Source organism: Candoia aspera, chromosome 7 (assembly GCF_035149785.1).
Source record: "Candoia aspera isolate rCanAsp1 chromosome 7, rCanAsp1.hap2, whole genome shotgun sequence".
Taxonomy (NCBI): Eukaryota; Metazoa; Chordata; class Lepidosauria; order Squamata; family Boidae; genus Candoia; species Candoia aspera.
The window spans coordinates 23022502-23166680 of NC_086159.1; the positions used below are offsets into that span (position 1 = coordinate 23022502).

The 144179-nt window shown below is 38.6% G+C and overlaps 4 protein-coding genes across 5 annotated transcripts in view; 2 read left to right on the forward strand and 2 right to left on the reverse strand.

Moving 5' to 3' along the window:
• Nucleotides 1–9747: 9747 nt before the first annotated feature.
• STAB2 (stabilin 2) lies at nt 9748–85039 on the forward strand. Its single transcript, XM_063308724.1, has 58 exons — nt 9748–9814; nt 11057–11200; nt 12028–12090; nt 12193–12312; nt 13584–13637; nt 14492–14572; nt 14776–14928; nt 15662–15724; nt 15965–16048; nt 17145–17231; nt 17439–17550; nt 18633–18813; nt 20498–20591; nt 22332–22490; nt 23749–23844; nt 24800–24895; nt 27396–27443; nt 28161–28297; nt 29792–29906; nt 31014–31091; nt 31625–31723; nt 31808–31915; nt 33519–33650; nt 34663–34791; nt 35837–35893; nt 38970–39059; nt 39747–39942; nt 41191–41286; nt 41997–42042; nt 44262–44338; nt 46022–46147; nt 47914–47987; nt 48520–48591; nt 51246–51365; nt 53717–53764; nt 53922–54005; nt 56686–56832; nt 57569–57709; nt 58679–58738; nt 58941–59117; nt 59226–59318; nt 61759–61905; nt 64140–64196; nt 65044–65167; nt 67235–67384; nt 68257–68361; nt 69863–69970; nt 71582–71775; nt 72263–72404; nt 73013–73146; nt 74189–74354; nt 74752–74858; nt 76232–76351; nt 77941–78096; nt 79809–79919; nt 81017–81145; nt 81836–81952; nt 83208–85039. Exons 1-58 carry the CDS (start codon nt 9812–9814, stop codon nt 83256–83258), a joined length of 6258 nt encoding a protein of 2085 aa, XP_063164794.1. The 5' UTR covers nt 9748–9811; the 3' UTR covers nt 83259–85039.
• On the reverse strand, nt 84933–115649 carry NT5DC3 (5'-nucleotidase domain containing 3). The gene is made up of 14 exons (XM_063308725.1): nt 115323–115649; nt 106937–107121; nt 104189–104263; nt 102055–102110; nt 99507–99597; nt 98255–98392; nt 96678–96738; nt 94923–95025; nt 94698–94799; nt 93817–93898; nt 92625–92711; nt 91725–91865; nt 91207–91271; nt 84933–88888 (listed from the first exon to the last, which is right to left on the reverse strand). Exons 1-14 carry the CDS (start codon nt 115585–115587, stop codon nt 88627–88629), a joined length of 1713 nt encoding a protein of 570 aa, XP_063164795.1. The 5' UTR covers nt 115588–115649; the 3' UTR covers nt 84933–88626.
• A 14190-nt stretch (nt 115650–129839) lies between these two features.
• HSP90B1 (heat shock protein 90 beta family member 1) lies at nt 129840–141088 on the forward strand. The gene is made up of 18 exons (XM_063308977.1): nt 129840–129987; nt 131075–131174; nt 132494–132635; nt 132726–132842; nt 133282–133613; nt 134882–134993; nt 135594–135707; nt 135858–135974; nt 136269–136406; nt 136494–136571; nt 136670–136735; nt 137791–138060; nt 138271–138516; nt 138600–138736; nt 139312–139390; nt 139567–139722; nt 140203–140307; nt 140839–141088. Exons 1-18 carry the CDS (start codon nt 129939–129941, stop codon nt 140866–140868), a joined length of 2388 nt encoding a protein of 795 aa, XP_063165047.1. The 5' UTR covers nt 129840–129938; the 3' UTR covers nt 140869–141088.
• A 2256-nt stretch (nt 141089–143344) lies between these two features.
• Nucleotides 143345–144179, reverse strand: part of LOC134500756 (ubiquinol-cytochrome-c reductase complex assembly factor 6) — a 4908-nt gene continuing 4073 nt past the window's right edge. For both annotated transcript variants that reach the window (XM_063308139.1, XM_063308138.1), the window contains one exon: nt 143345–144031. In XM_063308139.1, coding sequence (XP_063164209.1) covers nt 143933–144031 — 99 coding nt within the window. In that variant the 3' untranslated portion in view covers nt 143345–143932. The remainder of the gene's footprint in view (nt 144032–144179) is intronic.

Below are 144179 nucleotides of genomic sequence, written 5' to 3' on the forward strand. Positions count from 1 at the left end.
TCAGAGGCAGCCCAGCAGCTGCATTCCTCTTCTTTAATCTATCAGCAAATTCAAGTCAAGCTAAGGCAAAAGAAAAGTTTGGTCGTGTGTGTGTCTGTCTGTCTGTGCATGCTCGTTATTTTAATAGGAGATCTTATCTCACTTAAGTTGAGATATATTCTGTCCTCAATAGCTAGAATTAGAACAAAATGTACAGCTCAAATATTACAGACTCCACTAAAGTCTTGCTTACTCCTAGTATGCAGCTGCATTCATGGAATATGCAACAGTGGGATAAATGGTGATGGACAATGCCTTTGTCTGTCTGGATACAAAGGTCCTCACTGTGATCAACGTAAGTAACACGTTTCTGGGCATGCCCACATCTTTTTATTCATGCAAGCTAAGAAGACTCATGTCAATGAAGTCGTCATATAATGAGAAGCCATTCAAAAGACAATGACTGTATCATGAGCTGTTGAAAAAGAGTCCCCTCCTTAAAGTCCTGTTCAGACCAATAGTTTTTTACAACATCTGCTGCTGGTTCAACAGTGGGAGCAGCATGTAGAAGAAAGGTGATTAGGGTCAAAGATAGTTAAGTACTGCCAATGCATCTCATCCTGTGTAATAGAGGGGATTAGGACCTGTGTTTCTACCTAACAGTTCAGAAAAAGAATTTTTCCTGTGATTAATTTAGATAAAAATCATGATTTGTCTTATGTCCTGGTTGTTGGCATGCCCTTTCCTAACGGCAGAGCTCTTCTACTTCTCCACCTCCACTCCCCCATTCCTTCTGCAGTTTGAGAGTATCACTCTATTCTTATTTTTTGATAGTGTGATGTGTGCATTGTTATCCATGTAGATATGCAAACCATGGAAATGTTAGCACATATTTTTAAGCCACAAGAAATACACTGATCTCATAAAAACTGCATATCTAGGAGGACATACTAATGATGATGGGTAAGTGAAATAATAATGCAATTAAAAAATGCTATGCAGGCTTCTCCATGGGAATAAATTATATTTTTACCTTCATCTTTACCTTTTACGTGGCCCTAATTCTTATTTGCCACCTTGTATCTTGGGTTTCTTAATAAATCTGTTCCAAGGATATAAATGTATGGCTTGGCCTGCCAGAGCAATGCCTGATGCTATGCTGGTACTTGGTTCAACAAGCATTGGTGTGTTGGAACTACAATTCACTGGATTTAGGTAAGAATTCTGGGAAGAGCAGTAGTTCCTACACATTTGGAAAGAGACCAAGTTGGAGAAAGCTAATTTAAGAACGACTTCTATTTTGTGTTTTTTCTGCTACCACCAAGTACAACCCAGTCTTCGGAAGGGCAGTCTTCCAAAAGTTGTGAGATGAAGTTGTAATACACTTCACACTTGAAGAGATGCATTGGTTTGCTTAGCCTTGCAGCTTAGTACAGCGATCTCAGCCTATTGGATTTTCTTTGTCTTTCCAGCAATACCAGAATGCAAAGCCTTACAGTGTCCAGAAAATTCCAGATGTTCCGTATCAAGTGTGGACAAAAGCCAACTGGAATGCAAGTGCCTTCCCAGTTATGAAGGTGATGGCAAACAGTGTGAACGTAAGTAGCAGGCAACCCAGAAGAGCTCTTTATTTTAGTTTTAACTGAGTGCAGCTAGTTTAGTATCAGTACATAGGATAATGATTTTCATGCTCCCAACAATACAGAGTATTGAATGAGACTTCATTCATTCATTCATTCATTCATTCATTCATTCATTCAATACTTTACCCACTGCAGTGGAGAGATGCTCCACCACCAAAATGTGATGGTTAGTGGCAAACAAGACTAGCCCTATCCCTAGGCAGAATAGGAGCATCTTCTTGTCCTTTGCCTCAAGCAATAACATAGCCTAGGCCAGCTCTGGTGGCAAGGATAGCCTTTCCTCTCCACCCTCAATGATTCCAGCCTAACGTAACACATATTCGTTTCATTGGATTTCAGATCAAGGGCTAAATATGATATCATTTAATCATGGCACAATGATACTGATCAGTGATATTTGGCCAAATAAAAACAATGAGCATAATACATGCTTGCTTGAGCTCTTATTCTGCTGTGTTTGTATCATTATTTCCTTCCCAAAGCTATCAATCCATGCTCCAAAATGGTTTGTGATCCTCATGCCGATTGCCTGTATCTTGGACCCAATCATCATAACTGTATGTGCCAATATGGATATCAAGGAGATGGCCAAGTATGCGTGCCAATAAATCCTTGCCAAACAAAATTTGGTAACTGCCCTACAGACTCCACAGTCTGTAAATATGATGGCCCGGGAAAGGTAAGTATACAACTGGAAGAAATTCTGACTGAAGTGGAGGAAATAAATTAAATATAAGTATACTATAGTCCAACGTCCTATTTTCCAAATCAATCAGACTGCTTTTTAAAAAAAAAAAGAACTGAACAATAATTGATGCGTGCTTATTCTGCTGAAGGGGGCTAGTTTTTATTATTTTCAGGGAGTTTTAAAATGTTCACACATGCAGAGGTTGTTTGCATGATATGCTGAAGCAATTTGCAGACTGCCCTTCTATGTCATCTCACCTCAGAAAGTTTCATACCTTTTTTGGTATGTACGGAGTACCAAGTATGTACCGAGTATGTACCGAGGTCGATAAAATGAGTACCCAGCTTGCTGGGGAAGGTGACGACTGGGGAAGGCAATGGCAAACCACCCCACTACAGTCCGCCAAGAAAACGTCATGAAAGCGGCATCCCTCCAAAGGGTCAGACGTGACTCGGTGCTTGCACAGGGGACCTTTCACCTTTCACTTTCATCACAAGAGGTCATTAACCAAGACAATGAATCTAATAAATACATAAATTTTAAAACTATAATTTTCATAGGTTAAGGTACACAAGTAGTGCTTTACAGAGTTATCTGAACTGGGATGAAAAACTTAATATAGGCTTAGTCTTCCCTTTCAACTTCTGGACACAGAGATGGAAAGTTAGAAAACCAAAACATGATGCTACTGTAGCTGCAACAACATCTGTTCTGCTCCTTTTAAAAAATATTTTCACTCCTCTCTGAAAAAGCATTCATGGAATGAAAGAGGAACAGCTTTCCCCAGTCCAACTGCAGTGACTTCTAGGCTTAATCATGCCATCATGTCTTACTTTTTGTTTAGCAAAGGTATAAGAAAAAAAACCCTGGTGTCAGACAGCAAGCACAAAAGAGGTTGGAATGCTGGCCAGAATGACTGTTACTGTGTAATCTTTGTTGGATCTGTGGGTAAACAGCTTACCTGTGATTATTGCCAGACATGGCTCAGTATGTAATGTGGACACTTCTATACATACATAATCTTTTGCACTGCTTAGTGAATAGGAGAGGGAAAGAAGGATCATAAAAGGTGAGCACAGGGCTTAACCCACATCATTTCCTTGATCTCTCTCCCACACTCCTGCTGCTTAGTCAAAAAAGTATTTGAGGAGAATGAAAAAGGATGGGGAGTGTGGGTGTTTCACCTCTGCCCAGCTGAGCATCATACGAGAGATGTCATTAAAGACCAAGATTCCCAGTACTGGATGCCTGTTGAATGTCAGTCTAATACAACCCTCAAAGTGTGAAGCTCCTTTCAGGATACTTCCGAAATAGATAGATAGATTGATTGATTGATTATGTGTCATCAAGTTGTTTTTTACTCTTAGTGACCACATAGATTTTCTCCATGATGATCTATCCCTAACCTGTTCTTTTAGGACTCCCAAGGACTCTAACTGCATCCACCCACCTTGCTACTGATTGTCGTCTTCTTCTCTTTCCTTCTACCTTTCCCAGCATTACAGCCTTTTCCAGAGAGCTAGATCTTCACATAATGTGTCCAAAGTAGGATAATTTGAGCCTGGTGATTTGTGTCTAGAGTAAGAACTCTGAGTTTATTTGTTTGATGATTCATTGGTTTGTTTTCTTGGCTGTCCATGATATTCTCTGGAGTCTTCTCCAACATCAAAGTTCAAAGGCATCGATACTCTTTCTATCTTGCATCTTCAAAGCCCAACTTTCACTTCCATAGAGTGTCACAGGGAATACCGTGGCTTGCACAATTCTGATCTTTGTAAGTATAGACACATCATGGCATTTGAATATCTTTTCCAAGGCCTTCATGGCTGCTCTACCAAGTGCTAGTCTGCAGCATATTTCTTGATTGCTTGTTCCTTTACTGTTGATGGTTGAGGCTAGAAGGTAGACGCTATCCACCACTTTGCTATCTTCATTGCCAGTTCTAGGGCTGGTTGTTATACCTCTTGTCATTAATTTGGCCTTCTTTATATTTAATTTTGGTCCAATTTTTTCACTGTGTTCTTTGACTTTTAGTACTAGGGCTTGCAGTTTCTTTGCGTTTTCAGCTATCAGGGTAGTGTCATCAGCATAGTGCAGGTTGTTGATGTTTCTTCCTCCAGTTTTAAAACCACACTCACCTCTTTCCAATCCAGCTTCCCTTAATATATATTCAGCATATAGGCTGAATAAATAAGGGGAGAGTAGGCAGCCTTGTCACACTCCTTTGCCAACCTGGAGCCAGTCTGTTTCTCCATCTTCTGTCCATACTGTGGCTTCCTGACATGTATATAAGTTTCTCATGAGGACAATAAGATGTTCTGGGACTCCCATTTTTCTGAGCATTTTCCATAGCTTGATGTGATTGACACAATCGAAGGCCTTTCTATAATTGATGAAGCACATACTGACTTGAATCTCAAAAAATAAATTAATTCCAGAGAAATTGGAAAATTTACATAGTCTAAGTAGAAATGTATCCTTATTAAGTATAAAGCTATCCTAAGGTATCTATAGTGTGAAAATAGACATTTGTAAATCAATTATTATTGTTCAATGTATCATCATGAATGTATATTGATAAGTTAAAAAGTAATTTAAGCGCAAAAAAAAGTATCAGTCCTTCAGAGCTTTAGAGCAAGTTTAATGTGGACAAAGAAATGGAAAAAGAAAAAAAGGTTTAAAGATGACCGTTTTAAAGAAAACTAACTTGTTTTTCCTTCAAATTAAGTCTCACTGTGAATGCAAAGAACATTTCAGGAACTTTGTACCTGGCCAAGGATGTAGTATGAAAGATATCTGTGCAACCAACAATCCCTGCCATAAAGATGCTGTATGTACAATGACTGCACCAGGACAAACTCTGTGAGTACTGGATCTTCTGAGATTTTGGGGGGGGAGGGGGGGAGTGTGTACTAATCAGAAACTTTGAAAAAGTGAAGGGCTGGGGAAAAAGTGCTGGTGAGAGGCCAAAATGCTTACTATTACAGTATATCCTTAATATTATTGGCTTTAGATGTAACAAGGAATTCTGATTTAAACAAATAAGGATTTCTGTGCAAGGTCCAGCATTTGTGGGAAAATGAGAAGAGGTCAGGAATACACATGATGGAGCCTTCTAACACTCCTTCTGGATTTTGTAAACCATGGTTATCTGCTCCATCTTGTTGGTGTTTGCCTCTTCCTAGAAGCCATTGCATCTGTTCAATTGCCATGGTTCCTGCTCTTTTGAAGTTGCTGATTCTACCCAGAATGGGCTGCTGTGCCTTTAAGGGTTTCTGAAGTGAACAGACTGGACACTTCTTCTTTCTGCAACAACAGTGCATTGATGCTAGGGAAAATGGCACCTTTTCCCCAAAGGACTGTAATTTGGGAAACATTAAAGTGAATCAGTTCTGGTTCTTAGCCATGGAATTACTTTAAATTCTTGCAGATAATCCAAGCCTAAAGGTGTATCATACACCTATATCTATCTATAAACTGGCTCTCATAAAATATTTAAATGCAACAAAAATAGCATTTTAATGCATAATTTATTTAATGTCTATTAAACTATTAAAATGGAAAATGCTGAAAACCTACTTACTTGAAAGTCCTATTAAAATAAATGGGACAGGTTCCAAGCAGAAAGGTTTTAGCAAATCTTGCCAGTCAGCTGATATCAGAAGTAGAATAAATACTGTATATTGGCCATGACTAAAAGAGCCGTACCATCACTTCCACGAACATTGCTCTGAATCATGTTGCATTTAAAGGTGGACTGAAACCCACGTTAAATGCCAAAAGGAGGGTAGAAAATGTTGTTTGTAATACTTAATAGCACCTTCTGTACAATTCCTTGAACTAGTCTAATAAAGCAATTTCAGCTGCTACGTTTGGAAATGTATTTCTCTGCATTTCCTATGCAGTCATGTTGCAAAATGGTTTATAATATTATTTTGCATTGCTTAATTACACTTCGTGTAATACAGTGCTGTGTGTTCTTAGGCTGAACATCAATATATAATTGTCATTTTTTACACAGGTGTATGTGCCAAAAAGGCTATGTAGGTGATGGATTTATATGCTATGGAAACATAATGGATCAAATTAGAGAGATGAATACCAAACCTGGAGGATATTGGCAAGGAAATCTGATATTTGCTATAGAACTTTTTGGTGGGTAAATACAAAAAGGTAATTCTGAAAGACAAACATAGCTGAAATATATTGCAACTTACCAGAAGCCTAGATTTAGATAAATCTAGATGGATGTTAAAATCTCCTTAAATTTGTGTGTGTGAGCACTTTTGAGTCAGTGTTGACTCCTGGAAACTGCCTGGACAAGTCTCTGCAGTTTTCTTGGCAAGATTTCAGAAGTGGTTTGCCATTGCCTCCTTCCTAGGGCTGAGAGAGAGTGACTGGCCCAAGGTCACCCAGCTGGCTTTGTGCCTAAGACTAGAATTCATGGTCTCCCGGTTTCTAACCTGGTGCCTTAACCACTGTACACCAAACTGACTCTCTTAAACTGTACCAACACCACTTTTTCAGTACTTAAAGCATGGGAATGCCCAAGATTTGCTCTCAGCATTTATGGAGGGCTATAAAATCCATACACACATGTAAGTGGACTGATTATCAAGGAGGTTCTTTGAATGTTAAATGTGATACACGTATTATGGGAGTTACACTACAGTAAATGGGAGGAAAATATACTGTCAGTTTTCAGTAATAACGGTCAGAGGGAGTTTTAAGAGCTCTGGAAGATTTCAGTGAAATTATTCCTTTTTGGAGGAACTTAATTCTTGGTCAAGATAAGTACTAAACCTGTGTGCTGTATTACTTCTTTACCCTTATGATTTTATCTATGTATCCATATTGTCCATCAAATACATTGCCTGGAGTATTCTTTTGGTTTAGTTCATTAGCCTTTAAATAAATTCACCATTAAATAATAAATTTATCTTTTAAAACTTCAAATACATTCAAATTAAATTATAGATTAAATTAAAATTAAATACAGCTATTTAATAATTTCCCCTTTCTCTTGTGTTAAAAATATATTTGGAACCATTTTTTAAAGATTCAGGGTCACAGAGGTCAGAATCTGCATCCCTTCCAGTACTGTCACTATTTCTAGGTAAAGACCTAGCAATCCCCTGTCTCTGGGTTTTTAAACTTAAAATAAACATATAGTAAAAAACATTAAAAAATACAATAAAAATACAGTTCTGTTCAGTTCAAGCATACCTGTCAAGATGGCCTTGACAGAAATATGCAAGAACTGTTGCCTAGGCAAAAAGGGGGCTGAAACATTTTTAAGCACTTCAAACGTTTTAGAGAAACAAGATGACATTTGGAAGTGGCTCAGGCAGACACTTCCTTAATTCACTGAAGTATAAGAAGGGGCAGAAGTATAAGAAGAGCACAGACTTGCAAGATTGATGTCAGCCTCACTAGGTAGACCAGTCCATGAAATCAATTCCACAGGAAAGCTAAAACTAATTTTACTGAGATCGGCTATAACAACAGAAACTGGCATAGTTCTATCAGGGTCATCTTCCTTACTTTATACAATACCTTTCTAAAATCCTTTTACTAAGTCCAGACAAAGCAACAATAATTGTGTCCAGTCGCTTGTGCAATGCTGTCCACTGCCAATGTAATTAATGCCCATCTGACCCCGACCTTTTCACTAGTTCTCAGGCTATGGACACATCAGGAATGGAAGGAAAAGGCGTGTTAACTCATGAGGAAAACAGGATAGATGACCACAGCAGAGGAAACTGATAACTGGAGATAGCAAGGGAGCAGTTCCTATAATTAGTTTTTGTGTTTGCACAAATCTAGTGTTGTAATGTCAAATTCTCTACAATTCTGGTGGTTAAAATAAACATCTGAGCCTTTTTTAAAAAAACAAGCCTTCTTGCACCCTATAAATAAGAGCCTCTGTGCATAAGTTAATAACCGTAAATAAACCATGAATTCTACAAGTATGGGAATATTGCTGCTACTGGAACTCTTAAATCCAGATCCAGAAAATTCACCAGGAATCTCACAATTCTGTTTCCTATCAACCCATCAGCAGCGCTATTTCATATCAGTTAAACTTCCCAGGCTAATGTCAAAGAAGGCAAAGAAATGCAACCTTGGATTCTGCAGAGCTCTGTCTTTTAGACTACAACTCCCACAAATTCTACTCCACATGCATTAGTTAAAACTGCATTATTTTATGAACTGTTTTTTTCTTTCTCTCTTGTCCCCTTTTTTCCTCTTCAGAAAGTGCCTATGAATGGCCACTGACTAGTTTGGGACCATTTACAGTTTTTGTTCCAACAAATAAGGGATTTGATGGAATTAATGTAAGTAAGTGGGGCATTCTAAAATGGTATAGTACTTTACCTACTTGATTAATTCTTCAGAAGTGATGTGATCTAGATATAGACAAACAACCTTTAATGCATGCTTTACACATATATGCCAAGCAAAAACCATTTCTTTTTGTTTGGACTTCGTTGCAAAATGCTAGGCTGTGCATGCTTACAAAATGAGTAGGAAGAAATGTTCTTGACTTTGAGCATACCACTTCTCTGCTATTTATGAAAATAGACCTTTTTTTCAGGTTTCCACGCAACGTGGTTGTTATAAAAGTTGAATGTCTTGACTCCTTTAAATGGCCCATGAGCCGATTTCTTGAAGCCGCTACATCTTTCTTTCAGAGCCATGCAGAAATTTGAAAAAAGAGGGGCTGTTTTAATGCACAGTAGAAAGCTGCTGTGCTTACATGAGATCTGAAGCACTTCATCCAAATCGTGTTGGAAGCATGCACTGCCCTACAAAATACCATTTTCTATCTAGAAATACATGTGTGTGTTTTCTGCAAGCATAATATGCATCGCCACAATACCTATTTCTAACTGCCAGTTAAAGTACATCATTGCTAACCTTGCATGATAGATTCCTTCCCCATCCATATGAAATCTAATATTTGTTTCATTTTTATGACTTTAGAACTGAGCACTACTTACTCTACCATTCAACCAGGAGTGTACATGCGTCCATTTCCATTTTGGACTAGAATTTTGACAATCATCCTGAAATTTTTAGGTTTCTCTCTTTGCCAGTGATCTCTAGCCAGTATGGAACATGTTATCTTTTTAAAAAATTTTACTGGTTTTTTTCTCTGAAGTGCCTCATAGAAGAAGTACTGAAATTTTCTCCCCCTTTTCCTGGTTGAAACTGCAAGTTCACTAAAGGCCATCTCTTTTATCATTCAGCTTTTTTATGGTTACTTCCTCTCTACATTATTGAGTATTCCCTGTGGTTAAAAAAGATGCTTCAAAAAGTAATCTTTTTGATTCACTGGTTAACCTTCCAGATTAAAGAACTTCTTTCTGATAAAGAGAGCACACAATATTTTGTGAAGCTTCATATATTTGCTGGACAACTCAGCCTGAACGAGCAGAATGACACAAGAACAGTTTATACTTTGACGGGCAAGCCAGCAGATATAGTCAAGGATGAAATGGTTAGATATAATTTTAAAACCTACTGTGTTTCACAGAATTCTAAATGTTTTGGAGAGTATTCTACTAGCTGAATTATGACTGTTGTTTTTAAAATTAGTGTTTTTATTGAACTTTCACTGTGGTTGTTTTAGAAATGGGCTATTCATCTAATATATAGACATAGATGTGCATAGAAATAAAGATAACATATAGACATGTAGACCTAATTTATAGATGTGCATGAACTGTACATAGATATAGTATCATTAAGATCCACAAATCAGATTGAAACAAATATTACTACAGCTACAAGACATTCATCGTTGACCTACAGCAGCTTGGTATATCCCTGGGTGCTGAGGGTAGGCAACACCATCACTGCATGCAGCAAGCCAAGATTTTTGCTGTCTCTGTCTACAGGCTCATGATATGTCTAGAGAAGAACTTTAATCCATTCTCTCTCACTGCAATCCCAAACCAGTTAGCCCTTTTCTTCATTCCAATTTGCTTCCCCGCAAAAGGAGTAGTGATCTGGATCTTTGCTCCCTCCTTGTCGTAGTCCTGATCTGACTCCCCTTTCCCCATGCTCACCCCCTATGAGCAGCATTGCAATCGAAGGCACAAATCAAGCAAAATGTGGAGCTTAAAACCACTTTCTATTAAAAGGCTCTTTTAATGGTTTCTCTAGGTCAGTGTTTCTCAACCTCAACAACTTTAAAATGTGTGGACTTCAATTCCCAGATTTCCTCCAGCCAGCATCTGGCTGGGGAATTCAGGGAGTTGAAGTCCACATATCTTAAAGTTGCTGAGGTGGAAAAACACTTCTCTAGGTATTTATTTATTTATTTTCTTTCCCACCATTATTATTTTTATAAATAACTGAAGGTGGCGCACATACCTAGTACTCCTTCCTCCTCTTATTTTCCCCACAACAACAACACTGTGAGGTGGGTTGGGCTGAGAAAGACTGGCCCAAGGTCACCCAGCCGGCTTTCATGCCTAAGGTGGGACCTAGAACTCTCAGTCTCCTGGTTTCTAGCCTGGAGCCTTAACCACTAGACCAAACTGGCTCTCTGGTATTGCAAGCAGTATATAATTGCAAACGTTACATTAGAATGAAAATGATGAATAGAACAAAATGATGAATATCATAAATTTTACAAAACTGTTTATAATGTTAATATATGCATTATTACATAGTTAATAAATATTATATTCAATATAGATGCATTACTCTATATTTGTCTTCTGGGCCACTTTAGGAAAATTTGCTAAGAATTAGAATACAGGGAGGTAAGAAGAAAGGGAAAATCTTACAAAGGGATATTGTTGCTTCAAATGGAATTATTCATATTATCGACACAGCCCTGGACAACATGAAACCTACTTTTAAAAGTGATAAAGAGGTGAGGTCAAAAATAAAATACAAGGGATTTCAAACTACACTTCTGAATGGGATTAAATATATATTGTGACTGTTTAAGAAAACAGGAATGCCTACCATTTAAGGAAGAAGAATAATGATGCATTTTTAATACAAAATTTTAATTATACATAAAATAACCCTGTAAAACTGTCTTCTCCATTCTGAAATTCTCCAAATGTGTTGGACTTGAACTCCAGAATTCCAAGTTTATTGTTGGTACTAAATGCTTCAGTGAGGAATATTTCTCATTCCTACCCAAAAAACCCAATGGCTGATTGTTGGTGCTTTTGCACACAAAGCAGATCCCCATCATGATCCATCTTCACTTCTGAACTCTAGCGTCAGGTAGTTTATAGACTCCTTGGTGCTCTCTGAGCTTGCTTGTTTGGTTGTTTGCTTTCTTGCAGACATTTCATTGCTCAACCAGGTAACATCATCAGTGTGAGGGAATGTGAGTTTGCTGCCTGTTTATATACAGTAGTTTGCCCTGTCAGTGTTGGTGGGGTGTGGTTTTCTCTTTGGTAGTTCCTTGATTAGGGGATTGTTTTCTGCTTGACTGTTTGGGGTTAATCCCTGCTTATCTGGGTGTTGGCTGCTGGAGGGGATGCATTCTGGTCTGTTTTTGTTTCCTTCTTAATTTTTTGTTCCTGGAAGTTTGGCAGTCAGACAAATCAGCCATCAATAGGCATATAGAAATAAACCATATTTACACACCATTCAAAAGAATCAATAAAAAAGCTAAGAAGGAAACAAAATGACCAGAACACTTTCACCTAATCAATATTCAAACCTGGCTTGTTTTCTTAGAGATCTGTAATGGCAATACTTCAAGATGAACCAAGATGCTCCAGATTTAGATCCATGGTAGAGGTAAGGTACAGCCAGAACAAATAAACAAACAAGATAGATAACCCTTTTAAAGGATGTGTTGACACTGTTGTGCATTTCCCCCTCCCCCTTCTCTTAAAACAGAACACTGTCCTAGGAACAATGCTGGATAAACATCCTGGCCCTAATACTGTTTTCATTCCAACCAATGATGCTTTGGAAAACTTGAACAAGGACACTCTGGACTACCTGTTGTCAAGTGAGGTATGTCTTTAAATTACACATTTATGTTGTAATGGAGGGTTTTTTTTAAAATGCTTTTAAGTCAGTGCCTGGACTAGTCCCTGCAGTTTTCTTGGGAACGTTTTTCAGAAATTGTTTGCCATTGCCTCCTTCCTAGGGCTGAGAGAAAGTGACCGGCCCAAGGTAACCCAGCTGGCTTTGTGCCTGAAGCAGGACTAGAACTCACCGTCTCCCAGTTTCTAGCCTGTTGCCTTAACCATACATGAAACTGGCTCTCTAAATGGGATTTATAGGCTAATCTAATTTATTCTTTTAATATATAAAATTTTGGAGTTGCCATTCAAATAATCCAGTGGTGCAACTGATCATTTGTATGGCATGTTCGGTCTATGCATGGACTCTTTTTTACTACTGGTGAATCTTGTTTGTAATAAAGTGATGCACTTAGCAATAAATGGGTTGTCCTAAGGCCAAAAGCTGCATAAACTTATCTTGTGAATGCACCCATGTACAGTATATGTGTAACCACACACAGACACACAGATGTTATCTGTTTGACCTATAATATCCTGCTTGATGATACCTCATGATCCTAAACTAGAATCTGGTCTGCTCCAGTAGAACAGCAGTGAGGACACCCAAATAGTAATGTTAGAAGAAGGAAAAGGAAGAGAAGAAGGGGAGGAGCCATCTCAATCATGCATGCAGCATTGCGGTTTTATAGAAACAAACGCTATTCCGTTTCTAATTTTTTTTAAATTTACTTTTTTTTATTTAAATTTTGCAGTCTTGTTTAACAGCACTTTTTAAACCCATTTTGTACTATAGAATTTAAATGAGTTTGTGTGACAGAATAGGAAGGAAAGGGTTCTGCCAAGAAATTTTAAAAAATGTTGTGATTGTTTATTGGAGGTTAAACTTTTAACTATGTGAAATTTCTCATGTTTGGTTTTCTGGGGAGGATCCAAAGTGGATCAAGTGCTAGATTTTCTGGGCCATCAGGTCAAGAGGCTCTCAAGGGAGGGCCTCCCATGTTGTACATGTCCCAAAAAAGCAGCAGTTGTTGCTTTCCTAACTGCACACAGCCCTTCAAGGGGAAACCAACTGAAGAGATATGCAGGAGAAAAAACTAAGATTGATGGCAGTGAATTCCAGCAGCATCCAGATGATAAGATGATCATAAGAGCTATTAAAATATTGCAATAAGTGTGTTTCCTGACAGCCCATGTAAATGAAACTTCTCTGTGCAAGTTTACATTTTGATAAAGAAGATTTTTTTAAAATTTGTGCAGGGTTCACATAAGCTTCGCGAACTGGTTCAATATCACATTGTTTCTCACACACAGGTAAGTGTGAAAATATCTCCTGTACTCAATTCATTATATCCTTAGTTATTGCAGAATGTATATATATGCATGTTTCCCAATGAATGAAAGTCTCAGAAAATTGTGTGAGTTTAACATTTCATTTGTTGGAAAGCCAGCATTTTACATTACAAGAAGCATAGGTTTAGACTCAGAGTTAAGAAATTGTTGTTGTTGTTGTTGTTGTTATTCCTAAATCCTGGAACAATTCCATAGGGTGCAAGAACAGAAGTAAACTCTCATATCTTGTGCGTGCTTCCAATCTTCTCTTCTCTCTGAGACACACAAATACAATTTACCATTTTAAAAAGCCCCTCAGATGTTGCATCTCTATTGATCTTTGACCCAAGTTAGGGTTCCATTGATGGAACGGAGATGGAAGATCTTCATCAATTCTCCTTTTCCCTCCTCTCCCAACATACTGATGGCTGATTGCTTGATCATAGCTAAATGATGTGGTTACAGTTGTCATGATGTCATAGCTTTGTGAGGTATAAACCATACCCACAACAAATGAACAGTTATTGATTTTGCAATTTAATGATGGATATGTCCAAGAGTTTTACTAAACTTTGCAATGAACTTTCCCACTGCTAAAATCTGGGATGCTTCCACAATTGGCAGCATTAATGTCCAACTACCACAAGAGGGGGAATCTCCAATAAGAATCTGGAGCTGGAAAAAAGTAGGTGCATCATTTAGCTGCCAGCATTACCATGGATTTTTTTTAAAGATATTACTCACTACTCATTATCTTCCATGCCAAAGCGGTGGCTCCTATTATAATCTTTCTTTAGTATAATAAGTACATTTAATTTCTTCTTTGTTTCTTACAGTTGGAGGTTGCCAGCCTAATCTCTATAGGGCACATCAGGACTATGGCTCAACAGTTTATCTATTTCAACATCACTGAAAATGTAAATCCAAGCAAATCCAATTCTTACTTAATAATTTTGTTCTGCTATTTAATTCAGTAAACTAAATTTGGACTGCAAAGTCCTTGCCTGTGAAGAGTGAAAATTATGACTAATAGACAAGGGTATAAAACAGTGGGAGCATTCTGAAATAAAGTCTAGTAATTTCAAAAGATAATCTCAATTTATGGTAATAATTTATGCAGGGACAAGTCCTGGTCAATGGCAAGAAAATAGAAGAAGCTGACATTGCTGCAAAAAACGGCAGAATTTACACTCTTTCTGGTGTACTTATACCTCCCTTCATAATTCCAATTGTGCCACAAAGATGCGATAAAGTTAAATTTGAACTTAAGATGGTAAGGTTCTTTTGTCCTGTAAACTTCAAAACAGTTTCCAATCAATATTCTTTTCCTTATTTGTTTTCCTTCTGCTAATTAATTAAATAATGCTTATTCTGCATGTTTACTTATTTCAAATGTTTCTGAACTGTCCATCATACCAAGCACGTCTAAGGAGTGTACAACGTTAAATATATTTTATAAAATTTAAAATGTAATAGATGGAGTAGATAGAGAATGATAAATAGAGTTATATAGACATATATATTTCATTTTGTATGTATGTGCATGTATACACATATTAACACAAGCATAGAAACATATAGACCAGTGGTTAGGAGTAGCAGAGGAGCAGTAACATCATAAATGTCAGGATAAATAGAAATATTTTCAGCATGTATCTAAACTGAAGTAGAATTGATGCATATGCAGAGTTCCCCTGTCAGGATTTCCAGCCCATGCCACCAGAAGAAAACTTATTTACCTAGGAAGGCCATGTCTCTTTGCAAATGTAGGATTGTTTAGGAATCGCTTAGCAATCACATGCAGAGTATAGTTTTTAAAAAATCAAGATGGTTGCCATGAAAATGCAATTGAAGCTCCACCCATTTTAAGTCCATTGCAGGGAAAACCAGTGGAGCTTTAATCACACTGTCATGGCCACCATCTTGACTTTATTGACCTTACTTAGTGGACATCCTTCCTCACACCTGTCAGTCCAGTTTTCCTAAAATGAATACTCTTGTTTCAGGGAACTTGTGGAAAATGTCATACATTCCATAGAAACAGTTGTCCAGAAAATTCAGTACCTGTTGTAAGTAAATGCATCATCCATACAATTAACAATTAGATAAGAAAATGCCTTTTTCATGCATTCCAATTAAATTTATTACACATTATATCATGGCAGAAGTAATAAATCCAGTCAACATTTTGTGAATGTGATTTATTCTCCAGTGAAGCTAGCAACACTCCACTCTTTGCTTTACAGTATAACATTGATTACCCTTCATGGTTAAGATTACTTTTTGTTTGCTTTTTTTTAATATTCCAGGCTTTGTTAAACAGTAAATGCATCTACCAAGATCAGTTCCTGCTGAAATATGGGTGTGCTCAGTACTGTAATGTGACAAAAAAGGTGAGAGATGAAAATAACCACCAGGTGCAAAATACTTTAAACCATCTCCCTTTCATGGTCTCTGTGTAAGAGGTAACCCATTTGATTGAATCCCTTAAGGTGAACAAGGCTCCAGGTGTTGATTTCATTTTGCCTGAAATAATTAAAAAGGATCCCAGCCAGTGGGCACTCTGCTGGCACCCCTGTTTACATTCATAGATCAGGCTGGTTATATTCCCAAAGATTGGGGGCTGGCAATAATAGTCCCAATTTATAAGAAGGGCTATAAAAATTATCCATGCAATTACAGGCCTATCAGCCTTTTGAGTGTCATTAGCAAATGTATGCTAAACATCTAAAGCACAAGCTCCAAGACTGGATAGAGACAGAGACTATAATCCAAGATGAACAGGCAGGATTCAAAGAAGGGAGGTCAAGAATAGAACACAATTTGGTGCTCTACCATCTTGCACAAAAATACACCAATAAAAAGAAATCCTCCCCTTTTGTGGCCTTTCTAGATTTTAAACATGACTCAATTGACTCAATTTCCAGAAATGCCCTCTGGAAAAAATTAAAAAACACAACTATCACAGGCACCTCCTTTTTCTGATAAAGAAATTATATTCCAACACCACCTTAAGAGTGAGGTGCAATCCCCAAGGGTCCCTCTCTGGCATAGTAAGTGTTCAGAAAGGGGTGTGACAGGGATGTATTATTCTTGCCCCCTCTCTTTTCAACTGGTACGTCAATTCAACAATTACCCATCACTCTGCAAGAGAAGGAGATCCAGTTTGGTCCAGTGGTTAAGGCACTGGAATACAATTGGGAAAACCCAAATTCTGCCCCTGCTTTAGACACAAAGCCAACTGGGAGTCTTTGAGCCAGTCACTCTCTCTTAGCTAAGCCCTAGGAAGGAGGCAAGGGCAGACCACTACCGAAATCTTGCCAAGAAAACTGCAGAGACTTGCCCATGTAGTTGCTAGGAATCAAAATCAACTTGAAAACTCAAAACGAAAGATACAAGAGAAGCAGTTACATCAAATCACTATCCCTGTTTCAGTATATTCATTGTTGACTCTGAGTAGTCATGAGAACATGATTGCTTGTTTCACAGGAGCCTGAGTGTTGCAAAGGTTTCTTTGGCCCTGAATGTAATCAGTGTCCTGGTGGCTTTTTGAACCCCTGCTCTGGAAATGGTCAGGTAAATAAAGGCATGCACATGGGTACATTTCACTGGTTGTATGATAGAAAATAGGCTCTACCCCTTGACCAGATCTTTCTGCGATTCATCTTTCTGATGATTATAGAAGGAACGGTCAGCTTGCACCCATATCTGCCCCAGATCAATGACTTCTAACATCACATACGACACATTCAAACTTGTATTCTTCCCCCCACCTCAATGCAGTGTATGGATGGAATGAAAGGAAATGGCACTTGTATTTGCAAGAGTGGATTTGAAGGGTCGCAGTGCCAGTTTTGTGCAGATCCCAATAAATATGGACCACAATGTGACAAAGGTAAGCATTCTTCTTTCAGAAGATAAGGAAAGGAGCTATTTTGTGGCAATGCAAATGCAAACTCAACATGGGGTGTCAGATCCAGGACCAATGGGATCTGAGTTCTGCCTGGGCATTAGGGCTTTTTCAGCGACTTCCCACTACATCCTTTTGCAGCTCCAAAAGGCTATGCCTGGAAGATACGGATACCCTTCAGAATGCCATAGGATATGCTACACTAGAGAAACTTCCACATTAGGTGTTTTGGTTACTTCTGAACCCTGTGGTCCCATGCCATGGTTCATTTTCAACAGCTGAGCCTCTTTACTTCCAATATCAGCTATAGTGCAAGAGGAACCATTCCTGAAGCTGATTTTCAGCTGAAAAGACTGGAGCTCTGCAGAACATGGTGGTTAGTCATTTCCCCATAGGTGGAAAATCCTATCTTAGCCTTCCTCCCAGTTCTTGAGCATCAGCTTCTTAGTAGGTCCTGTAATAGGAAGGGTGGCTGGAGAGCTTTGCATCTTCTTCTCAACTGGCTAGGCCAAGCAGGGATGAAATTGACTAAAGTGTTGTCATTCCCCTCTCCACCCCCCTTTTTTTTGTGGGTGTGTTTCTGAATCATTGCTTTCAAACTGCTTTTGAAGGATTGGGAAGTACAAATAGTGATAAGTATGAACATGCCCTAAATTATAATGTGGTTGGGTAGTTCAGTACAGTATATTGTGGGACTCCAGCCATTATTTTATCAAGGTGTAGGAACTATTGAGTAATATCAAAATATATTTGGAAGAGGAAGGTAGTCTTCATACACATTTTTTAACATTTTAAAAATGAAAAATCCTAAAAAGGCACTGGGAATATCCCATTGAAATGGCATTCTCCATGTATATTGGACTACAATTCCCATAATAAATGAGCATACTGCCTGTGGAGATAGGAATTAGAATTTAATTTACCTTGTTAATGTCAAATTGGTAAAGTCTGCTCTAAGAAATATAACCAGAGATTTAATTATACTTTTAAAAAAGTATGACTCCAAGTTATAGGCCTCTTTCATTTATCTCACTGATACTTCCCCCCACCCCTCAATCCTTCTGCAGAATGTATGTGTGTTTATGGAAAATGTGACAACCAGCTAGACAGTGATGGGAGCTGCCTTCCTGGTTCATGTAAAAGTGGCTATGCTGGAAAAGTCTGTGATGCACAGGTGTTTGCATGTGGGCCTTTTCTTCAGTTCTGTGATGTCTATGCTGATTGCATCTTTAGCAATGGTACCATGCGGTAGGTACATAAAATACATCTGCTCATTTTTTGTACCTCTCAGGTAGTTTACCTATAAATAACACTTACCTTCTCAGTTATCTGCTTTATGAGCATTCTTGTATCATGCTGCTACTTGTAACTTTTCAGTGGGCTTTCTTCTTGACTGTCCTATCTGATTACACAAAACAAAAGGGGCCTGATTGTTACTGGTACTGTTTTTCACCTAATTTATTAGCTGTCCCTCACAAGAGAAGATCCACAAGCAATTTTCTAAGCATTCCTTTCGTATTTCACACCGTACACAGATGTGCATACAGACTGGCTTTTAATCCATTGTCTCAACTCACCTTGTATTATAGTAAATTTTTGTCTTTTCTGACTGGCACTCAGAAATATATGTTGCTTGCCACCTTCATGGACAGGTTAGCCATCAATGCATCTTCTCTTGACATAGACTTTATTCCTGCATGCTGGAGTCTCAGTATAATTTCCTCCAGCTGCATAAAATGCAAGTAACAAATCGCTATGAGGAAAAGCAGGTCCAGATGATAACAGTGAAGTCCAACATGGATGGTCCTTGGCAAGATGGAGCCTCCAAACACTCTTGAATTCTCAACTACATATCAGTTTTTCTGTACCCCAGCTTCTCTTCCTGATGTTCTTTATTTTTTTCTCTTCCATCTTTATGTTTGCTATTACCACCTTTCTTTCTCTTTTCTCTCCCTTATCAGGTAGCAGTGCAACTATTTCTTATTTCCTTTGTTTTAGAAAAAAAACATGAGTGTATTGCAGCCCAAAACCGTGCAGCCTCTTTGTTTCATCAGTGAGCAACCATGGGAGAGAGTAGAGAGATTACATATTATTTAAAAAGAGAAGCATTTATGGGGAGAATCCCTCTGGGCTTTGGATCCTTGAATCTTTATTCTAACCAGGAGCACAACTGGGCTACAGCTACCCCCACTAGTTATAAACAGCAAGAATAGAAACTGTCTTAGGAAAATAATATACAAAGAACTTCCTTATCCTAAACTGGCTAGTGCTTGGTCTAGCAGTGGTTCTCCACATTTCTACACCCAGTCCTGATAGCTGAGATTCTGAGGTTGTGGGTAAAGATGTCATTAAAGGTCTCAGAGCTTGTATTTTGGCTATACAAGCAAATGTGTCATCCAGGACTTTGGGGCAGAAGTCCAACATCCACCTAACAGATTGATTAGGTCTGGTTTACCAAAAGAATCCCCACCACCACCAAAAACTACTGGGACCAGAACCTAAATGTCCTTGATCTTCATACTGGGTATGAGGTGCCCCTACACTATTTAGTTATTTGGAACCTTCCCTAAAAGGTGGAGCTGCCTCAAGAAATTCAGTTCCCCAGAGCAGAAAAACAACTGGTGCTCCATCATTGGACTCCCACATCAAGATGCATATTGCCAATGACAGCTATGATAACTTGGCTTATTGGTCTGCAAGCACCTTTTTCCACCCATAGGAGTAAAAATACAACTAACTATTTATTTCTCCTCCATAACAACCAAAAGCCTGAAGAAGCCAACTGACTTTATGAATGATACAGCCACGATATTAAAATATACTTTAGGTAGCAGATAGGGAAAAAAAAACCTCCGAGTCTCTGTAGGTTGGCTGCAACTGTTTTACCCTTTCCAAGCTTATTAATTCCACATTCTTTTATGTGCAATTTTAGCTGTGTTTGTAAACCTGGATATGAAGGAGATGGAATAATTTGCAGTGAAATTGATCCTTGTGCTCACATAAATCCACATAGTTGCAATGTTAACGTAAGTATACATTGGTTTTTTTTCTGATAGAGGAAACTGTAAATATAGGCATAATCTTATTTGATCCCATTTCCTACCTCTGATTAGTAGATAACTTCATCGCTCAGATTCAGCTTATGCCCAGATGCTACTCATAGACTAACTACGTTTTGTTACAGCCCACGTGGCTGAGTTTTGTGCAGCAGCACAGAAGATCCACTGGACCTTTTGGCTAGTTTGGGTAGTGGTCCAATTTTCCACTAGCCAGATGCATTCAGTGTAATTGTAATTCGCTTAAACTTTCAATATTATCACTTCCTTGTAATTTTTGATGTTGTTATATTTATATAATTTTATGTCTATTTTATAATTTAAGTATTGACTGCACCCTGGATCTCACTCATAGATGTCAGGTTGTTTTATAAATGTATTTTAATTCTGTCTTAAATTTTATTTTGTTTATTATCTATTAAGATAGATTTATGTATATTCACTGAGCACTCTGCTCGTATTGGTCTATGACCGTAATAAATTGAACTGAAATATCTGATCCCATTTAAAGTCTGAATTACATCTTCCAGACTGATATCATTTTCCAAATAAAGACAAATTTACTTTAAAATAGTCACTACCAAGGGTAAATAAAATACATTCTTGTGTATCTCAAATTGGTTTCATTATTTTATTTAAAAGTGTGATAGGCAAAGGAAGCAAGTTAAACATTTCACAGGAGGCACTTTCCTCTTCCTCTTCAAGTAGGTGCATAATTTCACTAAAAGAATAAATAATAGTCATATAGGATGCCTTCTGGGTATAGCTCACAGCTAAAGATTTGTTTTGTTTTTTCATAATTTCACAGGATCTGCTTTAATTAGTAAATTGTAATTATTTATTAGTTGCTTAACCATGGATTTTGGACATTTTAATAGTGTAAATAAGAGTAGTTATCTTTGTTGTTTTTAGGTTAATTATTCCAATTGGCCAATGTGTTGTTTTTTCAGCCATTTCTGAAAAATGAAAACAGCACATCAATAGTCATTCTAGAACAGGGATAGGTAAACATGCACAGGAAACCAATGTAGCTATTGCTATAAATCAGTGTTTCTCAACCTTGGCAACTTTAAGGTGTGAGGACTTCAGCTCCCAGAATGGCTGGGGAATTCTGGGAGTTGAAGTCCTCACATCTTAAATTTGTCAAGGTTGAGAAAGACTGCTCTAAATGAAAAGGTCATGCAAGAAAATAGTGGTTATCATTTCACAAGTGAACAAATTGTTTTTAGTCTGGAAAAACAACAGTTCTGGGATGAGAGAAAACTGATTAAGAAATGAAGAATTCTCTCACTTAAGGTGTCATAATTTAGTATACATGATTCAGAATCTACCTACTATCAGTTGTGTGAATGTTTCCACATATCAAGAACAAGATATGAGAATCTGTGAGCCTAATTCTGGAGGCATAGATCCATAAGAATTTAGTCTTATTTGTAATTTATACTAAATTTCTCACTGAAATCATAGTGCAGAATCATAAGGTGGGATAATATGAAGTGTTTACAATTGTTCCCAAGTAGTTACATTTATGCAAGTGAATCATAAGTGAAATCTGATCATCTTTTTATCATCTTTTACCACTGAAAGACTTCATCATTCTATGCTTCTACACAGGTTATACTGGGAGGACCTACTTTCCTTTCTTCTCACTTCATTATGTGTAAAGAACAGCTGATTGTAGTATTAACTCCCAGATATATATTCTCGTAGGCAGAATGCATCAAGACTGGTCCTGGAACTCATGAGTGTGTGTGTCAGCCAGGATGGACAGGAAATGGAAGAGATTGTTCAGCAATAAACAATTGCCTGCTGTCAAATTTTGGAGGATGTCACACTAATGCTACTTGCCTATACCTAGGTCCAGGTCAAGTAAGTTTTCTTCCTTACCTTTTTACACTGTATAGTTTTTATGCAGCAGTAATAGAGAAGGTGTCAGCTGATGGATCTCAATAATGGAGAACACCCTTCTTCATGGGGCATCCAATATATCGGGATTGCAACACTAAACATTGTCAATCAATTTGGCCAATGGCAAGCCTAACATATCTGGAGGGCACAACATTGAAGAAGGCAGTTCTATAATGTTGGGCTCATGGTGTTTGCAATAATAGTATAGTTCACTAGCATGCAGTCCATAGATCAGGAAGGTGGCCAAAGAAAGAATCATAACCATTCTAAAATTGCTGAAGCATTGATTGAGGACAGTTGCTATATCTACTATCAGTCCCATATCAACCTAGCAAGGCATTTTATAAGCAAAAGAGTTTAAAATCAACTCTGTGTGTGCACGCGCACATGCAGCTATATGTGTGTGTATAAAGAGAAAAAGGGTAAATACTATCAATCAACCAGCCAAGCCCCTAGATTCATATAAATGGAATGACTATTTCTTGACATGAAGACAGGATACAGAAAAAGGCGTCAGACAGATGTAATAAGATAGGATGCTATTTTACTACGATGGCTCTGTCTCATGATTCCATCAACTGAAATTCTTATAATTGCTGAGCAAAGAGAAAGTCCTGCTCTGATGTTACTGATTAATCAGACATGCTCATGGTGGATGAGATGGCCACTTAGGTATTCAGATCCTAAATGTTGAACTGGGCTTCAGAAACACATCAAGAAACAACCAGGACAATATAGTAGTGAAGATGGATTGATGGGATCCAAGAAACTGGCCCCTCTTCAGATTTTAGATACTGCATATTTACTGTCTGAGATTTGGGACACTCTTCAAAAGTACTGAAATATATTCACTTTGATGCAACCTTACCAATAAGATACAGTATCAGCTGGAATACTGAATAAATAGATCCTATGTATAAAATATGCAATAGTTGAACTTGTGCATCTGCAGTCCTTGTTCCTTGTTCCTTGTGTGGGATGTCCAAGTTGTCTAGTCTTTACAACTTAATTATATGTTTTAGCACTGATATAATAAATGCATCTGCAGTCTTGTGTTGAGTCAACAGGATTTTTCTGAGTCAACTTCCAGCAATGTCCCTTGCAATTGTCAGTTGTCATACTTCATCCTAAAGTTTTAATGAAAGAGTCAGTGATTTATAGGAGTCAGCAAGTTTATTTCAAGCACACTGTTTTATTTCTTATTTTCTATATAATACAGAATGATTGTGAATGTAAAGAAGGGTTGCGGGGCAACGGATATGAATGTGAACCAATAAACTACTGTTTGGAACAAAATTGGAAATGCCACCCTTTGGTGAGTTATTCATTTGGATTGGTTTATAAAATATCTCAAACTCTCTGTAGCTTTATTTGTTGAACTGGACAATATTGTAATAAACTTTAGCTTGTGACTGGAGAAGTAATCTTTCAGGCTCCTCGTATGGGATATTCAAGCTGTCTAGTCTTTTACAACCCAGTTATATGTTTTAGCACTGATATAATAAATTTTGGAATGCTGGTAATGCCACGGGGAACAGCTCGGACCAATTTCTACTGTGTTTCTAATCAGCTGATACTGTGAGTCATTTACTCAAGAAATCACTTGCCCTGCTCTATGAAGATACAGAACTAAACCCAATCCCAAAAGGCTAATCTGCTGCATTCCCACTGGGCAGCCCCCAAATCAGAATTCTTTGGATAGGTTCCATTCCTGCTATTGTCACCAATAGTATACAGTCAGCATTAATTGTGACATCAAAGTCACTCTAGATACCTCATTAATGGATCTGCCTCTCCTCTGAGAATCTTGTACCAGAGGAGTGGTTGCATTCACACAGGATGAATGCCAGATTGGCAAGCAACAAAAACTTTGTGAGTCCTTCTTTTATGTAGAAGCTATTCATGCAAAGCAAAACTATGGCTTTCACAGGACACGGTAAGTCTATCATGCTGAAAAATCTAATAATAGGACTTTAGTTATTAGCTGAGTAATCCTTGCAATGAAAACAGTTAATTCATCTGTTTGAATTTAAAAAATATTTGTCTTGCAGATGCTTTGATTCTCAAAGCCTTGTAATTAATGGTATTGTGCTATGATATATTCACAAGCACATAAGCACACTTGAGTCTTTGAACAGAAGCATAGCCGTCAACTGACGCCTTAGCAACTTTGCTACACGTGAGCCCTGCTGCCTTTTATGCTGCAAACCATGTCAAACCAAGAATTTACAGACACAGGTGTTTGACAGGGTTCCTTTTTCCCCCCACAGGCAGTCTGTCAGCTCACAACTTCTGGAGTCTGGAAATGTTTGTGTTCAAAGGGCTATGAAGGAGATGGCAGTATATGCTATGGCAACATTATGGATGTGAGTAAAAACCCTCTAAGTGATCTTGTATTCATTTTTCTGATGTGTTTGTTTACATTTGTTTATCTAGTCAGACAGGCAAATGTGGTCAGAGACCAAAACTGAGGTTTACTGAACAGTCAACAGGACAGAACCAGGTAAGGAAATAAGGCAAAGATGTCTTCTGGAATTCTTTCCAATCTCTTTATCAGCAATGGCCATAGAAGACATCTGTATTTCTTTTCTGTGTAATACAGTAACATGTTGCATGTGTGTGTTTGTGCCCTTTCACCCTGGGACTAATCATGGAACATGTGTGTGAGAGACACGGTCTAGTCAGGACAGGTATATACAGTATGTGTTACCTCTGTGAGTACATGTTCCTCAGCAAGTATCCACTGGGAAGCATAGCTCCAGTCTGAATCTCCTAACTAGAAGCAGGGAGCTTGCAATGGCGTAGTTGGCAGCATTCTGAGGAACTACCTTCCATCCCTGTGGATTCTCTGTTTTTTCCATGAATAGACTTTTCCTGGCAATCTCAGCTGGGATTTATTGTTTCCACCGAGGGCATCCAGTAAATTTCTGAATATGGATGCCTCCCTCCTCCCATAGAGGGCACATTGACAAGAGAGGTTGATACATCATCAGTGTCCCATTCTAGAGTGAGAGCTCCATAACACTGTAGTGGAGCTTCTCCTTGTTTGGAAAGCACTTCAAGCTTTTGAGACTGTGCTAATAGGAGCAATGATTCAAGTCACAACAGACAATACAACTGTTTACTATTGTTGTTGTTATTATTATTATTATTATTGTTATTATGGTTGATCGCACAGTCAGCCAGATGATTAGACTGGATATGGTGTTTTTGTCCACCTATTGAGTCCTTCCCAAGGACCTGGGATAGGCAGATGTTGTTTAATGGTGTTAAGGGTATCATCGCAGGATGGAAGCTGTTCCAAGTAAAGCTGCCTTTTGCAATTGACTGATGGTGATTTTGTCAATGCCGATGGTGTTCAAGTGGTGCTCCAGATGTTTTGGAACTACACCAAGGCACCTATTACTATTGGTACTATCTTTGCTTTCCTTGGCCACAGTTGTTCTACTTCCATTGGCAGGTCTTTATATTATAGACAGTCTATTGTCTATTGACAAAAAAATCTGGATAGTGGGATATTGCAATTATTACTATTACTATTACCATTTGAACAAGCAGGATCAGATTAGGTATCCCACACTATTGCAAATAACTCTAGCGTATAGAATTGGTGTGCCACCAGAGATGTTTTTCTTGTCTCTGTAAACTTTGATTATTCCAAGAGTATATTGGTGGACTACCTCAATTGTCCACCAGGAGTGAACTATACATAGCAGCTGGAGTCCCATATTCCTTATCATATTTTTTGTCAGTTAGGATCAGCCAGCCATAGATTTATTTGCAAAACTAGAGAATTCCCTTTGCCAGAGCATTTGTACAAGGGCATGCCATGGTACCAACTCTCCCATGGGCATTTCCTTTTTTGTTTCTTTATATTTTTCCCCATACCCATTACTAACAAGACTTATCACTAAAATCTGTCAAGATTAGAACAAATACAAGTCTTTGGAACTTGTACTCCTTACTCAAAGGCAATGCTGCCACGTGCCCCACATTCTAGATCTCCTTTCCATGCTTCAGGTAGCTCTTCATCATCCAGACCACCAGTCATTGCAAGTCATGGCATAGAGAATCACACTGATTCTTCTCACAGAATAACATTTTGTGACTGATCGTATCATGCTTATCCTAATTATTGAAACTTCTTCAAGCACAACCATTAGAGACCCATTCAATGAAGGCAATGAATGCTCCAACTATAGAAGTTTGGGGTATTGAACTGTGTCATGTGACATTTGACCTTAGTTGTCAACCTTTGTCTGTCATTACTGTATGGATGCACATAGATCTGGCCCTTCTTTTGGATGTGCTGTTATATATCTGCCTTTTCACCAATAAGTGTAGCTTGTTATTTACCAACACATGTTTTGTAGAAACCAAAAAATAGAAGAACCTTTAACTGTGTTCTTCAAGTAAACATCTGACCATTCACATGGCCCACTCATCAACCACTCACAGGCAGCCTTATACTCAAAATTTGCTTGCTGCAGGAACTGAGGTAAATAATGGGGGTCTTTTCAGGCATGTGCAGAGTGTCTGCTGAAATGCAGCGGAGCACTAGAATGTTCCAGTGATGTCTGTACAGATGCAGGAATACTTATATGTGTGAGTGCCCATAGGGCCACTCAGAGAACCATCACAGTTCTAGGTAGGCAAGCAGTTCTTATGAAAGGAAGAATTCTTTCTTAGACATTGGGATTGTAGTGATCCAGATGTTTCCTGAACTGGACTCAGCTGTATATACAAAGGAAGGTTCTACCAATGCATCAGGGAGCCATTGTTATGAGCTCTTATGCATACCAGGTAAATCACTGTATCATGATAGCAGTAACTGCTAATAGTAATTTATTTTTTCTCCTTGTTCAGGAATTGTCTTCTCTGTCAGATACAGCTGGCTTCAATGAGTGGATTAATGTGAGTAACAATTACAGAACTATTAAGAAAGGGACTAATGGTGCAAACCTGGTTACCTCTGTTCAGTAGTAAATCCCCCTGAGTTCAGTGACTCAGTTTCCTAGAGGAAAAGATACTGGTTTGTAACCTAAATGGCAATTTGACAAATGGTTTTCATTATGCATTATCTCTTTCCCCAAGGAGACATAGTCACTTGTTGAGATGGGTGGCCATACAGATTGGATGGATGGATGGATGGATGGATGGATGGATGGATGGATGGATTCAAAAGTTCTCTAGGTACTTTACCATAGCTTTCATGTATTAAATTTCCCTTCACCCTGCAGCTTTTAATGTAACAGGTTAGGTTTCTACGTTAAAGCATATACTTTTTAATATAATAGTAATGTATTTATATCTTTATGTTGCTCTTTAGTTTATATATAATACCACACAACACTACTAAATCTTTTTAAAGAAATGCTCATTGTAATGTTTCTGAAGTTTAATAAAATTAAACATAATAATAAAAATTACTGTAAAAATGACTTCAACTGTTCAATGTTTTGCTTCAAAAGAGGTTTCTTTGCTTTTCAGAATTCTCAAGGTTAAATAACACCCTTTTATTTATATTTGAAGCCCTTTTATTTATATTTTATTACTGGAAACCTCCTGGCCTGTAGGGGAAATTACAGTATTGACATATTAATAACAGTATATTTTATTCTGTGCTTCCAGACAGCTGCAGTAAGAACTCTGCTGACAGACATGAGCAATATAACTATCCTTGCACCTTCTCACCAAGCAATTCAAAACATGGATCAAGATACAGTTCCTTTTTGGACATCCAAAAACAACATTCTGCTCCTAACCAAGTATGTTAAAGTATTTTGGTCATAATTATTGTCCTGTTTATTTAATATATAGTGTTGAAATTCCTTTACACTATACAGAGATCTTAATTCTGGTTACACTATACAGAGACCTTAATTCTTCAGGTTTGTCTGCCAAGTCATCACTGGATTTGTATATTTGCAAAAAAGGGGCTAAAGATGAAAAATTTGGACTCACCTAAGAAAATAGTTCTACAATATTCTTTGACTAAAACTTCTTTGCATCCTGACTAAATTCCATTCCGTTCCGTTCCATTCCATTCCATTCAGTTCAGTTCAACTGATCCAGGCATCACCCAGCTCCAGAACCAGTCTGGGCAGCACCTAAAGATTTGATCACAACAGGTGGCATCATCTGCTGACCTTTACCAATCTTTAAAGTGCTAAACAGGCCACACATGGTTAATATTGGAAAGGGAAACAACCAGGAAATCCTTGGGCTGGAAAGTCAGAAAAGGCAAGGAAAATAATTTTGAACTGTTACCATGAAATTTACAGGTCCATGTAGTCATCAGGAATCATCAAGTTCAAGTCAATGAAAACTTTTCCTTTTTCATTGTATTTGAACCCAGAACTCAATTTTATATCATTAGTGAAAATGCATTTCTCTTGCTTCCTTTGGCCAGCTAGGAGATAATTACAATATTTGCTTCAATTTTAGAAAATTCTGTTCTGGTGTTGGGAGAAGCTAAGTTTCCATGAATGTCTTGTGCTACTTAATTTGTTTTATGTCTTTTTATGTCAGAGATGTGCTTTCAAGCCCCACTGTAATTCAGTGATGTGTCTCTTTCTATGTTCTTTCTACGTTTCCCCAAACATCATGTTCATTTATTGGTTTGTCTAGTATGAGACAGTGAAGTGCTGGACTGGGACCCAGGGTCAAGTCTCCCCTTAGTCACAAAGCTCATTGTATATCCTAGACTCATTCATTTATCTCAGCCTAAGCAACTTAACAGGATTCTTGTTGTGGGGGTTCAAGAGGAAAGACTCCCCCAGGCTTGCTGCCTTGAAGTCTTAGAGAAAAAAAATCAAGATATAAATTCAATATGTTATAAGTATTAAATATTAATAATGAAAGAGACTTGTGGCAGGATATAAATAACAAAACAACTGAAGAAACAAAACAGAATAAAACAAAATGAAAAGAATAAAGTATGATCACTAAGATCAAAAAAGAACTGGCTCTGCATAGAAAAGCTGTGAATACTTACTTGAAAATATAGCAGTGGATTCTACTGCTTACCCAATACCTTCCATGTGATCATGAAAGACGGCATTTACGGCAAGGAACTACATAGCAGGGGGCTCCATTTACAGAAAAGACTGTATTGCCTGGGTAGAAGAACATTGTGGTTTGTATAGTGCTGCTGTAAGCTATGAATTGCCCCTACACCAATAGTTTTGGGCTCAGAAAGATGCAACTCTCTATGGGCAAGTCAATACTTCACATCATTTAAATATGCTTTTTCCCACTAGGCATCACATATTAAAAGGGACATACACAGTTGAGGATCTCCAAAACCTGTCACAGCCTGATGGATTTGCAACAACTTTGCAGGACAACTTCCTATCGTTGTCAAAAAGAAATGGGGTTCGTTGACCATTATGCTACAACCCTTTACCTTAGGCTGTTCCTCTCATATGTGCTAAGAAAAGATATGCCAAACTTGTATTCTCTTGAATTTAAACTTGTTTCTCCAAAAAGCCAAGATGAGAAATCTTTCATAGGCCTGAAATGTGACATTGGGACTGTAAGCTCTGGCACATTCAAGCATTCACACAAGGACAGTCGAGAGGCCAAGCTCTTGTTACTGTTTTAATGAAGCGAAAGGTCTAGCACAAGGAAAAAGCTGCGAATGGAGAATTCCCGCTCAAACCTACATTTAAAACTACATTCACTTAATTACCCTTTACCCCTCTTCCCGCTAGAGTATGTCACCCCCCTTCCCAATCCAGGTGGTGTCTCTGATGTATCTCCTTTCCCTGGCCTTGAAGTGTTAATGCCGTAAGTTCCTAGCCATAATAATGCAGTTCACACTCCAACCGGGCACCCCCTCCCATCTGGCAACACAGAGTCTATTACCACTGATAAGAAAGTATTGGCAGATGCTCCGATAAGGGGTTCTGTGAACCTTCTGATTGGAGGGATCTGACAGGGACTGTCATATGACAGAGTTGTAATTATTCACATTAGCCTGTTTTCCCAAAAAGATAATTATTATTTTTTACCTTTCCCTCCCAATGAAAGCCACAAATGAGTGTTACATACAGCAACTCAAGGTTCATGTTACCAATGGGCCCAAACCTGGAATCTCAGGTGGGGTAGGGTGAAGGGGTGTTGCATCCCATAGTTAATATTAATGTATTACATAATTAGGGCTGCCAGATCCAGGATGCAAAAATCCAGATGACCATTAAATGGCAGCAAAATTTGTAGAATTTTTACCAGTGTGCTCCATTTATCTGCAAAAACAAAAAAGAACATGCTGGGAAACAGAAGGTTGCAATTGGAGAACATTTAGATTGCACACAGAGAGAATGTAACATTTTGCAGATGTTAGGTAGAATAATTTGATAACAAAAGTCTTGGCTAGGAGCACCCTTGGAATAAAGTAGCTTTCTACCTAGCCAGTTCTGACTAGAAATCTGGCAAATTTTGTGCATCTAAATAAGCTACCTTTGGTCGTCTCTTTTCCAGAATCTTTCAATTGATGGAGCCAAAATAGTATCTGGTGATATTGCAGCCACGAACGGGATTATACATATAATTGATAAGGTATTTGCTTCCTAAACAAAATTTTTAAAAAATACCTCCAAGTTAGCTTTACCATCCAACTGGGAGAAAGTTCTGGAGAATTTGGCAAGTTGCTCACTATGATGTTTGGTAACATTTTTACTCCTAATCAAGTATTGCCTGATTGTGAACTCTGATCTGTTTTCCCCTTCCACTAGCACAATTTCCTTTTAGTAAAATACAGTGTTAAAATCATGAAATTCTTTGACCAAATGTCATGCCTACTATGCCAATTTTGTTAGACATTTGACATTTGCACAAAGCTTTTTCTCTTTGGGATGAAGTGAATCTTTGCCATTCTGTCTTTGTCTGGAAACCTAGGCACAATTTTTATCCATAGCAGCACTTTCATTCTGCTGAATTAGTAGTGATTTTTTTTTTATCTCTTGAATGATTAATATATAATATATTAATATATAAAAAGTGATTTCCTTTCCTGTGGTACTCTATAGGCTGAATCTTACTGCAGCAAAATGCATTGTCTGACTCTGACCTTGTGTTTTTTGTGTTTGTAGGTTCTGGCACCTCTCAGAGGAGTGAGTGACACATTGCCAAAACTGCTTCCTCGCTTAGAACAGATGCCAGATTACTCCATTTTCAGGAGCTACATTACTGTAAATACTCATGTTCTTATTAGAATTCCCACACACAACCAAACCAATTTACTTCATAATTTTGCATTTGTCTTTGTTTAACAGCACTACAACCTGGCAAATGAAATAGAAGCAGCAAGTGCTTACTCTGTTTTCGCTCCAAGCAATGATGCCATTGAAAGTTATCTGAAGAATAAACAGTCAGCATCTCTAGTATGTATTGACTCCCAAGCTTTTCCTAAGAAAATATCTTCAACAGAGGTTTGTTCACTAACTATCTGATGGCTCGGAGCAAAACTGGAAAGTAATAGCCATTGCTCACACACTGCCAGGGTGCTGGTGGGCATTCTGGCACAAGGATAGTATGGTCTCTCTGAATATCTAAAAAATAGTGTCTGAGTGAGATGCATTAACTCTGCATTTCTAAGCTTTTGTTCTAGAGGACAAGCGACTGAACTACGTCTTTCCTTTGGAGCATAACCCCACATTGATCTCTCCTTTGTCTCTTGAGTGTTTGATGTTGGGCCCAGATAAAATTAGCATGATAAGGCACCTGGGACATTTCTGCAGCCAACGAGCGTGCTGTTATCAATTTACAAGAAGAGTTAGATTACTTTGCTCTTTTCGATTTCTGGGTTGCCAAAATTCTGCATCAGACTGAACCGAAATGAATTGGTTCATGAATAAATGGGATTATAAGATTGATAAATAGGATGAAGGGGACTATACTATTAATAATAGTATAGTATTAATATTTTAATACTATAGTATTAATAAATCTGGAATGGATGATGGATGAACAGAGACATTGTCAGTATTCTATAAAGCAAAGCAGGAGCAGTGCAACAAACTGATAACAATCTTATAGTCTGTGATTATTAGACAAATCACATAGTCTTCTAAAACTAAACATGATGGCTTCTCATTTTTGCTTTGTTAAAATATGGATAAGCAGATAGTAGATTAATATATTAGGGGCATCCACACAGTATGGTAAAAAAAAATGGTGTCCACAACAGTGCAGTGAAAGCTCCACCTGTTTTTTATGTGATATATTTATAAAAAGAGGCAGAGCTTTGATTACACCATTGTGGATGCCATCTTGACTTTTATTACTATACCCTGTGGTATAGTATACCCATTGTCCCTGTTATTAGTATTCTCAAACCCAATGTATCTGAATAAAAATGAACACAGAACAGGAGGCCTTAGATCAAATGACAAGTCATATTTCTCTGGATTTTTTTTAAATCCAAAAGAAATGTGGAGTCTGCCTTCTAGAGGAGAAACCATACAGATGAGGAAAAGCCTCTTAACCTTTTTAACCTTTTCCCCTTCAACTGCTAAAATGGCAAAACAGCTTTTTACCCTATTTTTGTCGCTCTGCCAAATGTCGTGTAAAGGAAGCAGTGCTAGAATTGTAAGCCTATGAATAGAATGTGGCATTTATATTTTGTACATATTTAAATTCTTTAAATTTTTCCAGTTACAGTTACAATTAATATAACCTCTGGCCTGCATACTGTTTTCATTGGAGTCTTTGAATTAAATAGGCTTTGTAGGTTTAAGAAAAATTATAAATCCTATTTATAATTACAGAACGTGTGTTCATGTTGTAAATAATTATCTCTCTTTCAAGCCACCATGAACTTGTTCTCTCTCTCTAAAGAAAAATCCCTGTATCCAGTCAAAAGGTAATTCATAATAACATCTTCTGGCTGTTGTATGGTGTTGATAACCATTTTTTAATTAGAAAAAAATGGAAATTTGACACCCTGCTAAAGTACTTAATCACCATTATTCACTAAAACTACAGAATGAAGATCAGATCCGGTATCATATTATCCTGGGAGAGAAGCTCTTGAAAAATGACCTGCATAATGGGATGTTCAGGGAAACCATGCTTGGATTGTCCTTCAGAGTAGGATTCTTCATTCATGACGCTCAGGTGAAGCCAGTGCTAATTATTATGGCATTTGCTGTGATTTATTTATCTAAACACCTGCTCTGAGAAAAGATTTACATTGGCTTAATTGACCATGTCAGGAAAGTTCTATGGGTTTCAGTAAGTAGGATTTTAAGCCAGGCTCCCCAAGAGGACGCCCAGGTATAAATGTATTTGCCCTCTCAGCTAATGAGGCAACTCATCGCATGTAAACATTAAATATGTGCATTAAGTGCTGGGCTTAAGGGAGAATTCAGAAAGTAGGATTGAGAACAAATGAATCCACATTAATCTTTGGCTTTAACTAGGAGTCAACTCTTTAATGTCTCTTCTCTGCTTCTTCCAAAGCTGTATTTTTGAAGTGGAATGGTATTTTTTTCCAAATGGTCTTAACCAGAATTTCCAAACCAGGTGCTTTCCAGATATGATGGAACATAACCTCATCATTCTACCCAGCACGATTATTAGTCACCATTTGGGGAGATCCTAGGCTAGATTAAAACTTTTTAACAGAGGCAGAGACAGCAGCATCCACAAAATATCACTGCTCTCATGATGAAAGAAATTTTGTAATATTGCGACACATGCTTTTACCCTTTGGGGGCAGTTGTCACACTTGCAATGCACATAGAAAAGGGGTGAGGCTTGCATTGCAACTCTGCCTACAACAGTAGAATGCTTCTTATCCCTCCCATGGAAACTGCTGCTCGGAGAACCAGAGTGGTGCACAGTGATATCCAGTAGGGTTTCATCACGTGGTTTAAGCATATGCAGTTAAATTATATGCAGTTTCGTCATGCGATCAGAAATAAACAAAATCTTTTCTTACAGAAATATAATGGTTTGAATAAGATGTAATTTTGCAGCTGCAGACTTTCAGTTCAAGGTTTTCTAATGCAACATCCTTTATTATACTTACTGGCTGAACAAAATGGGGATGGGATCAGGGTAAATGTAATGCAAGCAATATTTTTATAAGTAATATCCCTCTCATATGTTAACATTTTGTGCATAGCTCTACATAAATGAGGCACCTATAATTTACCCAAATGTTGCAACAGATAAAGGAATAATCCATGGACTGGGAAGAGTAATGGAAATTGTAAAGAACAGATGTGATATTAATGATACTATGATTATAAATGTAAGTTGCGCCCTTCTGAACATGCATTGCCTTTTTTAATTAATGTGCATTGAAAAAATACCATTCAATATATACTTAAAGCAAAATAATTTTTGGCTTGTTCTAAATTGTAATGATGTATGTTGCAGTTAGTATTATAATAACACAGCGGTCTAATGTAAGCCACCCAGAACTTTTTATTAATCTAGTTTGGTCTAGTTTCTGTAATAGTAACATACATATACATATACATATACACACATATACATATACATATCTCCATCCAGATATTCATCTCTATATAATCTGCCTAATATTAAAACACCATTTCCCATCTTGGTATCATCTATCTATGTTGGAATAGTAATTCCCAGGTAGCATACGGAGAAAAAGCTGGGCTGTAGTCTGATAATTAATCAGTTGACCAATTCAGCTCTTATCTACCTTCCTTGGCAGTGGCTCCCTAGCTGTCTTTCCTATTCTTCCCACCTCTCCCCAACTTCTAAGCTTGAACCTATATACATTTCATGCTCTCAACAATTGCCTGGGCTTTAGATATACAGTAGAAGGGCACTTCTGATGTAAAGATGCACTTACTCTGTTGTTTGAAATACCATAGCAAACTCAAGTCCGTCTATTTGCATGTCAAGTGTCCCATGTTTGCCATCTCAAATTGTTCATTTGCAAGATGCTCAGGACATCATTTATCAGTCCCTCTTGTACAGCCTTACAACAGTCTGTTGTAGTGGATCAAGACTGAAAGGAAGCGACTGGGCCAAGATCACAGTCTTTCACTGTGACTCTTAGGTCTCATCTTTCCTCCAATGATTTTATTTTGGTTTATTTTGGTGAGAAGCAGATCCCAAAAGAGACACAAAAAGAAATAAATGAAATGGTAATGGCCAATTTATATTCAAACCACAGAGTAAATAATTGTAAGAAAGTTAAGTAAAGCTAATTGATCAGGGAAATTGCCAGAGCTTCTCTGCACATGCAAGACCTCTTATGCTCATACAGAAATGCTTTCTGGGACTACTGTTTTGCAAATGTGTGTTTTCTTTTTAAGGGAAAGTGTGTGCCCTGCTCATATGTATCTAACTGCCCTGCTGGAAGTACACCAATTGTAAGTATTTGAGAACGAAATTGCTAGAAATAGGGAGTAGCATCTAAATCTGTCTCCCTTATTTGTCTGCATCCATCCTTATTGCCTGTAAGCTACATAGATTCTGAGTAGGAATAAGCACAAGTTCTATTCTATTGGCTGATACTGGTTGATCTCAAGAAAGTCAGCAGAGCCAGATCTGGTGAGTACTTGGATGGGAAAACACCAGGAAATCCTAGGACTACAGACTAGACTGGGATGTCAAAAAACATCCAGGAAAAAGGCAATGGCAAACCACTTCAATATTGCTATGAAAACTATATGGATGTTTCTATGAAGTCATCAACAGCTGAACTTGACTGGAAAGAGGCTTTATCTTATGTAATTACCTGCTTTGGGGGACCAATTTCCAATCCAGCTATTTTTCATCTAATTTTTAATTAAAAATCCATAGGGGTTTTTTTCCAGATTACATTTGGGAGTGGACATGGGTTGCAGTTACTTCTAAATTTGGCAAGATTGCCAAATTGTCTCTTCAGACTTAAGCAAAGAACAAAAAAAACCACTCAGACTGCTTATAACAACTTTGCACTCTTGAAAGAGTACACTGGCTGGAGTGGCCACATGACAATGCACAGCTGTAAGTAAAAACATGAAGAGGCTCTAAGCTACTCTGTAAAACAAAAACAGCATATGCAATCTTCATCTGCTTCTTTTATACATTTTTCTCAGGAAGAACAAAAATCAACAGGTTGTGAATCTGGATAGCATTTCTTCTACTATGGGTCTGCTGCAACAAAATGTCCAAATTGGCATCCAGTATGATTCCTGATGGAATTCTGTTTTGATCCCTTAATACTAAGAAATATGGCCCATGTAAGATACCCCGAAAATAAGTACGATTACTGAATTCATAGGGCCTCGTGTGGTGCAGAGTGGTAGGTGGCAGTATTGCAACCAAAACTCTCCCCACAACCCGAGTTTGATCCCAGCGGAAGCTGGATCTCTCTGGGTAGCCGGCTCAGGTCGACTCAGCCTTCCACCCTTCTGAGGTCGGTAAAATGAGTACCCGGCTTGCTGGGGAAGGTGACGACTGGGGAAGGCAATGGCAAACCACCCCGCTCTATAGTCTGCCAAGAAAACGTCACAAAAGCGGCGTCCCCCCAAAGTCATGGGGGGGACATGACTCGGGGCTTGCACAGGAGACCTTTCACCTCACATTGAATTCATGGACGGATGCCCGAGAACAACTCTTGCATAGCTGACTGTTGGCTAACATATTGCTGAGAAGTACACCAAATGAGCCACTGGAGAAAAAAGAATCAGAACAGCACCAGAGACCTGAATTGTGCCCATGTTTCTATATTGATGCAGAATTAAGGCTGAAAATATAATATGGGTAAAACTTCAAAAAACTCTGAGAATAATGTTTGAAAGAGGATTGAGTATAAAAACATATAAATTTCTAAATACTCTCTCAGTAGAAAAAGATCTCAGAAAAGCCAGTAGTGTTTTCCAGGACTTCTCTGTCTATCTTGTTTGACTAAAGCTGCTGTAGTTGTCTATGTACCAGGATATAAGTACATAGCAACTTCAGTGAGAGTTACTTTAAATGAGAAGAAGTTATTCAATATTCTGTATAACTGTTGGCATCTCTCAACTCTGTATTTATTTAGCAAGTGCAAGAATAAGAGCAACTTTAGCAGATCAATGTACAAAGAGCAGTTTTCTCAAGGTCTTAGAATCTAAAAATAGTCATTGGGAAAACAACAAAAGACAAGGCAAAGAATAGAAAAGCAATAGTAGCTCTCTTATCCATGATGAAAATGATCCCAACTCCAAAAAACTGCTTTCTTTATTAGATGAACTAGTTTTACATAATTTTTGCACATTTTTGAGTTGCAAAAACTCTTGATCAAGGAGTGGATTAAAAAAAATGGGAGGAAAATATGGTCTATTTTGGTAAACTGGTAGAAATCTCTGTCCTAGATTATGTTGTTGGATGGAGTGATGAAGAACCTGTAGATATGCTCAGAGTAAGAGTAATTTTTAAATTAACTTTAAAATCAGGTTAAAGCTGAATCCTCATCAAGATGGACTTATTGTTTCTGCAGAAGAGATTTCTGTTTCCTCCAGTGATCTCTGGATATTTTGAAAGAAGAAAGGAAGAATAAATATTTACAAAAGTATCAATATAAAGTCCAGGAGGAGGAAGGAGATGAATATGCATCAAACCATCAGGGCCAGAAACTTTCCCAGTTTTCATGGATTAATAGTGTCTATTATTTCCTCTAATGATAATGCTAAAGCCAAATAAGCAATTTGATCTTGCAAAATTTTCAAGATCTATACTTTTATTAAAAAAAAGCATGAACTTGTTCCTCAGAAATCATTGAATCAGCACTATAAACTTGGGTAAAAATTGTGAGGTATTGAATCAGAGTCATTATACACTTGTTCAAGGAATCCTTAATTGTACAGATAATATTTACCTGCCTTTCTCCCTCCATATATGGGCATACTTTTAGCTGTTTGCAGTTTACATCATATGGACATTTTAATAACATACCTAAATACCACCTTGAATCAACAGAATGAATGTTCCCTCCGAAATTGACCAATTTACTAGAATATAGTCAGATATAATAGAACTTATACTACATTTCCTATCCAATCAAGCAAAAATCAAAATATTAAAAAAATCAAGTTAAGAAAGTTCTGATGGGGAGCTAAAAAACAAACAAAAAAAGAAGTAATCCAAGACATGCTTCATTGAGCTGTTTTATCATTCTGGATTATTTGAGATGGCTGGTCAGGAAAAATAATCATCTTTGTTGCATAAAATTCTAAAGAACTTGCTTGTAAAGAAAACTGTAAAATATTGTTATGAGTAGTTGATTTAAGGAATTTAACCATAGCAGGACTAGGCCTCAATTCTAGTGTAAATGGAAACCAACAGAGTTGTTTTATTTTTAAAATATTACATTGTTTGAAGAACCTTTAAAATACTACATCAAATTTAGAATAGCTTTCTACAGTATTTAACAGATGTTTTATTAATATCTTTTTCACTAAAAATAGTTATTCTTTCATACAGCCAAGCAAGAAGGGGATCTGCTATTATCTCAACTACTTTGGGAAAACCCTGCGTGTTGGATGCCAGTCAAAATGTGCTAAAACTTTAATTGTAAGTATACTATTGCTACAATACCATGTAAAAGAGTGTTAGATTTCTATATTGCTCTAAGCCTGAGATACTAAATCCAGAAGGTGCAGGATGCTGAGCCCCCAGATCCATACCATAATAATTCAGTGGCAACATGGCAAGTTTTAGTGACATAATTTCTTTTCTTTGGGTGGGGGGGACAATTAGTTGAAAAACACATATTATAATTTAACTATTTTATGGTTTTTTTAAACCACGCATTTTTTCCCCTTAAATGTTCCAGTGATGTACAGCACCTGCCCCATGTGATCCTCAGAGACAAAATAATAGGGAAAAAAATGTTCAGCTTCTGACTAAAAGGAATAATGCAGATTTTAACACTGTTTTATGTGCAGGTAAATTTTTGGAAACTACCCACAAAAGGTTGCTCAGCACTGGGCAACACTGACTTAGCATGTTGTGTGACTACAGTGATTCTGGGTAATTTAAGAAAAAACACTAAAATAAACAATGATTCAGCACAACAGGTAAACACAGCCACAGAATGTGGGGAACTGATTATTAAGTCTAACTCCAGAAAGGCATTCTGGAGTTAGACTTGTCAAGTGCTCTTGACAACCAGCTCAAGAATTCTATCCTTAGTCTCTGGTTTTCTTCTTTTCTACGGATTCCAATTACAGTAGCCTTAAAGAATTTACTTCTTTTTAGACCAGAGAATGTTGTGCAGGATTCTATGGTCCACAGTGTGAACCGTGTCCAGGATTATCTGGAAATACATGTTTTGGCAATGGAATTTGCTTTGATGGCGTCAATGGCACGGGGTCTTGCCAGTGTGAAGCAGGATTCCAGGGAGTGGCTTGTGATCGATGTACTGAAGGCAAATATGGCACCAGCTGTGATCAAGGTACTTCTGGTTTCAGAATCATTTATCTTGCTAAGTTTTCCAAGTAATTGTCGGGGAGTCATAGTGACAGACATAACAAATTATTCTACCCCAATCCTTTTTTTGTTTGTTTGTTTCTTGTGGACCACAGTGAAATTCAGAGGGATTTCCTTGGAGAGCAATTTAGTAGGATCCAAGTGACTGAAGTGTTATCAATGAATAATCAAAAGTTTTAACAACCTTTTATTTAATTTTATGTTCTAATGTGTTACATTTTACTACTGTGTTTTTCACAGACTGCCTACTCAGCTTACCATTAAATTCAATTCATACATGATAAAAGTAGAAATCTTTAATGGAGTGCAGTGTGCAGTACAGTAAAAAAGTTGCAAATGGAAGTTCCTGCACTTTCTCCAAGTTAAACAGCCCAATGAACTCAATTCCCTCCCCTCCTTCGGTATGCAGCCCCCCTTCTCGTGCCAGTTCGTTCAGTTCTGTGCAGATGTCTCCAATGGCCCGGCAGCTTGATCTTGGATGCCAGAGATAGCCCAAACAAGATGCTTTCACACTCCTGGCTTGCCCCCTCCCACTTCTACCGACTCGCAAGTCTGGACATGTGTCGACTTCATTCATGCATGCAAGTCTGATCAGATGTTCAAGGAGCGTTTGATCTGGGAGCATGACAGATACGTATTTCTGAGTAAAGGTATCATTCATGGCCCATATACTTCCCAACTGCATATATTCTTTGATTTCCCAGCAAATCAAACTGTACACTTAGAAGTCAGATCACTGAACCCCTTATTTTCCCTTTGGTAAGTAGATTCAGTGCACTTTTATACTCATGGAAGAATCATTCAACAAAAGATTCAACAATCATTCAACAAATGATTCAACAATCATTCAACAAATCTGAAGATCCACTCTGCCATTTGTATTAGATGTTGACCAACTGCATGTAAAATAGCCTGCTGGATCACAGTGATTTCCATGAGGCAACCAGCTACAATTCTTCAGAGTTCAGTCCAGGGTTTGAAAGGAAAGAAACAGCACCATTGCTCACACCATGTTGTGTGTGCTACACTTGTAATATTATAGCTTAGGCATTTTTTTAGCAAATGTAGACTAAGATATAACTCAAGCAACTGCAAAACATACATAAACTATAATGGTAAAAGCTAGAAGAGATTAAGGGAGAACTGATCATATGCTAGTCATTACTACTGTTTTAGGAGCAATTCACATTTAAAATCACCCTTTTGCTTTTAGATTGTCCCTGCATCCATGGGAAATGCAGCAGTGGTATTAAAGGAGACGGCAGCTGTGAATGTGTTGTGGGTTGGAGAGGTGTCAAATGTGACAGTGGTAAGTGTGACTACTGCATCCTGTTTCAGAGTTAAAAGCAGTAATGGTGTCATCTGCAGCTCTGGGCAGGCCTTCTCTCTTTCAAAGAGAATTCATTCTCTGAACAATATGCAGGACCCAGACACACATGTTTTGCTGCCAAAGGTCAAGGACAAAATAGCCCTCTTGTGTTCCATCAACAGAAAGTGACTGGTCTAAATTTACTGTAACAAGGCATTTGAGGCAGAAGGCTAGGTTGAGAAGCCAATACTCAGTTCTGCCATCTAAAGAGGAAAACATCTGGGGAAGGTTCAAGAGAAACAACATGAATTTGTTTCTTGGTTTTCCTGTGTCTGCTTTCCTGTGTCTGCTGCCTGGCTTTTTTCTTTCTTTTCTTCCCTTTTTTTTGCTTCAAAAATGAACACATACATGGAGAAAGCTGCTGTTTTTGTTATAAATTCTGAATAGTTCCCAAGAGTGAGCTTAGTTCTAACAGCAAAAAGGTGGTATTTGAGTTTTATTCAGAGTATGTGTAGGAATGAAGAAGCATTTAAACACGTGACTTGCCATTTCAAATCTCAAGTGATATAGTCCAAGAAAATCTGTGCATTCCGCTTAGCTCTATGTGCAGATTTTCAGCTCAACAAAATAAAGGGGAGAAAGGAGAGGATCTCAGTCTCAGACTGTAGAATACTGTATTGACTAACAAAAACATTTTTTCTCTTCCCCAGCAATCAAAGATGATAAGTGCAACAATACCTGCCACACCAGTGCCAAGTATGTATTGCATCAAATTAGCTAATAAGAATTAGACTGAATTTTCACCATCCTATACCTGACTCTGAGCCTAACCCTAATTTTTATTTATTATTATTTATTTATTAATCAAATTTATTACTGCCCATCTCCCAAAAGGGACTCTAATATTTCCCCTAGGTATAAATTTTAATTTGAAGTAATTTAAAGTAAGAGCCAGTTTGGTGTAGTGGTTAGATGTAATGGAACATGAGAATGGTCTTGGAAGACGGGGGGAAGAGATGCTGCCTAGGGATAAAACAGGGAGGAGCCCACAACTGAGTAATGGGAAGAGAAAGAAACTTAGAAAGGACCCTCCCTAAGGATCAAGCAGTAAATAGGGACAACGGGAGATTTGTACTTTCAGACTTGCAAGATTCTGTTAATGTAGCCTTACAATGAAGGAGAATTAGTTCATCTAGTTGTGTTTCTTGTCTGGTTTAACTGGGAGGGCTGACATCAAGGTATCAGGCTCGAAACTGGGAGATGGTGAGTTCTAGTCCCACCTTAGGCACGAAGCCATTTGGGTGACCTTGGGCCAGTCACTCTCTCTCAGCCCTAGGAAGTGGGCAATGGCAAACCACTTCTGAAGAACCTTGCCTAGAAAACTGCAGGGACTGATCCAGGCAGATGCCAGGAGTCAGAAACTGTCTTGGGAAAAAAAAACAGAAATAAAAGGGGGAGGGAAGAGAAAGCTCTCGTGACAATAGGCAGTAACTAGGTTGGGGTGGGTGGGCATAGTTATTAGTTAATTATTGAAATAATAGTGTCCTTTTGGAGATTGTTAGTTCCTGTGGACTGAGCAAAATTGGTATGGTGGTTAGCATAGCTTATAGGTGTCAAAGTAGTGACATAGCTGGTATTCTGTTAAATAGGAAACTTCCAGTCATTGCTTGCTTGCCTTAGCTTTTTACAAATACTCTCTTATTATAAATTACATGATTTATTTGGCTATTGTCTTGAGTATTCATTTCATGTGTCTGGTAATGCCGCTTTCTACAACTTGCTGCCCTATAGACATGTTGGATTACAACTCCCATAATCCACCCGTTTTTGCCATCTATAGATTACTAGGCAGTAGGAGGTTGCAGTAAGTGATCAAGAAGTCCAGTTTTTATAACCTTTTGAAAGACTGATTTTAAAAAAAAAAGCATCTCTGAAAGAATGGTTTCTGCATTGCCTTGCCTGTTTAAGAAGAACATATAAAAATTAAAATAAGATCCCGAATTGCAATTTATGTAAGAATGATTGTAAATAGGCTGAAGGCTTTCTTCAGGTGCTTCAGGTGCTTCTCAGCTTTGTTGGACAACAGCTTCCGTATTTCCCAACTACAGGCCATGCTGTCTGAGGTTGATGGGAAATGTAGCCCAAACCAGATGGAAACCATTAGATGCCCAGCCATTGCTCTACTGTCCAAATGACTGAAGTGGCATAAATCATCCATAACAAAATGAGTAACATAATAACATCAGGGGAATATTTTCCTGTTGAGGATTGCAATCCCTCTTGGGTATTAAGCCAGTGGCTGCATTTTAGAATGAGCTGGGTCAAATGCAACATTAACCAATGAAGTCCCTCACCTCCACCACCACCCACACCCCGACCCCCACTTTTATTTTGTCCTGAACATGTCCATAAGATATGCTAAATCTGTCTTGCTGGAGCATCCACTATTCCTCTGGTTGGTTGTTGATTTCAGTTCCAACCAGTAATGGCAATTCTTCAGATTTGGAAAGGACACTTTACCATAGAAAAGTAATCAAATATGGCAATGAGCTGTGTGGGATGGTGATGTATTAATGTTAAATGCGTCATGTAAATTCTTTTTTTTTCTCCTTCCCCTTCTCTCCCACCTCTCCGTGCCTTCCTTTTCTCCCCATCCAGCAGGTGATTATCAGGCACAAGAGAGTGACACTTGCAAATTACTTTTGAAATTAGACCAACAGCCAAATGTTTCTCATGCTGCAGGCTGAATATGTACAGTGTGCAGACAACTGCTTTTAATCAAGAAAGCATTTTCCATTTGCACATTTGATGTTTAATTAGATATACACCTCTTCTTTTTAGCATATGTAGTAGACTTTTATTATGGCCCTACTCAATGAAGTGAATTTATCTGACGCCAATGAACAGATTTTCCAAGCATGCCATTCCTTTTTTATCCATTGCAAGCTGTAATCTGTCTTGATTTTCTATTTTAGCTGCTTTCTCAATCCTGTTGGTCCGGCATATTGCAAATGTGCAGCTGGGTTTAAAGGGAACGGTACATATTGTACAGGTAAGTGGGATTCATTCTGCTTAAGAGTTCATGTGATCTAGGCCTGACATTCACAAAAAGCTGATATAGCAGGAGATGGAATTAGTATATTATAATGAGTTACTTTAAAAACTAATTTCTGATTTTTTTTTTAAAGATAAGCTTTAAAAAAATACTGATTTACTAACATTCAACCAAAGAAAACTCTGAATAGCTAGTAGATGCTGGAGAATGTTTCCTCTCTGACAATTAATTGTGAATCATTAGAAGTCCGGCACGTGGTCTGGAGAAGAGGGCAGGCAGAAAGCAGGCGATTTTTGAAATCAAAACCTTACTTTGTGGTCAGTAGCAGACCTTTCAGGACCCTGGACAGATCTCAGGAAGCAAGTACATTATCCAGCGAAACCTGAAACATTTTATGGTTCTTGTATTCCTCTCAGATTCTCTTTCACTAAGCAAGAAAAAAAATAGAAAGTTATTCCTTGAGTTGAGTCAATTTTTGATTACATTATCTTAGCAACATGGTATTTAGCCCTGGGATTTCAAGGTTGTCTCACATCCGAGTACTGATCAAGTTGAACCTACATATATTTTTTCAAGATCAGCCTAGGTCAACTAGATATTTCCACGTGCTAAAAAGTTCAAGAGTGCAGAGCCTTAATGGGGTTTAGACTATAGAGATCTATATGGAGTATGAAGCTCATGGAAGTAAGCATGTTATCCCTTGCTAGATATAAATTAAGGGGCTACAGTCTTTGGTCTTGGGTTGGTTCCTTTGGTATCTCAGGTTCACATTTGGCACTGAAGGCCCATACCATCTTCATTTCCACTGTCTTCTCAGCCTGTATATCTATATCACTGCAGGACTCCAATAATGCAGTGAGGTAATTTGATGGTAGGTCTTCTCTTCTTCTCACAAAGACTGAAATACATCACACAAAAGAAAGTGCTATTACATGGTAGGATTGTTGGTCTGGAAAAATTTCTAATCGGTTTAAATATATTTGGTAGCATAATGAAATCACTGGATGCCAGACATATCCAAATAGGCACAGAAATTATGTTCTGCTCCATTCTCTCTACCTTGGATAAAGTACCTATGGGATATGTGCAACATGATTGGGAAAAGTATAATCTCTGCAATGATGGTCTTTTTTCTTTAGTTTTTGTAGTAGCTGTGCATTTTGAAAACAAGCAAGTAGCACATCAGTAGAGAAAACCACAGACATTCTTACAGAGTAGCCAACCCTACATCATATTTCCTGCTTGTAGCTAATTCATCATGCTCGGACTTTGTGTCTTAAAAATCTCTTATTCTTCATCCACACAGCTTGTAGCAACTCCCTTGCCCACCCAGAGAGATCACCTCTCACACCTCTCAATAAACTTGTCCTTTGAGAAATCTCCTGCCAGTTAGTTTTCCTATAAAGATAACATCCCACAATTTCTGGGTTATCCTGATTGGCAAAGAAATGGTCAGCCAGTCTGCAGCAACTGTATACCTGTATTTTAAGTACTGTATACACATAAGGAACAAAATAAGTTGTTCACTTTTATATAACACAGATACAGTATGCTTGCTATGAAGACATTTTTCTGTAAAATTAAATTTAAATTTGACCTATTTAAATTTGCTACTGAAACTAAAAGTATTCAAGTGGTGCAAGGAATGCAGCATAACTTCAATTCTGCATGCTTTTCCAGTTATTAATGCATGTGAGAACAACAATGGAGGTTGCTCTGCCAAAGCAGAATGTAGACGTACCACTCCAGGAAACAGAGTGTGTGTTTGCAGAACAGGTTATTCTGGAGATGGAATTGCCTGCTTTGGTAAGTGCTTGTTTTATGTCTACCATATCTTGCATATTTCCATGACATGAAATTGCTCCAGCTGGTTAACATGACAATGTCTGCCACTCCCTCCCTCCCTTCCTTCCTTCCTTCCTTCCTTTCCTCCCATTTAATCACAATTCACAATTAGCAGCTCTTCTGTAATTAAGCATCTCATTTTAATTAGTGCTAACTGAAGTTGAAACCTATAAGTTAAAGAGACAGCACACACATTCATGTTAATCAGTTGGAATCATATAAGATGTCATGCAAAGTCACTTTTTATCAGTAAATGAGTCATTATAATACGAGATGGGTGGTAACGAAATATGACAAATATGACAAATAAATTTATTGCATATGTTTGCTTATATAGACACATATACATACTGTATGCACATACATACATGCTATTCATGAGGCAGCTGGCAAGATGACAACACAGTGAAGCTCCTTTTCCCAACCTCATATCACTTAGAGCAGCATTTCTCAACCAGGGTTCCATGGCACCTTAGGGTTTCAAGAGAGGTCACTAGGGGTTCCCTGGGAGATCACGATTTATTTTAAAAAGTATTTCAAATTCGGGCAACTTCACATTAAAGAGGTAAGCTTCATTCTTTATTTTCAGTTTAAGAACACTGTTAGTGAATATATACAGGCTTTCACATAAAACAAATATAATAATTTGGTTAACTCCTGGCCTATATTTGAGCCTGAATGTGCAGGGGCTCCCTGAGGCCTGAAAAATATTTCAAGGGTTCTTCCAGGGTCAAAAAGTTGAGAAAGGCTGCCTTAGAGGTATTGGGATGGTAGCTTTCAGAATTCCAAGCAAGATCTAAGAGCTGAAGCACTAATTTGGCTGGGAAAAGCTGCTGTGGGGATAACTAGTTTTCTGAAGAGAATTTTTTTGTGGGGGATGTCTTTAAGTCACTGTTGACTCCTAGCAACTGCCTGGATAAGTCCCTGAAGTTTTCTTGGCAAGATTTCAGAAATGGTTTGCCATTGCCTGCTTCCTAGGGCTGAAAGAGAATAACTAGCCCAAGGTCACCCAATGTTATGGACATTGCTGATGGAGAGAGAGGGGGCCCTCTCCAGGGGGAGAAGTGCACAGATAATTCTGATTCTCTTCACCTTCCTATCAAGAAATCCTGAAGAGAACCAACTTAACTTTCTGAGCTTTTTTAGTAGGAATCACTGATACTTTCTCAGTTTAGCGGGATTCTGTGTTATAGGGCAGAACAATAAACACAAGAGCTAAAGCATCTGATCTCAGCATGGTCCTTAGTCCTATATCCTGACACCCAGTTGGCTTTGTGCCTAAGGTGGGACTAGAACACATGGTCTAGTTTCTAGCTGGGTGCCTTAACCACTATGCCAAACTGGCTCTCAAAGAGAGCATTATCCATTGCTAATATTGCTGCACTGTCTAGGTCTGGGTTGAGATTATCTGCACATTCAGAAAGCACAAATGGTACAGGTCAAACCATTTCACTATTTACATAGTGCCTGGACTGTATCAAAGTGCTCTCATGCAAGTGAAAATTTTATGCATAGGAAAAGCTTACACATCAGAGTAGACCTCAAGAAAGAATGTAGCATGTCCATTACAAATACTGCATTTTATTCTGCATTCATTTCCAAACTAAGAAGGATTTACATAAAGAAGCAGAAATAATCACAATAAACCAGCGCTCATTTAATTTGAGTTTCATGAAAGTTAAAATAATATTAAATGGGTTTTTCCCCTCTTGTTTGATCTCCTAAAGAAATCAACCCCTGCTTGCAGAAGAATGGAGGATGTGATAAAAATGCAGAGTGCACTCACACTGGACCCAACGAGGTAAACAGTATCTTATATTAATCATGCATTACATTGCAGGGGGCAATAGTGGCAAATCACAGGCTGCAGTTTGACAATATAATTATGTGCAGCTGCTCTCAAATGAGTTAGGGCACTTGTCCATTTTGCCTAGTGTCCTTCCTTCTAATTGACAGTGGTTCTCTGGCATTTAAAGCTGAAACCTTATCTGCTTCCTCAGATCTGAGATCTTTTCTAACTGGAAATGCCAGGAACTGAGCCTTGGATCATATTCATCCAAAGGAATGTGATAAATATGATATAAAAAAGATATGGTCTCTGCTGAACTAGGTGGCCTACACAAGCACATAACTAGGAGGTCAGATATAATCTAACCATTTGGAGCCCTGAGTGATTAGACAGGTAGGGAGAAAAACTGGAAACAGGACCACGGAGGCTTGAGGCGTAAAGAGGAGCAAGCAGGAGAGAGTGATCGCTAGCACTGACATGGATCAGGGAATAAAATGGTATCCTGCCCTTTCTCTTAACCTGGATTGTTTCCTTATTCTGACAGGCAGCATGTAACTGTTTAAACGGCTATTCTGGAGATGGGAAAACATGCACATATATCAGTCCCTGCACATTGGTAAGTCTAGCCTTTGACTGGCACTGTCCTTCATATACATCCTTTACTTCTCAGGCAACCATCTCTATTACAAGTCAAGAACTGGCAGCTTCTTTTAACCACCATTACACTGGCTGCATTCACTGGCATATGCGCTGTAAGGAGATGTGAGAACATTTGCTCTAATTTGCTCTAAGATTTGCTAGGATAAGGCCAGGAATTTGATTCCGGGGGTGATGGTACGAAGCTAATGCGACTGAAATTAACTGCCTTTCTTTCTGTCTTTCTGTGTCAAAAAAATCATCCAACAAATTTACTTTTGGGAGTGCCACCGCCATCCCAAATATTTTCATTTTCATTCCTCCCCCCTCATGCTTCTCTTAAGCAAAGCAATGCCACAGGGGGGCACACTATACATTGGAGAAACTTTCCGCAGAAATGTTCTGGTCTTGGGTCCCGCCTACAAGCTGCTTTGTTGTGCTTTCCCCCAGCCCGGGTCTCAGACCTGTATTCCTGTTGCCTCCCCATTTGCTTGAAGGTGGCGGGAAGGAGGGATCCAGCCCTTGTCCTCTCCACCATCTTCACCTCTGCATCCTTCATTTGGCACAGAAGCACAAACAGGGACAATAAAACTTTCATAGTTGCTAATCACAATGTCTAATTATTCCCTCCAGTTTGGAAATAGTTTGGGTTTTACTGAAAAACATAAACAAGAACATTCAAGTCCTTTTTCCAGGATGTGGTCACGAAATCAAGATGGCAGCCACAACAGTGCAATCGAAGCTCCACTTGTTTTTTATAAGTGTTGCATGTGGCCCTCTTGACATTTTTTACCATACCCTGCAGATACTCCTGCTTCCCCAAGGACCTGGCTGGTCCTGAGTGTCTTTTACCTTCACTGCTAGATAAGATAGGATTTGAGTCTGACCCAGTAGACTTCTGCTTTACTTTTTCTTCTTGAAAAGCAAATTGGAGCACCTGCCCATGCGTAAAGATGCTTTCAAGTGGCAAGTTGCCACTCTTACCCACAATTCAACATTTTTGCTTCTTCTTTTTTTTCATCCTGTCATTTCTATTCCTGTATTTCATTGCTGGTCTTTGTATGCATGAGCAACAAAGAACAGGCAAAGCCAATGTATTTACAAGAGTTACTTTCAATCAGCTCTGGTATGGGCATAATCTAAAACTGGTGGGTCTCTTTTGCTTGATTTGAGGGTTGAGCTGCCTTATTTTTGAATCCCAATCTGCAAGAATCCCTTAGTGGTGTCATGAGTAAGGATGGCGAGCAGGGGGCTCCCTTCCAGACTGTTAAGCGCATGCGTAGCACTGAGGAATTGGTGAGCCATTCCAAGAGGCACAGAGTGGGACCGCCTTAACCTGCGGGGTTTATATGGCTGGGTTTTCCCATGTTTGTTCAGTTTGTTAGGATTACTGTTATGTATTACCAATAAAACATTAGAGACCAGATCCCTGTCTCAGAGTGTTTCCTGGAAGTCAAGACAAGTGGTAATCAAAAGTGGGAAGGGACTTATTCCCCCATTTGTATTAATTTTTTTTAATTTTGTTTGTATGGTCTTCATTTTACCAATTGCTTTGGCAACCAGAATTTTATTTAAAAGTCTAAATTATGACATGATTTTTAAACTCTTCCTGTATTCCTCTCATGCTTCATGCAACTTGTCCTTGTTAGAGTTAACATCACAGAAAGCTTTAAGGAAATAGGTTCTCTTTTTCCCATAGCCTATATAGATCTTCCAGTAAAAATGCACTCAGATATCTTCCTTGGTATGATGATACAAAGGTTCTGGTCTCAGAAATACTATTTTTCTGCTTGCAGTTCACATTAGATACCATTCTTTTTCTTCTTCTTAAATTTGGCAGCCAGGTTCTACAAAAGATAAAGAAATACGATGTAGAATAGTGGAAATACTCCAGAATGTAGAAGTTTGTAAAATATGTAACAATTTCCTGCAAGGATGGCTATTCCGCTGGTTTCTAACTGACAATCCTGGGTATAGGTGGGGGTGAAGGAAGGGCTACCAAAGACCATGTGTGTGTCAACATTATCACACAAATGCTGCAACTTTAAGTAAGGACAGCATTTGCATGGTGGCATCAACACATGCCTGTCATCATTTTGGCATGAGTATGTTTGTTGTAGATCCCACTATTGACAATTTTATCATTGTTCATTGCCTTGTCTTGCCTTGAAAGACTTTCCCAGACAATTTGTATAAAATAATTGAAATACAATTACAATATGCACTTTGCATCCCAGATCTGTTTCAGGGGATTATTCTGTTTCAAAAGAACTGTGTTGCATTTACCCAGTATTCCTGCCCAATTGATATTCAAATTTTAAAAAGTCTCCCTTAGCAGTTCTCCATACTTGTTCACTCATCCTCAAGCCCTACGGGGACTCTTCTTGCAGTACCAAAGAGGAACCAAGAAAACCAACAGAGTTGTGGTTTTCATCCCTTCTTCATTACTAATAAAGTATTAATTTCTGTATGTACAGTATGAGAGAGTAACATGCCATTCAAAGCAGTGGAATCTTAAATCAGTTTCATTGTGGCTGGCAGCTCTTCCCCTTGGATTACACCCTGAAAATCGTACTAAAATTCATTTGAGATAAAGTATATGTCAGCTGATGTTGCTTGCTTCCCTCTAATCAGAATAACGGTGGATGTGGAGAAAATGCCATCTGCAATGATACTTTGCAGTCAGGAAGGACCTGCACCTGTAAACCCAACTACATTGGAGATGGGTTTATTTGCAGAGGTAACATCTTCATGGTGAGATATCTTTCTTATTGAAAATTGGTGATCAGTGTTGGTGCTCAGTAGCAGCAGGCCAAATTACACCAGAGTATGGCCTCTGCATTGACAATGGCTACAAGCCCTTAATATAGCAACATATCCCACAGGAAAACACATGAGTTTATTATTTTTTTTAATTTTATCTGACCTTTATTATTTTTGTATAAAAACTCAAGGTTGCAAACATACCTAATACTCGTCCCTCCTCCTCTTTTCCCCATAACAATAATCCTGTGAGGTGAGTTGGGCTGAGAGAGAGGGCCTGGCCCAAGGTCACCCAGCCGGCTTTCATGCCTGAGGCGGGACTAGAACTCTCTGTCTCCTGGTTTCTAGCCCAGAACCTTAACCACTAGACCAAACTTAGAGCCCAAATCTAGAGTTCCAGGGATCCTCTAAATGTGAAATGTTGAGGACAATTGCAAGTCGGCCTGGCATCGATCTATATGGGCAAGTGGAAACCACTGCTGCTAGCTATTTATTCATTCATTCATTCATTCATTTTCAAAAGTATTTTGTAGCCAAAAGACAGGCTGCACATGTTTTAAATTTTTATTGTCCTTTTCTAAAGTAGTCCTCACGCCCATGTTTACGAAATGATAGAAACGTTCAGTTTCGATGTACTTAAATAGTGAAATTGCACACACCTAGGGATGGCAATCAGTTTTGTTAAAATAAAAGTTATAAAGTGTGTAATACAGTAATAGGAGCAGAGAACAGTAATGTTAGCTAAGTACTTCACAACCCTGTACAATAAAGCCATCTAAAAGGCTTCCCTATAAAACCATTATATCCACAGCCTAGCATTTTCTAGCATGGTCACTGATATCTAGCAGCACCATATATGTCTTAAGATAGTTTGACCCATACAGATCTGAACATAACTCAGATCTAACTCTTTCTTACTAAGCTATGGAAATTATTTCTGCAATAGTTTCATATACTTACATTTTTGGTGCTACTGGACAACATCAGAAGCTTCAGCTGGTCCAGAATGTGGCTGCACGGACAGTTACCGGTGCTGTAAAATCAGCCCATGTGACACCTCTGTTACTCGAGCTGCACTGGCTCCCAGTTTGCTTCCGGGTCCAATTCAAGGTGTTGGTTATTACCTTTAAAGCCCTACATGGCGTGGGACCAGGGTACCTGAGGGACCGTCTCATCCCCATAACATCGACCTGCCCCACCCGGTCAGGCAGGGAGGGCATGCTACGGACCCCATCAGCAAAGAAATTTCATCTAGCAGGGTCCAGGAGGCGAGCCTTCCCTGCAGTGGTGCCCGCCCTTTGGAATATTTATTTATTTCTCAGATTTGTCGCCGCCCATCTCCTCCCACCAGAGGGACTCTGGGCAGTTTACAACAAAATACTCAGTAAAACAATAAATATATAAAATACATTATAAAATTACATATTATTAATAATATAAATAAAATTAAAGTCCAGATGGCTGTATCTCACTCAGTCTTCACATGGAAGGGGTGCTTCAAGGCACTAGCCAACCCCAGGCATGACTCCTCTCCTCCCTGCCCCAAGCCAGCTGGCAGAGCCAGGTCTTCAAGTCTCTCCAAAAGGCCAGGAGTGATGGGGCTAGCCTCACCTTCAGGGGCAAGATGTTCCAAAGGGTGGGCACTACTGCAGAGAAGGCCAGCCTCCTGGACCTTGCCAGATGGAATTCTCTTACCGATGGGGTCCTCAGCATGCCCTCTCTGCAAAATCAGATGGGATGGGTAGATGTAACGGGGAAGAGGCGGTCCCTCAGGTAGCCTGCCCCATGCCATGTAGGGCTTTAAAGGTGATAACCAACACCTTGAATTGGACCCGGAAGCAAACTGGCACCCAGTGCAGCTCGCGTAGCAAAGGTGTTATATGCGCCCTTCTAGGAGCGCCACAAATAGCCTGTGCGGCTGCATTTTGGACCAGCTGAAGCTTCTGGATACTCTTCAAGGGTAGCCCCATGTAGAGCACATTGCAGTAGTCATATCTTGCCCCTGGAGTTGAAACGGGTCTCCTCGCTCTCGGACTTACAGAAGAAACTGAAGGCCTGGTTCTGCCACCTTGCTTGGAAAGGGGAGAGCGATAGCTCCACCTGGGGGTGGCTGGCGCCATAGCACCCCTTAGTGATTGTGTTCCATCTCCACTTGGATTTTATATTCATTTTCTATTTATATTTTAGTGGTAAATTACATGGATATGTTTTTAGTATCATTTTATTGTAAACCGCCCAGAGTCCCCCACTGGGGGAGATGGGTGGTGACATAAATTTAATGAATTAAATAAATAAAATAATTTTTTTTTACTATTTTAATATATTTAATGTTATTATTACAGGAACTTTCAAAGAATTTCAATACTACTCGGTTTAATGGACAGCTAATGGTAAGAAAGATATAGGGCAATTCTTCCCAGTGTCTTGAGTTGTACAAGGCATTTTTAAGAGGAATTTTTTTTTCAGATTCAGTAGTGTTCTGGGGGATATAAAAGTGCCTGAAATACATATTGGCTGAAATATGCATTTTGCTTTCCATTATTGTAGGATGCTGGGGTCAGAGACGTTTCAGGATCAGGCCCTTTCACTGTTTTTGTACCAACCAATGAAGCCCTTTTAGCTGAATTAAAAGTAAGTATACAAAAGCATGTTGATGCTAGATGGGACATTCTTAAGGACTTACTGCCTATCTAAACAGCAAATAATTCCAGAGAATGGGCTACTGAATCTCATATCCTTTTGGATAAGAGAACCTTGGAGAAGTATGGAATCTTGCCACATCCATCTTATTCAGAACTGTGCTATAGAATTTAAGTAAATGCAAATAAGTCTTCCAGGAAACAATAATCTCCACTATTTGGATTTGGTTTTATAGACTGAGAAAGGTTGTACCCAGGTCTGTTCTAGCCTCGGTCCACTGTGTTCATTTTACAGTGTTTTTCTAACCCACTTTTCTTTCCCTATGAAACCCAAAAGAATTACCAGGGAGAAAAAAAGAAGCAGGGTCAGAATACCAGCCAATGCAACAACTTGTTACAACAAATACTTCTCCGCTCTTACTGCATCTGCAGAATGCCACCCAACAGCCCTATTTAAAATCACTCAATCCCTTTTGGGGAAGGTGAGTGCAGTGACCCACCTACAGGGCCGTGCAGAGGAGTTTTCGGAGCATCTGCAAGACAAAACCCCTCGGATCCACTCCACATTAGACTCCAAGCGTGAGGCAGGGTCTGTGGAGATACCAAGGGATTGTACTTACCATGTTATCTGAGAACAGTTTGATCCTGTTGGACCCAAGGAAGTGGACAGGATCCTCTGGACAGTAAATGCCACCACTTGCCAATTAGATCCATGTCCCTCCTGGTTGGTGAAAGCAGCTCGGGAGGTGACATGTGGCTGGGTCCAGGCAATGGTTAATACATCCTTGAGGGAAGGGGTGTTTCCAACTGCCTTTAAGGAGGTGCTGGTACAACCCCTCCTCAAGAAACCATCACTGGACCCTACCGTACTGGATAATTTTTGTCCAGTCTCCCACCTCCCCTTTTTGGGGAAAGTGGTTGAGAAAGTGGTGGCATTGCAACTCCAGAAGATTCTGGAGGAAATGGATTATCTAGAACCCTTTCAGTCAGGTTTCAGGCCTGGATATGGGACAGAAACAGCATTGGTTGCACTTATGGATGATCTCTGGTGGGAGCAGGATGGAGGCAGTGCATCCATCCTCGCTCTCCTTGATCTCTCAGCAGCTTTCGATACCATCGACCATGGTATCCTTTTGGGTCGGCTCAGGGAGTTGGGGGTGGGCGGCATAGTTCTGTGCTGGTTCACCTCCTTCCTTTAGGGCCAGTCCCAGTCGGTGGTGATAGGGGGGGAGAGATCCGACCTCCAACCCCTCCTTTGTGGGGTGCCACAGGGTTCGGTTCTCTCTCCTTTCCTATTCAATGTCTACATGAAACCGCTGGGTGAGATCATCCATCACCACTGGATGAGGTATCATCAATATGCTGATGATACTCAATTGTATATCTCCATCCCAAGTGAGGTAAGTGATGCTGTGACTGCCCTCTCTCGGTGCCTGGGGGCTGTAGGGGTCTGGATGGGGAACAACAGCCTTCGGCTGAACCGTGGTAAGGCGGAGTGGTTGTGGGTTAAGGGTTCCTCCGTATCCAGGACATTGTCATCTTTAGTTCTGGATGGGGTTGCACTGCCCCAGACAGACCTGGTATGTAACCTGGGGGTCCTCATGGACTCACGGCTCCTGCTCGAAGAGCAGGTGGCAGCCATGGCCGGAAGGGCCTTTGCACAGCTTCGTGTTGTGCGCCAGTTACACCCTTTCCTGGATCGGGAAGCCCTTCAGACAGTCACTCATGCCCTTGTTATCTCCCATATAGACTACTGCAATGCGCTCTACATGGGGCTATCCTTGAAGAGTATCCAGAAGCTTCAGCTGGTCCAGAATGCAGCTGCGCGGGCTATTTTTGGCACCCCTAGAAGGGCGCCCATAACACCTTTGCTACGTGAGCTGCATTGGATACCAGTTTGCTTCCGGGTTCAATTCAAGGTGTTGGTTATCACCTTTAAAGCCCTACATGGCATGGGACCAGGTTACCTGAGGGACTGCCTCTTCCCCATATCATCTGCCCGTCCCACCCGATCATGCAGAAGGGCATGCTACGGACCCCGTTGATAAGAGAATTCCATCTGGCAGGGTCCAGGAGGCAGGCCTTCTCTGCAGTAGTGCCCACCCTTTGGAACATCTTGCCCCTGGAGGTGAGATTAGCCCCATCACTCCTAGCCTTCCGGAGGAAGTTGAAGACCTGGCTCTGCCACCGGGCTTGGGGCAGGGAGGAGAATAATCATACTTGGGGTTGGCTAGTGCTTTGAAGAGCCCCTCCTACATAATGACTGAAGGAGATCACAGCCATCTGGATTTTATGAGCTGGGGTAGCTGAGAAATTGTTTTAGAGGGATTTTATTTGAATTTTATTGTATATTTATTGTTCTGTATTGTAAACCGCCCAGAGTCCCTCCGGTCAGAGGAGATGGGTGGTGACAAATTTGATAAATAAATAAATAAACTAAGACTGAGGCAGTCAGTACCTTTTATAAATAAGCAAACATAGCAAATAAATAGAAATCAGTTTAAGAGTCATGCTCCTAAATATTAAAATATTAAGCTATACTGTGTACCTAAGTTTGGCACGAATGAATCAATAGCAATTCACAATCATATAATGGCAAATCTAAAATATAATGCTTCATTTTTTGCTTTCCCCCACTTCAATATATCATTTTTGAAAAATTATTTTTCAAGGTAGGCGATTGGGTTTCCAAAGGTGTGATGCCCCAGATTCTTCGTTATCATATTATATCCTGTACAGGATTGCTGTATAATGATCTGACTTCAGATAAAACTGTCATCACTCTCCAAGGAGATCCACTCAAGACCACATTTGCACAGGTAACCAACCCTCATCCACCGGGCATATAACTACGCCTTCATTGGTATTCCCAGAAAAGAGATACAATACTGTTAGTGATCACTGAAATCACCACATGTAAGATGAGAATCTGGAAATTATGGTTCACTGATTGCAGATGCCCACAGAAATATTATGAAAGCTTTGAAAGAGAAAAGCATCTGGATCCTTTCTGGATAGAATTCTACAGCTTTTGATCTGCTAAGTCTTCTGAAATACCTGAGTCTGTATAATTCTAATATTAAAATGCTGGACCATGGCCCCACTCTCTTACCTTGGCTTTGGAAGTATCATATGTCTTGGAAGAAGACACTTCCTTGAATGAATATGATGTTAAGTTGCCTCTTCTGAGGAGTCATAATTCATAGATCTCTTCTCAGAGCTTGTACCTTCAATCAGTGTTTACACTTTAGATGCAAGAATAGCTCCTGTGCATTTAACTGAAAGATGAGGCTGCAGGCTACATCAAAGACCCATTCAATACAGCAACGCTTACTCAAACATATAATCCTTTATTTGAACTCCAGTGCTTGTAATGCTATGTTCACCTGCCCTTTCCTCTTTGCAAGCATGCTGAGCAGCACGGCACACAGCACTGAAAGGAAAAGTGGTTTCTCCCTTTGTTTGCTTGATCAGCAATGGGACTGTTTACCTGGCTTTATTTCAGGATTGGGGAAGAACTCTGTTACTCTGTATTGTACATTTTGATGTTTTCAGAACACAGTCTTTTTGAATGGCAAAGCGAAGATATTAGCCAGTGATCTCATCACCACAAATGGAGTAATCCATATCATAGACAAGGTCCTGATTCCACAGAAGATTCAAGAGTTTCCTCCTGGACAATCAAAACTTGTAAAGGTGCATTCAATATGCATTGAAATTATCTACTAATTAAAAGCTGCTGAGTTATGAATTGCAGTGTTGTTTGCTGATAACTGACGAACCTGTTAAAATAGGATTAAAATGTGAATTAAGTAATTGGTCAGCAATAATGAACTTTAAAAAGAGCTTCCTCACTAAAACACTGATAAGTCATCATTGTTGCAATTATCAGTTTGTGATAAAAGCAATCATATAGGACGCACAGACATGTATATGCTGCTTACACAAACACATATGTACATGTTTATCACACTTAGCTTTTCCAAAATACTGATTCTCTTGTGCAAAATATATGCACACTGCTTTCCAGCAAAAGACTGGCTAGTATGAATCATATGCCTTGAGAAAGACATCATGTCTTTTTTTTTTAATCATATGGCATAGCAGTTCGGTGTTCATGCTTTTTTCTTGCTGGGAAATCCTTGTGAGGTCCAGCAGCCAGATGTGTAGATTATTTAGCCATGACAAGTCACATTGCCCATGGTGCACCACAAGGAGGCTAGTCTACATTGCACCAAGTTGGGCTGAGAGAAAGTCACCCAGCCAGCTTTCATGCCTAAGGCAGAACTAGAACTCACAGACTCCTGGTTTCTAGCCCAGAACCTTAACCACTAGACCAAACTGGCTTTAAGACCAGTTAGTACTATGTGTTAGAATTGGTTCTATATATTATTCATAAAGCAAGTAGTATAGTATGCGTACTCCATTCCCCCTCTTGGGAATCTACATAAGCATCTGTTCCCATTTCCCACTTCTGGTAAGACACAAGACTAAGAAGTGGAGCAGCTACAACCAAAGATATTTCCTGAGGTAGACTTTGAGATATGTTTCTGAAAGCAGCACCGCATTTTATTCATAGTGGGTCAACAATCAGTATTTCTGAAAACATGTTGAGATTCTATTTCGTAAATAGGCAAACTTAGCCAGTATTTCTTTTCTTCCTAGGAAAACCTCAAAATTACTGCTGCAAAAAATGGGTACATCATGTTCTACAACCTGATAGAAGTAAGTCTACATGGCTGACTTAGAGTTCAAAATCGTAACTCTACTTAAATCATTGATTGGTCATCTGCATGGTAGATATACCTGAGCTGACTGTAGACGTCAAATGAAAAGACCCTATTCATTCTCCCCACTGTTTGCTTGATAGATTACATCCAGTATTGTATTGAGAAAGAAAATCAGATTCTCCTCTGTCCTCTTTTAGAGTTCGGGACTGATAAATCTTATAAATGATCCTCTTCATCAACCAGTCACTTTATTCTGGCCCACTGACAGTGTAATTAGAGCTCTGCCAAAGGAACAGCAAGATGCACTATTTAAAATGTCAAACAAAGAGAAACTGCTACAGTACTTGAAATTTCATATTATTGGGAATGCTAAGGTAGGAGTTCTAAGTTCACAATTTCTGGGTGCTTTATAAAATAAAAGCAATAGAATTTTTCTATTCTAAACTTGAATTTTCTTCACCTTTTCCCTGTATCTTCTACAGATTTTAGCTTATGCCCTCTCTAGCTCAGATTCACTGAAGACACTTCAGGGTTCAGATCTTAGTGTGAAATGTGGTGATGATGACACCAATATTGTGAGTATTTCTTGTTTTTAAATAAGCTGATCCATATTTTTTATCATACTAACCATCTTGGTGAGGTGAAAGGTGCCCTGTGCAAGCACTGAGTCATGTCTGATCCTTTGGGGGGGACCCCGCTTTCACGATGTTTCCTTGGCAGACTATAGCGGGGTTGTTTGCCATTGCCTTCCCCAGTCATCCAGCATCATAAATAAATGATCCAGTTTCAAATATGCATAAAGGATGTTCAAGTATTTTCATTCTACATGTAGCAGCATGGAGGAAGAAATAAGGACCAACACACTTAGACCAAACTTCTTAGGGCTTTATAAAGTCTTACCTCCGGCAGTCATAATATTTTCCCAACACTAGATTTCAAACAATCTCTTCAAGCATTTACTACATGGGAGACAAAAGTCAATCCTATTGTCAGCACCTGATCATTTGAGCATTCACACATACACAGTCAAGAAGTTAAATCTCTTTGAACTGTTTTAATGAAGCGTAATGAACGGTACAGAAGGCAAGCTGTGAATAAAGATTTCCCGCTCAAACCTAATTTAAAATGACATCCCCTTAGTTAGTCCCCTTTCCCACAAAGCATGTCACTCCCCCTCCCATCCAGATGGTATTCCTGCCGTATCTCAACCCTGTGTCCTTGATGTGTTCCACAGCCATAATAAACCACTTTACACTCCAAATTCACACCCCCTCCCATCCAGCAACATGAGAGAATGAAATGATGGGAGATGCCCTGATAAGGGTTTCTGTGAAACCTTTGATCGGGGGATCTGACACCTATGGAACTTCAAAGAACTAAATCCAGGAAGAGGAATTAAAATCTCTCAACCACAATATCTGGAATTTACCCTTCAAAAAAAAAGTAGAACTCCTACCAGCCCTCCAATTCCACAGCCCAAAAGGACATCATACAAGATGAGTACAATATCTGCATGAGCAACTAACCACTCTCTGAGCATTTGCACACAGCCTTTTGCAATTCAATGACAGAATTTTGCAAGTAATGAAAAGCTCCAGTTGCTCTGCAAACACTGGAAAGAACAATGTTGTTTTTTCTCTCTCACACACAACTCTATATTGAGTAGAACGTGCATGCAAATGCATGTCTTCTGGTCTTTGCTTTGGGATTGGAGAGGCTGATTCTACTCACATCCTGTGCCTTCTATCAAGGTTTTGAAAACTCTAGAAAGTGATATGCAAACTACATGGTGAAATAAACATAGAGGAAATGTACCTTCAATGGCTTGCAAATACAACAGGTTGTGGTGCTGCAGGACCCCATACAAAATGGCTCTGAATGTTATTTAGAGAGTGGTTCAGCTTGGAACGATAAGACAAGGATGCATGATGTACCCTCCATTGTTTGATGTATTTATGGATATGTGTACAGTAAAATGAATGCTTGTGATATTATAGTATATGGTTATGTTAATATATATGTATTTTTATATTCAGACAGTGCTGTGTTGTTGGTTTAGGATTATTTGCAGTGAAAAGTTTCATAGGTTATATAATACAACAAACAGCATGGATCTGCAAATTAATGTATCAAAGACCAAGGTGATGGTTAACAGGGAAGAAGGACTGAACAAGTGTAAGTTGTGCATAAATGGCAAACAACTAGAGCAAGTAGATGAATTTGTGTACCTTAATCGTTTTACTAAAAGGAGCTGAGTTGAGAAATCTAGAGAACAAAAGGCATTGTATGAAATGGTGAAGAAAGTAGTAGAAACCAGATTGGTTTGCAAGGCCAGAAATGTCTTGTGTGGTATTCAGAATGGTCTTGGTGTAAATTAGATATATCTATATTTCCTTTCATTTTCTATTATTTCATGCCTTTGGTTTCTTATGCTTACTATTTCTTACTCCTTTTCTATGCTTTGCATAATGTTGCTTACTCCAAAACAAAATTGGGTAAGTATGTAACTACATGGGGGGATGCGGTGGCGCTGCGGGTTAAACCGCTGAGCTGCCGATCGGAAGGTCGGCGGTTCGAAACCGCGCGGCGGGGTGAGCTCCCGTTGCTAGTCCCAGCTCCTGCTCACCTAGCAGTTCGAAAACATGCAAATGTGAGTAGATCAATAGGTACCGCTTCGGCGGGAAGGTAACGGCGTTCCGTGTCGTCATGCTGGCCACATGACCCGGAAGTGTCTACGGACAACGCCGGCTCTAAGGCTTAGAAACGGAGATGAGCGCCGCCCCCTAGAGTCGGACACGACTGGACTTTACGTCAAGGGAAACCTTTACCTTTACCTATGTAACTACATATGATCTCTGATCATAAGCCATGAAGGCTAGGATTATGGGAGTTTTGTCCCAAACATATGAAAGCAGCCAGGTTGCCTAGACTAATCAGCTTTTTACTTTTTCCCTTAATCCTGTCATATTAATGTTTTTTACTTAATGTGATTGTGTGTTTATATCTCTTTCTTAGGGTGAATTGTTCCTTAATGAAAGGAGGTGCAAGATCATACAAAGGCATCTAGAGTTTGATGGTGGCATTGCTTATGGGATTGACTGCATGTTAACTGATCCCATCCTTGGAGGTCGTTGTGACACTTTTATCACATCTGAATTTCCGGTCAGTCCTTCTGTTGAAATGTTGTTGCCTTTCTGAATATCATATGAATCCCCTGCCTGCCTGCCTGCCTGCCTTCCCATCCATCCAGTCCCAGAAGCAATAAAGCAGTCCAAATTTGGAAGTAAATCAGAAAAAAATTAAAATGTTATTTAAAAATAGATTACTACCTCTTGCACAAATAAGTATATGTGCAAGATATAATAATCATAATGATGATAATAAATTAATAATAACAATAACAACATTGTGGTGGCTGATATTTATTTCAGTAACTGCGCTATTATTCCTGGGACACCCTGTGTATGTATACTCACACACATATGTATGCATGCTCACACACACACACTTATCTATTTTATTGCTCATTGTGGGGGGTGTCATTTCATTAGATTATATTCTGGCTCTCAGTTATCCCCCTGTGATTATCATCTGGTAGCACCTGGTTCCAAATGTATTAGCATACTGAGTTTTGAGTATTGGAGAAAACCAGACCTGATGTACAGTATATTGAAAATTTTCTCTGGTGCAGTCAAGAGAAGTGTGTTCAATGAACGTGTATTGTATTTGTGTGTGTGTATGCCTCTGAGTCAGTCTTGACTCCTGGTGACTGCCTGGACAAGCCCCTGCAGTTTTCTTGGCAAGATTTTTGGTTTTTGCTTTTGTTTTTTAAATAATTTTATTAAAGATTATAATTGCAATAGTAAAAAAGGAAGGAAGGAAGGAAGGAAAAGAAAAAAGTAGAGAATAAAAATAAAAAAGAAAAGTAAGAATATAATAAAGAGAAAAGAAATATATAAAGAAGTGACTTCCACCCTGCTTCACAACAAGTATAAACAATTTTAGTAATTTTTCACCTTCTCTTAATTTACAATCAATGATGTCTTCATCCATGTCCCATCTCTTATCTATAAACAAATCTATAAAGCATCATCATTTCAGTCCTGATATCAGCAAAAGTCCATTAAGTATTGCCAGAAATAACAACATACCTATTTTAACCCTGATCAGATAAAGCAACTTTATATTCCTTCCTTTTACTTCTAACAATATTAAAAGCACCAGCCGCAGTTTGAGCAAGATGGCTATTACCACATCTCCCAGTGCTCAAAACCCTCCGGAGACCGCTGTCTTGCAGTCTCCTCATGAGGAGCAATTGTCTGGAGCACTTGTGGATGATCTCCCATCCTTTCCTTATTCAGATAGGTTTGAAGAGCCAGTCTCCTCACCAGCTCTTCTTTCTTCGCCGCAGTTGTCAGCTCCACTTTTTGCAGGGCCATCTTCAGTCCAACATTTCTTCCTCCAGAAGTCCTTGGCAAGATTTTTGGAAGTGGTTGGCCATTGCTTGCTTCCAAGGGCTGAACAAGAGCGACAGCTGGCTTCGTGCCAAAGGCGGTCCTGGAACTCCCGGTCTCCCGTTTTCCAGCCTGGTGCCTTTCACCACTACACCAAACTCGCTCTCATGGCCATATAGGGTGGTCACATTTAGGCTAAGGGTTAAACTAGATAAGACATTTCTTATGGTCTTATTTGGGCCTTCATAGCCATTTTGTTATTTTAAAACAACAGCAATTAAGTAGCCAGTGTGCTAGCTGTCACTGTGGCCCAGCAGGGATAATTGTGTTACATATAAAAAGGGTCTACAAATGGAGAAAGTTATGGGTAAGTGACATTAGGTACTATTGTAAAGGCAACTTGATGAAATGTAGCGCCTTATTCATTTATCTCATTTACAGGACTTGATTTTTGCAGAATTCTCTATTACGCATTTGAACTTTCTTGTGGGCTGGTTGTCTAAGCATAGACTCTGCCAAATTCAACTAAATGTACAGAAACCTCATCAGGGGCGGAGGCTGCTGTTTCCAACTCGTCATATATTTTAACTGTTCCTGTATTTTTGTTGTGGTGGTTTGTGCATTCCATACATTCTTATGTAAGACTTATGTCAGTCTTATGTAAGATTCATGTAAAAACAAGATGTGATGATTTTATGGAACTTTTGCAAACAGCAAGAGCTAGATTCTATATCGGAATATGGAAATCAGTACATCTATCTATGCAGGAGTATGATTGCAAAAATAAGAGGGAATTATGTCTGAAGTGTATTTTGTAATTCTGGGCTGGGCAGCTCATGTATTAATGCCTACATTGTATGCATTAACTATGTGCTTTTAAAAATTGGTTAAAAGGTTTTTTTAAGTATCTGGTTTAAAGTATGTGCTTTCCTTTCTCAATAGGGAAATTGCATCAACTGTTACAGGACTCCTCAGTGTCCTGATGGAAGTAAAGTAACGGTAATTGTGACTGTACACTTTTTACTCAATTTTTAAATAATAAATTGATTTTTTTTAAAAATGGTTTCAGAGAAACAGTGAAACAAAAACCCCAATTTCTATTTTTTTTTTTACCTTCTTCCCAGATCTCCTGGCAAATCACCAAATATCGTGGTACAATATCTGCCCCAATGGGGGAGGGTTGGGGTAGGCAGGGAGAAATAAGATGTGTTATATGTCTTTGGATAGGATTAGTGTAGCTTAAATGGCAAAACAATCACCACACAGATCCTTCCCAAATAATAATTGAAACCGGGAGAAAAATTAGTGCTACTTATCTGTAAAACATCATGACCTCATTGTTCAGTCTTCTGTGGTCCTGGGATGTTGAAAGTGATAGGAGAAAAAAATCATACAGTGCTATCTTGTTGCAAAATAAAAGGTTGCTGTGAACAAATCAGAGCATACAACAAAATAAGTTGTTATTTTTCTTAGCTTTGTCCCACTTGGCTCCAAGGTCAGCTTGTTTTAACTGTGCTCACCTAGTTCACGCAAGCCAAGTGAAGGTATCAATGCCTGATACAATGAGGGGCAATCAGCCAGCTTGTTGCAGAGCCTGACACTGTTGAGGGCTGAGAAGGAGTGACTGACTCCAGCTAGACATGATGTGGGAGCTCCCTTGGCTGGCTTCCATGCCTAAGGCAGGACTAGAACCTGGGTCTCTGTATCCCTAGCCCAGCACCTTAACCACTACACCTCACTGAACAGTCAAACTGTTGTGGGAATGAACAGAGATGCTTATGCCTTTGACCTGCTAATCCCCTGGTTGGTCGGTTTGTTTTCCCATTTCCATATATAAAATCATCAGGGAGAGAAGCAGCTATGTGAATATACCATCGCTCACAGGATCCTGTCAGGCTGTCGAAGGAGTTGCTCTTTGGTAGTGAGGATACCACAATGCTGTAAAGGATTCTTTGGAAATAAATGCCGAGGTAAGATCTTGCAGTATTAAACACTTGAGCTTTGATGAAGTACTAAAGGTATCTGCCTGGGGTTTTTAGCAGGTTTAGGAGTAGATATAATTCATATCTAGAAAAAGAACAAGAGGAAGGTTGGTTCACTGTTCTAGTGAAAACTGGATCCCTCTTTAGTAGTCTAAAAAAACCCAACATGAAATATCTTACCACATTTCTCCTACATCATGTCTAGTTTGACCTTTAAGCAGAAAGGTTGGTTTGCCAATCATATAGCATATGATAAAGACAGATGGAAGATTTTTTTAAAAATTAATCATGTGAAAAGTTGCTACTCCTGGTATATTCTATTCATTATCACATATTGAAAGTAAGTTTTAGAGGATTTTCAGCATGTTTCAAAAATTGAGTAAGTGCTTGAGCAGTGGAGGCACTAAGCCAAAAGAAACTTGCAGACACTAAAATGAATTGTAGCTAAATTATCTTTCTTAAAAATACTTTTTTGTCTTTAGTCTTGGATCACTTTGTTTAGATCAGCCTTCCCCAACATAGTGTTCCTCAGTTATGTTGCATTACAATTCCTTTCATCCTCAGTCAAACTGGTTGTGCTGGTGAAGCAAGATCAGGATTCTAGCTCAACATATCTAAGAAAATCAGGTTGGAAAAGCTAAGGTTAAACTATTTGGAGATTTTTATTCTTCAGACTCCATTCCTTGATGAGACTGACTGAGCTTTAGAGTGGGGGAATTGACCTACCTAAAATCAAGAGCTTCTGATCTCTTCCCCCTATAGTTATCTTTTGAAGAGACTGAAAGGATTAAAGTTTTTTGCCTTTTACTGGGCTAATTTCCATAATTAAGGTCAAGAAAGAATATTCTTGCAAATGAAATGGATATTGATTCAAGTGGGTACCTTATCTGCTTCTTGCAGACTGGGAAGAAGCTCTGTCCTGTATTATACAGTATCTTCATTTGAACTCACTAAAATAAGTTCAGATTGTTGATGTGCCCACATACAAATATCAAACTCTCTCTGAATGGGAATTCCTTGTGACCAAAATGGCATCACCCATTGCACAAGAAGAAAATATCTGCAGGATCAACGGTAGCCCCCAGCTTATAGAAGTGCAAAAAAAAAAAGTTTGTATAAGTACAAAAAAAGCAGAAAAATTGAAAGATTGAGCATTCTTAGTAGCCTTGAAATGCTAATAGAATACTGAAGTGACAAAAAAAAAGGTAAGGAGATAAGAAATAAGATGGAACATCCTGAAAGATAGGATAAATGGTTAGAACAGTTAATAAAAATATAGCCCCACACTGCAGTATTTTATTGCAGGACAGTCCCATTTGTTCTAACTAATGCAAATTGCCATGCTCAGTGAGTTGTATCTGATCCTCCATTCTTGGTATACCCTTCTGGGATGTTTAATGTATTAAAAATAGGGTGCAGTCTTTTTAGTTTCTGCATGTATTCATGACGCGGTGGCGCTGCGGGTTAAACCGCTGAGCTGCCGATCGGAAGGTCGGCGGTTCGAAACCGCGCGGCGGGGTGAGCTCCCGTTGCTCGTCCCAGCTCCTGCTCACCTAGCAGTTCGAAAACATGCAAATGTGAGTAGATCAATAGGTACCGCTTCGGCGGGAAGGTAACGGCGTTCCGTGAGTCATGCTGGCCACATGACCCGGAAGTGTCCTATGGACAACGCCGGCTCCAAGGCTTTGAAACGGAGATGAGCACCGCCCCCTAGAGTCGGACACGACTGGACTTTACGTCAAGGGAAACCTTTACCTTTACCTATGTATTCATGATAGAGACTGAAAACAGTTTGTTGCCAAGGGAGATGAATGGGACATTCTGGGTATGAAAAAGGAATCTCTTCCTGTTGGACTAGAGATCCTAACTCAGCTTTCACCAACTTAGTGGTTACCAGATATCTTGGACTTCAGCTCATAGAATCCCCAGCCAGCATAGAGGAATTATGGCAGTTGAATCCCAATGTATATTTAGAGGGCATAAATGGGATATACTGTATATATTTTTTAATCAGTATGTGTGAAGATTGACTCACTGCCACTTACTCCTATTCAGCTTGCCCAGGAGGTCCAGAAGCTCCATGCAATAACCATGGGTACTGTGATGAAGGCTATGCTGGCACAGGACAATGTATTTGTAATGCTGGCTTCAATGGGACTTCATGTGAGCTCTGTCTGCCAGGAAGATATGGCTTGGATTGCAAAAGTGGGTTACCTTACTTACAGTTAAATAACAATTATACTGTAACAATGAACTAAAATAGGAGAGCTTGCATGGTTAATTGGATGAGACGTCTGGCCTAAACCCAGGAAAGCTAACTTCAACTCTTCTAATTCAAACAGGAACCATAGTCCAGAGCATATCTGAAAACAAATGATGTAGGAGCTTTGCTGAACTAAATTGCTCAGTGCCTGGGTGGGAGATTGTAAACTTGTATATCTTGGATCCCATGGAAGATAAAACAAACATTTTTAAAAATAAAAAAATGTCTAGGTAGCTTTTAGGAGTTGAAATCTTTCTATCGCTTTTTCCTCATGAATTTTTTTTCAAAATATGCAAAGATTGTAAAGTGCCTTCTGTACTAACAACTTTCTCTGTATTTTATGAATCTGACCTGCTTATAATGCCTCTCTAAATAGTTATGCAGGTCCCATACAATTTTGGGAAAAGATATATTTATTTTAATGTGATCCCAATGCCTATGGGCTGTCTGTCTCTGAATCACAGTTTGTCCTTCAGATCTGGCCTGCTACACTCTATTTTCTAGAGTGTATTTTCTATTTTCTAGAGTGCTGGAACAACCTCCATGTGAACCAGTAGACAGTAATGAGCTACATGATTCAGGACAAGACAACTCCATATATTCATCTCAATAGCACTAAGAAGACCACAATAACTAGTATAGACCCCTTCACACAAAGCCACATTCAAGGTCATTAAGTTAATTTTCTTCTAATTATTGGGATAATTGCTTTTCTTAGGAAAAAAGTAATGATCCTAATGCAGAATGCCAGGTTATGAATTTGGAAGACCTTGTGGATCATTCTTCTAATAGTCCAATAATGTTCTATCTACAGCTTGTGATTGTACAGCACATGGACAGTGTGATGAAGGAATTTCTGGGTCAGGACAATGTTTCTGTGAAACTGGATGGACAGGACGGCTCTGTGAAACAGAACTAGGTCTGACTATTTGATAATATACAGTAAATCTGCTGTGGCTTGCAGAGAACATTTCATTTTGCTTTTATCTTTTATGCTGATCAACTTGTTAAATCATTTTCCCATATTGATTTCTTGTGTAGAACTTAAATAAATCAATATTATTCTTATATTTTTATTGATATTGAAGCACTATGAGATAATTCACTGAAAAGTAATTCCCACTGCTTCCTACATTAGATAGATGATAGATGATAGACAGACAGACAGAGGGTAGATAGATAGTTTTAAAAAAAAATTAGGGCAGCCTTTCCCAACTATCCTCCAGAGACTGTAACTCTGAAAGTTGCATTACTCAGCTTACCAGGTTGGGAATGGATGATTTATGGCATATCTACACTACAAACATTAATGCTTGTAGCAAGTGCAAAACCAAGACAGCAGTACAACAAATACAAAAGCTAAATGTAATTGGCTTATCAGAACCTGAGAAAGAAGATGTCAGTTGGCAAAATATTAAAAGTGAAGAACATCTGCATATTCTCCCTTCATCAGGAAAATCAGTAGCCCCTCCCCAGTGCATCAGCTGGTACAGTCAGATGGTCAAGAATGCTTGCCCTAAAAATCTTACAAATAAATTGGGTTGTAAGGTAAACATCCCCAGTTGCCAAGATTTATGCAGCACAATTGTCCATTCCCTTTCAATAAAGCTGACTAAGAATCTGAGAATCTTGATTTTTGATTGTAAGCAGTTGCCAAGGCCTTGACACTCTGTTATACAAATAACACCCATTCATTGTAATGTTTGTACACCTTAACAAACAAATCTAATGTAGATTGATTTTAAACATCAGATTTTAAAGGACTTGGCACAGATTGGGCAGCCTATGACTCATAATTCTCATGTTATCCCACAAACCCTTTTTTACAGTCCCTACTTCCTACTGTACATAAAATATTACCTTGACAGACAGCTCTGTGCCTTGTTGAGTAAGTTTTGAGGTAATGGTCTGCTAGCAGAGTGATGATTGTTCACTTACGTGCAATAGAAACAACAGTTGTACGATGGATACCTCATACTAACAAAAACTTGGACTGGATTAGTGTCACTTGAAAAGGACTACTGTTTCTGTGTTGAAAAATCTGTATAAACTCTAGATAGCAGCAAAGAGAGTTTTATCTATCCCTTCACAGCTATCCACTGGTTTTGGGGGAGGTTTTACAACCTAGATTTGATTGACCTACATTTGAAGCAAGAAATCTTTCTGTTTATTATTAACTATGACTGCTCATCACAATGTATAAAGCAGAGACAAAACAGTAATGATTAAAGCAAATTCTTGCAATTGCATTTGATATATTTAAATTTGATTTAGCTAGCAAGCATGAATGCAATCAGGCTGCCCATCTTTTTTATCTTTGAAGATACAGTATGTATTTCACTCTTTTACTCTTTACTGTTAGACTTGAGATTCTGAGAAGAGCATGAATTTAAATTATGGTTTTTAATTTTCCTTCACAGCTTCAGCCCCAGTATGTTCACCCAGCTGTTCTCCTAATGCAGTGTGTAAAGATGATAGTACCTGTCAGTGTAAGCCTTATTATACTGGGGATGGACTCACATGTACAGGTAAAAATTACCCTAAGCACAAAATAAACATCAGCTGATCATCAAATTTGAGGAACGCATTTTGATCAGAATCATTCATCATTCCTGTGGAAATCTTTCTTTACAAACTCCTCTGTTCTCCACCATTCTTTCCCCATCCTCATGCATTTTCTATGTAACATTCTAAAATATGAAGGTCATTGTATATACCCCACAAAGAAGTATTTTAGTGTGTTCTGAGCTTTCAAGCAGGAATATATCCACCCTATGACCAAAGAGAGACTGTGTGTTTACTTGAACAGCTGGATTGCAAAGTGTGATCCACAAACCAGATGCCACATATGGATTCTTACCTGAAGAAAGCGGGTGGGGAGGTGAAAACTGTTCTGCACCCCTGTCCACCTATTATGGGACACTATTTCGCTCAACCATCAGAACTGGCAGTCCTGATCATTGGGCTGAATATCTTCAAACACAATAGTGGACTAGCAACTGTTGTTCCCAAGCTACTCTTGAGTGGATTATGTAATGTTGAAAGTTACTGATTTTTTTTCACTTTCTTCTTTTCTCCTCTCCTCTCTTCTCCTCTCTCCCCTTTTTTTTTTTGTTAAACTCACTACAAGCTTTGACCTAATAGAGTAAATAGAGCCAAACTCAGCTATCCATTTTAGCTCTGATTTTTCCATTGTAATCTTTAGCTTAAAGAGATGTGCATTCACTAAAGCTCTTCCCATTCCAGAGCTGATGTGTTAAAAGCAAAGGTGGTGGGAGGACCCTGAAATCCAAAGTGTAACCATGAAGGAAAGGACATTGTTTCCTTTATAGGACAAAAGAAAACCAACTAAGGTGCACAATATGCTACACATTTGCTTCTTTGTCCAAGGAGGAGAAAACAGATAGTTACTGTCAGGACTGCAGGCAGAATTTTTGTATCATGGCCCTCCTTGTTTGGACCAAATTATCAGAAATATCCTATACAGCTATAATAGTAGGATTGTTTTGCATTTGTCCTGACCAGAACTTGGCTAAGTGCTATAAACTAGAAAGATTGCATTCCCCCATTGCATTTGTTCTAATGCAGTATTTTAACCTTGGTTTGTTGAACTAGCCATAGTTTCCTGGTTTGAAAATAATGCTGAAGCACAACGGTGGGTTTACATATAGGTAACAAACCACATTTTGACCTTCTGTTATGTGAAAACCAGGCATGAGTGACTGGTGCCCTGGTGAAATTCCATTTTAAATGGAATAAAACGTTTCATAAGGTTTAATCTAAACATAGCTAGTTATTAGCCCCTTATAAAGAGGTTTTTGGTATTTGTTTCACCTCCTGCATAAGCTAGCTATTTTTATTTAGTTATTTCTGTTATCTTCTATTTGGTTGACATACTTGAGTTATATGCTGTATGGGAATGCACAGAGCAGGGATGGGCAATCCTTCAATAGTTGGCATGGAAGAAGTTTGTGGGTTTTCTTTGTTTACTAAATTATGTTAAGCTTATTTGGGATTTATTTATAAATTTTTAATTATGATTCCTATCTTAAAATGACAGGACACTATTGCCACCAGGTTCCAATGTAGATCTTCATTTATTACAGATATTGACGTATTTGCTTCTTTGCACTTCACAGCTGAGAAGCTTTGTAAGAAAAGCAATGGCGGATGTCATAAGAATGCAAAATGTACACAAACTGATGTGAAAGTCGATTGTACCTGTCAGAAAGGATACCAGGGAGATGGCTACACCTGCATTGCTATCAACCCTTGTATGGACGGACTCAATGGTGGATGTCATGAACATGCTCTCTGTACAATGACAGGGCCAGTAAGTATTGCGTATTTTAACTTTGTTGTAGAATTAGTTCTCCCTGTTCATATAAAGGAGCATGCTTTGATGCCTGCAGCTGTAGTTGAGTTATCAAATACAGTATGCAAATGCAGCATTTTTCTAGGGAAAGATAAGTTCATTGCAGCCAGCCATCTGATTAACCATTTTTAGCCAGTTGCTCAGAGGGACCCAGCTAGATTTGCCCTTGGCTTTGGCCCACAGGGTCTCTAAGGTAAACAGGAGACAAAGGCCAAGACATCTAAAGAAGATCAGGTTGCCTGTTCTTGAACTAGATCCATAGCAGAATAACATGCTTACTAACAAAAAAGCTGTCTTTAAGATTTGTAAGGCTTTGCATGTACCATGGGTACTTGAAATGTAGTTTTTGTTTTTAAATGGAAGTTCTAAGTCAGCTCTAGTGACTTGTGACTCAATATCTATTTGCCTGTTGATATACTCAGTTGTACCAAAATTTCCCTTTCAGGATAAGCGTAAGTGTGAATGTGAAGAAAACTACATTGGGGATGGAATTGATTGTGAGGTAAATCAGCTGCCAGTGAACAGATGTTTACAAGACAATGGACAGTGCCATGCAGATGCTAATTGTGCCGACCTCCATTTCCAGGGTCAGTCTTTCAATTTAGAAATAGCTGAAAGCAACTTGTCTATGCTTCTTAATGATGCTGAATCATAGAATTCTTTAAAATGGTGGTTCTCATACTAAAGAACTCAGTGACAGTCACTCTTGACAGATCTTTTTTCTAAACAATAATCTACTGACTTTGACAACTCAGCTCTACTATGGCATAAATCATAAGATCGTTCCATGTGTGCATATGCATATTACCTAAAATATTTGAAACAGAAATATAACAAGGGGTTATAGAATCTTCACTGTCTTACTATGTGAAAACGTATGTATTTGGTCCAAGCATGTCTAAATATGCACTGAGTGTGTGGGTCAGTCACTAGCATATCCAGACTACATAATCCAAGAAATGATTACTATATTGTCTGCATGGATATCAGAGATATCAAAGATAGTTAACGTTTTGTGTAATCATATTGTCAGGATATACTGAAGTGGGTATGTTGAATATGGAATTGTGCAAACAAATGCTTGATTTTCTTTTCTTTACAAATCAACACAATTTGCACCTGATCTTTTTCAGCTTTCTATAAATCATCATGTCTGGAAATCCCTAAATATTTTTTGCATCTTTCTTCTTTGCAGATGCTACAGTTGGTGTTTTTCATGTACGCTCTGCAAAGGGACAGTATAAATTGACTTATGCTGATGCAAATAAGACTTGTGCAGATGAAGGTGCTACAGTAGCTACGTACAATCAGCTCTTATATGCTCAGAAAGTAAGAATGCTGATTTGTCCTTGCCCATGAGGGAAATTATGCATGATATTATATCACACATACAACTGCAGAACTATGAGCCTAAGCTGCCTCAGGGATCATTTCTATATTGATTGATTGATTGATTGATTATGTGCCATCAGGTTGGTGTTGACTCTTAGCAACCACAAAGATAGATTTTTCTTCATGACGATTTGTCCCTAATCTGGTCTTTCAGATCTCCTGACAGTGCATTCATTGCCACTGTAACTGAGTCCATTCACTTTGCTGCTGGTTGTCTTTTTTGTCCTTGCATCTTTCCCAGCATTAGAGCCTTCTCCAGAGCTAGGTCTTTGTCTAATGTGTCTGAAGTAGGATAATTGTGCCTCAAGCGAGAACCCTGAGTTGATTTGTTCATATAATTTTTATAACTCAGGGATAATTTCTACACCAAGAATGCTGCATACTTTGTCAGAAGGAAACTAAGTATCTAATAAAAATCCATGTATATTTTTTCAAGTGACCATCACTGTAACATTTGAAAAATATGGTTTGGTTTTAAATCTAAATGCCAATCCAGTGCAGATCAAGGTTGGATTATATCTATATCTATATCTATCTATCTTCAGAAGTGAACTCCTTGGAATTCCCAAGTTGAAAAAGTCCATCTGCAAGTATGAGCCATTTTGCAGCCAGTTCTGTGGAAAAAATCCAGACTGCTGGTGTGCAACAGGGATAGAACTCCAAGTTCTATTTGGAAAGTGAGGCAATCTGTCTTTCATATTGCTGTTGTGACTCATCCATCCTGCTCAAGCTTCAAAGAATGCCTCTAGGATTCTATAAATATCATCAAGGCCTTGTGGTCAGTAGCATTCTCACTAACGTAGCCACCACATGCATGGCAATGCAGTAGGAGCTGCTATATTCATTCTGTCTCCCAGTGAAAGCAGTCTGCATTGCAACATTTTTATCACACCCATTGGATAAGTCTCATAGCTTTAGCTTATGATAGTTATTCATTTTCTTTTGCTTCATGATTGTATTCCTTATATGTTAACGATAGGCCAAATACCATCTGTGTGCTGCTGGTTGGCTGGCTAATGGAAGAGTCGCATATCCAACAGCCTTCTCTGCCCCGAAATGTGGTGGAGGAGTTGTTGGCATTGTTGATTATGGAATCAGAGTCAACCTGAGTGAAACCTGGGATGTTTTCTGTTACAGAGTTAAAGGTAAAAATGCAAGAATGTTTGAGTTCTCAGAATCTGCCATCTTGGTTCTAGGCTCCGGACCCATCCAGGGCTGAATTAAAGCCTTTGTAGGCCTTGAACACTTTCATAATGGTAGCTCTCTGAGGCAGATCTATAGACAACTTTTTGCACTATATATTTTTGCATTGCATTGTAATCGTATTACAATGATAAGCCAATTTTTAAAATGAGAAACAATATGCAGATATTTTAATGGGCATAGATCCCATTATATAATTTACTGTAGATTGCAAGGAAATTAATTCTTTGTAGGCCTGGGAGCTTTGCGGGCCTTAGCAACTATGCCCACTATTCCTAATTGATAATCAAGCCCTTGACCCATCTGTTTGCTGTCTGAACTCCCTTTGTTGTTTTATAGATGTCAACTGCACTTGTAAGATTGGTTATGTGGGAGATGGATTTACATGCAGTGGAAACTTGCTTCAAGTCCTCTTTTCTTTCCCAACATTTACAAACTTTCTCTCGGTGAGTAATAGTGAATGCTTTTCTCCCCTAGAGTGCAAAGAAACAAATTTGAGATTCTTTTTTCCCTATAAACCTTTAATGATTTGAATCAATTATTTGTTTAAAAGGGAGCAATAAATGTGACATAAACTGTCTGTTACTATAGTTGAAAATATAGCAGCTGGTGGAGATGCCAGGTTTTATCAATGGGTCATCATTCAAAGTCAAGAAGACATTGCTGAAAACACCCCTGCTTTCAACGCCTTTGTTTTTCTCAGTGTTTGAAAACAGTCAAAGGCCAAATACAGGATGGACTAGTATCAGGAATACTTTCACTTGAGAAGACAGAACAACAGGGTTCCCCTTTCTCTTCTGTGATCTAAGATGCAGATTGGCATTTTGTAGTGAATAGACTGCATGTGATCTTCAGCTGCAAAAAGTGAAGTCCTTGGAGCCAGGAGAGACCTGGCCACTTTTCCTATGTTTTGGTCATAAAATAAACACCTTTCCACATTTTCTGCAAGGCTGCAATCAGCTGGGGTACAGAGACTCTACTAATTTCTTGCTATCCATAGCAAGAGGAAGCCAGCAATCTGAAGCCAGCAGCTGACTCATTTTCTGGAAGGCCTGTTGATTCTTCCTACCTCCCAGTGGCTCTGCTCAAGACTCTGCTCAAGATTGTGTAGAGAGCACAATCAGTTTTGCAAGATTATGTTACCAGAGCCAATCTAAATAAAAGTAGTCTTTAGTCTTCCATTGGAGTTATTTCTTGGTCCAGTCTGCCTCATGGGGCTGACAAGACTGCTGGTTAAATTCCAAATCTTAGATAGATGTGTTGGAGGAGGAGGGATTGGACAAGATTTTATGCCCTCCCCTACAATAGTATAAGAGCATAAAATAGCTATTTTCCTGTTCTGTGAAAGCAGCAGTCTGAAAGTATATACATGCCTTCTCTCACTGGTCTTACTCTAGACCAGTGTTTCTCAACCATGGCTGGCAACCATCCTGGGAGTTGAAGTCCACACATCTTAAAGTTGCCATGGTTGAGAAACACTGGTCTAAACCACTGGAAGAGAGTGATTTAAGCTTCCCTACTATCCTTCAGGTAACTGTGCTTAAAAGCACTGTTTTCCATGTCTAAGGGGAAAAGCCAACATGATTTATTTCACTTGTTTAAACATCTGCCACTAAGATATACAGGTTGGATCCTCTGCACACAAGAAGGGTATGAGGGCTTCATTAAACCTCTCAGAAGTATGTATCATACATTTATTTCTCCTCTCAGTTTGTTGCACATGCCAAGGAAATTAGCTAATTATTTCATCAGACTTTTGTCATAGGAGAACATGTGCCATTTCAGAATATCTATTCATCATGATTAACTTTCTTCACAGGAGATTTTCACTTACTCAAATACTTCAAGGAAAGGCCAAGAGTTCATGAAATACCTCACAAATCTGTCCATTAAAGCAACCTTGTTTGTCCCAAACAATAATGGCTTGAGGAAGAATGAGGTAAATGACTGATTTAGTGTTTTCCTTGCCAGCTCCAGAAGCTTAAATAGACTGATCCTGGAAAGTAATTTTAATTTTTCTGCTTTTTTGTATTCTCATTATTCCTAATGCTTATGTCATCAATTCATGAAATTAAACCAGATAGCCCAAAAATTCGCCTGCCTAGGCTGTTTTCTTAATCAACATGAATGGAACATACAGGTTGAACCTATGGAGGAGAAGAAGCAAATTTCAGAGATGAGATAGTTAGTTTTTAGCTTGTAAAAATACCAATAACATACAGCTTCATTCCCTGTTATGATGCAAGCATCATGTGTTTGCTGGTATCTTCTTTAACACCCAACAGGCTTCTTGCCCCACCTGATTTCATTGTGTTTAGATTCTTTTAATTGAAATTGAATTTGGCCTCTTATAACAGCAACTGACCTGGACTTGTTTTAGATAGAGCAGAAAGGTGCTTCCCATACCTTTTATGGAATAAAGCAATTCATTTTAGGAGCAAAAGGAAGGAATCAACCCAGAAGAGCTTCTGGTGCCTACAAGGATATGTCTGGTTTAGTGTTTTCCATGCCAGTGTGGATTGTCTTAATTATTAAGAAGCATGAATTAATTGTGGTCAGAAATCCCTCCGTGCCACACCGTTTCCCCTATTGTGTTGACTTTTTTATATTATAGATGCCTTTCAAGAACTATGCAGATTACAATTTCTGATTATGGAAGTATTTGCCAGAAAAACAATCCTTCTCAAAGCACTGCTTAAATTTAGTAGCTTGGTAGGTTCTGTCATTTTTACTGGATAAAATAAACCTGTAATTTTTTTTTCAAAATAACCCTGGCCTTGGTGTACCTGAAAAAAATTATAGAAAAATGGAGTTGTAGATCATAGTCCATCTAATCTAGTACATCCAAAGAATCCTAATTTTTGGACATGACCCTGCATCTATATCTGTAAAAACTACTATATAAATTATATCCCTATCCGGTCTTTCAAAATCAAATGCAGAGCTAAAGGAAGATGCTTTGTATCTGGAGAGTAGCCAGTGCTCAAGTGAACCGCGGACTCAAGCAATCATGAGACCATCACTTTTGCTAGTCCAAAATGTGTATTCTTGTTATCATCTGCCATATTATTCAAAATAGAGAACTGTAGACATTTGGACCAAGTTAGAAAACCTGCCTTTATATTGCCACTTCAGAATGAAATTAATCTTGTCAGTTCATGGAAGCAGTCCCCTACTAAAGTCACAGAAACATCAGGGTTCAAGTTGACTAATTAATAATTACTTCTAGTTGTTTCTGGAGATCTTTAACCCTTGCTTTCAAATGCTGTAGTAGGAGATAAATAATTGTAAATAATACACATTCCCAAACTGGATTTTATTTTCTTTAGGGTAAAGGTGAGGTCTTAAGGTTTGTTTTCATTTAGCATCTTAGTACTACGGTGCATCTTACTGAAACTGCTGGGATTAAAAAACCCTTTAATATTAGCTTCTAAATACAGAGTACTCTGATATGAATAAAAAATAAGGGGAAGATGTCAGCTGTGAAATGTTGCCATTTTGATCATGGACATTGTTGTTTGCTTTAAGACACTGTCTGGAAGAGACATTGAGTATCATCTAACCAAGAATACCACGTATTATGAAGATTTGGCCAATGGAACAACCCTCCAAAGCAGAATAGGGGAAAGACTGTTAATTACACACCAGGAAGAAAACCAGGATCAGACTTCACTTACTAAAAAGGTAGGTGATTTGTTCAATGTGCCTGCTCATTAGGAAAGGGCTTGGTGTGAGTTGCCTGGATTGCATTGATTTTGTTTCTCCAAAAGAACAAAAAACAGAAACAGAGGAATTATGATATGAATTGGACATGAATCAGACAGTCTCTTCTTCATGGAGAAAGAACATAACACAAATCAAATCTTTATTACGGTCATAAACCAGCATATACACAACACAGGGTTTTTCAGACTTGGCAACTTGTGGCTTTCAACTCCCAGAATTCCCCAGCCAGCATGTATGTTTGGGCAGTACCACTGCTACTATTAATAGCAACATTAATAGCCACTGTTGCAGAGCAGTTGCCATCTGCATGGTACAGAAGAAATACTACATAATGCAGAAGAGTCTGTATTGCTTCCCTGCCATAAGAATGAAAAGTATACTATAGATACCACCAGGTCACATTTCAGAACTAGGTATGTTCACTATGGGCCATCAAGTATAAAATGTTGCCACTGGATTCCAACTCTAAGCCAAATTAGAACAACTGCACTCCATACTAGGTTTATAACGCATACACACGATACAGATCCCAAATGTAGGACGGGAGCGCTCCATGCAAGTTCAGGATCACACGGCTTGGAGGATCCCCAAATCCGCACAGGCTTGTTTTCTCTCCACTTCTCATATTTCTCTGTCATCCTGTTCTGACTACCATGACCACTCTTTTTCGTAACATGCTCATTTTCTATTACTGCCGGGCATCACTGGCAGCATTTTTCTTTTTCTTTAGCTAGTAGCTAAACTAAGTTCTCATGTACTTTCTTTTGTATGATTTTGCATAGAAATGTCTTTCAAAATTCAGAGGCTGAATTCCTTTCATTGGCTATGAGAACAACAACAAAAAGGAATTACTCCTTGTGTCGGGTTTATCCAGGACCATCTCTTATTTTATGTGTGTACATTTGAATGTATAATCTGTGTGTTGATATGCATCTGGTTCAGTCACTTAACTTGTTTTGCTTTAGAAGCTAATGTAGCGACCACAATATTACTTACCAGTTCTGGATTGAATAACATGACAGGGAAAAATGGCATTTGCTCAACAAGTGATTTATCTCTCATTCTAAACTGGACGTGTATCAAGAGCAAATATCTTTGTAAGAGATTCCTCCCTGGCCAGCCACCTCCTGCTACTTCAGCCAAGGAAGAACTGACTCTCTTTTGGGCTAATGTCCAACAATGCAAAAAAGGATGAGTTCTTTTAGGCAGGAGTAGATTCATATGAGGGACGTGGTGGTGCTGCAGGTTAAACCGTTGAGCTGCTGAGCTTGCCGATCGGAAGGTCAGCGGTTCAAATCCACGTGACGGGGTGAACTCCCGTTGCTAGTCCCAGCTCCTGCCAACCTAGCAGCTCAAAAACGTGCAAATGTGAGTAGATTAATAGTTACTGCTTCGGTGGGCAGGTAACAGCGTTCCATTTAGTCATGCCGGCCACATGACCACGGAAGTGTCTACGGGCAAACGCCGGCTCTTCGGGTTTGAAACAGAGATGAGCACCTAGATTCGGACACGACTGGACTTAATGTCAAGGGAAACCTTTACCTAGATTCATATGAGCTAGATTTAAGCACTGAAAAGTAAACATCAGCTGTGTTCCAGAGAGTAACTTAGTAAGGTCATATAATATATTCATCACATTCATCAGGTTTTTTTTTCCTTCCTCTTTTCAGATGACAACCAAGTATGTGAATGGTAAAGCTATCCGTGAGTGGGACATTATTGCTTCCAATGGGGTCATCCATGTCATTGAAGCATCACTGAAGGCACCCCCCGTATCCTCTGTAAGTGCTGTGCGTACTAAAATGCATTTGGGGGGAAATTATTGAGTGGCCTACAGAAAACTGAATTATTTCTCCTCTTTTGGAAGCAGGTTTGATGGTGTATGTCAAGAAGGAATAGCTGCATTGGGGCACATGGCCATCCTTTGCCTAAGTGGCATTTTTGGGCCATAACTCAGAATCAAAACAGCAACATTGGATTGTCATTTAAAATTTAAAGCGTTAATGCGTTTACCCATTACTCACTGAATAACTTTCCTCCTCTGTCATGTTAAAATTATACCTTGACAGCAACTTCTGGAGATATTCTGAGGGTCTTACTCAACTCTTTGTGTGAAGGGGAGGGAATATGAAGTTCTGGAGCTGCAGGTTATAAATGTGCATCTTGTTGTTGAAGAGCTCTCATTGTGTTTGGGGCACTTACATCATCTTAAAATAAAAAAAGAAGGAAGAACCCAACAAGCTCTTTGATCATGCAAGTGCTTGGAAAACAACACAAAAGCAAAGCAACAATCTCCATTCTTCCTGAAGGAGAAGGCACCGTCTGGTTTCATTAGAAACATTACTTTCTTTGAGCTGTCAAGGTGTGGTGAACAATTTATTTAAATTAAACTGTTTTCTTGCTATATTTTCTCTGTTTGCTCTAATATAGACATGTCCTTAAATTAGATACTGCTGTACACATTTCCTATATGCAAGTTTCACACAGAGAATTTCGTAGCAAAAAGACGTGCATAAAGAAAATCTGTTCTGATCGGCTACTTTGCTTTAAAATGGCATTTTCCTTCATCCTGACTTAATGTACCAAATTCTGTGCCACAATAGATTTGGTCATTTTTAAAATACCATGCAACATATTCTGTTGTGTATCTTAAAACACAGTAGCATGACTCTCCCTCTAGAGCAGTGTTTCTCAACCCTGGCCCCTTGAAGATGCATGGACTTCAACTCCCAGAATTCCCCAGTCAGCATGGGAATTCTGGGAGTTGAAGTCCACGCATTTTCAAGTGCCCAAGGTTGAGAAACACTGCTCTAGAGTTTGTTAAGGATTTAATTATACTTCCTATCACATCCATTTGCCTTCTTTGTCTCAATTCAAGGCTTCTCTACACCCTGGAGCTGGTACAGGAATATTCTTTGCAGTCATTCTGGTCACTGGAATCATTGCTTTGGTTGGATATGCCTACTTCAGATTTAAGAACAGAACCATTCACTTCCAACTTTTCAGGGTAAGAAAAAACGTAGTTACATAGACTGACTTGTAGAACAGCCACAGTATATACATGGGTATAATTTTTGTTTGTTATTAGACAGCTTTGATCGTGCAGGGGAATCAAAAGCCAAGAAAAATGTGACAGAGCAGTTCCTTCATACAAAGAACAGATATATTCTGTTCAACTGAGTGGAGCATGCAGAGAATGGGAAAGTAATTCCTATCCCTCCCCTGTTGAGTTTGCTGTGCTCTATTGCTTTGAGGATGCTTCTCCTGGTAGCTAGGGTCTAACCCCAGATTGGATCCAACACTGCGGTCAAGTGGGAATATAATCTAGAAGAGGAGTAGGAAAGGACACAGAAGTGCATGAGGCTTATTTTAGTCCATTCCTGATTATCAAGCTCTAGTATTAAAATATAAATACAGCCATCATATAAGTTCTGACTTCCTTTTTGGTTTGGTTTGCTTTTTGGTGCCTTCAAATCAGTCTTAACTTCTGGTGACTGCTTGGATGTTTTTGGAAATAGCTTGCCATTGCCTTCTTCCTAGGGCTGAGAATGACTAAATCACCCATTTGGCTTTGAGCCTGAGGCAGGATTAGAACTCATGGACTGCCAGTTTCTAGCCCAATGCCTCTAACTACACCACCAAACTGGCCTTTTCTTTATAATGTATCTGAACATACTTTTCTTTTTAAAATACTTAGGAAAAAGATGATATGGATGTAACTACATTGGACAAAGCACAGTCTACCAACATCTCAAATCCCAATTATGAAAGCTCATCAGCAACTCCACCAGATCCTCCTTATGATCCATTTTTGGTAAGTTTTTATTCTGATGGGGGAGGATTGCCTTTAAAATATGTCAGCAACCAGAATTTAGATTGTAAAACAAAATATGGAAGCCACTGTGGTTTCTCCTTAAGAGACCACATGATTTTAGTTTTATCTTCTTTTGGTAACAGAATTATCAGCACGTTCAAGAGTTTCTTATTTAGCCAACATAACAGGACCAAAGTTTCTGGTATAGAATTATAGTAATATACAAATAGCGTCTCTCAGAACTTTTCTGTCTAACATGCTGAAATGAAAAAAGCTTGAGTTACTGATATGAATTTTTAGTTATTTTAGTTGTTTAAAGTAAGTTCATTCTGTATTTTATTCCTTTCCATGATCCCCTTTGGACTAGCATGCTTTGGGAGCATAAGAAGACACACACACACACAAACACACTCTGTATCTATGACAATATCAGAGCTAATCTCAACTTCTACCATTTGGCTTTCTACAGAAATTGTTTTTTTAAACAGAAAATCCATCAGTAAACTGTAATAGCTGGATTCACACAACACACTAAGAGATGGGCAATGCAGTACTCCATGCAGCAGCACCCTGATTGGGTAGGATTGGTTCAAGGTTGCCTTAAGTTTCTGGAAGGCAACTTCACAGAATTGCCAGCTGCGTCTCTGCACTTCTCAGGCAGGGCAGAAGGTCAAAGCATGATGCTCGGGTCAAAATAAGTTGTTTTAGTATCAAAACAAAACCCTCTCACATTATATTTAGTGCAATGTTTGAACCCATCCATTCTCTCCCCGATAGTCTGCATCTGGAATACATCCTCTGCAAGACTGCCCTTATCCGTTCCGCTGCCCAAAACGATTAAGTACAATGCTACCAACTCCATATCCAAACAGAAGCCAACCTTGCAGTTCCTTAAACCTTGTCTTTAATATTAACAACAGGACAAGATCCTTCAATATCTCAGTAGTGCCCGTGTTCAATAGCACCTGCTCCTCGAATAATGTCTTTCACTCTACCCTGCTCTGCATACTGCTAGGGACTTCTCAGCAGTGGCCCCATGGATAAGAGGCAGGTACATCTGGCCTCTTTCCAGGCTGTGTTTTTGAAGCAGGCAAGAACTTGACTGCTTAATCAAGTCTTTGAGAGCACTAATTAAAAACGTTTTTAGAGTGACAGTAACCTCTCTGTTCTTTCATTTGTAATATATTGCCAACTATTTTGCCAATCAATATTAGAGCATTTATAAATGCTGACTACAAACTTTTTAAAAAAACAGATTTCCGATGAGCAACAGTTGGTGAGCAGTGATTCCCCCCATGATTTCTGACATCTTCACCGGGACAAACAGTTTTCCTACTGGACAGTGAAGATACAAGACAACACACCTGGTTCAGGGAAGGGCCATTGAAGAACGTACAAAATTCCTAACGAAACTGAATGTAGCTTAATTTCCTTAGAAACTAATTCTGTCATTGTAGTTATACAGATCCTATTATCAAGATACTATTTTCCTTGTTTTGCTCTTTTTTCCATGTGCTCCAGAAGTAACTGTTACAGAATAGCATTTTATTTTGTAAAAAATTGGGACAGATATATGCTGTTTGGGATGCTCCAAACTTGCCGTTAGAGGAACGATACACAGATATTCTGCTCTTCTTTTTAAAAAACTCTAAACTTTTTAAAACGACTTATTACATATTACACGAGCAGAGAGCATTACGATTTCTAGTTTGTTTGTTTTTTAATTAAACAATACTTTGCAATAAAACGATTTGTAACACCGGACTATCCAAGCAAATAGCAGGGAGGTTGGACAAGCTGCTCTGAAAGTATTAAAGGTTGTGTTTTATAATTGTATAATCTTAACTGTAAGATTTTATGAGAGATTTGAGTAGAAAGATTTTACATGCTTCTACAAACATCCATACGACCGTGCAAATCATCCTTGCTTCCACCACACCCATACAGTACACTAATTCATATAGTATGTCTAATTCTTTTTAACTTTTCACCTCTTTTTGAGGATATAACGAGGACCATGACTACTACTACTACTTCTTTGCAATTAGATCCTTGTTCATTCTCTCTGCATGGTTAAACCACCTCAATATACTCATTTTGTATTCAATCCCCATTCATTCCTCCTCTATGTTCTTGTTTTACCACACAAATATAACCTTTCTCCTGTCATAGGAGAATACTCAGTTCCATATGACAGAGTAAACAGAAACATGCAAGTATTCACAACCATTATTGCTTCTTCTGACAAATATTACTTTCTTGCAGTAGGCCACAGATTCTCACTACCTTTCTACTAGCGATTATGTACTTGCTAGTACCTACTTAGCATTCCTCCATTCTCCCAAGGCAGACAAATTCATCTACTTGCTCTAGTTATCACCTTTATGTATAATACATTTATGAATGGAAGCAGTTCATATACTTCCAACAAATCCAAAACTCAGCAAGGTTTTTTCTTGCCATGTTTAAATAATATTTTATGATATTAAACAAAATTACTACGCTGTGCTACTAAGGAGAGTAGTGTCTTTTCCCAACAGCTACTAACTACTTCAAAGGCTTTTTTCACAAGCTTTGAGAAGAGTCTGGTCCATCATGCTCACATTAACAACTTATTTTAGATAACATAAAAATACATTAGCGGCATTGGTAAGAGAATCCAAAACATGAAAGATGTTCATAACAGCTCATATTTCAGAACAGTAATCTAAAGAAGCATGTCTGCATCCACTCTACATAGATTTTTTTTTTTACTAATATTTGTATGATTAACTAATATTTACTCTTGCTACTTCATTCCTGTACTGCAACTGAAATAGAGCCTAAGTACCAAAACCATCAGCTATAAGCTCGATTTATATATTCCCCACCTTCAAATACACAATGCATGTTTCCACTGAAGAAATTCTTTCCCTTCCCTGCCACACACCAACTTTATACTTCAAACCCGTGCATTGGCTTCCATGATAATTACAGTAAATGTCTCTAGTAAAATATTTATTGGTTTTTAAGTTAACAATGCTGTATTATTAGAAAGGTATTTTTGTATGTATGAAAATATTTTTCCAATAAGACGTTCCAGCTTAAGGATCAGTTGTTTTCCTTGTTGTCTTCAAAGTCTTGAGAAATGAACTTGTCTTGCTTTTGGTATTCAGATAAAGCATACTGACAAAAGTCCACAATAAGCAAGGTAATTGCAAGTGAGAAGTTTTAGAATTTAAACTTCAAAAGTTCAAAATTACATCAGAATAAGGACACCAATATTGAAATTAATATTCATAACATTCTCTTAAAATATTTTGTAGCTGCAAATGCAAGGCTCTCCATAGTCACTTTTCATGCACAACATTTTTACAATATATGTCATAAAAAAACCATAGCAGCAGTTAGGACCAAAGAATGTACTTCATACAAAGAAATAAAGTTTTATTCTGCAGTAAAACCACCCTTTTTCAAAGCAGATCTCAGAATGGTTAGTGTGTTGAGCAGAAACGCTCACAATTACTAGGTTCACAGGACTTGATAGCATATGCTAGTAAGAACAGCTAAGCTCCAGAAGATTTTACACTATGCCTGATTTTCAAAATGTATGTTAATTTGACTTTTAATATTGTGAACAAATATCATCCAGAAGAGCCAGGAGGACTGATACATGCTGTTCAAATAATGTCAACCTATGAACTACCAGTCTGTGCCACATAATTCTGTCCTTTGGATTTTCCATTTAGCTTTCTATTTTTAGTTGAAACAGTTAGGCAACAAAATAAGAAGGCAAACTATATTGATGCTGTTTGGGTAATGATTCAGCCTGTTAGTATTCTCTGCAACAAAGGGCCTTAAGATAAGTCAATCAAAATCATGCATTCAACATCAATATATTTCTATGTCTACATTGCGCAACGCTGCAGCAGCACTGTATGATGAGCCCAAGTGCCTCCATAAACAAAATAATCAGGGAATTTAACAGAAGGTATCAAGAAGGTGGGGACAATCCATGAAAATCTTCCATGTGAAAATGGAGCTTTGGGGGAGTATGGTTTGGATGGTTGAATCTCTATGAAAAACCTATTAAAAAAATGAATCCTCACACTAAGTGTGGATTCATTCATCTTTCACAATATCAGCACCTTCTGCAAATTTGGCTTAGTACTGCAGTACAGTAGACCCTTATGACATGACCACCAAACAGGTGGGCACAAGAGCTGCAATTGTAGCAGAAATGCAGTTAAGACCAGTTCTTCTCTTAAGGGTTAATTGTTTAGGGATTTAGCTCCAAAACCATAGTTTTCAAAGCAAAGGGAGAATCAGGAGGTATGTTCACCCATCTTGAAAGTCTGTTTCAAGAAATGTATTTGGGACCAAAAGCTAATTGTTCTTAAATTACACAACACAGAATGTAAAAGTATACTATCCATGCAGTTGCAAATTCTTATATAGAAATGCTTTTTAGAAACTTTAGTAACACATAATATTTACCTAAGCGGCATTTGGGGAGCCAAATTATTTCCTAAAAATAAATGTAAGAATAAGTTCTGGCTATATTTTCTATCACATTATCTATCTTCATAAAATACATGAAGTTTTTGTAAATATTTTAAGGAATGTAGTATTTCAAGGTGATCAAAATAGATGAACTGCAATGCCCATGAAAATTGTACTCTACTCCTTTAAGCATTTTAGAAACTTCCAGCATGTTTAGAAACAACTGGAATTGCAAATTAAACCGTTTTAGGATTGAATAATTTCTTTAGTAACCAGACAACAGTTACTATACCACTTTACTGTTTAGATTTAAACTGGCATATTAACTACCAACTTCTAACATTTAGATTTTTATGGGCTATCAAAACAGCTTTTAAAAAAAGTTTGTGTTGTTCCATTAGTTGAAGCAGCTTACTAGCAAGGGGACTATTAAGTCAAAGTTCTTGCTATATTACTGTTCCATTATCAGCATAGAAATAGTGTTGCTATTTAAGGTTTTATTGATGTGCTCAAGAGCACATTAATACGTAATGTGCTTAAGTATTTACAGTAAGTTAATACATAATTTGTTTGACCATTGAACCAAAGAAATGAATATAATAGATACCAGTTGAAGTCCTGTTAAAAGCAGTGGGACTTACTGCTCAGTAAGCACATTTAGAACTGACTTGAAACCCATGAACATTTAGCCTATTTGCCCTTTAAATTCATAGCCTCACTTCCATAATAAGAATAAAATAAGAATAAAAAATGAAAGAAAAGCTTTCTTTTTTTTATCATCCTGGAAGAGAACTTTAAAATTGTGACTGTTTCGCTCTTACCATGAAGACAAGCCAATAACACTATTAGACATCTCCTAAAATATTATTGCGTTCAATGAAACTTATTCCCAGGAAAGTGAGCGTAGGATTGCAGCCTCAGTATGTAAAATACATGTCTGAGACAAAGTACATGATGACATTCTACTAAAGTGTCCAGTGCTATAAGGCTTTACTCTATGTCCATATCTTCCATTAATTCTTCATACAGATCTGTTACATATTATAAAAATGTTCACTTTGAACACACTTTAGATGCATTTTTCTGTTTCTACATTTGTGATGCTTTTGTAGTGTTTCTACAGCCAACTTTTTGTCACTATTCTGTCAATTTTCACTGGCTGGAAATCTGTATGACAAAAACTCAGATCAGCTCAGTGCAAGCAGTGCAATCTGGTTTTCTACTTGAAGCTTTTCCTGGCTGTCTGAGGAAAACACAAGCAGTCTGTGAAAAAATTGGGTGAGCCCTGCATGGATTTAAGTCTGCCATCCACTAAAAACTATCTTCCAATTATCTGATTAAAAAAATAGCAAATGTGAAGTTACCCAGCCCTGCATGGGTTTGAAAGCTTGTAGAGATTTTACATTCCCCATAAAGTAGAACAGTAGCTATGCTTTTAGCTAATCTGAATGGGGATTTAAATCATGCCCAAATTCTAAACAATGACCATCTGGTTAGGGTACATAAGATGAATATTACAGATATTGAAAGCTATATGTACATTTATGTGCAAATAATTTTCCATCCCAGCAAATATTCAACTGGAGGAATCAGTTCTTAGTGCAACCATAGTTTCATCAACTAGAAAAAATAAGAGAGCAGCTAAATACAGCTAGTCCTCAACTTACGACCGTTCATTTAATGACAGTCCAAAGTTACGACAGCCTTGGAATGGGTGTTTTATGGCCTGTAAAGCACTTCTGAGCATTGCAAAACATTGCACCACCACCCTGAAGTCACATGGTCACATTTTGGGTGCTTGGCAACCAGCTTGCATTTATGACCGGTCGCAGTGTCCAGGGATCACGTGATTGTGTTTTGCAATGTTTTTTGCCATTTTCTGGCAAAAAATGCTCATTGGGGAAGTTGGATTTGCTTAATGACCACAGTGATTCACTTAACAACCATCAGAAAAAAATGTTCATAAAATCGGGTCCGTTCACATGGTGACGTGACTTACAACCGCAATGATTTATAATGGAAATTCCGGTCCCAATCATGGTTATAGGTTGAGGACTACCTGTAGATACATTTGCACTATAGCATGTACAGCAAGAGCCAATTACCATAGAGAAAACTGCTCCTACAATAAATATTCTTTACCGAGACAGTAATATGGTAACCATTACATTACAAAAAAATGGGAGAGGGGTTTATTTGATTTGAATCATCTCTTGCAGAAATGGTATTCTGAACGTACCAGTGCACAGCTGGTCAGACCACATTGGGAGTTCATGCTGCAAAGGAGTCCTTCGCGGATAGAATGTGTAATCATGGTCATAGTTCAACAGGCAACTCAGCGATGCCATGTAAATATCAGCAAAGCGAGACAAGCGCCTTAAGAAATAGGTGGGGTTTTGGTCTGTCCTGAATAAGCTTCCAAACTGAGAGTTGAAGAAATTCCTGGTCATTTCTCTGATAAGGAAAAACAACAACAACAACATTTAGAACTGTCAGTGCATTACATACCATGAAAGACTCGTTTTGGACCAGACATATTTGGCATGTTTAAGACAAATTTGTTTTTATACCGAAAAGGCCCTCAAAATCGAAGCTGTCCATTGAAGAAAGACAGCCTGAGAAAGGGGAAAAATATATACTTTTTATCATCTTTCTATTTATGACCCACGTTTCTGTGGGGAATTTAATGTGGCAGACGTGGGGTCTGTCCTTATTTTTTTCCCCACAACCACCACCCTCTGAGGTAGTTTGGGCTAAGAGAGGGGGTCCGAAATAATTAAGTGAATTCCATAGCTGAATGTGGATTTGAAACTTTAACCCTGACCTACACTATGTTGTCATTTCACATGCCAGTAAGGTAATGCGCAAGATCCTGCAAGGTAGACTTCAGCACTTCATGGAGCGAGAATTGCCAGATGTACAAGCTGGGTTTAGAAAAGGCAGAGGAACTAGAGACCAAATTGCCAATATCTGATGGATAATGGAAAAAGCCAGGGAGTTTCAGAAAAACATCTACTTCTGTTTTATTGACTATTCTAAAGCCTTTGACTGCGTGGACCATAACAAATTGTGGCAAGTTCTTAGCGGCATGGGGATACCAAGTCACCTTGTCTGCCTCCTGAAGAATCTGTATAACGACCAAGCAGCAACAGTAAGAACAGACCACGGAACAACGGACTGGTTTAAGATTGGGAAAGGAGTACGGCAGGGCTGTATACTCTCACCCTACCTATTCAACTTGTACGCAGAACACATCATAAGACAAGCTGGGCTTGAGGAATCCAAGGCTGGAGTTAAAATCTCTGGAAGAAACATTAACAATCTCAGATATGCAGATGATACCACTTTGATGGCTGAAAGTGAAGAGGAACTAAGGAGCCTTATGATGAAGGTGAAAGAAGAAAGTGCAAAAGTTGGCTTGCAGCTAAACCTCAACAAAACCAAGATTATGGCAACCAGCTTGATTGATAACTGGCAAATAGAGGGAGAAAATGTAGAAGCAGTGAAAGACTTTGTATTCCTAGGTGCAAAGATGCTGACTGCAGTCAGGAAATCAGAAGACACTTAATCCTTAGGAGAAGAGCAATGACAAATCTCGATAAAATAGTTCAGAGACATCACACTGACAACAAAGGCCCGCATAGTTAAAGCAATGGTGTTCCCCGTAGTAACATATGGCTGCGAGAGCTGGACCATAAGGAAGGCTGAGAGAAGGAAGATAGATGCTTTGGAACTGTGGTGTTGGAGGAAAATTCTGAGAGTGCCTTGGACTGCAAGAAGATCAAACCAGTCCATCCTCCAGGAAATAAAGCCAGACTGCTCACTTGAGGGAATGATATTAAAGGCAAAACTGAAATACTTTGGCCACATAATGAGAAGACAGGACAGCCTGGAGAAGATGTTGATGCTAGGGAGAGTGGAAGGCAAAAGGAAGAGGGGCCGACCAAGGGCAAGATGGATGGATGATATTCTAGAGGTGATGGACTTGTCCCTGGGGGAGCTGGGGGTGTTGACGACAGACAGGAAGCTCTGGCGTGGGCTGGTCCATGAAGTCATGAAGAGTCGGAAGTGACTAAACGAATAAACAACAACAAACACTATGTTGGCTTAATTTCATCTCTCACTCTGTGACATGATGAATTATTTCTCATAAGGAAAAGCATGATGTAACCTAATGCGAAACTATACTCAATGGTCAGTCACCTATCAACGGTAGATGAGCTATGTGGCAAGTGAGATGGAGATAGATATGGCCAGAAGACAGACACATCTGATTTATTGTGTGTTTATGCTGTAGCATGCCCAGAGTCACACTGTTTGAGTTGCGTGGCCTCATAAATCTTGAATAGACAGACAGACAGACAGACAGACTCACTCTGCAAGCAAGCTCCACAATCTGGGTGGTTATTACTTACACCACATCAACACATTTGTGCAGTCTTATAATTAAGGTTTCAAGAGATAGCACTAAAATTAAAAATGCTATCATTTTTCTAAGAGTAGACATTCAGAATTCAATGGAGCTGAATTCCCTGCTAAATTATTTATTGCTACTAACAAAGTTATTAGGAAAATGAAGCAAGTAAGGATTAGTCTTATTTTACTATAAATTAATGTATGGGGTCAATTTTTTAAAACTTAGAGTAAGTACCGTATATACTCACGATAACCTGAGAATTTTAAATGCCAAAATACACCCCAAAAATTGGGTTTGGCTTATCCTTGGATGGACTTATACATGAATACGTATGGTATCCAATTTTAATGTTTACCGCATTTCCTTTCTTTCCTTTTTCCACTCGTGTAGTATCATCTGACAGTCAGGATTCTTGTGAATCTGAAATGACAACAATAAGGACATAGAAATTTGCAAGTTTTAAAAGAGACCACATTTGCACACAATTAGAAATATAACAGATGGGCAGTGCAGATTGAACAAGAAACATCAAGACAGGTTTTATTAAAAAAAAACAAACTCTCTCATCAGCACACAGTAAAAGTAATATGAATGTACGTTTGCATTTTAATACCAGCATTGTGATTTCAGACAATAGTTTGAACTGCATTATCATCATTATCAGTGCAAAAGAACATTAGGAAAATGTCCACATAATTATTAAGTGGTTGGGAGGACAATTGGAGAGAAGATCTTAATCTCCTCTCTATTCCACCTAGAGTTTACATGCATCAGTTCTGATGGTTTCTGTTCTGTGTATTTTTATTTGCAATATGAGCAATGGAAAAATTTGGAGATGGGGATGAAAAGATTGCCAAAAAGTACAGAACAAACCTGCATGTGTTCCAGTAATCCGGTGAGGGTTTGTAGCCATGTCATAGTCTGAATGTATCGCTCTGTATTCATGATCTTAATCTCTCTTCGTAATTCTGGAATAATTGCCCCTGTTCGCCAGCCGTGTTTTAAGGTCAAATCCTTTTTTGCCAACCAAGATTGCAAGAAAGAAAAACGAGTTAATTTCACTTACAGCATACTTTCTATTCTTTCAGGTTAGATGCCATCTGAAGATATCCATACTTTTACATAAGCAGCAATTCCATGCGTCTCAGTTATACTGTCATGCGTATAATTAAAAGTGTCAGTTAAAAAAACCAAACCCATTCTAAACCAGGTAACCAGACCTCAGGGCAAGGGGTAAATAAATAAAGCATAGCTGATCAGATATTGCTTGGTCAGAAGAAACGGGCAGTAAATTAGAGAAAGGAGTATAAGATCAGAAAATGGTAAAATATTAACAGGATCTACATTAAATGGAACAAGAAGATGTTTTTCTGTTCCAATAAGTTAGTTAGCAATTTTTAACAATATAAAAACAGTCATTATAATCTGCAGAGGCAGAACCAGGGGAAGTTATAAGCTAGGAACTCTGAGCTCTATTTCAATTATTATTGCAGTCAGAAAGTGACTGCTACCTGGAAGAAACAGGCTGTTGAAAGCTGAACAAAACAAACTCAAAAAATATTCATAGGTGAGGTAAGAAGCCTTATGCTTTTCTGAAGAGCAGATTAATCCTACCCATGACTGTTTCCCACTTTTGTTGCAGAAACATGGTCCTTTGCCCTTTCTTATTTTTAAAGTAGCCCTCTACTTTAATTAATTTCGTAATATATAGCTCATTTCTCTGGACCATACAAGATTCATTAAAAAAAACTACACAGAGAAGAAAGTACTTACAGCTAGATCACTGTAAATATGATCACCAAAATACAAGACTTTGGAACCTCGCCAACCAGTCAGTTTCAGAAATTCATACAAGTTACCCTAAAAGGAAGAGTTGGGGGAAGGGAAGTGGTAAACATTATGGATTACCCACAAAATTTTGTTACTGTTAATCTAGAAATCTGATTTAAATGTTTTCATTAATGCAAAATGTCCTCTAATATACTACCTCTGGATTAAATGTATGGTGGTGGTGGTGGTGTTATTGGTAAGCTTGCCTAAATTAAGCTTCTCCCCTTTAAGTAATGCTTTAAGGAATATTTTTAAGATCAATTTTGGGGAGAGGAGAAGGTGAGAAGTATAGCCGTTGTCTAGACCAACAAGACTAATATTTTGGGCTATTTTGTCTTGCACATGCAATTCATGAAAGTCAGTCTAGAATACAAATTCATCAGCTTTCCTGGTCTTTTCCAGACCCTTGAATAGGAATTTCAGAGACTGATCCTATGGCAATGTCAAAGACCAAATCTATGACTTAAAAATGAAAGCAACTGACTCAGTTTGAGTTATTCAAGCTTTCATCAAGCATTACTAATGTTTCAATTTACAGACCATTATATCACAATTCAAGGTCAAACACAGGAAGATACAGTGCAGCAAATCCGATCAATAATCTCAGTATTCATTAAAGTGAGTAACTAGTAGTGTTGAACAGTATTCAGACAGAAGACTTCCCCAATCCTACCAGGAGAACACAAGGTCTGAACAAGAACCCTTTTTAAGGTAACAGAGTTCAATCACTGAGCTACAGCCCTTTCCCCATGATCAATACTGTTAAAATTTAAAGTGAAGGATCTACTTTAGCAGCAGCAAGTAAAGTCCAATCTGATGGGGAATGGAAGTAGAATGGTTTATCCAAGCTTACCAAGAACATTCACAACTGACCAGAGATTTGAACCCAAATATCTCATCTCTGATCTGATGCACTGCTATCTCTTTTGCCTTTATGTTTCACAAACACACATAAATATCTAGTCAACATATTTATTGTAACAATATGGCATAAATAAGATTGTATATTACAATATAAAGTACATACAAATATGAAATAATCATTGTTTTAATTGTTTGGATTTCCTGTTTTACTTTAGCATGATGGTTAAGTGGTTTGAAAGTACACGTAAATGTTTGATACAACAAAAAATACCTGCTTGTAAATCTGGCCTTTCTGCAATTCATGAATTTTGTCCCAAAGTAAAACACCCCTTTCATTCACTTTACGGAAAGGTCTAAAAAAGAGAGAGAGAGAAAAATAATCAAGCACTAGCAGTTGTAAAGAGACACCACTAGAAAAATAAAATCACAGATACTGAAAAACTTTTATGCATAGTTGCCAAAACAGCAATCTAGGAAAACCAGAGATCTGCAGTTTTCTGATGAGATTAAGCTGAAGAAAAAGTAGACATGGGAAGTAAATATTTCTGCATTTAGCCACCACTTCTAACTAGAACAATGTTAACAAGCAGCCCTCCCCCTTCTCTTCTCATGCATTTGCCTTGCTTTGTCCCTAACCTATCACATTGAGTTACGCAGCAATACTGCGCTGGAGGTTCAATCAGGACTGACTCTCTAGCAGAACCATAAACTTCTCCAGCTCCTGTCCTAGTATGCCATATGACACTTCACAGGCAACACAAATAAATTGCAGAGTGGGTTTCTTTATTTATATGCTGCCTTTCATTTCCGAGAGAACATTCAAGATGGTTTACAGTGAAAACACACACAAAAAATATATTGATTCAAACATATACAATCAGGCAGATAAAAATATAAATAAAAGTATTTTAAAGAATTGGCAACAGATATATCTCAGCTACTCTTCTAAAGGCAGAGAGCATAGCAGCTCAAATGCAACTTTTGAGCCTGGGGGCAGTGCAGGATAAGCACTTCTCGGGTGATAGCACATTTTCAGAAGGGTTTCTCCGGCATACTCCAATGCCTGAGCAAGTTCATCATGACAAAGGCCATCTTACAGATGGTTGGGCCTTGATACATTAGATATTCATAATTCAGCAAGAAGGAACTCACCTTCTCTTATCATTGAAAAAATTTGGTTTCTCCGCCTGGACAATGACTACATCAAAGAGATCTCTCCAATCTTTTCCAACTATGTACTTCATGCCTCTGTCCCTACAGAAAGTAAACCAACATTGAGTAGCACAAGCATAACTAGTCTGAATTTTAAAAAGTGACAATCAACAGTTAACATTAAGATGAAGTTTTTGATGGGTTATGTTCAAAGAAACCACCTACACAAAGCTGCTAGGACTATTTGTGATCAGGAACATCTTCTTTCCGTGAGCTGCCAGCTTTGCTAACACAGCACGTGTCTGCTCAGCATAACAAATGTATTTCTCTAGAAGTTAGAGAACAGGATAAGAAAAAAAAATCATAAACAGTTCTAACTGAATATTTACAGCAAAATCTTCTCTTTTTTTGCATAAGTCATGTCACCCCAAATACAGCTTTACCACTAAATCAAGCAGTCTTGGAGGTCCTTTGAAGAAAAATCTGCAATAAAAAGAACAGCCGACCCATAGACTAAATGTTTAACTGTTATTACAGCTACTTAACACAAACATTAGTATTGAAGAGCCTGTACCTGTGGGAATGCTCCACATAGTTGCCACAACTCTGGAGACTTTTAGTTCACACGCTGAAGCATGGCAACAGTATATGACCTTGATGGTGGCTGACTGGATTACAGACATTGCAGACATATGAACCAATGCATGGAAATACAGTAGGGTCTTTTTATGGAAACTGGCATCACTGCATGTAGAATTTGATCTTTTATTTGGCATTACCTTCCCTTTTTTTTCAGACTGGTTCCTATAAGCAAAAGTCAGTTCTTAAGAAAACTGCCTAGATGCACCATGCCAGATGAACTGATGATAGTGTAAAAAGTACAATTAATCATTGATGAAAGATGGTCTGATCATAAGATTTCTGAGACATATTCAGAAAGCCCCAAGGTTCTGACCTGGCACAGAAAATTGGTTTCAGAACAAATCTTAAAGAACTTAAGCTTCATCAAAATATAAGTTTGTGAGCATCTCAGGAGGAGCTGTTCCTAATAATTAAACATGTATAAATATACTAGCCTGCAAGCACAGACTTTTCTATACTCTGGCATAATGTGTGACATTTCTGAATGATCTAAACATTTTAAAGAACACTTCATGTGCCAAGATTTTAAAATTCTTAAGTATCTAAGCATCTTCATATGAATACACTTGCATGTAAGTTGAATTGCAACATTATTCACTTTGGGTTTGCCACATTTGCATCACAACAGAAAGAAATTTGTTTCAGCTATTGCCTATCATGAAAAGATTACAGAATTTGTTCACTACCAATGCAGGACCTCTTACAGAAATCAATTCTGAATATAGGTACAAGTGGACCTACAACCAGCAAGCTTTGGACAAAGGTGAAATCGAACTTGCTAAAATGTCTAGCTTCCACCAATACACCAAAGCACACTAGGCAAATATATTTTATACTTTATACTTATATTTATACGTTATGTAATATATCTGGTTTTTATTGTATTTTAATCTTTTTAGCTTTACTGTAAACGAACCAGAGTCCCTCTTTTGGGGGAGATGGATGGTGACGAAATTTGATAAATAAATAAGGTGTCTATTTCTAGGGAAGGATTATGGAAGCAAGGGTTTGATAACCTTTTCAGATTCCCCCTATTTTTTTTTAATTGCCCCAAGCTTCACAAGTGTTAGCACTATGACCCTAAAAATCCCATGTAAGCATACCAGAATCTTGCAAGGTGTTTTATAAGCACACTGAAATCTTGGCAATCCTGTGAGAGTTCGTTTTTAATTAAAAATAATGTGAGGGGTTTGCAGGTACTAGTGGGGTTATCGCTGGTGGCCTGGCACTCTGTGGAACTGGAATACATGGTAATTCAAAGGTCAGTGAGCTACCTACAAAAAACATCCATTAGTAGAGGAAAAAGTGTTATCTTCATACGATTTCACTCATGCTCACCAATATCTGCTTCAATTGCACGGTACATTATCCCTTTGATGTGTACATCTCTGATTGAATCCTGTTAGGGAAAATGAAAGTGAGAATGAGATATTTCTCTATATAAGAATTATGTTTGATGGGCAAGGAAATTAATTAGCAGGGTATCTTCAACCCCCAACCTATGGCACAATTTCTATAATTATTTCAGTTGCTGATAAAGTAAATTGCAGGGAACATGGCAAGACAAGGTAATAGCAAAGAAGGTTTCCAGAAACTGTGGCTAGCAAGACTGAGAGCTACCTAAGAAAACCATTATTCACTCAGGGATTAGTGAATCAGTAGTATCATCATCCGGTTTCCTACCGCTCTACTTGCTTTATCTATGATAGAAAATAGATTGGTTTCAACCTTACATTAAATTATGGATTGTTTAACAGTGCTTTCCTGAATAAACCACAATTGGTTCACATGCACCAAGTAAAAACCATGGTTTACAAACCATAATGTCTGGGTTCACACAATCAAATAAGCCAGATGATGGTTCACATGGTGGGTAAACCTAGCCAACATTCAGGACAAGAGGATATCCGTATCAAAGTCAAAACTTTATATTAGAAAACAATTTTCTCAAATTACAGTGTTTACACAACAATGACTCTCATGAACTCACAATTTTAAAAAATAGTGTGCCTACAAGCCAGGCTCAAAAACATTGGCTAGACCATGATTATCACTTTTAATGTAGTTTTGTGCCAAAGTGAATCACTTTTTAAGAGAAACTGAATTCTGGTGAATAATTTATGTAAATTAAGGCCATATATAGTTGCTTGCTATGAATAATTCCATTCTGTTAGTCACAGGAAGCTGAGCTAGGTACTGAATGCCTGCAAGTCTATTTGTCTCCCCTTCCAGCTTCTCAGATTAAGCCTGGGGAGACTACAATCCACTGCAAGAGTTCTCCGTCCAATCTGCCAGTCAGTCCCAAACTCATGCACATAAGGAAATGCATGTCTGTCTGGTCAAACATAAATGGATGGTCCAAGGCAGCAAGGAGGGTGGCCCTGTCCCTTTTGCACTTTCTCCACATACTGCTGACACACAATTCCTTGGTCAAGGTTTCTGATCCATTTTTAAGTTTTTATTTAGATGTTGCTCATACATTTCCAAGGATATTTTTACAACCACGAGAGCCAGGAACTTTGTTTCCAAAGACCCAAAACTTGTTTACAGTAACTAGATTTTTCAACAAGAAAATAAATACATCTAAAGATGAGTTAAATCTGAATGAAACAAACATCCTTCATACTTATTAAAACCAATAGCCAAGAAAAACAAGCTATCAATTTTTCTCTGGGCCATGTTTTATCTTAATGGATATTATCGTTCTTATGGTAATAGATTTTCTATTTCAGACCTGAAGGATTATGACAGTTAGCAGTGAAGAAATAATCATGTGCAATATGCAAGCAAGATCATATTCAAGAAGAAAAATCTGAATGGGTATTATGGGAGTTTCAGTCCAACTCATCTAGAGGACATCAGGCTGGGGAAACTCTTGTTATATGGATGACTGTCACACCAGGATAGCCCAATACCTTCACATCTTTGTAGAGATGAACCGGCTCATAGTCAATGTTGTTCTTCAGAAAATACTCATTCACACAAGACAGGAGAGTCATCTCGGGCAAGGAAAAGATATCCATGAACTGTTTCATAGTGTGACCTTGTGAACTCTGCAACCAAACATACAAGATTCAAGTATGTGCTATAAAACAGTATCAGACATTTCAAAAAGTGTTATTAATGCTTTCAATAAGCCTACAAGGAACAAACAAAGAAAAAAAGATGAATATACAATAACTTATCTTAGTCTGGAACGGTTCAGTTACAATTCAGTCAGATTAGCAGACATAAAAGACAAGAATTTTTTGGTAGCATCTCCAATGAATATACAATTGGCTCTTTCTTTGCTGTCCTTAGAAGGATTCTTGAAACTATTCTAATTCTCTTTTTATTGAAAGATGTTGTGCTAGCTTTTTAAGGGTTTACACCTAAGCTTCCAATCTGCTGGTTAGCGGTTCCAAGGCACCCCTGGGTACTATTCTTGACACCCACCAGGCTCTGTCCCACTTGTCTTTTTACATTAAAAAATAAAAATTAAGCAGGGAAACTGGGTCACTTCAAAGCAAAGTCTCCAGCATGATCTTTACTTCCAAGCCCAAGTGGCTGCAAATAGACTCTTTAATTTTTCTTAGAAAATAACAACAAACAACTACATCCTACCACTTTGTTGGGAAGTGTGTTCAACACTGGCATCCATGGGTGGGGGAACAAAAAAATCAAGATGGTGGCTATGATCACACAGTCATGGTCACCTTCTTAACTTTTTAAAATCCCCTACGGACAGTTCTGGTGCTCACCAGCCCATAAAGGTAGTAAAAGGAGATAGGAAGCATTTTGCTGGAAGGGGCAAGACATTCAATCCACCTCTCTTGTGGCATCCATTTTATGGCTCAGCAAGCCTTCTGAGACGCTTGGGGAATGTGCCCAAAACATGCTCACAAATTTGAACTGAGGCCACTAGCCCATAAGAATTGGGGACTCCTGCTTTAGACATTACTTATGTTTCTGTTTTAAAGGATTTTGTCCTGGATTCAAAATGTGCTTTAGATTATTGCTTTAAATTTTGTAATCTTAAAAATCTCCTCTAGAAGGGATTTTTGCCCTGCAGAAAAATAGAAGCAATGGGACAAGTGGTTGTAAGTTAGCATTCTATAAAAGATGCAGAAGAAAAACCTACGTGAATTCAAATTTCCATGTAACAGAAAATGGCTCATGTAGTTTTACCTTTCCATAGAAGTCGCTCATTTGTTCCAGGGGCACATGGGACCCATCATACATAGCAATGACTTCTTCATCTGGCACAACACTCAATCCTCTGGCAACAACAGCAGTAACATCAATGCAAAAGCCAAGCAGGTCTTACACAGCAACAGGTATATATACAATTCTCTGGCCTGACGTAAACAATGTATTAACTTCTAACTATTCAGAATAATTTTAAATTCTCTATGAATTGCTCATTGAGACAAACTGAAATCATCCAAAGCAAACCTCAGAAATTGGTGATTACTGAGAACATCAGGGAAAGTCCTACTGCATGTGCCTAGAACAGCAATATCCTATTGCCATAATTCACAGGTGAACTTTCTTTCTGATAACACACCTGTTCGAGAATTCTCTCTTCCACAAAATTTGTGAGAAGCCTACAGTGACATCTTTCAGGCACCGGTTGAAAACTTCCCTCTTGACTTACATCTTCCCTGTATGAATGCCAGATGAGCAATTTCTGATTCTGCAACTGTTTTTCTTTCACCCTCCTTTTAATTGTTAATATTTTTTATTTATTGCTTTTGTTGAATAGCTCGTATTTTATAATCCACTTTGAGATGCTTTTATTTAGGAAGCAGTCCACAAATATATTAAATAAAATAACAGACTCTTATTATCCTTAGCAGTGGCAGGTGCTGACAGGTATAATATTAGAAAGCAGGAGTGATACTCCCAGCTGTTGGATTAAGAAGTATCAGAAATGTAAAATGTAATTAAGATTATCTATAATAAGGACAACCTTCTGACACTGGGTGTGATGGAATGTGCAGGTGGCCTTGGAATATGGGGAGAGGGGGAGAGATGCTGCCTAGGGAACGATCAGATGAAAGGACCTCGCAGCAGAGTAACCACAGCGAGAGAAAGAGACTTAGGAAGGACCCACCCTAACTACTCAGGCAGTAAATAGGGAGGGTGGGAGGTTTCTACTTTCAGACTTGCAAGATTCTATTAATGTAGCCTTACAATGAAGTAGAATCAGCTCATCTGATCAGGTTTCCTGTCTGGTTTACCTGGGAAGGCTGACACTGGGGAAGACACAGTTTCTTTGACTATTATTTTCAGTGGCCAGAGACAAAAGGGAACAGGACAATAACAGGATGTTGTGCAAATAAGTGGATCTGAATGTTTCCACATTTGGGGGAGTTTCTCATCATTTTGCTTCTCATTACCCCACTAGTTTTATCTTAGGTGCTCTAAGCCTATCCAACGGCTTAATGCACTTTACAGCTTTTGTTTCAGATCAGAAATTAGCCACCAGTGTTTGAAGATTTGACAATTTGTCAAATCAAGGGTTTCAGTTTCAACAAAGAAGAGTATTGTGGGTGACATTCAGCCTACAAACTGCCCCCAATCCTGTTTAATTGGTAAGTTTTCCAAAGGACATTACGAAGTGGCAAAAGAGAATTAATCTTATCCCCAGTAAGGTATATTGGATGAGGAACTGCCCAAAGACTGTATGCAGTGCATTCCAAAATATATCTAAATAGAACTAAGTCCCTGTGAATTCAGTGGGTTTACTTCCAAGTAACAGAGTTCAAGATGTTAAGTTTTAAATGCTAGGATAACTTTCTCAGTTAGCATCTTCCATCTGTGCAGGTCTTCAATTCCTCTAAACCTTTGATGTCCATAGTCATTAGGAAACAAAGTCCAAACATATTTGCACACCAGTTTGATCAAATACTTCCTAGGATATACATAAAACACTGTAGATTAAATATAAATTATTTTGGTTATAAAGAATCTCTAGCATTACAGAATTCCACTAATTTTTATTTAGTAAATACAAGGAATAGTTAGGTTCCATCCCATTTTTAAAATTCAGGAATGTAGTCTAACAGAAGATAATTGTTTCAGAGAGATGCAACAGGTTTTTTTAAACATTTGCAGAGATGTGAACAGACTGAAAAATCAGTAAGACTGTTTACAGAATTAACATTGTGTTTATACCTGAATTTTGTTGAGTACAAACAGAATGATGATTCATGCTAAAACAGATTGCGAACAGTGGAATATTTTTAGCAGCCTACTAGTACAATTTAGCAGCTGGAAGCAAGAACATTAGCCAGCTAATCCACTCCAGCTAAAGAACAGATTTGACTAGTTCAGCCAATAAAAGCATTATCTCACTCAGACATTTATTGCAACAGAGGATCAGTTTAGTAAGCCTGGTTACTCATAAGATACAGCCCAGCCATCTTTTGTTCTTTCTTTTCTACTAGCTAACACCTAAACATATATTTAAAGATGACTTTCAAATCCTGTCTTTTTAAAATACTATAATCTGTATTTCTTGGAGGTAATGGGAAGAATGGTTAAAGACTGACTACATGGGGCTTTCTCGGTTGTTCCACCATTAATGCAGAAGAACAAAGTGAAGGCAAAACCGCTGCATAGAAAGCATAGTGATTATTTGATTGGTCAAACAAGGCAGGAGCTCATTCTACTGTTATATTGCTATTATAGTGAATTACAGATGCCCAGAGAAAAATGCTTCCTGACTCACCTATATACAGTTCCCAGCTGAATGTAATGAAAAGCATCAATCTTCATCAATAATGCCTTTAAAGCAAGCAAAGTTTATTTATTTATATTTATATTTTGAAGTTACAGGCCAAACTTATAAATCACATAAAACAATTTTGATTAAATTGCGGAGAAACTTTTTCACCATTATTACTATATATTTTAAATAGATACTTCAATTAATCAGTGTCTCCAATTAAATATTATCATCAGAAATCTTAGAAGAGCTGCATAACAGCAATCCCACCATGGCTAATGCTCATTGAGAAGCTTCTTTACTAATTTTATAGAACATGTTAGAGTCAGAGGCAGCCAAATGAGCCATGGACATAATCATAAACGCCCATTTACGAGGACATTCATCTTCATCTAGAACCAAAGGGTACTGTTCTTGAGTTCACCTGCCAAAATGTTATCCTGGTAATCACAACCCTGTTATGATTTACAGCCATTTGAAATGTGGAATTAAACATGCTCATATTATTTCTTGTTTAGCAAGCAGGGTTTTGGAGGACTGAGAAAGAATTGTCAATTTCACTTCTGAGTGTAAAACATACAATTTCATTATCTAAAAAACAGCCTCCCACTCCCCTCAAAAAACAAGTACATCTAAAATTACATACTTCATGACTTGATTAGAGGGAGACAATGGAGGGGATTATAGAATTGTGCACAAAAGTGGGAGAAAAAAGGAGAAAAACAAGTCTTCTTACTACACTTGATCTCAGCCCAAAGATTAACTTTTTATGTCCCTCCCACCTTTTTATATCTTTTGTTCCTATGCCTTCTTTTATGTTTTTATTGACTGTGTTCTTTCCCCATGCCTTACATTGGTCTATGACCCTAATAAAGATTGATATGAGTCTCTCTACTGGCATAAGCAACTGAGACTGACAAATAGCAGATTCGAGTCAGACCAAAAAGAAAATTCTTCAGACCCAGAAATCAAACATAAATAGACAAAGTTTTAAAACACACTGTCACTAAGTGTAGTCATGGTCACCAATGTAGATGTTTTGATTCTTATCATGGTAAGAGATAAATAATTCTGCTCGCCTGCTACTTGCGCGAATCACCTCCAATTCCAGAAGACAAGGTTATTCATCAAGTACGATCTGGAATCCAGGGCTCATTATGTACAATTTAATATGTATTACCAAAACAAGGTCCAGGTTACTAAAAAAATTGTTTATGATTTCACAAAGCTGTTAGAAAATTTCTTTTAAGATTAACAACGGAACTGCAGGATATACCAACAACAGGCCAAGAATATGATAGGCCATTTGAAGGCAAGTTCCTTTTCCTGTGAAGCCTATATTCAAAAACAAAGCAGCATTTCAATTAGGGGCAATGGATTAAATAGGCTGGTACCTTTCTACTTCCTGAACCTGAACAGGATGCAAAATTGTGTGATGTATCTGTAGCACTTTAGGCAAGGTAACCAAGCAATCTGCTGTAACTGTCATTACCTCTGGGGCCAAAAAAGGCTGGATCATTTGTAATCTGAGAAAATCTTATATAGACCTTTACTCCTTCCTAGTAATATTGTTTATCTGGTAATATTTTACATATATTGTAATGTAACTTTGATGTTGGAGAAGACTCCTGAGAATACCATGGACAGCAGTGAAAACAAACCAATAAATCATTGAACAAATCAACCCAAAGTTCTCACTCGAGGTACAAATGATTAGACTCAAATTATCCTACTTTGGACTCATTATGTGAAGACCCAGCTCTCTGGAGAAGGCTCTAATGCTGGGAAAGGTGGAAGGAAAGAGAAGAAGAGGATGACCAGCAGCAAGGTGAATGGACTCAGTTATGGTAGAAATGAGTACACCACTGGGAGACTTGAAAGGTTAGGAATAGATCATCATGGAGAAAATCTATGTGGCTGCTAGGAGTCAAAAATGACTTGATGGCAAATAATCAATCAGTTGTAAGGTACCTTGGTTTTAATACGTAAGATCTAATTACTAGTACTATTTCTATAAATGCTATTTCAAATTTGGTAAATAAACACATTAAGTTGCATCTGGCAACTATTTCAGACTACTCATAAATAAAAACAGATAATAAGCAATGATGTTCCAAATAAAATAACGTATACCTACCCGATGCACATCATAATGAAGCCCTCTTATTGCAAAATTCGGATCATAGTCATACTTTCGGATTTCTGCGGGATACTGACAAAGTCATAAAAATAGTAATAATTTTAGCACACAACACAACCCATACAGGAAATACAAATCTATAGTCCAGTTCCCCTTCTTCTACTAATCAACACACCTTTCTTGTTTCCAGTTTTATCAGGAAAACTACATCATAATCTGTAGCCATACTATGGATGGAACTCAGAAGGGGAAGAGAAAGCCTACACCGCCTATAGCCCTGTAGAAAAGGTTTTGTACCCCAAAACTCTTCCAAATATTGCTGCTAAACTGTACTTTTAAGGCAGAATAGGTAAATTATTTAATTTATCGGAAGTGGTCTTAATTTATTGTACATTGCTGAGAGACCTTTTTATTATCAGCATAATAAGCTTAATAGAGAAATAATTAATTTGAATTAAATTTAAGGGGTTTTTCCCCTGGTTCCAGACATTTTTTGGAGTGTGCAATAGTTCCTATCATGCTACTTGAAGGCAGGTTGCATATGCCTACAGTCATCTAATCAAATCTTGAGTATGCTTCTTAGGGCTTCTTAGAGCTTTCAAACATTTTTGTAGGAAGATGTGCAGGCAATGGACCAAATCTGTACCTCCCTCTGATGTGGGGTCAGAACTGAAATGACAAATCCTGGGCCACAGAACAATAAGCACCAAAGACAAAACATTATAGTCATTTGTTTTCAAGGCAGAGGTGCTGTGCTCACGCCTGTTATTTCTTCACTTCTCACTTGAGTCCTCCTATTACTTCTTCCTTTCCTGTAATTGCAACATTGCCAAATGATACAAAAAAGCCAAACCACGTGAAAGTCTGGAAATGCTGCCTGATTGATCCTCCCACCCCACCAAGCCCCCAATTAAAAGGATTAGTTATGAAAAAGGTTGGTTAATATTTCCTTCCCATTTCTCTCCCTCCCAGATATTTGTAATGTCATTTTGAAAAGTTTTAATCAAAACTACTGGTTAACAAACTCTGGCCTCTCATCAAAGGCATCAACATCACAGTGTTTTTATCAGGAACCATAATTTAAACTAATCAAATTAATCCAATCAAAATGAGACATCATGCTACCTTAAGAATCCTCACAAGAGAAACAAGCAGAGAGAAAAACTCTCACACTATAGTTTTATCTGTTATTTTAATTTCTATTGCATTACAAATGTGTAATCTCAACACCTGCAGGAAGGCTGATTCTAAATTCAAATACTCATTCCTTCCTCTTCCATTCACATTCCTACTGTCCATAGAAGGTCTCTGAACAATTTCCCTCTAATTATTAGCAAATGCCTCTACAGAAGCGGCAGCTTTGTGAGAAATTTTCCACACTCGCTTTCTATACTCGACAGAACTTAGAATGCTGGGGAACATTCATTAAATTGCAGCTGATCTGGTTTTATTTCACAAGATAAAACACAGATAATTCTTGGTCATTCTTTTGGGTCCATCCAGCGTACTTGCCCCATGGAAATAAGTCTGTTCCAGTCTTGCACTAAACTAGAGACTGCAACCAGTTGTATGTTAAGCTCCAATTTCTTATTTACTATTACAAAGATATTTATAGACATGAATATATAGCCACTGACCTTTGGACAGAAATGCAGCCTTGGATATGCTTAACAAACTATATTGGGAACTTAGTTCACATAGTCAAAAATGTTCTAGCCCTCACAGCATAGAGAGGGTTAATACTTGTGTTTACTAATGCAAGAAACGCTTTCGGTTCAGACAGCATTCTAGGCAGCAAAATTAGCAACAAAGAGTGTAATTATTTTCAAACAAGGGCATTTTTTAGAGTGGCATAGTTACACATTGCACATTACTGTAGTAATCTGTTAACATTTTGATCTCCCTATATCGAATTTTCAAAAATTCTGTAGTCTCAAAATTATGGGTTGCATCTGCCCATGAAGGCCATTCCCCTCCTCTGAGATCTTACAGACACAGACATAATGTCTGTGCACAGTGCTTCTACACAGTGGAAGGCAGGGCACAATGGTCCCCTTCTGCTTTTGCCCAGAGAAATAACTGCTGCAGGGTGGAGTGTTGATTCAGGGAACATAGGTTTGGAGGAAGGACGTCCTGTCCACTGACATCTGGCTAACTGATAGTGTGGACTTATGAGTAAAATTCCCCACTCCTGAAAGATAATACAGCAATAATGCCTGTTCCTAAGCATTTGACAAATTACTCCTTTATGTACCCTCCAACACTCCTGCATTTAGACTGAAGGAGATTCTAGGGCAGCCTTCCCCAAGGTTCCCTCCAAATGTGCAGATATCGACTCCCAGAATTTGCTTTGCAGCGTGGTCACTGCTGTGAATCTGGAAGTTGAGGTTCACTCATCTAGAGAGCACCTACTTAGGGGAAGTGTATCCCACAGACTGACAAATCTTAATGAATACGGATCCTTCTGCGAAATTAGTATTAAATGTTTAATTCTGAATAATGAGCTAAATTCTGAAACATAGCATGTCTTATGCGAGAAAAAGCAATGAAGTCAACTTCTTGCCTATCTCTACTCTTGAATCCCCTTGAAAAATCTATGCAAGCTCTGCAATATAATTTGTGAGAGTACAACACAGCTCTTTCACATCCTTTTCGTCCAGAATTTATTGCTCGCTATGCAACTAGCTTAAGCATCTTAATTTCCAATATATTATGGCACCACCCCACCCTTGCAAATCACCTTACCCGATGTTCATTGATCAAAAGGTCCCGGGCAGCGTTAAAGATCAATGTGTGCAAATGCTTGGAATAGAAGACCAAAGTGTAGTCATAATCAAAGCCGTAGATTTCTATGTCTGAGAGACTCATTTCATTGTTGGAAAAGATAGCATCCGGATTCAACAAATTACTCATGATTGAAGGGACTAAATCTATAGAAGAAAGAAACACATACAAACACTTGTTTACAAATAAGTACTCAGAGCTACTGCAAGCTAAGCAATAAACTTGCTACTTGCCATTTACATGGAATGAATAGGCCAGATGGGGATAGTAACTCAGAGCTCAGGATGTTACTGAACACCAAATCCATCTGCAATAAAACCAGACTCATCCACAACTGCAGACAAAAGGACATGGCATGTATCACTGAAATGTGTCTGAAGTGGCGGGGCGGGGGTCACACTCACAGAGATCTGTCCTGCTGGGTTTCATGTTTTGCTCAATCCTGATCCTGGGGCAGGGAAGATGATGTGGTAATCATTTACCAGGAAATCTTAGCTGTCATGAACAACACTGTTCTGTAAGCATCCAGAAGTGAGGCCCTTAATTGAGATGCTGAGCCAAAGGGACAAGCTGAGAGTACAGTTATTATACTGTCCTCTCAGCTAAATAGTGGCATCCCTCACTAAGCTATAAGATTTCATTGCATTCTGTTTCAACCTCCCCCTATGTTCAGTGGAGTTCAGTGGCCACCATGCTAGTCATGGGTTTGTCCCAGGTCATCACTGACCCAACATGTGGCTGGCCACACTTCAAATTCCTCTACCTTGGGACAAATGTGCCATGATTTGGTTCTTGGGAACTTTCCCCTCAGTCCATTCTCATGGACAGATCACTTCCTTGCGCTGATGGGGTTAACAGGAGCTTACAGACAATAGTTTGTCCTTGAAATGCAAGAGGCTCCTTTTCTGGGTACTCTTTTTCCAGTTAGGAGTGTTTTCACCACTTCCAGCTTTGCCTGTTAGATGCTTATTGAAATGTTGTTTAATGGTTTCCCCTTTTGTATTTTAAAGCTACATGTGTATAAACAGGACATCTCAGCAAGATATATCATCTAGGTGACTTTATTTGGGCTGAGAAGCTAAGCAGGGTTTGGCCTGGGTAGCACTTGAATGAGAGACCACCAGGGAATATAAGAACTTTATACTAGGCCAGAAAGTTAAAAAAAGACATCCTGGAAGAAGGCAATGGCAAACTACTTCCACAATATTGCCAATGAAACTATTGTGACATGTCCATAAGTCACCAGGAGTTAAGCTCAGCTCAGAGAAGACTTTTCACAATGTATGATTTTATACTGTATTATGGCTTTAAACTGCTGTGTGATACTCTAGATCAGGGGTCCCCAACCCAGGCCGCAGACTGGTACCAGTCCGTGGCCTGTTAGGAACCGGGGCCGCACAGGAGGAGGTGAGCAGTGGGCGAGCAAGCGAATTTACAGCCTGAGTATTTACAGCCACTCCCCATCACTCGCATTACCGCCTGAGCTCTGCCTCCTGTCAGAGAAAGCAAGCCCATTGGCTGCTATCTCCAAACAGCACAAAGAAAAAAGAATAAAAGGTCAGGAAAAAGAGGAAATGCTTCAATCATCCCGAAACCATCCCCCCCCAGTCCGTGGAAAAATTGTCTTCCATGAAACTGGTCCCTGGTGCCAAAAAGGTTGGGAACCGCTGCTCTAGATGATGTAGCATAGGCTCTACAAGGATAAAATATATATTTATAGATAAAATAAAAATTCTCATTCAGGCATAAAGCTAACCTAACTCGTAAAATTCCTGTGAAGATGAAATTGGAAGGTCCATTTAGGCTATCCTGAGCAAATATGAAAAATGAATTATTATTTTAACATTAATAATGCTTAGTTGTTAAAGCTGAAGTTCATAAACCACTGTTATATGTATCATAACTGAGACAACACTGAGACACTTGAGTATTATATGTAATTTGTTACAGCAATCTTGACTTCATGCAGCTGTAGATTCAGGCCCATGCATATCACAACTGCCATAAGGTGGCACCTTGTTATACAACAAAATTTAATTTTGTCACCAGCTGAATACCTTGTCAGATATTTATGTCCAACACAGAAATTCAAAAGTTGGATCAACACACTCCCATCTTGGTCCAGCCCAAAGCTGTCTTCAGAAATGTCAAAACATAGTATCAGTCAGGAGGTATGTAGAAAAAAGAACCAAGAGGCAGATGTTGCACAACAGAAACCAGGAAAAATTCCCACTGATTTTACCAGTTTGGGGTATTCTATCCATAATTTTACTGAGCATTTTAAAAAAAGTTTTACAGCTTTTATTTAACATTTATTTAACATTTCCTCAAATTATATATTAGTTCTTTTCTGGACTTAGATTTAAAATTATCATTTCCTTCTTACATTATGTATTTATAACTTTACATTACTACTTAACAGTATGTAGAAAAGATAAATTAGACTGAGATACAAAGCTTGTACATAAAACAGCTTGCTTGTTGTATAAACATTAAACAACATTGGGTTTTATGGTTTGAAAAAAGAAATCTGTAATGGTTGGCAGACAATACATGCAGCAAAATACAGTCAGGCATATAGGCTAAAGTGTTCAGCAAAGTTAATATCAGGTTAAATTAAAAAGATTGTTTTACTTTTGCCAGCACCTGCCCCCCCCCCCAAAAGTATGTAGACTGCTCCATGTTAAGATTTAGAGCAGCTTTTCTCAACCTTTTGACCCTGGAGGAACTCTTGAAATATTTTTCAGCCTTCAGGGAAACCCTGCACATTCAGGCTCAAATATAGGCCAGAAGTTCCAAAATTATTATATTTCTTCCATGTGTATATACGCATTAACCGTGTTCTTAAACTAAAAATAAGGAATGAACCTTGCCCCTTTAATGTGAAGTTGCCCAAAGCTGAAATAATTTTTTAAATAAATTGTGATCTCCCAGGGAACCCCTAGTGACCTCTCACAGAACCCTCAGGTTCCACTGAACCCTGGTTGAGAAACCCGGGTTTAGCTTTGTCATCTTTGTGGTTATCTTGATACCATATGAAGACCCTTTTGTTCATTGTCAAACTTTTCAACTACTAATTGTTTTGGCCTCAGCATTTTAATGTTTGAACTACTTGATTCTTGTCTCTTACTGCTGAATTTAATGTTACGCCTTGTTTTGCATTTTAATAGTTTTTATAATTCCTTACAAGTTCCCCAAAGCGTTTGACACAGCACAGAAATGTTAATAAAGAAAACTAAAATACACCCTGATTTGTAGCTCACTTTCTCAGCCACCAAAGTATACCAGCTCTCAGATTTCTTTCTTCTGTTTACAAAACTTGCAGCTAACCTAGTTGGATAAAATTCCTGCATGAAAATCCTTACCTAATAAGGTAAGTGAAAGAATATATTTCGGAACACTCCTCAAATCCTGAAGCTGCATAACATAATTTGGACAAGTAGTATTTTGAAATAGGCATAATTTAGCACAGGAACACGATACATCTGCCTTCCTTAAACAGAGCATGAAGTATACTTTCTGCAACTGGAGTACTGACCTGTAGAGAGAAAACTTAACCAAACTTATGCAGCAGCTGATCTGAAGAGCATCTGAAGCTATGCTTAGACAATTCATGTGAAAAAATTTCAAACATTTGAACGCATATATTGTAAAACCTTATTTCAAGAGTACATTTAAAATGCAAATAAATAATTGAAAACATGATATTGAAAATGTTTTTAGAATGAAAAAGCACCTTGCCCAGCTTCCAATAGTATGAAGCAGCTTCTCTTTACCAGGAGCAAGTAAATTATATTCATACACAACACTAAACCATGGCTTGCTTTAGCATCTCTTTGTTGAATTAGCTACTACTACTATCTGTTGAAGGTTACATGAGTCTGATTTGTAATTCATTTTGTTGGAATTCATACATCATGTTAAACCATGGCTTGTTTAATCATGATTTGTTGAATAAATCAAATTGGCTGGTTCACACTACATGCTAGTTCACAGACCATGGGTTACAGCACCTCATCACATGCTATGCCAAAATAGAAAAGCAACATTATGGCTTAGTGCAATGTGTGAACCTAACCTAAGGCTCACCTTGGAGTAGAATGAGCCAGGGAACCCATTGCTAGCCCCCATGAATTTATCTAATTAGGAGGCCCTCACAACAGTGATTCATGCAATTATCACCACATGATTGGACTACAGCAGTGAACTCTACATGGGCCTGCCTTTGAAACCATCAGGAAGCTGCAAATGGTGCAACATGCAGCAGCCCATATGCTGGTGAATCAGTCAGCTACCGTAATCAGATGGCAGCTGTGCTATGGCTTCTGCAGGTGGCTGTCTATAGGTTTCCAGTTTAAAGTGTACACTAACCTACAGAGGCCTATACAGCTTGGCCACGAAGTACCTTCAGGACTACCTTCTCTGCCTGTAATTGACTTGTCCTATGTGCACTCCAAGAAACTCTAGGAACAGTTGCCCATTTCTAAGAAAAGGGCAGGACCTCATAATGTTTTTCTCTTGTGGCCCCTATATTGCTGAACATCCTTTGTGAAGTTAGAGCAGAAGCTAGTAAAAAGCTTTTCCAGACAGCATTTGAGGATTGATGTCTCTATCTCCTAGCATGCCCTGGCAGCAAACTAATTTCCCAGGTCTGAATCAAAATACCTTCATGCCACCCTGATCAGCACAACCATTTCTTTTACTGTTGAAGACATAACCATCTCAAAGGAACCCCAACAGCAACAGATTCACAATCATTTGCTGGAAGCTTAGTATCCCTTCTCAATTTTCAAATGACCTATCACCTTCAACAATGCCTTTACTATGTTCCAAGCTTATTCAGATTACAAAGAACAATATGCAGCAAGCATTTCTCCCTTAAAAGGCAAAAAAGCAATAAAAAAGATACCATAAGAAAGCACATCAGTAATAGACTTTTCAGGTTAATTTGACTGTTTTAGATAAAACAAGGAGACTGTTAATGTTTTGAAAGAACTTCTGGCAAGCTCCACAGCTTTGTTAAAATTCACCAATGGAGGTAAGCTGCAGCTAGACTTTGAAGGAGTGGAGAAAATATGACCTGGTTGTTACTGAAGTGCAATTCTCACCCACCCCAGCTAGCATGTCCAGCAACATCTGTTGCATTGTGTAGTAAAGTAACTTGCATCTCAATCCTTGAGCCATTTGATTTCTCTCTTAATCCTCTTCCCCACCTAAATAGGATAGGTTTGTCAGGTCCATCTTCCAACAACCAGAAAGGTACTTCATGATACATCCAACTAATCATCAGAGGGGAAGCTGACAGGAAAGAGATACACTAGGGCTGTATTCCCAGGAAGGTCACTGTCACAGTGCACCGCACACACTGTACTTCAGTATAACCAAGTCCATGTCTGAGGTGCTGAAGTCATTTTATGTTTTATAAAGGTAGATGAAATTACCCATTTCACTTCTCCAAGAACTCTATTTTAACCCCTTGTTTCAGAGGATGAGGTTAAACAGAGCCCTACAACTCTGTTTACATACTGTCTAGGAAATCTTACAGAAGGCCTCAGCCTCTTTGTCTTTAGCAGATTTCGTACATGCATGTGGAAAGTACCAGCAATAGCAAAACATGGGAAGATTCTAAGTCGAAAGCATCAGTAAAATTATGTGAAAGTGGCAACTGCACAAAATTGGATACTTTTCATCCAATATATGGAAATCTTCAAGAACAAAACAATATAAATGTTACAACTAACAGATTCTCAATATTGCCTGTACAGGTATCTTATTTTTGGCAGAGATAATTTGTTAGAGATACATGGTAACATGAGTACAGTACACATTCACCACCTTCTGCCCACCTTCTGTCTACAAATATCATATACAATGTCTGTTGGCTTTTCTATCCCCAACCACACAAACCTACATAAATCTCACATTAACATGTTGATCTTAATAGTTCTCCCAGAAACTGAAAACTGCAGGAAGCATAGTCTGCATGTCCCTTGTCTGGTGTGCATGCCAGAATAGCTTAGTGAACCAAACCAGAGCATGGGAAGACTCAATCTAGTTTAATATTCTGCTGGCTTATAAAGCATCACCTGAACAGGCAGAACAGTTACTGCTAATTTAAACCAAATTCCGTATCAAGAGAGATACTACTGGTCTCTTTTACATTTCAGTGATCAGCTGTAAGGACTGCATTGGTCTAGAATCAGAAGGATATGGATTCAAGTCCACCATTAATCACATGATTCATTGGGCAACTATTCACTTAGACCAACATTCCTCATGTGGTTGTTTGTTGGGATAAAATGAGAGGTGGACCTTCCAGAGGAAAGGCAGAAGTGCAACAATAATTACAAATAAAATTTGCTGACTGGTATAAAATCACTACTTGTATAATTTATTTCATTCCTGGTGCTTAGAAAACCAATGCATGAAACTGCCAACAACCTGGAAACTTGAACCACAATGTTTTATTTGACAATTTCTATATACTATCCCAATTATTAGGATTCTGGGCAGAAAACAAACAAAAGAAACAAAACCCACAAAGAAACAGTCCTTAAGAATCACCCAAGAATCATACTAGAGGCCAAAAATCTATTGGAACAAGACTCTCCAGGACCTTTCTAAACAAAAGGAAAGCCAGTGTCACTCATATTCCTGGGGGAAAGTATGCCAGAATGTAAGGGTCATTACTAATCAGGCCAGTCTGATCCTAGTCCCTTGGATTTCTGATGGGGTGGGGGTAAAGATTCTCAACATCCTCTCTCTTGATAACCTGTGGGATGGGCAGAATCTGGTTTAGTATGGTGACTCCTGACATGTCCCAGCTACACACTATATAGCAGCCTTTCTCAACCTTTTGGCTCTGGAGGAACCCTTGAAATATTTTTCAGGCCCTGGGGACCCCCTGCACATTCAGGCTCAAATATAGGCCAGAAGTTACAAAAGTATTCTATTCATTTCATGCCTAGGCCTGTATATATGCATTAACAATGTTCTTAAACTAAAAATAAAGAATGAAACCTACCTCTTTAATGTAAAGTTGCCTGAATTTGAAATAATTTTTTAAATACATGGTGCTCTCCCAGGGAACCCCTAGTGACCTCTCGCGGAACCCTAGGCTTCCACAGAACCCTGGTTGAGAAACCCTGCTATTCAGGGTTTTACAGGTAATGGTAGCACTTTGAATGGGGCTCAGAATCTTACTGCTACCAAGTGCAGCAACCTAAGCATAGATTGAATCCTGCAATAGCAATGACATTTTCTAATGATTTCTTTGTTTTAAAAAGAAAAAAGGCTTCTATAGAAATCTTACACCTCTCTTTCTTTAAAAAAGTATTCCCTACAGATTATCCCTTTCTTGATTTTTTTATTCCCAGTACTTCTCACTCAAAATGCCTCTGATTTAAAGGTTCTCTTCCTGGTGGCAAAGCTTTGTTTTGTTCTGTTGTACATTTGCTTGCAATCCTACTTAAGGTTCCTAGTAATCCTTACTTTGCCTATGAAGCAGCAGAAGCAAATCAAAATTGTTGCAGTGAGGGAGATTCTGATTGGATATTCCAATTTTGTTCAAAAATAACCATTAGAACAACTACTGGAGCTGCAATTTATGCTTCAGCTATAGAACCAGGCAAGTAGGATGTTCAACCTTTTTTCTCCCACAGTAATACCCACAGGCAGGGGATCTGCTAATGACTTACTATGGCTTTCCTAAGTCCATTTCTTTATTTATTACGCAGGGTGGACAGACTTCAGGTTGAGAAGACAGTTTTATTAAAACCGAGATCCTCCAACCAATGCTTGGTGCAGAAGGCAAACATAAAGACTAAAGAGTTCTGAGTGTATAAAAAAATCGAACAAAACACACCGTTCTTCTATCAGCACATCCCAACGCAATAAAAACACAATTTTCTCATCCACGGAGGGCGAGGTGTGCGTGCAGGCATCCTCACTGATTACCTACAAATCTAGCACCACGAACATAGCCTGGTTTATCACCTGCTCAACATGCAGATTCTAGGTTCAAACCGCTGCAGGGCGACGAACCTGCTCCCCGATGACCTTGGCCAAGGAGATCGCTTTCCCCCCACTGAAGCACATCACCCCGCACCGTCGAGCAAGCTCGGAGTCCGCCAAAACGAAGAGGAACAAAAGAGGGAAGTGAGATGAGAAGGAGGACAAGCCCCCTTTCTGCAATCCTTGAGGGGCGGCGTGGGAAGCCGGAAGCTTTGTTTCCCAAGCCACAAAGCTGCCAGGAGCTAAAACGTGCAACAGGCACCCGCGACAAGAAGGTAGGCGAGCGCGCTCCTCCTGCGGACAACCTTCCGCCCCGGCCCCGAACCTCGCTCACCTTTCGTGACTCTTTTGGCCTCGTTGTAGTTTTTCCACAGGTAGCTTTTCATATCCGGAGGCGGAGCGGAGGGCTGCTGCTGCGGAGCCAGCGTGCAATAAGGCTTTGCTTTTAAGCCACCGCTGAGGCTGCAAAAAGCAAGCCCGGCGGAGAGGTCAGGAACAGGGAGTGCAGCTGCTGCTGCCGCCGCCGCCGCCCTGCCCACATTGTCTTCCCCCGCTACTCTGAGGAGGACCCTGAAGGTAGAAGCCGCCGCGACTGCCATGACCAGCGAGGCAGCCTCGGGCGCCTTTAAGCAGGAACGTCGGCGCGCCCGAGTTCTGTTTCTCCACGCTTGCAAGCGCCGCCGGCTGAAGTCACTTCCTCAGGCCCCGCCTCCTCCGGCTGCTCTGGCTCGCTGAAGGCATCCCGAGGGCTGGACTGGACGCCACGGGTGGCTGCGCGAAGCCCCTCCCCCAAGCGCGGAGGTGTTGCTCAGGGGAGACGCCGGGCTTCTGCCTTTGGCTGCGGCCCCTGGTGTCGCCGTTATTCGGCCGGGGAACTGCCTTTCTGTCCTGTACGTTGTCTCGAACGCTTTGCTGGAAAGAGGAAGAATTGCTCGGTCTTACTCATTGTTGGAGGCAATGGCTGGATTCACGCATTAAGCTAGCGGTGTAGGCAGGGACTTCAAATCCCCAGATCCGGATGGATTGCCTCTTAGGGACCTGAAGCAACTTGCTGGTGGTTTGGCCAAACCTTCTTTCGTTACTTTTGAGAAATCCTGGAGAGTGACGTCCCAGATGACTGGAGAGAGGGAAATGTCTGTCTTCCTAAAAGGGAAAAATAGGACGCAGGGTAATACAGGTCAGTCAATCTGACATTTACACATGGAAGGATTTTTGAACAGATCATAAAACGATTGCCTTGTAAGCTACCTTGAAAACAATGCAGTGACTGCATCAACCATGAGCTAAACTAGACAGTGATCAGATTCTGTAAAAAAGAAACTTTGTTGAAAAAGGCCACAGAAAGCTGGATTCATCTAACACACTACCCCAAAACAAAATATCAGATTATATTTGAGTAATAATACAAAGTGTCACATGCAAATGCTTAGAGCTATGATTGATGAAAAAACAGAAGGAGGTTAAAATGTCATTTGTGTTCAATTTCTTTATAGCGTGAGTACCTGTATAGACCACAGCATGGTGGTGCAATTACAGGAGAATGAGTTGATCATAGTCTTTTTCAGATTTTTTTCTGGTAAATGCATTTACAGGTAGTCCTTGTTTAGCAACTGCCTTGTACAGTGACCATTTGCAGTTACAACAGTGATGAAAAAGTAACTTTGTGACCAATCCTCTCATTTACAACAGGTCTGTAAAGCAAAGGAAAGCTGAAGTAAAATCATAAGCACAGTCGTAGTTTCATCTAGCAACTGTTTTGCTTAACGACCGAGTTGCCGGTCCCAATTGTCATCACTAAATGAGAAGTACCTGTACATTTGCCCAGGTATGAGGAGTACAGGTTTTGAAATGAAAAGGTCATGTGGTAATCACCGCTGTTTAGATGTACATGGAAAGTTAAGCTTCAAAATAAGAACAATTGACCAGCTATGATCACTAATGAAGAGTGAACAGAAGACAACTGTAAAATTGCACAACAGTTAAGCACACATGATTGTAATTTATGAAACTGTCTTGTATTGTCATGCTGTGGGACATAAACCTTTTGACCTAAAGTAATAGGGTGCATCTATGCTAAGCACTACAATTTAGATGGCCCAATGCATTGGCACATGGACAGATATGCAAAATCCCTGTTGAAGGAGTGGGATACCACCAATGGTCTGAAAGTTGACATACCCTTGGTAAGGTACGCTTAAGTAAGATTGTACCTATCAACATGGAAAAACAACCTGCTTGTAGCCCTCTTATTGCCAGAGCAGGAAGTAGGTCCTCAACCAATTTGTATCCTATTGTCAAAACATGACAATTATATTATATTACAGTATTGTTAGGCATCCTGTTTTATGGTTATATATTAAGAGCCATGGTTTTGTTCATTATAGTAGAATATATGTTAAAGCTATCTCAGAAGGTACACTTTATTATTGTATTTGTTTTGTTTATTCATTCAGTCACTTCCGACTTGTGACTTCATGGACCAGCCCACTTCCTGTTGGTCGTCAACACCCCCGGCCCCCCCAGGGGCAAATCCGTCACCTCTAGAATATCATCCATCCACCTTGCCCTTGGTCGGCCCCTCTTCCTTTTGCCCTCCGCTCTCCCTAGCATCAGCATCTTCTCCAGGGTGTCCTGTCTTCTCATTATGTGGCCAAAGTACTTCAGTTTTGCCTTTAATATCATTCCCTCAAGTGAGCAGTCTGGCTTTATTTCCTGGAGGATGGACTGGTTTGATCTTCTTGCAGTCCAAGGCACTCTCAGAATTTTCCTCCAATACCACAGTTCCAAAGCATCTATCTTCCTTCTCTCAGCCTTCCTTATGGTCCAGCTCTTGCAGCCATATGTTACTACCATTGCTTTAACTATGCGGACCTTTGTTGTCAGTGTGATGTCTCTGCTCTTAACTATTTTATCAAGATTTGTCATTGCCCTTCTCCCAAGGATTAAGCGTCTTCTGATTTCCTGACTGCAGTCAGCATCTGCAGTAATCTTTGCACCTAGAAATACAAAGTCTTTCACTGCCTCTACGTTTTCTCCCTCTATTTGCCAGTTATCAATCAAGCTGGTTGCCATAATCTTGGTTTTGTTGAGGTTTAGCTGCAAGCCAGCTTTTGCACTTTCTTCTTTCACCTTCATCATAAGGCTCCTCAGTTCCTCTTCGCTTTCAGCCATCAAAGTGGTATCATCTGCATATCTGAGATTAATGTTTCTTCCAGCAATTTTAACTCCAGCCTTGGATTCCTCAAAGCCAGCTTGTCGCATGATGTGTTCTGCGTACAAGTTGAATAGGTAGGGTGAGAGTATACAACCCTGCCGTACTCATTTCCCAATCTTAAACCAGTCTGTTGTTCCATGGTCTGTTCTTACAGTTGCTACTTGGTCGTTATACAGATTCTTCAGGAGGCAGACAAGATGATTTGGTATCCCCATACCGCTAAGAACTTGCCACAATTTGTTATGGTTCACACAGTCAAAGGCTTTAGAATAGTCAATAAAACAGAAATAGATGTTTTTCTGAAACTCCCTGGCTTTTTCCATTATCCATTAGATATTGGCAATTTGGTCCCTAGTTCCTACGCCTTTCTAAACCCAGCTTGTACATCCGGCAATTCTCGCTTCATGAATTGCTGGAGTCTACCTTGCAGGATCTTGAGCATTACCTTACTGGCATGTGAAATGAGTGCCACTGTTCGATTTGAACATTCTTTAGTGTTTCCCTTTTTTGGTATGGGGATATAAGTTGATTTTTTTCCAATCTGATGGCCAGTCTTGTGTTTTCCAAATTTGCTGGCATATAGCATGCATTACCTTTACAGCATCATCTCACAAGATTTTGAACAGTTCAGCTGGGATACCGTTGTCTCCTGCTGCCTTGTTATTAGTAATGCTTCTCAAGGCCCATTCAACCTCACTCTTCAGGATGTCTGGCTCTAACTCACTGACCACATTGTCAAAGCTATCCCTGATATTGTTATCCTTCCTATACAGGTCTTCTGTATATTCTTGCCACCTTTTCTTGATCTCTTCTTCTTCTGTTAGGTCCTTGCCATCTTTGTTTTTGATCATACCCATTTTTGCCTGGAATTTACCTCCAATGTTTCTAATTTTCTGGAAGAGGTCTCTTGTCCTTCCTATTCTATTGTCTTCTTCCACTTCCGCACATTGCTTGTTTAAAAATAATTTCTTATCTCTTCTGGCCAACCTCTGGAGTTTTGCATTTAATTGGGCATATCTCCCCCTATCACTGTTGCCTTTTGCTTTCCTTCGTTCTTGGGCTACTTCCAGTGTCTCAGCAGACAGCCATTTTGCCTTCTTGGTTTTCTCTTTCTTTGGGATGTATTTTGTTGCCGCCTTCATCCTGAACAATGTTGCGAACTTCTGGCCATAGTTCTTCCGGGACCCTATCTACTAAGTCCAGTCCCTTAAATCTATTCTTCACCTCCACTGCATATTCCTTAGGAATATTAGTGAGCTCATATCTAGCTGATCTGTGGGTCTTCCCTAATCTCTTTAGTCTGATCCTAAATTGTGCAAGAAGAAGTTCGTGATCTGAACTACAGTCAGCTCCAGGTCTTACCTACTGTATAGATGTTTGCCACCTTTGGCTGCAAAGGATGTAGTCAATCTGATTTCGGTGTTGTCCATCTGGTGAAGTCCATGTATAAAGCCGTCTCTTAGGTTGTTGGAAGAGAGTGTTTGTTATGCAGAGTGAGTTGTCTTGGCAAAATTCTATCAACCTATGTCCTGCTTCGTTTTGTTCTCCCAGGCCATGCTTACCTGTAATTCCAGGTGTCATTTGACTGCCCACCTTAGCATTCCAGTCTCCTGTGATGAAAATAACATCTCTTTTAGGCGTGTTGTCCGGTAGGTGCTACAGATCCTCATGGAACTGATCTCCTTCAGCTTCTTCAGCATCTGTGGTTGGGGCGTATATTTGGATCACTGTGATGTTAGATGGCTTGCCCTGAATTCGAATTGAGATCATTTTATCCTTTTTTGGATTGTATCCAAGCACTGCTTTAGCCACTTTACTATTAATTATGAAGGCTATTCCATTTCTTCTGTGATCCTCTTGTCCACAGTAGTAGATCTGGTGGTCATCTGATGTGAAGTGGCCCATTCCAGTCCATTTCAGGTCACTGATGCCCAAAATGTCTATCTTTAATCTTGACATCTCACCAATAACCACATCCAATTTGCCCTGGCTCATAGATCTTACATTCCAGGTTCCAATGGTGTGTTGATCCTTAGAACATCGGATTCGCCGTTCACCATCAGCACCGTCGGCCACTAGCCGTCCTTTCAGCTTTGAGCTAGCTGCGTCATCACGTCTGGGGCTAGTTGAGCTCATCCTCTGTTCCTCCCCAGTAGCATTTTGACCATCTTCCGACCTGGGAGTCTCATCTTCCGATGGTATACCGACATATCTCTGGTTGTACTGATCCATTTAGTTTTCATGGCAAGAATACTGGGGTGGGTTGCCATTACCTTCCCCAGGGATCACATTTAGTCTGACCTCTCTGTCATGGCCTTCCCATCTTGGGTGGCTCTTCATGGTTTAGTTCATGGCGTCATTGTGGTGCTCAAGCTCCAGCACCACAAGGTAACAATCCTTTGCTGAAGTTATTATTGTATTAATCATATAGAATTTAGATTTATGAATGTATAACTAGGGGCATATGCAGGGGGTCATAAAAGTCAAGATAGCAACCACAACTGCCCCATTTTATGTGCAACACATATAAAAAGGGGTGGGGCTTTGATGGCATTGATGTCATTGTAACTTTTTTGACACAACTTGCAGATGCTTCTCTTTGATACCATTATTTATAAAGGTAGTAAGAGGAGAAATGTCACAATATGTGAACCATGTATTAAAGAACTAGTTTTCTTGGCAAGATTTTGGAAGAGTTTTGCCATTGCCTGTTTCCTAGGGCCGAGAGTGTGTGACTGGCCCAAGGTCACCCAGCTGGCTTCGTGCCTAAGGTGGGACTAGAACTCTCAGTCTCCTGGTTTGTAGCCTGATGCCTTAACCACTACACCAAACTGGCTCTCATCAGTAATGCCAGTATATTGTCATTAACATATAATGACAATCAATTAAATTCCATGGTTTAGTGATAATGTGTAGCTTTATGGCACATACTGTATGTTTTGAATGGACATGTGTGGAAAATGGAGTATGCTATGCAAAACAAGCTAAAAAGACAGAATTTGCTCAGGAAGATTTCAGTTTGTGGACCAGGTGGAAAGGTGCAAGAGTGAAGAGTTCAAAATATGGTTCCCAAAACAACAGATAGATCATAAGTGAACTGGATGAAGCAATTACATTCTGGTGAGAAAGTACCAGCAGATATGAGGAAAGTGCCAGGATGGCCAAACTTTGATGGACTGGACAAGCTTGTTGAAAATATAAGGTTGTATGGGACCCATAATCACTGGGAGCTATCACAAAGATGAAGCATTCTGTGTGATTGTCCCACTTCAGTTCTTCTGGGGCTCAAACCTAATCTAGCCAGCTAGGCTTTAAGTTTGCAAGGAATGTGTGGATATGAGAACGAGTGGAGTTTTTACTTCAGAAAAATAAACCTGCATTTGTTTTTACATGCCCAAATATCTGGACTGAAAAAAATAAGTAGCATGGAAGTGCTTTCCACCTCTCAGTGTGATAATAGCATTAAAATAATTAAGGTATTTTCACAGCAGATAGATAGGGAAGTAAAATTTATATACAGGAATAGACACACTGTACATCTATCATTGCACCATTTTTACTTCTTAGCCAACAAACCATGCAGCTCTCGATATGACTTCTCAAAAGTAAGTTTCCTTGTGCCCAACAGGGTTTACTCATAGGTAAGCATACTATATGTAAGATTTCATCCTTAATCAAATGAGCCAACATAAATTTCAGTACATATCAATCTAGCTTCTTCAGAAGTAACTCTATAGACAACAGTATGGAAACTAAGAAACTTATTTTAAGTTAGATTATTATTAGATTTTTAGAACATCACAATCTTAGGGCTCTTGGTGGTTTACAAAACAATTTGTCATTGGCAAAAGACCCTCTGTGAAGTCATGTACTTAGCTGAACTCTACTTCAGAAAACCAAAATACTGTGTCAACAGATTTATATCTGTCATGCTTCTTAGCATACTGTTCAGGTCAACTGGTAAAACACCACAAGTCTAATGCTATAAATGGTCCCAACCTTACAAGGACCTATTAATCATCTAGTTTTCAATAAGGCTTGTTACACTTAAGCCTGCACAATCATATGTGTAGTCTATTGCAATCTACACAATCATTTGCATAGTCTATTGCAAACTGCTTATCACAAAATATTCCACTCAGTTCTTCACTGAGGATGGAATTAGAATTATGCATTAACTGCATCAATAGCCCTTAATGGAAGAAGGGACATGTAACTCTAACGTAATTTCCTTCCAGAAATTATATCACTAAACTAAAAAGATACAGCTATTTAGAACAGGCTGTTCCAAGTGTGATTTAAATAGTTTCATATAGCCAAGCAAACAACAGTCAGTGCCAAAAGAGGCATAGAATTCTAACAGTACATTTCTTCCAGAAATTAAACCACTAAACTGTTTTCCATGGAACAGAAACCAAACCAAACAAAGATTAACAGCCAATACAGAAAATGTGAAGAAGAAATTTGTATGGGAAAAGTCATAACTGGCTGCTTACCCACTACTCTTACCTATTCTTTTCCTCTCCTGTTCTTCCGCTTCCCCATTTTTCTCCCACTTGCCCACGAATGCAAATAATACCGGATGTAATTAGTCAGCCTGCCATATCTGGGCAGCAGAAACCCAGAGGATTACTGGAAAGCAACAAAAATCCACTGAAAACTGTGCTGCCATCTAGTGGTCATGTGGATTTCTGCAGCCCAAATATGGTAAGTGTAAATTGGAGGTTCCAGTCACAATTCTCTAGTGCAGCTTCTCAACCTTAGAAACTTTAAGATGTGTGGACTTTGATTCCCAGAATTCTGGGAGTTGAATTCTGGAAGTTGAGGTCCACACATCTTAAAGCTGCTAAGGTTAAGAAACACTGCTCTAGTGTCATAAAGTCTCAATTATAGCTGAACGAAATGCCTTAAAAATTACAAAAGAGGCAAATGTCTCTCTTGCTTAAAAAAATGTTGGTTCCAATTTTGTTTTAACTTCATTGACAACCAAGGCAAATTGTCTCGAGTCACTTCCAGTGAGGAATGGTGAACTGACATTCTGCGGATCGCGGGAGACATTATGGCCAAAAAGGCAGCTGGATATGGGATCTGGACCGCTGAAAATTCTCTCTGGATCACAGAGAGATCTTGAGATTACCCATATGTACTCCAGACAGCTGTCTTTTTGTGAGTAGGTGACAGAAACTGATGTTTTTACAGTCTCTTGCGATCAGCTGGGAGTCATGGGATTCCATTGTGCTCCGAGCCGACCAAACCTCATCTTTTAATCACTGGAGTTTTTTTTTTTTCTTATTGTCTGTAAAAAATTGAAAAACCTTCAGAACTGCAAGTCTGGTATTTGCTGGGTGAGTTTCTCTTCAATCCGTTTGAAAAAAATGGATTGTTCTTTCGTGTTTAAAGTTTCATAAAAAAAATATTTTTTTTGCAATATACAGCAAAAAGGTAATTATAGTGTTGATTTAGGAAAGTTTTTAAATGGATTAAGGGTTCAGATGAATTTGAATTAAAGACTTTGAAGTTAATTAAAAGGATCCTCTCTCATGGGAAAAGTTCTTCTGTCTATATAATATGTAGCTGATAACAAGACTTTGAAGGTTTTGTAAGCTTACGCCTTTTAATCTTCGTTGGTCATAACAGTTGCTACCAGGATCCTGATTTTTTGCTCCTATAGACCAACACAGCTCTCCTCATACAAGGTTAATCAGTGTGGTGATCCTTAAATAATGGAACGGCAGAGAGGTTTCAGGTGGGGGAAATCTTCTAAAATCTTTAGAAATAACATCTTTAGAAGCAATAGAAATAATAATTGCTGCTATTACTACTACTAAATAATTAAAACAGCCAATAAAATTGAGCATTATAACTGGACATGGAGTGCTGATTGATTGCTTAACAGAAGGTATGTAAAATCAGGGCACAGAAAAAATGGATCAGAGAATTCTGGATAGCTGTCTGGCTGCAACACTGACCATTCCACATGCACTTGATTGCAAACACCAACTGGCAATATATTATTCACACAGCACTATCAATGCATACTGATAGTGTGTGAACCCAACCAGTATATATGCATGGATGAAGTGTTCAGTATTATCCTTTGTTCTCCATTTCCCTCTTCTGTTGAAACAAAGGCTGCCACACATTCCAACAATCCTGTCCATTTGATCTAACAGATTTGGGGTTCTAGATACCTTTATGGGCTGAGAGAGAGGGCACATCCTCTCCAATGATCTCTGACTCTTCTCCTACTTGGTACATTCTCCTCCTGTTGACAATGTTTAATGTGTAGTTGAATCTATATAGGCTTTATGGCTCCACCTACTGGGCATGGGACTAAGGACAGCTCTAGGATGCATAAAGCATTCTATAGTATTCAATAGTTAATAAAAATGCAGTTATATTCTCAGCCAAATTCTCCCTAATTTTTTTAACCAAGAAAATAACTTTGATGAAAAGCTAATGACATTTCATAACAGAAATCCACCTGTCTACTCTGTGTCTAGAAGGAAATTACCAAAGTACACTTTGATAGTTGGCAGCACAAAAATAAAATAAATAAGGGAATCCTGCAGTACACCACATACTGTACAATGTATATATTCTGAAGCCAAGGGATATAGTTTTCCTGCACAGCACAAATTATAACAGAAAGAACACAGCTCTAAAATATTCTGAGCTGAACCATTGGAATGATTTACCCAAGTCACTAAAATCAGAAGGAATCTGGTTGCATCTTTTCAGGCTAAGACATTTTATTAAAAGGTATAAGCTTTTGTGAACTACAACTTCAACAGGTACATGCGGTGGCTAAACCAATATAGGATTTAAATCAGGATGAGGTGGGGAGGGAAAAGAAGGGAGGAAAGACAGGGTGGTTATGCAGATGCAGGTTGCACATGGAACCAATTATGAGCACCTTATCAATTAATTACAGTATGCTAAAAACCTTTTGTGCTTATTAAGATCTTCTCAGATTGCCTTAAACTATTGATGCATTCAGCAGTCCAGCAGTTTTTCGCTTGATTGTGCTGGTAAAATTTCTTTGTTCCAGAATAGCTACTTTGGAGTGTCTTGGGAGGTTAAAATGATCTGTTGCTTTGTTCTTGTTTGAGTCCTGATGTCAAACTGTGTCCATTAATTCTTCGGCATGAAGTCTGACCTGTTGTCCTATGTAGAATCTACAGGGGCATGCTGGCAGATGTTGGCATATATTACATTAGAGGAAGAGCCTGTGAAAGCTTCTCTAATCTTGGCTGTGAAGGGACCTGTGATTGGGCTGTTGGTGTAAACGTGGGGGCAAAGTAGGCATCTGAGTTTGTTGCAGGATCTGGTTCCCTTGTTAGAATCATTTTTCTGTTGTTTCTGATTGCTTGTGAGCATGTTTTAGTTTGGGTGGTTTCTGTATGCACGCACAGGCCTGTCACCCAGTGCCTGAGAAAGTTCAGTGTCAGTGTCCAGTCTTAATAATAAGATGGAGTGGTTTGAGCTGTGACATGCTACTCAAATAGCATTGCCTCAGAAAAATTGTCCTTAGCTATGTATCATCACTTACAAATCACTAAGTCTCCAGTATATCCATACAACACACTACGCCAAAGCCAAATAAATTACATTACTGTATAATACAAAGTAATGTGTTGCTACATCCACAATGGCTTCCACCATCCTATCATTTTTGGAACCCCATCACTTCTTTACAATCAGAATACACAAAGAGAAATTTGAACTTCTGTCTATGTTACTATTTTACAAACATCCACTGGAGAACGATAATAGAGAAAAGATATACCATGTTAATATTAATTTATGAGAATATATATTCTGTGTGACCATGAACAAAATTCTCCAAACTATATTTTACCTTGTTAAAATAGATAGAAAATGGTGCTGTCCTCAGCAATCACTCTATATATTTTTCTGAGAAGCTAACACTTATATTCTATGTTGCATAAAATATTTGCAGCCAAAATGATGGTGAGAAAACTAAGTTTTTACACTTCCTTTTTAGCAGAACATTAAACATCTTTAATAATGATACCTCTACTTAGTAAATACTATTATGCAGGCAATTAATTAAATAGAAACCTGAAAGACAGATGAAATCTACTTAAAGTGACATGCACTTCCTGTGTTAGTATGTTTCATAACTAAAAGTTACTTCATAAATCATGTGTTTTAGAATTCAGTGTTTTTCAAGATTCACCCATGCCTTTGATTGAGTTCACATATCACACTAAGCCATAGTTTGCTGAATAGACCATCATAAGTTTATACATCATGCTAAGCCAGACACCATAGTTTATAAACAATAAGACTCACACAAGATGCTAAACCAATACTGAACAAATCCCTGGTTATAACTTACAATAAGCCTAGTCATTGTCAAACCACTTCACTCTAAACATGCCTTCCTGGCATGTCGCAAGAATGGAAACTTGTGTTGTTAATACAAGCTAGAAATATTCCAGAAATGTAAAAAGACCCCTGGCCTTGACACTGGTGGGCTGCTGCCAGAACTGACCTAAGAGTACAGTTCTGTAGTACAGTAGTACCAGTTAGCTTCATATAGAGGGGAAAAAAAAGAGAGACTGACAGGTTCTATATAATCTACATAGATATAAAGCAGTCTGATGCAGAATATGTATCCTCTAAACCCAAGTTTCTCAACCTTGGCAACTTTAAGATGGATGAACTTTAACTCCCAGAATTCCCCAGCCAGGATTCTGGGAGTTGAAGTCCACCCATCTTAAAGTTGCCAAGATTAAGAAACACTGCTCTAAACCCATTAATTATGAAGTACTGCCATGACTCAAAGAAATGTGCAACCATATTATAAAAAATTTAGAGAAACTGGAACAGTGCAGTGGATGATCTGGGGACTGAAACCATAGTGTTATTTTAAAAAAGACTGAGAGAACCCATCATGTTTTGCCTTGAAAGGAGAAGACTGCAGGCACTTTGAAGAATCTGAAAGAGTATGAAACTCTTTAGTCAAAGACCAAGATCTGTTCTGTATTGTGCCAGAGTAATGAACATGGAGTAACAGTCTAAACCTCAGATATGCATATGCCAGGTGAATATTAATAAAAAGTTACTAATTTTAGAGGAGTTTGACAGTAGAACCAAATACCAAGAAAGGAGATTTTTTTCACTGGATAATTGTAAGCAGAGGCTAAATTAGAGCATTTATTAGAGATGGTTTAATTTGGATTCCTAAACTGAAAAAGGTGACCTAAATGCTCTCTTCTGCTCTGTGATTCTGCACATTTCCAGTTCCTTGGGCTGGAGGAAAACAGTGGATTAGTGTTTCCCACACAGTGGTTTCTCATGATGTATTGCAACTACATTTGATATTGTGGCTGTATGATTTTGCTATATAGAGGAGGAAAATCACAATCCGGATGAACAAATGCAAATAAAGGCAAAGCTTCTCTATGTTTAAAAGGTGCAGAGAAGAGAGAATTCTGCAGTCAGGACTTGTATCACACTTCATTTTATTTATCAAATTTTTATCACCGCCCATCTCCCCCCACAAGGAGGGACTCCTTTATATTAGATAACATGATTTTATAGAACTATAAAAGTACAGATTATAATTTGCCCATCTAGCTATTTAGAATCTTCCTGGGTATGCAGAAGCTTAACTAAAGAAGCTATTTGGATCCGAACTCATATTTACAAATTGATAATGTATACTGAATTGGTGTGTAATACTATCATTATATAAAACTTGGCTTTAATCCCAAGTTTACACTTAATTTTGAAAACTTCAACAACTAAGTAAATCATATCAATGTCTATATGATACAAACAAGTTTTTGTATAATATATAGAAAGAATATTCAATTTAGAGCTGTAGACAAGGGGATATTTTTCAGTGAAGTCCAAGAGACGGATTTTTTTTATTTCCCACCAAACTAAATTCTTTGCTCGGTGAGGTGTGACATTATATATAAAAGTATACTTAAGTACAATTGATGGGATATGTGAACGTAAAACAGGCCAAAATATAAATGAATAGAAAGCTTTGTGGTCAGAGAGAGAAATAGAAAGATATTAACATTGTAGATGTATTCCTTGGATATTGCATCCTCTTCCATGTTTCCAAATTGGGCATTTATTATAAAACTGTCTTGCCTTAAATATGGATGTTATCTTCCATTTGTAATCCTCTCCTGAAGGGGCAACCCAAGGCATAATGTGGCCTGATGCAGTGGATAAATGGTTATCTTCTTCTTTTCCATCTCTAGAAGCAGAGTGTTTATCATCAGTGGAGCTAGTAGGCTGGATGAGAGGATGCACAGCAGGCAGTTCTTCAAAGGTTGTCATAACTTCCAGCTTCTGCAGTTCAAATAACACAGTTCAAATAACATTGTTTTCCAGTGAGCAACCTGGAAACTGAAAAAGCACTACTGGGTGTTCAAAGTTCTTTAATATGCTTACTATGCAACAAAGATCAAGGGTGTCAACACCAGTATATATTTTTAAAGGAAGCCAGCAACCACAACTCACCTGTTCTCTTCTGTCTCCTTCTCCTGGATGACTATTACCACCAAACGTCCTGCGGAACAGAACCTAGAAGTCTGACAAGTATTTAAACAATATTTAGTGCATTTTTATTTATAAGTACTTATATTATTTGGAAACCTCTTCAGGGGGCTAATCAGGTAAGATGTAAATTATTGTTATAAGAATAACAACCAGTTCATAGCCCAGCACCTCAAATTGCTCATTCCTCCAGGTGCCTCATAAAGCACTTTTGGGATCAGCCCACCTGATACATTCCAGATGTGACGTACAATCCCCATCACACCGCGAATCTGCATAATGACAACCATAAGCTACTGCAATTCCCATCATGCAACAGGCGAAGGCGGTTCCCAACATGCAAAGCAACGCTGACGTCATCCAGGAGCTCGCTGCACTTGCGACGTGAGGATATGGAGCGTGGCAAGCTGGGAAAAGTTGAAGAATTCCTTTAAAAAAATAATTCTTAGCATTTAGATTTCGTGCTCTGTCCATTGGGTCACCAGCTCCAAAGGCAGGAAAAATTGCATGGAATAAAAATGTTTTTACTAATTTCTCCCTGCTGTATAATACTTTATTCGCTTCCATTTGCCGTGGAGAATAGAAAATCAGAAATTAATGTCATAGAAACATATCTCTTTATTTTTCCTTTTGCTAACTCTCTGGAAAGTTCTGGGAGAAGAAGTGGAACGTGCAAGTCTTTTTTTTTTCTTAAATAACGTCCGATCCCGCATTTACTATCAAACGCTGTCAGCAACATAACCCAAGAGACATTTAAAAAAAATGAATGGGGAACAGTCAAACCAAGGCCCACTACTCCCGCCCTTAACCGTGGTTGGCCATTGAGCATAGCAACAACCAATGGAGCCCAGCCACGCTTTGGCGCCGGGAAACTTCACCTGGAAGACGACGATTGGCCGGAAGGTAACTCCACCCTCCCTCTCCGCTCTTTCTATTGGCTCCGTGTTTGGCGTGGTGCGCTCCGATTGGCGCGGCCGAGAGGCCCTTTCCCCCCGCCCCCTCCTTGTGGTAGTGATAAGGTTGGGGGTCGGGCTGACTTTGGTTAGTGGTTCAAGACTTAAAGTCGGTGGAGGTGCTCTCGCAGAGGGGGGAGGGTGGTGTCGCCGCTCGACTGTCCTTTGAGACGTATAGGAGGCGAGTGTCGAGCAGCGTCGTTCTTATCTCCCTCCGTCCCGGGGCACTGTCGAGATGAAGCCGTTGTGGGGACTCGGCCTGTTGTGCCTCCTTCTCCTGGCTGGTGAGCGCGCGTGGGGGGCGGCTTCTGGAACATTCCCTGCGTGGCATAGGAAGAAGGGAATTCTCCTTTCAACTTTTTACCTCAGCTGATTCTCCCGTCGTCCTTGTACGGGTCTTGGCGTGACGGCCTTGGTTTCCATCGAGGGAGGGGTGTCGGGTATTTTCCCTTCGTGCCCTTTTTTCCTGTGGGGCAAGAAGGATCTTAAAATGGAAGGGAATGAATTGTAAACCCGAAGCGCCTCTTCGGCCGCAAGGAGGCCTGTGGCTCTGACGCCTCATTTGGAGTCGCCCTGCTGAGGATTTGCCCCCGGCTTGTGGGGTGCAGCGTTTTCTCGGGGAAAGCGGCGTCCCAAAGGCGCAGGTGCTGCTGCCTGTCGGGGTTGGGGAGGGACTGGAGGCCTTGCTGGCTGAGGAAAGGACTAGTAGCTTGGGGAAAGGCTCCTGGAAGAACATTGGGGAAGCTCCTTTGAACTAACAGGGCAAGTAGAGCATTATAGTGCTGTAAGTTTCCAAGCCCAGCAAGGCCGCTTTCCGTTCGTCGGAGCCGGGCCGGAGATATAAGAGTGAGTTTATGCAAAAGTGGTCGCAGGAAGGGAAGTTGGGTTGGGATATTGTTTTTTGTTGGCTAGCTCTCTTGAAGTCCAATTTGGTACATGATGCGTTATTCACGCCTCTCCGTTCTTTATTGTGCTGAGGAAAGGGATTGACTTTTAACATCTCTACTGAGAGCATTGTTTAAGTCTACTTGCTTGTAGCCTAACTCGCCATGAGCTTGAAAGGATGTTAATCTTCCCATGGGTTTTCCCATTGATTTCCTTCTCTCACCGTGATGGTGTCTGCTGTAAAAGATTGCTTTGTACTGAGTGGGTAAGAGCCCCACGTCCATGACCACGTAAATGGCACTGCTGGCTCCCCACTTTAATTTTCAGTGGCTTTCTGTTGGGTGGAGTGAATGGCACCATTTCCTACTTTGCAGAGTTTCTTGTTCAAGCATTTGAGATCCTCCATGCTGTGTGTTTGCATGGATTAGCAGTTTTACCTTGAATGATTGGTATGGGGCTAACATGTCCAAATTATCATTTTTGCAGCCTCTGCTCAGGCTGATGAACTTGATGTGGATGGCACTGTCGAAGATGACTTGGGTAAAAGCAGAGAAGGATCTCGGACAGATGATGAAGTTGTTCAGAGGTTTGCTTTTTAAAATGTCTTCATATTTCAAACACATGCCTGACTTGCTGACTTAAAGGAGACACACCTCCAAATAAGGATGACTGGCACTGGGATCTAATGCTTTGATCTAAAGGAACAGATATTTGTGACTTATATTAAGGTTCTAATGTTGGTGAAATCTTGTAGGAGAATGTTTGCCAGTCTTACATTGGGCTTGGAAAACTAGCCTGTAATTAATTTTATTATATTTCTATACCGCCCATCTCACAAGTGACTCTGGGTGGTAATTGTTCCTGAAGTCACAAAGCAACTTGTAAATATTTCCGTAGGTCATAATGTAATTTTGAGTGTAGATGCTTTGTTAAATAAATTATTATTAAGCTGAAGCTTTCAACAAAGGAATGTATTTATTCTTCCAAAAGAATATTGGCTCCTGTACTGTTTCTATGTATATTTAATACAGAAAAGCTTGCATTGAAAACCTAATGATTATTTTATTTAGTTGCATCCAAAGTGCACTATGGAAGAACTATAGTTTGAGAAATGAAACAGAAGTCATTCTTGAAAGATTCAAGAAAAGATGGATAAGTGATATAGGTGAAATTGATGCTGTGATTAAAATTGATACTAGGGTTTTTGGCACATAATTTTGGTGGTATTTGTTTAATTCTGTGCTTGGAGAACTGCTGATTATATGAGGAGTGTCTCTGTGCAACCAAATTCTTGACCCAAGAGCAAGATTTTGATACTTGAATAATTTGTTCAGAGTCCCCAGGAAAGCAACTGTTCCTTGTTGATTTTTTTTTTACCTGTTCATTTCTGGGTAATCTTTCTCCCTAATTTGGCTGATTCCTCAAGAAGGATTCTAATGTGATTTTTCTAATACCTGCATTATCTTAATGAATTTCCAGTTATTAGGAAACTCTGCATAAGATGATCTGTTATAACTTACCAGTAGAGATAATGCAATTGCTGAAATAGCTCCTTGGAAGTTAATTGTAAAACAAAGTACTTGGTGCTGCTACAATAGTTCATAGTAATTACAGTATCTTAGGTATCCAAAAAGCTTAAATGTAGTATGTAGAATGTCCAAAACAGTATTAGGAGAAAAAAGGGGAGGGAATTAGTCTTACCTTTTAAGGACTCAGAGTTCTAGTTTAATGTAAACAGAAGGCAAACTTCATGTGCAACAGAGTCCTTGCTTCTGCAGACTAGTATTTGACTTCACCTGGAGTTGTAGCAAACAACATACCTATGAGTGTAGAACAAATCCTTATGTTGTCAGTATTCCTTAAAAATAAAGGATTAATACATGAATGGGTTTTTGTTCTCTGCAGGGAAGAGGAATCTATCCAATTGGATGGTTTAAATGCATCCCAAATAAAACAAATTAGGGAAAAATCAGAAAAGTTTGCATTCCAGGCTGAAGTAAACAGAATGATGAAGCTTATTATCAATTCACTTTACAAAAATAAAGAGGTAAGCCTTACATCATTTCTGAAAAGTTTTGGTACAAATGTTCCTGTTTGTGTGTCTGACTGCTGTACTCTGTTATAAAATATCCTTCAGATTTTCCTTAGGGAATTGATTTCAAATGCATCTGATGCCCTAGACAAAATACGGTTGATGTCATTGACTGATGAAAACGCTCTTTCTGGTAATGAGGAACTCACAATAAAAATTAAGGTAAGATGCTACTGATTTCCCTTAATGAACTGTTTCTTTAAAAATGTATTTAATTTTATATTGTTACTTTAAAAAATTAATGTATTGTTTCTTGGCCTTTTGGCTAAGATCAGGTGAAATTAATGTCTTGTGTGATGTGGAGTAGTTAATACTGAAATTCAAGTGTGACTTTTTCACATTTTGGAAGGGACTGACTGTGGGAAAGGATAGGTGAGGGGATACCAAGCATCAGAATCATTTAACAGACTGCCCTTCCTTTTTTCTTACTATTATGTATTATCAGCTGCTTTAGGATAGAGGTCTCATACCAGTTCATTATAGAGCGCTACTTTAACATACAGTGTAGCCTTACTTATTAAAATTGATGTCTCTTAAATTGGTGGCCATTAAATAGCAGGCATGTTAAACTCATATCCAACTAGTTATTTTTGTTTTACAGTGTGATAAAGAGAAGAATATGCTTCATGTTACAGACACTGGAATTGGCATGACCAAAGATGAGCTAATCAAAAATTTGGGTACCATTGCCAAATCTGGTACAAGTGAATTTCTAAATAAGATAACTGAAATGCAGGAAGAGAACCAGTCAACTTCTGAATTGATTGGTCAGTTTGGTGTTGGCTTCTACTCTGCCTTCCTTGTGGCAGACAAGGTTATTGTTACCTCAAAGCATAATAATGATAGTCAACACATCTGGGAATCTGACTCAAATGAGTTCTTTGTAATTGGAGATCCTCGGGGTGATACCTTGGGAAGAGGCACTACTATAACGTAAGTTTTACAAATTTTATTAATATTTTTATGTATTAATGAAAGTACATCTTTGGTTTTTATTGAATAGAATGCATATTGATGAGAGATGCAGAGAAAGGTACAGAATATCCTGCCTTAGACATGAAAGCTGGCTGGGTGACCTTGGGCCAGTCACTCTCTCTCAGCTTAACTTACCTCACAGGGTTGTTGTGGGGAAAAGAGGAGGACAAAGGGGTATTAGGTATGTTCACCGCCTTGAGCTGCCTTTTATTATTATAAAAATAATAAAGGTGGGATAATAAATAAATACAGAAGTTTGTAACCAAAGGTTCAGTGCTTCTTAATACTTAAAATTGGTGTTAAAGATCCCTCAACCAGGGTGATATTTCTAGCTGTAATGTACTAGAATTGTCTCTAGTACCACAATATTAAATTTATTTTATGTGGTGCAGTATGATATTGCTATTTCCTTTGATGTGGCAAATTAATTTTTTATGTATGAAGGTATCAGTTGTATATAAAGTAATTTTGTAATTACATACAAGCTTAACTAAATAAATACTAGTTTCTGAAAAAACTGAATGCTTTTTAGCACAAGAACTACAAGGTCCTTTCTTCTGTCAGAGAATTGCACATAAAATCTGAGTTAAATATCTTGCTCTCCATTTTAAACTTTAGTTCTGATGAATAGTTCTTTTTTGGCAGGCTCAAACTGGAGTCTTTGTCTTGTACATAGAGAGATTTATTGATAATGACCAGCTTACTGCAGAACATTCTGTATAGGAGGCTTTGAATTCAACTACATTTTCTTGTAGTTTAGTGCATTTCTTGAACCACCATGTACTCCATTATCTTCCATGGGAAGGAAAGATTTGATTGTGACCAAAAGTAGGTTAGCAGTTGTTTTGTTTTTTTAAAACCCTGAACTTCCCTGATGGTGGAACTTTTTGGTGCACAATATTGTATGCTCTCTCATTAGGCTCAGCAAACATACTATTATCTATATGAATTTGTCACAAAAGAAGCTAGTCCTGCTGTCATCAAATGAAACTACTTTTGATAAAGGGAACATAGACTCATTGCCACCAATGTCAGAGCTCTCTTTGTTTGAAATATCTTAGCATGGTGGTAGAACTTATCAGTTCATGTGAAAGATAATTTGTATTGTAGAATTTTTCTTTTTATTCTAGTTTCAGTAACTTGTTTATAAGGTTAATAGTTCAATTTCCAAAATTGTTATTTTTAGTTAATACAGCACTGAATTGCTTTGTTTTTCTTTTTTTTAGTCTTGTTTTAAAAGAAGAAGCTTCAGACTATCTTGAACTAGATACAGTTAAAAACCTGGTCAAGAAGTACTCCCAGTTCATAAACTTCCCTATTTATGTATGGAGTAGCAAGGTACGTATTTTATAATACTGCTAATTTTTATGAAGTTCAAAGTGGAAGATATATCAATAGTGAAAATTAGCTCGCAGAAACAAGTCTTTAAGAATGGGTTATTCATCATACTTAGCACAAGGAAAAACTAGTCAGGCAAGTTTGACCTGAAAAAACAGGGTTGTAGATAAATGAGATCTCAGAGCAATGTGTAAGAATTTTTCATGATCTAAAATATGAAATGCCCTTAATAGACTGGAACTTGAAATCATATTCCCACTTGATAAGGCCATGCCTACACACCAGTTCTTAGATGCATTTTACAGCAATACCAGTCAGTTATCAGCTTAGCGTTTAAGAAATTTGTGATTTCCTGAGGATAAAAGATTTGGCACTTAGTCTTGCAAATACTATATAAAAACCTGTATGTCTCAAATGCTGAATTGACATGGCACTCACATGGAATATCTGTTCAGTGTTTGTGACTGTGCTTGCTTAAAATACAGCAAGATACAGTTAGATTACTTACTGCACTGCTTTATGATAGTTCTGTATCCTCATTGCTCATAAGAACATACTTGTTTGGAAAATTACTTGAATTAATGTGAAATACTTCTGCAGACTGAGACTGTAGAAGAGCCTCTTGAAGATGAAGAAATAAAAGAGAAAGATGAGACAGATGACGAAGCTGCTGTGGAGGAGGAGGAGGAAGAGAAAAAACCCAAAACTAAACAGGCAAGATTTCTAAACATTTTAATTGTTCAAGCAAATAAATCTTAACATTACAACTTCTAGTTAGTTTGTCAAATCAGTCAGTCCAAAATGACAGCAGAACATGAATATTTATCAGACAGAGTAAATGAATTACTTTGTAAATGCTTACAGGTTGAGAAAACGGTCTGGGATTGGGAGCTTATGAACGACATAAAACCAATTTGGCAGAGGCCATCTAAAGAAGTGGAAGAGGATGAATACAAAGCTTTCTACAAATCATTTTCTAAGGTGAGTTTACCTTTTTAGCGTGGGACTAAATTAGGGTTACATCTATCAGCACCCATAGCAGTACCAGGTGTGGGGAGAAGAGTTGGAGCAAATATGAATAGACCTGAGCTAATTTTAAAATCAGCATGCTGTGCTCTACTATTAATTTATTCTTCATATGTGGAACAACATAAAAAATCCACTCCCTGCATATTTTGGCTGGAATGAGTAAAGTATCCACTCCTTAAATTTGTAATAATTTATTTTCCACCTTTGCAGAAGTGAGGACTTCAGGCTTTTTTTTCCTCCCCCCAGGAAAATGATGATCCAATGACTTACATTCACTTTACTGCTGAAGGAGAAGTTACATTCAAGTCCATCTTATTTGTTCCCAGTACTGCTCCGCGTGGCTTATTTGATGAATACGGATCCAAAAAAAGCGACTTTATAAAGGTGAAAATAAAATATTAACTCTTCAAAAAGCTGGAGAACTTGCAGATGTAGTCTTGCAAAAGTAATCAGTTCAATTTTGTTTTGCAGCTGTATGTCCGTAGAGTATTCATCACAGATGACTTCCATGACATGATGCCCAAATATCTTAACTTTGTCAAGGGTGTTGTAAGTATCTTTAGGGATAGTATGCACTAGCCACTTAAGAAATGTATCATTTTAATTTTTTAGCTAAGCCTCTGTAAATGTTCCATTTCTAAATTTAGGTAGATTCAGATGACCTTCCTTTAAATGTGTCTCGTGAGACTCTCCAACAGCACAAACTACTAAAGGTATGTCAGTTACCACTGTAGCTTAATTTTAACTGTCTTCAGGGCAACATCTAGGCCTCCACTCTCTACCTCCTGCCTGCTCAGCACAGGTGGTGTCAAGGGTGGTACCGAGGTACTTCCAACTCCCATTAGCATCCAATCCTTGCTAGTGGATTCAGTTACGTCATACATGGGTTAAAGAACAACTATGCTAAAAGACCACATGGTACTAGAAAGGATGTTCCTTTACATATAAACTTGTCTCACCAAAGAACAAGATGAGAATCATCTTATTCTGTTTCTAGTTTCAGAAGGGAGTGTAACAGTGTTCGTAAAAGTTCTGATATCAAAATGAAATGTCATGATCAATACAAACGGTGCAGTTAGGTAATGATGTCATATGCCCACGTAGGTGAGTTGTGTCATTTGCATAATGCCATGTGCGTGTCATCTCTTCCCACTCTCACCCTGATAGCCATGGGAATGTGGATTCTTCTGGTAGCTGGGCAAAGTAGAGATATTAAAGGCTTCTGTTACAGGAAAATGAAAGAGTGTGCATAGGAACCAATATTATGACATAGAAATTAAGCTCAACAAGTTACATGGTTTTAGTTTTCTCAGATTCAGCTGCAATGTTTCCCACCAAAGGAAATCCACATATCTGGAAATTCCAATTCCTAGAATTCTCAGCAATGGCCCTGTTAGTTTAGATATATCATGAATTAGACTTGGAATTGTTGGAATTAGAATTGGACTGTTTGGACTGTTTTAGATGTTTCATCGCTTGGATTTTTCTTTATTTTTATTTCTATTTATAGTATTTTTACTGTATTTTATTTTTTGTATTATTGTTATGGTTTTAATCGCTTGTTGTAAACCGCCCAGAGGCCTCTGGGAGGAGATGGGCAGCGATAGATAGATAGATAGATAGATAGATAGATAGATAGATAGATAGATAGATAGATAAGGTCTGTACATCTGGAAGTTGCCCAGATTGGAAAATACTGTTCAGTTAAACTGGGGATCAAAAGGTTAATCAACTTCAAGTTTTCTTACTATATTTTCTGACTTTTTAGGTAATCAGAAAGAAACTTGTCCGGAAGACACTTGATATGATCAAAAAGATTGCTGAAGAAAAATATAATGACACATTCTGGAAAGAATTTGGCACAAATATCAAACTTGGAGTGATTGAAGATCATTCAAATCGGACTCGTCTAGCTAAACTTCTTCGTTTCCAGTCTTCTCACCATGAAATCAACCTTACTAGTCTAGATCAGTATGTAGAAAGAATGAAAGAGAAGCAAGACAAAATCTATTTTATGGCTGGTTCAAGTAGAAAAGAGGTAAAAAATAATCTTCTAGCTAACTATTACCAATTTATTCTGTTGAAGCACTTAACTACTATGTTTCTAGGGTAAGAGTTAAGTTTGTTTACAAAATTAGTGGTCTCTTGATGTTGGATAAGTACAGTTTGTAATGGTAAATGCTTTATTTGCTGCCACTTAAAATTTTACAGGATTATTTCATACTGATGTTTTGAATTTATTTTGTAGGCTGAATCTTCACCATTTGTGGAACGGCTTCTGAAGAAGGGTTATGAAGTAATATATTTGACAGAACCAGTGGATGAATATTGCATTCAGGCTCTCCCAGAGTTTGATAACAAAAGGTTTCAGAATGTTGCTAAAGAAGGAGTAAAGTTTGAAGAAAGTGAAAAGTCAAAGGAAGCTCGTGAGGCTTTAGAAAAAGAGTACGAACCCCTACTAACTTGGATGAAAGACAAAGCTTTAAAGGATAAAGTATGTGTTTTAGAATTTAATACTCTTCCAAAAATGTGTTTCGTGCTATATTTGCACTTACACTGCTTTTTCTTTCTGTTTAGATTGAAAAAGCAGTATTATCTCAGCGATTGACCCAGTCACCATGTGCTCTTGTAGCTAGTCAATATGGATGGTCTGGCAACATGGAAAGAATTATGAAGGCTCAGGCTTACCAGACTGGGAAAGATATCTCTACAAAGTAAAATATAATTTACACAATTATTTCTGGGCTTCATTTGGGCCCTAATGTAATTTGCTTGGTTTTGACTTAGCACAGCATGGGAAGTTGGCTACTTGTGTCTTAGTTAACAAAGGTTTGCAAAGTATATAATGAATAATATTTAACTACATGTGAGCAGAACAATGAGGATTTCCAAGTTCTTTATATTCAACAAGTCATGTCTCTTCCTGTCCTCCTCCCCCCAATAATCTGTACTAAAAATACCCCTAGGGAAAAATTGGGGAAAAGAAGGAATTCAGTCTGTTACTGTGTCTGTTGATAAATGATGTAACAGTGTAATCTGAATGTTTGCATATTTATCTGTGGGTGGTCATTTTTAACATGGCTAGACCTGACATGGAAATGCACCAAACATTTGTCTTTCTATCAGCTGCAATTCTGTATTTACTGAAATCACTGATTTGCCAATCCCATGGTCATTCCTTGGTTTAGTATAGCTTTAAGTAACATAGCTTAGTTTATTTCTAGAATTTGTAATGTAACATGATAGTAGAATGTATCTAATTGCCCTTAAAATTGTTGTTTCCTTTTAGCTACTATGCAAGCCAAAAGAAGACATTCGAAATTAATCCTAGACATCCTCTCATAAAAGACATGCTCAGGCGTGTTCAGGTAAGAAAGTTGAAAGTTGCAGATGAATCTAACTCAGTTTTGTACTTACAACATTTTAGATAATGAGACAGGCAGAAAGTAATTCATTGCTACAGCCTGTGGGACTTGATAGGTGGAAAACTGGAAATTCCTGAACAACTTTTATAGCATTAATTCCTGTCTCCTTTTTTGGTCAGGAAAATGAAGATGATCAAACAGTTGCAGATCTTGCTGTGGTTCTATTTGAAACTGCTACCTTAAGATCAGGATATCTGCTGCCAGATACAAAGGAATATGGAGAAAGGATAGAAAGAATGCTTCGCCTGAGTTTGAGCATTGACCCAGAAGAAAAGGTTAGTGAATGTCAGTGCTGTATGTGCAAGAGGTAGAGTTTTTTCGTGACTTAAGTTTTGAGTTGAAAATGCCAGAATAATCTTTGGACCGCTTTCTTCTTTAATATTCTGGGTTAACACTTGTGATTCAAAATTTTGTTGACTTGTCATTCATATTTTTACTTGAAGAACCCGTTCAACCATGCTATAATGAGCACAACATTTGGCTTGTTAAAAATTCAGCACGAAATACTGTACAAGGCTTGGAAAATGCAAGGTTTATTTCTTAGAGGAATCTTCAAAGTTCACTTGAGCTGTAGCTTGGACTTGATACCAGAATAGATCCTTCATAACTGCAAATCAGTCCATGGAAGTCTTAATTAGCAGTCTCACATTGCAGATATCTGAAACTGTTAAACATGGTACTGATAGGAGGCTCATAGTCATGTGAAGCATAATGGTGTATAAACCTTTGGTTTGCTAAATAAATATTTCTGAAAGGTGGAAGATGAGCCTGAAGAACCAGAAGAAGCTGCTGAAGAGGCAGAACCAGAAGAGGAAGTTGAAGCTGATGAAGATACTGAAGAGAGTGAAACAGAGAAAAAGGTCAGTGTGGTTAGGGAGAATAGGGACAGGGGAAGGGAGGGAAGATTAAGGTGCGTCATAAGGTACCATCTTTCCTGTCTGCATAGTTTCACATCTCATGCATGTTTGGGATATAAGTGTTAACAGTATTTACCACCAGTACTACCATTCTGGGCCTTGTGTTCTTGGCTTGGTTTTAGAACCAAGTATAGCTAACCTCTTTAACAGATTCATAATAAACTTACACGTACTAGATCTGCTGACCTTGATCCTCCCACTCCACCCCGCCGCAAAACTTGGAAGCTGTAACACTCCTGTCTCTTGTGAGAAGATACAGTGGGAACAGGCAGGATGTATCTGCCATTTAAACAATGCTGTGCAAACAGGCCTTATTTGATTTAAGTGCATTCATTAAGTTCAAATGCACCTTTTGCTCTGACAGTTTAGAGTAAATAATATAAAATAAAAATGGAAAGTTAAGACATCCAGAGTGGTGATTTATTGAGGATTCTGCACATCTGCAACATTTAATCTGTACTTTGTTTCTTGCAGGAGTCTACAGATGTAAAAGATGAATTGTAAAATGCACTCTCAAATACTATCCTGTATTTTGGATGAAGCAGGAATGTGAACTGAATTTGTTTTTTCACTGTAAAATGTTGGGGGGAGGCTTAGGGTTTTGGGCAGAAAAATTTTTTAAGTTGCATTTTTTAAACATTCCTCACAATGTAAATTTGTACTATTTAACTGACTGCTTGGTGTAAAATTTTGTCATGTGTACAAAATTAAAATGTTCACACCAGTTGCTGTATGGGGCATGGAAGTGCTTATTTACTTGCATTGGATGTAAACAAACCTTGTACAGACTCAATTTGCTAGTCACATTCTTCTGTAACAGAAGAAACGTTGGAAACGAAAACACTCAGGACAGAAGTTATTTTCTGAAGGCTACATTAGAGCTGCTATCTTTCAATTATTTATGTCCTCTTAAAATATCCACCAGAGCCTTGGCCTGTTAGACAGGCTTCTGTTTAATGGAGTTTTTTTTTTTAAGCTAGTTGGCTAGAGCTTAAGAGGTCTTTACTTTTGTAGTAATTCATCCTAGCTTTCTCTGAACAAATCTTAAATGCCTTGGGTTTAGTAAAATGGCATTAAGTTTTACCTTGTGAACTATTGTTACATATTCTTCATAGACAGCACGTAATTTGCCCTACATTTTGCTGGAGGAAAGGGGGCATTGTTGTTAACCTGCAGTGAAGCTTTTAAGGCAAATTAAGCCATTATATTCTCAAAAATGAATAACTCTCAAGCTGGTCAGCATAGACTTTGGAACAAGAAGCATGTAATGGTTTTTATATGCAGTGGAGCTTTTAGCCCATCTTGCTGATTGCATCTATTACATCTTGAAAGCTAGATGGACCTGGGTTCTGGCAGATCTTTACTGTGGAGATTGGGTAATTTTAGGCCAATTACACTCTCAGCCAAACTTCATAAATTTGATGTCTAAAGTGAAACAAGTGGGAAAAATAAAAACTTTAGTAATCTTGAAAAAGCAGCATAAGACAATAAGGAAAACAGCAGCTGTATGTGCATTTGCAGAAGAGTACTAATTGGAAGTTACTACATGCCATAATAGGCATGTTCTCTACCCATTCTCATGCTTCCACATAATAACTTAAGTTTTACTTTATTGTAGTATGGTATTTCTGTTAACTTGTTCAATGCTTTTCTGTGAATGGATGGAAGATAATCTGAGTTGACTTAAGAAATAAAACTTGACAATTTGAACAGTGTTAATACAAGGAGTTGCTGCAGTTCTATCAAGTAAATGTTTGAATTAATTCCTAAATTCTGTAGTTTGATTTTAAACTGGTTTGTTTTCACTTCTTTTTAATAACAAACATATTTAGGCCCAAGTTTAATAGTTGGAAGATTTTGCTCAGATGTGAAATCTGAATATTAATGAACTAAAGGAACAATACTAATTTCTGAGCAATGGAAACCTAAAAGCCTCATTGCAGATTGCATGCCGAGTGTATCTTCACAAATGTTTCTTACGAATAACAGCAGTACTACTCCATAATACTTTCCAGCAGTTGCAGGTGAGAGAACACTGCACTTTCTAGTGGTCGTTCTCATTAAATACAGAAAGATGTAAACGTGTTGAATTGATCACTGTAGCTAGAAAGTATAAACTGGATAGATTGCCATATTTAGTTCAAGATACAGTAAAGGTAAAGGTTTCCCTTGACATTAAGTCCAGTCATGTCCGACTCTAGGTGGCGGTGCTCATCTCCGTTTCAAAGCCGAAGAGCCGGCGTTTGTAGACGCTTCCATGGTCATGTGGCCAGCATGACTAAATGGAACGCCGTTGCCTGCCTGCCAAAGCGGTACCTGTTAATCTACTCACATTTGCATGTTTTCGAACTGCTAGGTTGGCAGGAGCTGGGACTAGCAACGGGAGCTCACCCCGTCACGCAGATTCGAACTGCCAACCTTCTGATCAGCAAGTTCAGCAGCTCAGCGGTTTAACCCGCAGTGCCACCACGTCCCCTTTCAAGATACATTATAGAATTGCTATTAGACATAGGAGTAAACTTAAGTATACGAAGAATGTACAAATGGTGATCTGTTCAGTTGCCCCATCAAAGTCCTACCCTACTTACATGGTTCAAAAGACTACTTGTTGCACATATTCAAGGGTTAGGTGTAATTGTCTTCTAAGAAGCTCTTAATAACTGCAGTGCAAATTAACAGAAAATTGAGTCATACTTTTACAATAAAATGCTTTCAATTAAATGCACTGGATTGTGTTATTTTTGAATAGATGGAAGAGTCAGTGGCCTTTTCCACTGAATGTCCATGCTCTGAATCAAATCTTCAAAGTACATACACCAGCTTTCCCCAGCCTAGTTCCCACCGAGTGTGCTGACTACAGTTCCCATAATTTCCAGCCAGAAAAAAAGACTAGGTCGTAAATCACTGACCATGAATTATGCCTGGAAATGAATTAACATTTAGAGAAACAATATTTAAACATTGTGTTTAATACAAGTTGATTGGGAATATTCAAAATCATCTAGAACAAGCCCACTGAAATGAAATTGCTAAGTTATAACTGACACAGGATCCCTAGTTTGCAGAAAACTATTACAAGATGGTAGTATCAGAGGCTAAACCTAATCTGCAACCAGATAACTTTAATTGTCTTATAGCAAAGCATGTTTCCAAACAGTTTCAGATGGTAATTGTACTATATTTTATTTTATTTTATTTAGCATATTTTTCCCCCGCCCATCTCAAACACAACTCTGGGCAGCTTATACAAAAAGGCATCCCAGCATTCTCTATAGTGTAATATACCCTGCAAATAAGTTTTTAAGAAAAGGTAGAAAAAGGCAAAGATCTGCCACACTATGAGACCAACTAGTGAAGTAAATTTGCAAGTGGATATGGAAACAAATGTAATGGCTGAGCAGGAGGTTGCTTTTGTAGTGGACAAAAGGAACAGGCTGTAGAAGAGGCAGTATTTGGACTCTTAACGAATACAGGTATAAAATAAGTCCTTTTAAATACTCCAGATTTTCCAGTTGTACAGGTTCGGATTATAAGGAACAGTTTATGGAGGGAAGCAACATAGATTATTTTATGGTCGTGGTTGTAAAGGTTGAATTTGCTCATTCATATTTTTTAGACCCGACATTTCTGTTCCAAGCTCCCCAGCTTTTGGAGAAATATCCAGTGTCTGCAAATAAATGAAAAATAAATAAATATAAACAAATCCATCATATGTCCATGTCAATCCACACATTTTAGGATTCCAGTTTATATTTAATAGTCTTACTAGAAACTTACAGATAATTCATTCTCAGACCAGGTCCCAAAGGCAACTT

What these genes read in the sequence shown, in the direction of transcription:
- STAB2 (XM_063308724.1), top strand. An exon ending in ATAAACAGTCAGCATCTCTA is followed by an intron (nt 31,916 to 33,518) that starts GTATGTATTGAC and finishes CTAAAACTACAG; the next exon opens with AATGAAGATCAGATCCGGTA. An exon ending in TGCCGACCTCCATTTCCAGG is followed by an intron (nt 72,405 to 73,012) that starts GTCAGTCTTTCA and finishes TCTTCTTTGCAG; the next exon opens with ATGCTACAGTTGGTGTTTTT.
- HSP90B1 (XM_063308977.1), top strand. Translation starts at nt 129,939, where the DNA reads ATGAAGCCGTTGTGGGGACTCGGCCTGTTGTGCCTCCTTCTCCTGGCT. An exon ending in GATGATGAAGTTGTTCAGAG is followed by an intron (nt 131,175 to 132,493) that starts GTTTGCTTTTTA and finishes TGTTCTCTGCAG; the next exon opens with GGAAGAGGAATCTATCCAAT. An exon ending in GCATTGACCCAGAAGAAAAG is followed by an intron (nt 139,723 to 140,202) that starts GTTAGTGAATGT and finishes TATTTCTGAAAG; the next exon opens with GTGGAAGATGAGCCTGAAGA.
- NT5DC3 (XM_063308725.1), bottom strand. Translation starts at nt 115,587, where the DNA reads ATGGCAGTCGCGGCGGCTTCTACCTTCAGGGTCCTCCTCAGAGTAGCG. An exon ending in TTTTGATCAATGAACATCGG is followed by an intron (nt 104,264 to 106,936) that starts GTAAGGTGATTT and finishes TGACTTTGTCAG; the next exon opens with TATCCCGCAGAAATCCGAAA. An exon ending in TGAGCGACTTCTATGGAAAG is followed by an intron (nt 98,393 to 99,506) that starts GTAAAACTACAT and finishes GTTTGGTTGCAG; the next exon opens with AGTTCACAAGGTCACACTAT.